A 144,179-nucleotide genomic window follows, 5' to 3' on the forward strand; every position below is an offset into this window, starting at 1 on the left:
TATTTAATGTGATCGACACCAAGTTGTTGTCATCCACAGGAGCTCATAGAGTTGAGGACGTCTACAAGCCCTTTAACTTTCAATGAGTAATCAATGAGTAATCACTGATATTTATGTTATTCCTCTGCACATTATGTAGCTCTTGCTTTAGTTACATATTTCTTACCTTTGTACTTGTGCTATACATAGCTTAACCAAAGTATCCCATGCACCCTTAAGTGTCTTTGTATCTCGTATGTGACTAATCATAGCATCCACACATTAATAAATAGCAAATATACCACTTTGTTGGCTCTCTCATGCCACAACTTAAAAGCCTACGCTTGTTGAGGAGTGACATTTCCTTCTAAAATCTCAGGCTCCTTCTCATCACCTTAAATAACTCTCAATATCCTTGTCCTATGTGGAAGTTTCTCATCCTCAATTTCCATATTTGGAAGTTATTCTTGTCTAATTTCTTGCTCATGCTTTAGAAGATTGTTAGACGTGATTAGATGGGGCAACTTACCAAATAGTGGTTGCAAAAGCTTATGCACTTATATCAAACTATAATAGCAGTACTATAATATACCTTGTTATATTGTAATTGTATATAGAACATGCACACTAATGTACATCCACTAAAAACTTTCACAAATCTAAGATTCTTTGCACACAGGCTGCCTTACAACCAAATATCTACCGTAACTTTGCATCGAACCAGAAACTAGGCATAGAAAGTCAAAATCTATACTTTCATAGAGCACATGAAAAAAACTTACTTAGCTAAAGAGGGCCTCAAATGGCCTCGAATCCAAATTTTGAAATTATTAAGGTCATACGGACTACCACCGCCCACATAATGTAACGCCTCTTTACTTCATCGCTCGCAAAGGGTGCCTTAAGATGTGACAGTGCACCTTACTGTTGTGCCTACTTGCTTCCATGTGATGAGGCATCGATGCCATTGGTTGTTTTTGGAAATCCTGTGCTTTTTTGTACTATTAAAGATTTGCTAAGCTATGGTCACCTGTTTTCTCAATGTAGAGATAGTGTGTCACAAGGTATGTCGTTTTTAAATTCTTTTGAGATTATTTTTAAGGATGTGTATTTGCTAATCTATAGACACACTTAACATGTTAATTTAGTGAGAAATCCACATGAGGTGAGAGCTAGTGCTATGGGATAATTTGATTAGGGTTTCATACTAAGTTCTTTCTATGCTACTCTTGCTTAGCAGCAGCTACTTGCAGAGATTTGCTTCCAAATCAAAGGGAAAGAGACGGAGTTACCCTTACCTATGTACAGCTTCGGTTACTTACCTCTTGAGCTCTTCACACAAGCTAGCACTCTGATGCCGTGATAAAAATACGAGGGAGAGGGTGAGATTGAGAAGTAAACACATACAAGATTAGACAAGCACACCAAATAGATGTATGACTAAATTTTGTTCTATTATTCTCTCTTGTTTATAACCATAACATAAAGATAAGAGTATATACTATAGCCTTCCGCCTTGTTTTGTTGGCAGTTTCATGTCTACCTAAGCTTTCACTGGGATTCTAGTAGCAGGTGTGTAAATGAGCCTCCAACAAGCCCCTGTTTCTATGCTAAGTGGCCGAAACACCTAAGTTGTGGCATTTGCATTCTAATTAGCCATGGAGGTCATCGTAAACCAAAGGTGGTCATCATAATCGATAGCATAAACCCCTAAGTTGGCATCATAACATTGTCTAACCATGGAGTGACCTAAGTTCATCGTCAAGGAGGGTGTTGGAATGCTCGCTTATGCGAATTATCCCACATACAAGCTTATATGACTTGGGCCTCACTATAAAGAGTACTTCATCCTAAAAGCCTCCCTTATCCCTCCAACACCCTTTATGGGTGACTGGATATGGGGATGAAGGTGTGGGGGGGCCTTCCACCTTGTTGCTATCAGGTTTTCCTAAGCTTTCACTCCCTCCAAATCTTACCAACCATGCCAGTAGCATAAGTGTGGACTTATCATCCTGGCCTGTCACCAATATCCACACTATTTGAGATCAATATCTCAATACCCCAAGGATTACTACAATCATTTCATCTAGAAAGTATCACCAATATATTACCATGTTAGATCACTAATCTTGTCTTAATCATCTTCTAATCACATACTAATTATGATGATTCTTGTGTTTGATCCACCATAGCTCATCACTTTGCTTGCATTTTAACATGGTATCAGAGCCATAGCTTAGGATCCATCTAGTTCTTAAGCAATAAATTACCTTGCTAATTAGGATTAAGAGTTAATCATAATTTTTAGTCTCTTTCAAACAATCTCTCTACACCCCCAGCTGGTGGAGAAGCTCCCTCTCCCTCCAGCCTTTAAATTAGGCAAAATGCTCTTAGCCATAGCTAGGTGAACTCCCCACACTTCAGCCCAGCAAATTGCCGCGCACAGGAGTGCAAAAAACGCGATTTCACTGATGCTAGTTTTTTGAAGGGAATCTTAGATCTACACTCACTCAAGGCAAATCAACCTAATTCCTCTTAGTCCCAGGGGTTTTCAAGCATGCTCTACAAGCCGGTGAAGACAGTTTTTTATTTCATCACGTCTACAGTGAGATCTAGCACTGTGCACAGTCAGGGAAGGGCCTCTGTCAATCACTTGATTAATTCTTTATTAAAGCTTCAATCTTGATGTTTGTGGGCTCAAAACATATCTAGACACATTTATCTTTTACTATATTGAATCATTTTGAGATTAGATTTTTGCAAGTGGATCAATTGAAGACTCCAAGTTGGGACAGTCTTCTGCACATGAACAGTGAATTATCTTGGCAAATTGCTTAATTAATCCACCTAATCAAGGTGCTAATTAGGAATTTGTCGATCTAATCCAACATTGGGAAGGTGCTACACATGTCTATGTGTTCAAATTGAATTTTCTGTCACAATCACTACCCCGATTAATCCCTCCAAATCAATGTATTTTCTAAACACATAAAACAAGGGATTATTTAACTAATCAATGATTAATTAGCACTAACCATTAGTTTTTGGTACAATTGATGGTTCAAATTTACTATTGGGTATCTGATACAGATCCCTATCACTTTAGATTACAATTTGGAGATGGTTTGATACTCCAACCATTCAGTACAGTTCAGTCACCCTTGGCTTTATGTAAATTTTTGGTGAATTCATGCTAATAAACTTGTTGTAATCGTCCATTAAACACTAGATTTAAGTTGTAAAAGGGTAGACACTGCCCTTGAATATTGAATTGGATTAAGAGGTAAGACCCCCTTCACATCATCATGAGAGCACGTCACAAGAAATAGCTAAATTTAATGGGGAGCAATTCCATACATGGCAAACAAAGACCGCGTATTTGCTCATAAGAAAAAATCTGTAGGAGCTAGTTGAGGGAAGAGATGAATGTCCAGAGGAGATTGGAGAGAATGAGTGGAAGAGCAGAAATGAGAAAGCTTTCTACACCCAAGGAGGATTCTCACAAGGACGAGGAAGAGGCAGGTGAGGAGGAAGGACCTTCACTTGCCACAACTGTGGGAAGCCAGGACATATGGCTAGAGATTGCTACAGCAAACCCAATGAAGAAGGATCGACATCGGAAAACTTCATAGAGTCATGACATCTTTTCTGAGAGAGAAAGAGAGAGAAACCCTACAACCCAATGTAACCTGCCCCAACAGAGTAAAACCACCTCTGAGCCACCCAAAAGATTGCTGCGTCAAATGCTTACTAGAAAAGAAACCCACATTTAGGATATAATTATAGATCTCCAACGCAAGGGCTTCAATTCTCACATGGACTACAATTCTCAAACAAGGACTACAATTCTCAAATGGACTACAATGCTTACTATAAAAGTAACCCACATTTAGGACATAATTAAAGATCTCCAACACAAGACTACAATTCTTAAAGAGGATTAGATCAATATTTTGTTTCCTCTTTTTAGGATTTTTGTATGAAAGGCAATAATCCTAAAAAAGACTACAACTCTCAAATATAATTAGATCCATATTTCGTTTCCTCTTTTTAGGATTTTTGCATGAAAGAAAAGCAAGGGTTGTAGTTGCTTCTTATGAAAGCTTCCATGTTTGTGCTCAATCTCCAAAATTGATTAAGAGCATCATTGTCTAGCCAAAAAGATAAACCTAGGGAATCTCCTTAAGAGTGTGCACAATGATAATCATGTATAAATAGGCATAGATGTTTGTTTGGATTAAAAGCTATAAATTATTCTATTTATCTCATAGTCACATGACACAAACATATGAGAAATGACTTATACATTTATTTCACCTATATAATCAAGTATGACTCATAAACATGATATATAGCTCATATATAAAATTAAACTAAGATCACATGTCTTGGATAGGTTTCCCTTTTTCCATTTGGAATAAATGACTTATGCTCATTATATTACTTTATATTTTTTCAAGAGAAATCATGACAACTATCACCCAAATTAATGAATGGACTTTGATTTGTTTTGTTTTGCAATGTTTAAAATAATTGCCATGTGGCATATGATTGGATAAAAACTATTTGCCACAAGACATGTCAATGTAAAAAAGCAATGCTATGCTAGCCAAAAGCTTGCTCACTAGAAATGTAATCCACATTGGGCATAATTAAAGGTCTCCAACACAAGGACTACAATTCTCAAGAGGAATTAGATCCATATTTTGTTCCCTCTTTTTAGGCTTTTTGTATGAAAGGTAAGCAAGGTTTTTAGTTACTTCTTATGAAGGCTTCCATTTTCCTGCTCAATCTCCCAAAGGCGTTTAAGATTGAAAGTTGTAATACTATTCTGTTTATCACATAGCCACATGACACAAACATACAACAAATGACATACATTTATTTGACCTATAGAATCAAACATGACTCATACTCGTATACATGACATATGTCTCATATAAAAAATTACACCAACATCACATATCTTGGATAGATTTACTTTTTTCTTTCAAAGTAAGAGGGTGACTTAAATAAATGACTAATGACTCATACCAACATCACATATCTTGGATAGATTTATTTTTTTCTTTTAAAGTAAGCAAGTGACTCAAATAAATGACCATGACTCATTGTATGACTTTATAGTGTTTCAAGAGAAATCATGACAAGTCTCACCCAAATTAATGAATGGCTTTTGATTTGTTTTGTTATGTTTTGTTTTTTTCCTCTTGTCCAACATAAGAAATATCATTAAAATACATAACTTGAACACACGATCGATACACAAGTGAAATAGACAAATGTCACAATTGTAAACACATAAATAAGATTCTAATAAATTGCAAATGACACTATGATAGAGATTTATACACAATGGCACATGACACTCATATAATTTTTTTACATAATGGCACATGATTCACACACATGACAAGTGACTTGTTTCTTGGATTAAATGTTGATTTATATGGTGGTTCTTTCTCAATTTTCTTTTTTCAAGCATATCTTGAAGGTGCTCAAAAGGTTAAATGGGAGGATCTAGTATAGGAGTTAGATAAGATCGAAAGAACTATACTTTAAAGGCTACCTTGTGGGGATAGATACAACTATGACTATAGCAATGAATGTGTTCAAAAGGTGATAGATGTGTTTAAAAGGCTACCTTACAGGGATATATATAGTTATAACTATAACAATGAATGTGTTCAAAAATTTATCCTGTGAGAATCTAGTTAAATGGGAACATCTCAAGGGAAAACCTTAGACAAGGTTAAAATCAAAAGATACATTAATGGTAGCACACTAAAATGCTACTATGGACTTTAAACAAAGGATATGTATGTCCAGATTCACAAGAACCCTTAGATGGAGTTGAAATGAAAGGATACATTAATGGTAGCAAGTTAAAATGCTACTATGGACTCCAAACATAGGATAGGTACTTCCAAATTCACAAGAAAAAAGAAAAAGGAAAATAGCAACTTGAAGCTGAAAAATTAGGAGCTTGCATTGAGGTACAAGCTCGTTAAAGAAAATCATGAAGCCCACATAGAGCCCTAGTGCGCAACTTTTGCTAAACAAAGGTGATCTTCAAGGGACCTTGAAGAGGAACTTTTGAACATACAAAGGGAAGGCCTTGAATGCGTACATAATAAGCACCTATATAAAAATCTATAGCACATAAATCTAGAGAGGGTGATAAAACTACTTTCCATACATTGCAAAAACAATTTGTGGAACCGATTTCTTGTGGAGGAGTTCTCCAATATGAGAGAAAGCGATAAAGACCAAGACTAGACTATTGTTGAAGAAGAGAATTAGGATTAAAAAACCCCACTCCAAGCAAACGAGAGAGAGAGAGAGAGAGAGAGAGAGAGAGAGAGAGAGAGAGAGAGAGAGAGAGAGAGAGAGAGAGAGAGAGAACATCTACTAAAGACCCAATGGGCCTATGAGACCAAAGTGATACACTAATGTCCATGGCATATCCCGTCATGGAACGAAAAATAAAATAGAAACAAAACAAAGCTATCTCACTAGGGTGACACAAAATTGTCCATGGAATCTCATCATTGAACGGAAAAGAAAATAGAAACTGTCCATGGAATCTCATAAAACTGTCTCAAAGACCAAATGGGCATATGAGACCAAAGTGATACAATAATGTCCATAGCATATCTTATCATGGAATGGAAAATAAAATAGAAACAAAGCAAGGCTATCTCACCGGGGTAACACCAAACTGTCCATGGAATCTCATCATGGAATACCAGGAACATGGAACATAAAAGGAGCATTAGCCCCCAATAGATGGCTCCAAAATATTAAGCATGGGGCTGATGAGTATGGCCGAGAGGTCTCCTTCAGCTACGTTATGTGGAAAAGGTAGCTCGATGGCGGTGGAGCATATCTGGGATCTTGAGCTGATAAGGGGATCGTGCCCAATGTCGGGGGGCTGGCGGCATTAGGCACACTGAAATGTGGAGGCGTGGTTCGAGATAACACCTCTTGGGAAAGGTGGGTTTAGAGTAGCCCAAAGTGGGTCAACTTGATCCACTCTATGGGTGTCCTCCACCTTCTGGGTTCGGAAGAAGTTGGCTGGCGAAGGAGGGGTCGGGGTGGTTGGGACCGAAGCTCTCTCAAGAAAGTGTTATTGTGTTTGCGGAGCTCAAGTAGGAAGAGCCCTAGGCAACATTGGTCTGCGGGAAGTCAATGATCCTGGAGAGTGGACCAAATCCCTCACGAAACACAAAGTGAAACCTCCCGCAGATCTCATAGTATACTGGACAATGACATATGTAATGGTCCTCTGTCTCAACCTCTGTGTGTGGCATAATTGACAGATCCTCTCCTTCATGGGTCTCCGTATGAGCTCCTCGGCTCTGAAGATGCACTCAAGCTCTACCTGTCTCCACTTTGAGGCGGTGGGATAAACCCCATATCCGGTCAATTGCAATCCGCATGGCATGTGACATGTTAACACTCAGGTAGCCCGGTTGTTGGATGAATCCATCCTCAGTGAGCACGAGGAGGTGATCTCTGTCGAAGTGCATCTTCGTTGGGAGCTTCGAAGGTGTGATCCATGTGCAATGGGTGTAGAGGCAGAGAAGATCTAATTGTATAACCCAGTTGGTATCCTCATGAGAGAGAGAGAGAGAGAAAATAGGTTTGGTATTTTATGAAGCATACCTTATTTAGAGAGAGGGGGAGGGTGAGAAAATAGCTCTACGTAAAAGGTTCTCTATTTTCTATTTTTAAATACATACCTTATTTAGGCTATGTTTCAAAGAGAGAGAGATAGAGAGAGAGCGCTTTATTTATTAATTGAATAAACTAATAAAATGATTTAGCAAGCCGTGGCCTTGAATGGTTTCACATGGGGGAAGGCCTATTAAATAAACTAATAAAATGATTAGCAACCGTGGCCTTGAATGGTTTCACATGGGGGAAGAAAACTACTAAAATGATTAGCAACCATAGCAAGCCGTGGCCTTGAATGGTTTCACATGTATATAATTAAGGCGCAAAAAAAAGGTCCCAAAGAAAAAGGAAAGGCGGGGAGCTCGCTCTTTGTGCGCACAGGAGGAAGGAAGCCATTTTTCACGTCTACGTCCACCTTTTGCTGTTTATCGGCGTCCAACAATCATCACTGCGTTTATCACTGCTCTCCTTCACGAAGCTCCAAACTGGCATGCATGCCTTTTCCTCCTCGCTCACACTATCATCTTCACCTTTAGCTTCATCTTCATCTTCTCCTCCTTTCTGTTTCTGCTTTTTTCCTGCTTTCTTGATCCTTTCCTCTGCGCATTGAGCTTTTTCTCTGTGCTCCCATGGGAGCCTTCTACGACGATGCCTTCCCCTTGTCGCAGCGCGCCACGGCCCCCGTCTTCCAGGACCGCCGGCACACCAAGACAGTCTTCGACAACGTCCACAGGAACATCTACGTTGATCCGGTCGGTTCTCCTCCTCCCGTCTGTATGCTTTTCCCGAGCTTTTTCAGCTTTTTATTCCAGCAAAGCCGGCAGTTTTGCGCCAAGACATGGAGAATATGAGTCCTTTCATGCTTTGGATGTATTTCTTACTTGCTGTGGCCATTGCTGGATCATTAATATGAGTCATTTCATGCTTTGAATGCACTTTTTTTCTCTCTCTGGCCATTTCTGGATCTTTTGTTACTCATTTTTATTCGAACGAGGTGTTGATTTCCATTCATATGATGGTTAATCACGTCTGTATGTGTTTGAGAAGCTCTTTTACAACAGTTTCTGTATTTCTTGAAGGATTGCCTTTTACCCTTCACATTGCCCTTGAATTGCTTTCTGACGTAAGAAGCACTTTTAAGTTTCTCTCTCTCTCGATAAGACCTTAACATGCTTATTTCTCTTTCTATTTTCAAGCGTGATATGATTGCCTCTTTCTATTCGCAAGCGTATTGCCTCTTCAAGCAAAGCCAGCAGTTTTGCCCCCAGGCATGGAGAATATGAGTCCTTTCATGTTATGTTCTTACTTGCTGTGGCCATTGCTGGATCATTAATATGAGTCATTTCTTTGAATGCACTTTCTTGCTTTCTCTGGTCATTTCTGGATCTTTTGTTACTCTTTGAACGAGGTGTTGACTTCCATTCAGATGATGGTTTATGTGTTGAGAAGCTCGGAACAGTTTCTGTATTTCTTGAAGGATTGCCTTTCACCTTTCACCTTGCCCTTGAATTGCTTTCTGACTTAAGAAGCACTTTTAAGTTTCTCTCTCTCTCTCTCTCTAGATAAGACCTTAACATGCTTATTTCTCTTCCTATTTGCAAGCACAATATGATTGCCTCTTGATTGCAGAGTTCACCTTCTACTTCTCATCATTTATTGGAAATGAAGCTCACAGTTAGACCTAAGGAGAGCTCTTTCTTAAAAATATAATTTTTCTGTTTGCATCATCTGGCTCACGCAATGAGTCAACAGAAGAGGATTATTGCTGCATCTTGCTAACACACAACCATTTTTTGTAGAGTTCCATATGATCTTGATTCTTATTATCTCCCGGTAGAAATTCTTGGTTATTCGAACAAAACTTGCAAGATACACAGGTTCAACTGGTGCATTTTTAAGATTGCAAATGCCAGGTTTCGGTAGGAAGAGGTGCATGGGTGGCTTGCAAACAAATAGTAAAGTAAAAAACTTGGCTTAAATCATCATGCAGGCTGTGATGTTGCAGACTGGCATCTGGCTAACCAGCTCTATAGGCCTGTTGAAGGCCTCAATGCTTGAGCCTTGGCCTGTTTAGGGCCTACTACCACTGGCATCACAGAACATAGTAAAGGGCTCATTCGACAACTGGAGCAGATGCCACAAGTACTTAAGTCTCTCAAAACTTGCATGTTCCACCGGGGTCCAGCAAACTACGTGATCTTCCCTTTTTTCCCCCCCAAAGAAAATATCCTTCAGTAGTTATTAAAGAAAAACTGCCTGCAGAAAGTGAACTACAAAACAGCCTCAAAGTGGAGCTTGATATGCACACGTCTAAGGGGTGAAGTGAAAAAATCAAGAGGGGGGTTTCCTCTCTGCTGGTCGCTCTTGGAGGGAGGCTACATTAGGGGGGGGGGACCTGGACTCCATTTGTGTAAGAAGGCGGCACGGTGGACGCTGCATCCACTCCGAATCACCAATAATGTGACACACCTACGGGAAAGGTGCATCCCCCAGAGCTGGGCATCAAGGAATAGTGTCGAGCAAGTGTGCAGCCAGCAAGTGGAGCAGTCAGATGAGCGCAAATGCCCTTGTGGCAGTCGGCCAGTGATCCAAGTCGTGGGCAGTCCTCTCAGCAGGTCAACAGCCCCATATGCAGGCCAACCAGCACTAATGTGCGTATATACACATGCTCAAGGAATTCATCAAATTCATCTGCAATTCTCAGCACTAGTCTTTCCACAGTGCATTTCTCTTAGAGTGTGGGCTAGCCAAGAGATCTTCAGCAATGTTTGGGCTGTGATTTGATGGCTTCATTTCTCAGTCATCTTTTGTACCTTAAATTCAGTTGTAACACTTCTTTCTTGTACATAATACAGATCAGTAGTTTAGGACTCTTGTGTGTACTGCATGTGTTTGATTCTGCCGCTCTTCTTTCTATCTTTGAAAGCCCTAGGCACAAGTGTTCTACAAATAAGGCACTCCCAATGCCCCTTAAGGTGTAAATGATGTCTAACTAAATGGAGCGGATCGTCTGTGCAGGGCGAAGTGGCGGTGCCATTAATGGCTTCTTTGCATCTAGCTTGTTAGATAAGCCAAGATGTAATGCTGCCAATGATCTCCCATCTCTTGTAGATTACGGACTTGGAAGTCTGGGGGATCATTGTGACCACTGAGGCTGAAATGAATGAGATCTGAAAATGGGTAAGCTGCAGGGCGAGGCTGTCAGCAACTCTCTCACTACTGACATTTGGTATATGTTTGGCTTGGGTATGCACAAGTTATTTCACAACTTATTTCCCAAACTTGGGTAGACAAGAGCAAGTAGACTGCAGAAAATAAACAACACAAGAAACACAGAGAGATAGGTGTGTAAACTCTTCTCTATACACAAGATCCCGAGAAAACTGAATGAATGAGTGGTGGGGGCAAGGGGCCTATATATATGCCCCTTGGGAGAGCAGTCGGCCAGCATAAAAAGTGCCCACGACTGCATAAATGCAGTCGGCCAGCAGAAGAATGTCCACGATTGATCTGTGTCTAGTCGGCCAGTAGAGCAGATTGCCCATGACTCATCTGTATGCAGTCGGCCAGTAGAGCAGATTGCCCATGACTCATCTGTATGCAGTCGGCCAGCAGCAGGACTGCTGTTGGGACAGTCGGCCAGCTCTGGAGTGCTCCTGCCATCCTCTGGCAAACCTCCCCACCACTAGAAAAAATGGGAAAAAATAGGGAAAAATACGGGGAGTGTGGAAAAATGATAAAACACCTTATACAGGGCGGGCACACCCACAACAGAGGCCCTGGTGTAAAAATATAGACAGGAGATGACTTCTAACACCCCCTCTTAGCTCCTGGCTGTGAAACCAACCCAAGGGAGCTGGAGTGCCGCTGAGCGTAGCCTGAGGTAGAGACTTCGTGAAGAGGTCCGCCGCATCGTCGAACAATAAAGTAGCAAGATGTCACTAGACAAGATCTTCTCACGTACAAAGTGATACTGTATCTTATTATGCTTGGTCCGGGCATGGAAAACCGGGTTCCGAGCAATAGCTATACAACTCTGGTTATCGCACTGGATGACTGTGGGCTCCCTCTGTGGAAACCCAATCTCGCCTAGCAGCCTCCGCAGCCATACAACCTCACAAGCAGCACCACAAGCAGCCCGATACTCTGCCTCTGTCGAAGAAAGGGCAATAGTTGGTTGCCTCTTGCTGCTCCAAGAAACTGCTCCTGAGCCGAGGGTAAAACTGTATCCTGAAGTAGATCTCCTCGTGTCTGGATCTCCTCCCCAATCTGAGTCACTCCAACCTTGGAGCTTGACTCCATTCCCTCCTGTGTAAAAGAGTCCCAGATCCTTCGTACTCTGCAGATACCGCAAGATCCGCAATCCTGCGTCCCAATGAGACTTCAATGGCGTCTGCATAAAAGAGCTCAACAGCCCCACGGAGAAGCTCAAGTCCAATCTGGTGTTCAGCAACCAGATCAATGAACCAACCAACTTTCGGTACTGCGAGGCATCAACTGGCTCACTAGGATCTGTAACGGTTAACTTTGTGTTCGGGTCCATCGGCGAGGTAATAGGCTTGCAGTTCTCCATCCCAAAGGCCTCAAGCAACTCATGAACATACCACTACTGAGAGACGAAAAACCCCCTCTGGGTCTGCCAGATCTCCAATCCCAAGAAGAAGTGGAGTAAGCCTAAATCGGTCATCTCAAACTCCTTTGACAAGGTAGCCTTCGTCACTCCAATGTGCTCCACATGACCGCCGGTGAGAATGAGATCATCCACATAAAGGATGATAAGTATGACCATGCCGCGTTCCCGAAAGAGATACAGGTTCGGATCTGCAACACGGATCTCTGAAATCCAGTCCGAATAAAGAAGGAATCAATCTTCTGATTCCAAGCCCTGGGAGCCTGCTTAAGACCATACAAGGCCTTACGTAACCTGTAAACCATCCCTTCCAATCCTGGAACAATAAAGCCTGGAGGCTACTCAATGTACACCTCCTCCTGCAGGTCACTATTAAGGAACGCAGATTTTACATCCATTTGATATACGGGCCACCTCTGAGAAGAAGCAAGGGCAAGAACGGTCCGAATCGTGGACATCCGCGCTGTCGGTGCAAAGGTATCCTCGTAGTCGATGCCTGGCCGCTGAGCATAACCTTTAGCCACAAGCCTGCCTTTGTGTTTGTCCACCGACCCATCAGACGCATATTTGGTCTTCAAGACCCATTTGACACCAATGACTGACCGCTTCGACGGCCTCGGTACCAACTCCCACAAGTGTTGTTCTTCTCGATGGCATCAAGTTCCACCTGCATGGCTTTCCTCCAAGTATCCTGTGAAAGGGCTTCTTTATGGAAGTGGGCTTTTTATCCCGCATGATACGAGACATCAAAGCATAGTTCACCTGAAGAAGCTCTGCTGTGTTGCTTTTATCTCGGACTCGATGTGATCTTTGAGGGCCGTCCTCTGTGGTCCACTCGGAGGGTAGCTCCGTGACACCCGACTCCCGAAGGGTGTCTAACAACCACCTAGGTACTCGAACAGATCGTGGAGCCTCCTATGGTCACGGGGGCTCTACTCCAGCTGCGGGCTCAACCTCCTGTGATGACTGAGGTGGATCAACTGGAATGATAGACTAGGAATCATCATCAGACTCCTCTGGATCTCCAAGAAGTGGCGGCTCCTTGACAGAACCGAACCCGGAAAAACTTCCCTTGCCCGAAAAGCACGGGCGATTCCTCTAGGATAACTTTTCTCTAACGTAGTAAATCTCGCTCATCAAAGACGTCTCGACAAACGAAAACTTTGTTTGATCGTGGATCGAAAACTTTGTAAGCCTTTGATTCAGAAGAGTAGTCCACAAAAATGAGCAACTCACTTCTTGGCTCAAGCTTGCCCCTTGTGTCATTCAGAGTGAGAGTGTATGCACGACACCCAGAGATACGAAAATGGGAAACGGTTGGCTTTTCGCCAAAAAATGCCTCAAACGGAGTCCTGTGGGAAACAACGATTGTGGGGCAACGGTTCTGAAGGTACACCGCAGTGTTGACGGATTCTGACCAAAGGCATTCAGGTAGCTCAGCTGCAAAAAGCATGGGGTGTGCCATATCCATCACAGTTCGGTTCTTGTACTCGACCACTCCATTTTGTGAGGGAGAGTTGGTGGAGGTGAGTTGGTGTTGAATGCCCTAGTCTTGTAAGAACTTAGTAAATTGATGGGAGATAAATTCACCACCATTGTCACTACGAGCAATCCCAATTGAGACGCCCATTCGATTAGTGACTAACCGAACCCATGTGGAAAAGTATTGGAAAGCATCGGATTTATGCTTTAGGAAATATACCCACATGTACCTTGAATAATCATCAACAATCAGCATGTAGTAGAGAGATCCATTCAAGGAAGGGGTTGGGGATTGGCCACTCAAGTCGAAATGAATCAACCTGAGGATTCTTGAAGCACGATGAGTAGCATGTTGTGGGAATGGGGAGCGATGCTGCTTATCCATTAACAGGGTTGACAAACATCCTTTGTCAGTTTGAGGTTGGGTATGTGTCATGTGCAGAGTGTGTATCTACCGTGTGCTACACGCATGCAAGACTAGTTTCGAGGCTTGGGGAAGCTTGGAACTAGGCAGGCTGATTGACGAGCTGAGTTAGGGAAATACTAACGGGCGGGCATCCAAGTATGGACGGGCGGGCGTCCAAGTGTGGACGCCCGATGACCGGCCAAGAGCCTATAAAAGGGTGGCTAAGGTTAGTTATTGGGATATAGAGAGTCTCGTGAGTTTGTGAGAGCTCTATGGTCTTGGAGCTTGGATCTAGTGCAGACGTGCACCTGCTTCGCGCAGCCGAGGCCGGCAGCAGTCTCGAGGCTTGCGAGGGCGGCGGTATGGGACGTTGCGAGGAGGAGATTGGTCGGTACGTCAACCTAGTTAGCTTAGCTCGTGGCTCGGTGGGAACAGCCAAGACTGTGGGCTTGTCATGGTTGGGAGGTGAGTCAAGCCTGCACCCCCTTGTTTGTTTGTTTGCAGGATACGAGTTTCGAACCAAGATCGATCACGAGGAGATCCGTGGGGATTTGACAGTGGTATCAGAGCATACCTCGTGAACGAGCAAGTCGGTAGGTAGAGAAGAAGAGGTTGAAGAAAGGTATGTGTTAAAAAGCTTGCTGTTTTTTCTGTGCATACTGCAGTTTTTAGTTTCAGTATGTGTTTTTCTTCATCAAAGAAACCCATGTTGATGGGAGATGGTAGTTAGGAAGGGTTGATTACTTTGCAAGAAGCAGGGAAGTTGTTTGTGTAGTCGCATGAACTGCAGGGAGAGAAACAGAAAAAGCACGTTGCTTTTTGGCGCAAAAGAGAGAGAGAGCGAGAGAAGTGTTGGATTGCAGATTCAGGTTGGCGAGTGGCCGAGTACTGCTGACGTGTGTGTCATGTGTGTCGTAGGCGTTGGGCTACTAGCAGCCCCACAGGCGGCCAGGCTTGCCAAGCATGCGGCCAGCCCTGTGCAGCCAGCCTAGGCAGCGCCTGCGCCAGGCGGGCAGCGCCCAGGCCAGCCCAGGCCTACGCAGGCGTCCCAGCCAGGCCCTGTAGGCGGCCAGCTTTATGTTGGCAGGCGGGCCAACGCTGCCATGATGTGCAGGCTACACACAGGCGACGACAGCACCACAGCTGACGACAGCATCTGTCGGAATGAAAGCATGCGCCGGTAGCTTCAATTGCCAGCGTTAATCCTGGAGGGAAAAAAAAAAAGATGAAAGCACACGTTTTTTTTATGGGCTTTCTCTTTTTTGAGTTTAAATTTTTTTTAAAAAGTTTTAAAAGAACTCTTCTCCAAGGTTTAAAAGTGTTTATTTTTTTTAAGAACTTAGAATATATATATCCACATATATATATATCCACATATATATATATATATATAGAGAGAGAGAGAGAGAGAGAGAGAGAGAGAGAGAGAGAGAGAGAGAGATATTTATTCAAGAGAAAAAAAAAACACAAAAGCAAAGAAAAAGCCAAGCATAGCTTTTGGGGGCTTTTAGTTTTTTTTGGGAAACCTTTATAAACCCCCTCAAGTGGGCTTCTTGCCACACATCTCTCAAGTTTTCAAGCTCATCTCTCAAGTTTTCAAGCTCTCAAGCTCTCAAGTTCGCTCGCACTTTCATTGTGCAAAGATCGAATTTTCTCTCCACGTACCCTCTTCACGATGTCGACCCAAGAATCAGAGTTGGAGCCCCTTGTGGAACGCGAAGGCTTGCCGGCTACGGAAGGTACCGATGCCGATCTTTTTGACGATTTTGTGTCAAAATCAGATTTCCAAGAGTTCAAAGTAGCTCTCGAAGCTTCTTTGACGGAACGTCAGGCACAAATCGCAGCCCAGATGCAGGCTTTGCAGAACTCCATCGCTCTATTGACCACTACCCTCTCTACTTTCTCGGGTATGGATACCTTGGCTTCAGCTTTAGGCCCCAACATTACTCCGGAACCGTTCGGGGGCGAGCAAAAGCAGCGCACCAAGGAGATCGTGGACACTTGGCTACATAAGTGGCAAGTTCACTTTCAGTTTCATCCATATGATGATGGAAAGAAGATCCAGTTAGCAGCAGGTTTCTTGTCCCGGCAAAGCTTTGCTTTGGTGGAAGGAACTCAACCCTAAGCCAACGACTTGGGCACAATTTGAAGACGTTTTCAAGAAAGAATTCCTCAAGAAAGAGGATGATTACGATGTTGTTGCCCGGTTTTCAGCTTTGACCATGACCTCGCAGCACCTCACTTATGAGGTCTACATCCAGAAGTTTCGTGACTTGCAGATGAAAGCTACAAAGATGGATCCCATTACTCTTTTGGGGTTTTTCGTTAGCTGGTTTACGAGACTCGTACCGATTACAGGTTAAAAATAACAAATGTAAAACATTGGACGAGGCCATTCATTCAGCTCGTATCTATGATGATACGATGGTCTCTTCCAAGTCGAAACCCGTTACCGAGCAGGGGAACAAGCATAAAAGAAAGTTCTCCACACCTATGGCTAACACGACTGAAGGCAAGTCTTCGGACCAACCTTCGAAGAATTCAAGTTCGACACCAGCGAAGAAGAAACGACTCCTTAGGGCTTTAAAGCTCAAGAAGGAAGGACGTTGTTTTATCTGCGAAGAAAAAGGACACATGTGTAACGAGTGCCCGAAGCAAAAGGATACCCGAAGCAAAAGGATACCAAGTAAAACGCAAGACCCAAGCCAAAGGCAGCTAACCAGTTGTCTTTGACAAGTACGTCAATTACTGTACTTTCTCGCCCTAGTACTTGTTCTGATTGTTTGTTCAATTCTAAAGTATTTGGCTTGCATGATCTTCTCCGAGTTTATGGAGAAGTGAATGGCCATAAAATTCACATTCTTTTAGACCTTGGCAGTTCGCATAATTTTGTTAACTACAAACTTGTGCAGAAATTGAGTCTTGATACGACACTCAGCGACCATACCTATGAGGTACGCCTACCTGCGGGAAGGCAAGTTTGGGATCGCAAGGTGGAGATGCTTCCAATCCAGATTCAGGACTACAAAGATACTCTGGAATGCTATGTTATGCATCTGGAAAATATAGACTTGTTATTAGGGATTGAGTGGTTTAAGACTCTTGACGTCTAGATAGATTGGTCTAGTCATATTTTTTCTTTTCAGCATAGAGACACCAAGTATAGTATTTTAGGTGATTGTATTCATCCCTCTCAGGGACCTCTTGTAAATACAATTGATTTTGGAAATATAATGAATTCTTCTTTGTATACCGCTTTCCATTGTGTATTGATTCCACTTTCTTTTTTTCTCATCCCTTCCATGGATGTAAATGAATTGAGTGTGTTTGAAAGCAAAGAATTACAGAAGATACTTGATTTGTTTCAAGATGTATTTCCTAAGGAACTGCCATCGGGTTTACCACCTGAACGGACAGTAGGTCATCGTATTGACTTTATCCCTGGTGCTCATCTTGTCAGTATTCCACCTTATAGGATGAGCCAAGCTGAGGAAGATGAGTTGGCTAAACAACTTGAAGATGATTTAAGGATGGGCCAGATCCGTCCAAGTAAATCACCTTGGGGTGCACCTGTGTTGCTTAGGAGAAAGAAGGACAATACTTGGAGAATGTGTATAGATTACAAGAGATTAAACAAGCTGACCATTAAGAACCGTTATCCTCTCCCTAGATCAGATGACCTGATTGACCGGTTAGCAGGAGCGAAATATTTCACGAAGATAGATTTACGTACTGGCTATCACCAGATACGTATTTATGAAAGGCATGTCGAAAGGACCGCCTTTCGGACTAGGTATGGCCATTACGAGTTTCTCGTATTACCTTTTGGGTTAACCAATGCTCCAGCCAATGATGAACGATCTTTTTCGTGAACATTTGGGAAAATTTGTGGTGGTGTTCCTAGATGATATTTTGATTTATAGTCGTACTCTTGAGAATCATGTCAGACACCTCACGATTGTCTTATCTATTTTAAGACAGAATCGACTATATGCTAAGTTAAGTAAATGTGAGTTCTTTATGACCGACATCATTTACTTGGGACACAAGATCACTAGAGATGGATTGAGCATTGACTATGACCGAGTTCAGAAGGTTCTGGACTGGCCTATACCGCGAAAAGTGAAACAACTTTGTTCTTTTCTCGGTTTTGTTGTTTTTCTTCGGAAATCTGTACGGGGGTACTCTTAGCTCACACTACTGATGATCGACTTATTGAAAGGTCGTGGACATAAGTCAAATCAGCCTATCACTTGGAATAACGATTTGGATATGGCCTTCAGACTTTTGAAAGATAAAGTCAAGGAAGCACCTATCTTAGCATTGTCCGATCCTAGTCGGCCTTATGTTCTTGAAACTGATGCCAGTGACTATGCTATCGGGGCTGCTTTATTTCAAGATGGTAGACCGGTTGCTTTTGAAAGTAAAAAGCTAGACGACACTCAATCTCGTTGGCCAACCCTTGAGAAGGAGCTTTATGTTGTGATTCATGCTCTCAAGGTTTAGAGACATTATTTATATGGCTCCAAGTTTGTGGTATTGACTGATCATCAGTCAATCAAGTATGTGTGTGATGCGGATGATTTGAGAGGAAGGAAAGCTCGTTGGGCAGAGTTAATGTAAGATTTTGATTTTTAGATCCGTTATCGGAAGGGGTCCATGAATAGTATTGCAGATGCGCTTAGTCGGATTAGAGAGGTGAATACTTTGTCGTTCATCGAGATTTCTACTGACTTATTTCAGTCATTGAGAGGGCTTTGCAGGATTGATAGTTATTTTGGTCCATTTTGGCAGAAGATCCAGGACGGGAGCTCATTGATTGACCAAGACTCGGTGACTGAGCAGTCTACTATTCAGGTTGCAGGAGGCCAGTGGATGATTCGGAATGGTTTGCTATTCCGTAATGACAAAATTTGTGTATCACAGATCCCGGACATTAGGTCCAAGATTCTTAAGGAGTGTCACGACGTCCCTTCTGCTGGACACCCTGGGGTACATAGAACGTTATCGTTAGTGAAACACACTTTTTATTGGCCGAAGATGAAAGGGTATGTAGAAGATTATGTTCTCAAGTGTCAAATTTGTCAGGCAAATAAAGCTGAATGCTTTAGACAGGCTGGGTTGTTGCATCCTTTGCAAATCCCAGGTAATAAATGGGAAAGTATTTCCATGGATTTTATTACCGGATTGCCAAGAACACATCAAGGCCACGATTCTATTTGGGTTGTGGTAGATCGCTTGACAAAAATGGCTAGATTTTTACCGACCCAAAAGACTATTACAGCTACGCAATTAGCTCGGCAGTTTATTGAGCAATTGTTTAGACTGTACGGGTTACCGCAGGACATAGTCAGTGATAGGGACTCTAAGTTTACGAGTGATTTTTGGAAACTTGTTTTTGAGAAGTTGGAAACAACTTTGAATTTGAGTTCCTGAGATCATCCTCAATCTGATGGCCAGACTGAAAGAGTGAATCAAATTTTGGAGGATATGCTTCGAGCATATGTATCCAAAAGACAGAGTTCATGGGAGGATTAGCTTCCTATGTTAGAATTTGCATATAACAGTACTAAGCATACGAATACAGGGTTTAGTCCTCTTTTTTTTTTTTTTTTTTTTTTTCCGAGAAAAGATCCTTTCATTAGTTATATAAAAACGCCCGTAGGGCTAAAAAAGATCTCTCCTGCTCATAAGAGAAAAAGAGCAGTGAATACAGCAAGGCAGCCAGAGAGACTCTCCCTAGGTGTTGCAAAATACAAGCATCAGTACAAAGGACCGAGGGGCTAAATCATACAATAGGGGGGGGGGGAAAAGCCAAACAGGTGGCTTGTAATGCCAACGGGGGGATCCCGTGTGTAAGGTATAGAAGGGGCCGCTGCGCCAGGTGGTGTGAAAGGCCTGGCGCCGCAAGATCACCTCATCCGAGTCGCCCTGGATGCGGTCATACTGTCCTCGCAGGGTGTGGATCAACTCCTGCCAAATCCCCCGTACAGTCTCTGCTGGTGGCTCCAGTCTCCCCTCAAAGGCCGTGAAACACCGGGCCCTCCAGGTGAACCAGATGGTGAGGCTGCTGAGGAGATCCCATCGTAAATCCCTCTCCTGTGTCCAGCTGGCGGACGAGAAATCCGGTGACGGAACCAGGCAAGGCTGGCCCCTAATGAATCTGATGGCGTGACTGTCCTGCTCCATCTCATAGCCCATAGCAGGCCCTGACGAAGTCGACCAAACAGCGGCACCCCACGTAAACATACCCTCTGGAGAGGGGGGGGCCAGAATACGCAGCATCCGCAGCCAAATCTGCTGCGCCTGAGGGCAATCCCATAGGCAATGTCTCTGTGTCTCCATAGGGTGGCCGCATCGGACGCAGGCCGCCGGACGACCGCTGTAAACAAGCCAGGTGCCAACTGCTGAGCCCCTGTGGGCGACCAGCCACCACTGGAAAGTCGAGATCCTGCGGGCCTGTCGACTAGCCCAGAGCCGAGCCCAAAAATCCTCCAGGAACTCGTGTGAGAGTCCTTGTAGCCGCCAATGCCCCGCTGCAGCTGGAGAGACCATCCTCCTCGCCGTCAAAATATGCCGCCCCAGCCGAACAGTATACTGGAAAAAGGTGATCTCTGTGGCCTCAAGGGATGCATAAGGATCATGCCACTCGTACTCCCCCGGGTCCCACTGTAGCCGGGCCAAGGGGCGTGCTGCATATGCCCATATGCGCCAATCCGGCGCACATCTGCAGGGTCGGGGTCAATATGCCACTTTCGAGAAGCGGCGGCCACTACCTGTATCCTCTGAAAGGTGCACTCTGCAACCAAAGGCGACTCCACCTCCACTCTCTGAAGTCTGCCCTCATCCTGAATCTCATAGTAGAGGCATCTGCCATCCTCAGTGCAAGCTCTGACAGCAATCAGGATCTCCAACTGTGTAACGGCTCCCATCCACCGTGGGGCCACTAGCTCGAAAGGCGTGAACCACTCCTCTGTGAGTGCCTCCTGAATATCATCCCTCATAATCAACCCCCCTCTGAAGTGACTCAGCCTCTCCACCTGGATCTCCTTTGGGAGACTGCAGAAGGCTTGCCAGTCTCCAAAACTACGTGCTGGGCCTGCCGCTAACGGTCCCCAGGCTAGACGAGGCCGAGAACCCAGCATATGACCTTGCTCTGTGCGAACCGCTGGGCTCCAGATGAGCGGCTGTCTGGCCCGCTCCTCAACACAAGAAGGAGGTCGCTGAGAGAGCCCCGGTCTCAGCAGCTCCCAAGCTCTCAGGATGCTCAAAGCAAATCTGTCCTCCCATCCTCTACTGAGGCCTGTCCTCTTCATCTCTATGAAGATCCAGCGAATCTCTGGTGCCCAAGTGCCCCCTGCTGGGGGAGCCCGAGCCTGCAGCCGCTGCAAGAGCTGCTCTTTCCAAGGCTCAGCGCCTGGAAGCAGCCCCCGAACAATAAGCTTCCCTGATAAGGCTCTACTTTGATCGACTGGATCTATAATGCCCAAGCCTCCCTGAGCCAGCGGAAGTGTAATAACTGCCCATGCAACCTTTGCCCGGGTTGGCTGACCATCCCGCCCAGACCAAAGAAAGTTCCTGATCGGCTGATGCAAGAGCTCGAGAAGATCCAGCAAGACGTAATGTACCACATGGTCGCTAACAGCACCTGATTTGCCACCACCACCCTCCCAACCAAGGATACTCCAATACAAAAGCTTCTTCCGAATGCTCAGAAGAAGCGGGGCAATCTGCTGCTCAGGTGACAAATCTAGTCCAATCTGGCATCCCAAATACCGCACTGCTGTGCGAGGAGGAATCCATCTAAAACCGGGGTCCGGGCTCCATGCCGGAGTGGGAGCACTACTGATCCAAAAGGCCACTGTCTTGCGCCAATTGATCAATGCTCCCGAAGCTGCACTAAAAACCTGGAGCGACTGCTCTGCCCGAAGAAGATTGGCCTCTTGGCCATGCAAAAATAAGCCCGTGTCGTCTGCAAACTCAGCATCGAGCAGGTCCTCCCCCCGGACTGGGAGCTGGAGTCCTCTCAAACCAACCTCCTCTGCCGTCAAATACATGCTCATAGCCTCCGCAAAGAAGAGAAAAAGAAAAGGGGCGAGGGGACACCCCTGACGGACTGATCTGGTCAGCTCAAAACTCGGCCCCCGTCCTCCTGCAATCAACACCTGGCTACGAGCTGTGGAATATAGAGCCGCCACCCCTCTGATCCATCCTGGCTCAAAGCCCAGGCGAAGCATAGTGCCCTCTAAGAAACCCCAATCAACTCTATCGTATGCCTTCTCAAAATCGAGAAGCATCACGACCAAGTCCTCACCAAAAAATCTAGCTCGGGCCGTCGCCTCCCAGAAAGTAAAGATGTTGTCAAGGATACTGCGCTCCTTGACGAATCTTGTCTGGGTAGCATGAATCAACTCCCCCAGGAAGAGCTGGATCCTCAAACTCAAGGCCTTTGCTAAGACCTTGTAGACAGTACTGAGGATCGTAATAGGCCTCCAATGCCGAATATCATCTGATACTCCCTCCCCCTTGGGGATAAGAAAGATCAAGCCCTTTGAAAAGCTCTGTGGCATCACTCCAGTGTCCAAAACATACTGAAAGCCCCTGCGGAGGCCTGGCCCCAAAAGGTCCCAATAGCGCATAAAAAAGGCCGGCGTCAGTTCGTCCTCCCCTGGGCAACTATGTCGCGGCAGGACCCTCAAGGCCTCGGCAAGCTCAATCTCTGAAAGAGGCGCACCAAGAACTGTACGCATACGATCTGTGACCCTCCTCTGCACATGGGCCCACACAGTCTGTCTGCAAGCATCTTGATCCTCAGTGGTGGCTGGCTTCGCTGAAAGCAGGTCTCTATAGAATGCAATGGCAATGGCTCTGATCTCCTCGGGCTCAGTAGCTACTGATCCATCCGGTCTACCAAGCTGACGGACTCCTGCTCGAGCATGGCGGGGTCCAGTGATCTCAAAAAACATCCCAGTCACTCTATCACCAAGCTGCGTCCACTGAGAGGCCTGACGACGATAGTAAAACTCATGTCTCTGCTCCTCTGCCTCTCTAACCTCCTGGTGTGCCTAGCTCAGCTGTGACGCCACCCACTCACATGCAGGCTGCTGCTCTTGAAGGCGCTGTAGCGAAGCAAGGCTGTGTCTCAGCAGCCGATGCTCCCGCTCGCGAATCTCTCCCAGCCGTGTCAAAGCTGCAGCGTGCAAAAAAGAGCTAAGCTCGATGAGTCCTTGGGCACACTGGCCTGCTGCATCCTGGTCAGAGCACTGACTATCATGCCAGGTCCTCTCAATGTCCTCAGCGAGACTGGGATCTGTAAGTACCCTCTCTGGGATCCTCAACTGCAAGCTGGGCTCCCGTGTCCTCTCCTCCAATGTCAAGATAACTGGCGCATGATCTGAAAATGAGGTGCCAGCGAGAATGCCAACGGAGCCCCCTCGCTCCCCTAACCAGTCGCCCACATAAAAGCGATCAATCCGTGATAGATTAGTCCCTCCTTGCCGGCGATCCGACCGAGAGAAACTAAGATTGTCCTGAGTCGGGAGAAGGCCCCATGCTGCCATGCATCAGTGATCCTCAGTGACATGCAAAACCGGTCCCAAGCTGCAAGCTCCGTGCCGTGCACTGTAACATGACTGCCTCCCACTCTATCGGCCGGGTCCTCAAGCATGTTGAAGTCTCCCCCGACACACCAATGTGCGGCCTCTGGCAATGCATCCGTAACCTGGGTCCAGAACTCTGCTCTGGCACTAGCATGATTGGGCGCATAGACGTTGAGCACGCCCAATAGCTCATCATGCATCCTCAGAATGACATACTGTGCTCTACCAGGCACAATGATCCCTCGATCCACAATGGCCTGCCGCCATACATCTGCAATGACCATGCATACTCCTCCCTGTCCACCCAAAGGACCAAACCCTACAGACCAAAAGGTGTCCCATCTACCAGGCATCACCGAACCATATCTCCGGATCCTGCTCTCACCCAAGTGGTGCTCCTGCATCATCAAAATATCAATGCTGCCACCAACTAGGCATCTCTGAAGCTCCTGCCTCAAGCAACCACCAACCACGATAGCGTATAAAATGTGCTCCGCCAAGGCCCTGTACATTCCATGAGATGATCCTCATGGATGACCTGCTGAGGTGGATGTTGTCTCAGCCGTACGGCGGGCCTTCGCAAGCGGCTTGGATGGAGAGTAGTCCCCATCCGAGCGGCTGCGAATCTGCCCACCCGGTGTACTGCAAGAATCACGGATCAGGCGCCAATGAGCTGTGGCCCATGGCGACTGCCTCCCGCTCTGACAGAGCAACCTCGTGTATACATACATATCCAGGGTCGCGTGCTAAGTCTGCCACTATGCAAACGACCAAATGACGAATCCTTGAGGCATCCACACTCCCGGGATCTAAGAAAAAATGAGCCAACTCCCATAGTCGGCCTATCACATCTGTCACCTCCAGATCGCTCACACGATGAGAAAACTCAACTGCCTGAGTCTTCAAAGTGCTAAGAGCGAGCTCTAGAGTCCACTCCCGGTCGCAAGGGCCACATAGAGGGAACGAGAAGGCCACCGCTGAATCAAGTGCTTCCTCCCCGCGGGCCGGAGGTATCACTACATGAACTCGGATGGGTGCTGGCTCATGGGGGCCCTCTGCAAGCCGTGTGAAGGCATAATCAAAAGCCTCCGAGCGCTGTCTAATGCCGAGGCAACTCAGCCGACTGGGGATAGATGAAGCCCGAATCGGCATGGTAGGTCTCCTCTGTGGTGCTCGAGCGAGGTCGGTGCTCAGCGCCCTCCGGACTGCAGGTGAACGCCAGGGGACTGCCAGGGCCTCCCGGGAAGGTGAGGCGGGCGGGGGGGGAGGAGGGGGGGCGAGGGAGGTGGAGAGGGAGCCGCTGCCGAAACCGGAGCGGGGACGGGAGGCGGCGAAGGTGGAAGCGAGGCGGTGGGAGGGGACGGGGGTGGGGGGGGGGTGAAGGAGGGGGTGCTGGCATCTCCTGGTCCTCAGTCGTTGCCGCAGGGGTCTCCTCCTGGAGGGGAGCAAAGCTGTTCCTCACGGGAACCCAGTGAGGTTGAGACTGTGGCTGCTGCTGCAGCGGTCTCTGGGCGTGCTGCTGTGGCTGTCTCCCTCGACGGCGCCCTTGTCCAGGCTGCCACTCCGAGGTCTCTGTGGCCTGAGCAGGTGTCCCGGAGGCAGTCTGCCGAGCCGCATCTGTGGGCGGGCCATCAGGGGCCTGCTGTGGTGAGGGTCGGGGTCTCCTGCGAGGGCTGGCCTTGGCCAGATGACCGACCTGCCTGCAAATGAAGCACTGGTTCGGGAGCCCCGAGAACTCCACTCTCTGATCAATCCATCCCCCCCCTATCCTAGGTAGCTGAATGACCTTAGGAAGGGAGGAGATGTCAGACACCAAAACTCTGACCGAAGGTAGCCCAGCTGCTCTGGCCACCACTAAAGCTGCTGTGGGGCCAGTCTCTAGTACCGAGCCCAGCAATGCTCCTAGCCTAGAGAGGAGCGGAAGATACTCCCGGCGGAGTCCAGGGAAGCAAACTGTAACATGGAAAAGGCGCTCTCCCTGCTGAGCCGCTGCTGGGTCAAAGCTATGCTGCCAAGGTCTGAAGAAAGCCCGAGCACCCCTGATGTCAAGGGGACTCATGGCAAGGACCTTGGCCACGGTCTCGAACTCGTCCACGGCCTAGTAGCTGTACGTCTAGGATCTTGCCCACATCTGCAAGAAGGCGGGCTTGGAGAAGATCCCGGATCACCCCTCTGTTGGGGCGAGTGCCGACTATACGGCAGATGGTGGAATGAGCCTGGAGGCGTTCCACCTCTGCGGTGAGGCTTGCTTCCTCTTCTGGCGAAAGAGAAAGCCTGATGGGGGTGTCCTCAAGGGCGGGCGAGGGGGCTGCGGCGGGGGAGTCCCTCTGAGGCGGGGCGGGAGGAGCCTCCATCAGAGTCTGAAGCTATGGCAAAGGCGAGGCGAAAGCGGAGATCCTGCAAGAACCGAGTTGCACACAGAGAGGCGGAAGACGAAGGCCAGAGAAAAAGGAAAAACCTCCCTTGGGGGCGGAAGTCAGCAAAAAAAGGGAGGGGGGAGGTGAAGCGGCGAAGGAGTAGCCCTGGGGGGGGGGGGGGGGAGAAAGAGCTGGCGGAGGGGGGGGGTGGGGCGTTGCAGAGGGGAGGTGGGCGCGAAAGAAGGGGGGGGCGCGAAGGTGAGGAGGGGCGGCAGGCAGTGCAGCGAGGGAGGGGGGCGCAGTAGCGAAGGCAGGCGGGGGGGGCAAGGGGAGGCGCGAGGAATGAGGGGGGTGCGAGGGGACGAGCAGGCAGGTAGGCGGGGGGGCGCAGGTATGCAGGTAGTGCGAGCAGGGAGGGGCGGGAGCTTCAGCGAGCCAAATTCCGACCGTAGCATTTTTAGGGTTTAGTCCTTTCATGCTTTATGTATGGTTTTCAACCAAGATCACCTGTTACAGTAGGATTCTCAGGACTTCAGCATGATGCAGCACCTAATTTTTTGCAAGATATGCAGGAAATGTTACAAGTTGCGAGCGAAGGAATCTATTAGAAGTGCTCAAGACCGAGACAGGTTTTATTCTAATAGACATCGTTCACCGAGAGAGTTCTCTGAAGGAACGATGGTGTATTTGCGAGTTCCGAAAGATTCCGAGACTTTACGGACAGGTAGATCTCCGAAATTATCCCCTAGATACTGTGAACCATTTCGTATCATAGGACGGATTGGTTCAGTTGCATATGAATTGGATTTGCCTTCTCATGTGAAAGTTCATCTTGTATTTCATGTTAGTAGACTTAAGGAAGTACTGGGTGGAGTAGATCAGTTAGTTACTCCTCAAGAAATTATAGATGTCGAGGACATGACATTTGTTCTGCACGAACCTGAAAAGATTCTTGGATTTCGTGAAAGAAGATTGCGTAATACGCTTATCACGGAATACAAGATCAAGTGGATGGATCGTGTTGAGGAGGACGCTACATGGGAGACATTGACTACTCTTCAGAGAGATTACCCTGGCTTTTTAGTGAGCTCAGGAGTGAGCTCTTAGAGGAAGGGGAGTATGTCATGTGCACAGTGTGTATCTACCGTGTGCTACACACACGCAAGACTAGTTTCGAGGCTTGGGGAAGCTTGGAACTAGGCAGGCCGATGGACGAGCTGAGTTAGGGAAATACTAACAGGCGGGCACCCAAGTATGGACGGGCGGGCGCCCAAGTGTGGACGCCCGATGACCGGCCAAGAGCCTATAAAAGGGTGGCCAAGGTTAGTTATTGGGATATAGAGAGTCTCACGAGTTTGTGAGAGCTCTATGGTCTTGGAGCTTGGATCTAGTGCAGACGTGCACCTGCTTTGCGCAGCCGAGGCCGGCAGCAGTCTCGAGGCCCGCGAGGGCAGCTTCATGGCGGTATGGGACGTCGCGCGAGGAGGAGATTGGTCGGTACGTCAACCTAGTTAGCTCAGCTCGTGGCTCGGTGGGGACAGCCAAGACTGTGGGCTCGCCCACGGCTGTCATGGTTGGGAGGTGAGTCAGGCCTGCACCTCCTTGTTTGTTTGTTTGTTCGTTTGTTTGCAGGATACGAGTTTCGAACCAAGATCGATCACGAGGAGATCCGTGGGGATTTGACAGTATGCCTTCAACTAACTGGTCTCGAGATAGCTCGTAGAGTGTGGCATAGGGTAAACGACCATAGCGAAAGTGCCAGTCGTTCAATGTCGGATGGAGCTTGGGTCACATAGGCACGAACCCGATGAAACTCTAAACCAGCAGAAGATGGCTCAGTTAAAAAAGTAGACATCCGGTACAAACCATCCTTCTAAGCTTGACCTCTGGCAACAACAAGACCGGTAGTCTCATCAATTACCTCGACAACTCGTTTGTTGAAGTAAACTCCATGATCGAGTTGGGTCAGCTGGGATACAGAAAGTAAGCTGAAACCTAAATTAGGGATAAGATAGACATTGTCCAAGGTAGCCTAGTTGGGGCCAGTGTTGGTGTCAAATAAGACAGTGCCAATGGATTTTATGGGCATCATCGTGTTGTTGCCACATTGAACTTCTCCCTTAACGGGACGTTGAGAGATGAAACTGTCAGCATCGCGTGCCATATGGTGAGTAGCTCCACTGTCAACTACCCAAGTGACTGGATGACCACAGGGAAGAGTTGGATGGGCCTCAATGATGGGCACAGAAGGATTGTCAGGTAACTGACGGATCTGAATGAAGGCAGAGGCTTTCCCTCGCGGATGGCCTCGTTTAGGCCTTTCTTTCTTCTTCTTTCTGGAGGAGTGGCTAGAGTCAACCTTAAATGTGACCTGAGTGATATTGGCCGAGGAGCCGGGATGAGGTGTAAGGGAAGACCAGTCAGACATCTCTTCAAGGGTGGTGAAAGAAACTGACTGGGAGGGTGAGGCTTGAGCAACTTGACCAGTGGATCACCACCGAGAGAAACGTGGCCAAGTCGAACCATTGCCTTGTTGCTGGGTCCTTGGCGGGGAGCCCGGCAGAGTAGGTGCTGGATTACTACCCCCTCTGGATTCTCCAATTTGGGGCATTGCTACCACCTTGCTTGTTTTGGCAGGTGGAGGTAGTGGGGTTGGAGGTGTTGCCTCTATTTTCCTTGGCTTTAAAAACACACTCATCATCAAAATGTCTAGGCATTTGGCAATAAGTGCAAAATCTATTCTTTTTGGGAATATTTTGCCAGTGGGGAATGGGTGTTGAGGCAGGGTTTTTGGAATCAGTATTGTTGCCGCTGGGAGGTTTGCCTTGATTTCCTGAGTTGCTGTTCCCCTTTCCTTGCTGTCCTTTTTGAGTAGAGGTGGTATTGGAGACAAGGGCCCCCTCTTGAGTGGAGGAAGAGGATGACTTCTAGGGATGAAATTGGTCATGCAACCGAGCGAAGTGCAAGAGTTGGCACTCTCATATAGGTTAGGCATAGGTTCCAAACTAATGGTCTGTGCGACAAAAGTAAAGAAACTAGGTGGCAACTTGTTTAGTAAAGTGATAACCTGGTCTTCCTGTGACTTGGCAGAACCTCTGGTGGCATACTCGGCGTTAAGGCGCCGATATTCAGCAACTTTGACGGTCAGGACATCCTCTTCTTTGATAGAGAAAATTTGAATTTGATGCTCGAGATCAATGCGACGTGTGCGATCATGTGCGGCATCTCTCTGTGCAAGGTGTGCCCATCTGCCAGAGACATAGGAGAATTGTTGGAGTTGAGAATGAAACTACGGCAAAAGGCCTTGCATGAGCTCCACTATAGCAGTGACATTTCTAGCTTCCCAATGGCTGATGACTTCAGGAGGTGCTAGGGAAGGGTGGGGTTTTGGTTCAAATCCCTTTACTAGGTTCTAGGAACCTTGGGAAGTAAAAATTTGTTCCATAAGATTAGCCTAGGTTGTATAATTAGACCTGTTAAAACGAGTCTTTTCTGTGAAAGCATTTCTGGACATAGAAAGATGAAAGGAAGATGGTGGGGGAGTCCAAGATGGCTGGTGTCCAGATCTAGAGTGTAAGGTTTGAGGAGGGAAACCAGAAAATCCACCAGGACCAGGCATAGGTGTAGGACCTGTCGAGGGTGCTCCATAAGATGGAATATAGGTTTGGGCACTCAGCATAGGTGGAATACTTGGTTGAGGCACAAATCCTTGAGAGGGCACATAATTAGGAAAAACACCAATGCCAGAGATGAGTTGGTAAACCACCTGATACCCTGGAATGCTAGGTGGCACCGTAGTGCTAGAGGGCATAGTGCTGAAAGATACCTGGGATGGGTAGAACCCATACGCAGGACCGAAAGGAGGTGCAGGGGGTGATGATTGCACGCCAACACTAGTAGGAAAAGATATGGGTTGGGTGGGAGGGTTTTGTGCTTGAAGTTGAGCAGTATTCCATAACACATTAGGAGTAGGGACAGAAAGTGAACCGGAGGAGAAAACAGTGTTACCTCCTTGAACACCAGAAGTCTGAGAGTGAATTGTACTCCTAGACCCTCCTCTGTTTGGGTTCACAAAATGCCAGGGATTGAGGGTAGTTGATGGTACTGTTTGTTGAACCTGTGCTACAAAAGAAGATACCCAGGTAGAGTTAGGAACATACGTACTATAAGGCACATACGAACTGACGTGGTCATCGGCAGGGTTGATGATGATGGATCTCCGAACGACTGAGGAGGTACGTGTCCTTCCTGAGAAAAAGTCCCATACGGAAGTCCAGTTTGTCGGCTAGAATGAGAAGCAGGGCTCTCAAGTTGAGGTTGAATACCTGGGTCCAATATTGGCACACTGGCTGTGGGCATGTATCCTCCTCTGGAAGCAACGGCTGATGAGCTCGGAGAAGAAAAACCATATGCCAAGGGTGTAGAGGGTGAGTAGGTAAAAATAGGCTGGTCGTCTCCCGATTAAGGACCTCGAATAGGGCTGTCCAATGAATGAGGAGTCCCATCCTCCGTGTGATCTATATCTGAATAAGGAGAATCAATATCTGGTATGAAAGGCTGATCCTCCGGAATCGTGGGTAGACGATCCATGCTATGTGCTCTCAAGGTCTTCAATCCTTTTGCTCACGATAGCTCTGATACCATGTGAGGGCAAAAGAGACCAAAGGACCAAATATATGAGAGATTAGAGCAAATCACACAAAATGCAATGGTGATATGTATATAAATGATAAAGTCCAGCATAGGAGCTCTATGTGAGACTCCGAACGAGCAAAGAAGGCTGCTGTCCCAAAAACGCAGATAACAGTCCTGAAGTAAGCCTGATGTAAGCGCCGATATATACCTGATGTAAGGCTGATGTGAGCTGAGATATAAGCGCGATGTAAGCACAGATGTAAGCGCTGATGTCCTGATGACTGCTGAAGTAAAACACAGAAGTATGCTGAAGTGAAACTCAGATGTATGTGGCCTGTACCAGCAGCAGCAACTGGAAAAACGCTAATGATCACCCTTGATGTAGGCGACCTGTCATGACCCTGTGAATTTGTGCAGCATAAGTGTGAGCATGGTGGTCGGTGAGCAAGAAACATGTTTAAGGTTCATACTTGGGGACAATAGGGAATTAATGTTGATAATCCCATGTGTGGACAACCCCAAGTGTGGAGGGGACAAAAAGGAATTAAAGTTTAAAGCTTTATAACCTTTGTAAAACTCTTTTCTAAAGGATGGTGGCCCCTAGGCTAATTTTGGAGGCCTACACCACTTTTGGAGAGTGGGGGCTAGCACTTTTGGATGGAGACGTATGGAGAGGCCCTTGGTTTCTATGATTTCCCGGATGATTAGGGCCAAAGCCTCCGTACCACATGATATTATCCGTGTAGAGATGGCTGCCCCCCCATTGGTAGTAGAGGCACTCACTCAATTAGTCTCCTTTATACATAGCACTTCGGCTCTCCCTAGAGACAAATATGCTCGCTTAGCCCTGGAGTCTTCACGACAGTTGGCATCATAGGGAGACGGATCATGTTGGTATGCAAAGATGACAGCTTGGTTCCAGCTGCATGGCTTTAGTATGGACAGGCTACCTCCATTTCAGTACTCCCTGGATGCACCCTCCCTCTCTCTCACACGGGCAAAGATTACCAGACTTATCAGGCAAGACTTGACTCAGCTGGACACTAGGAGGACATGGATACAGCTGACACACGAGCTTGGTACGAAGATGGCTTTCTATAGAGATCATCTTCTCGAGCTCACGGAGGATGGGTTTGTGATTAGACCCAGCTACATGGATACTCATCTTTCTCATGGGGTACGGTGTGCTATTGGTCAGATGCGCACATCCTCACACCAGCTAGAGATTGAGACTGGCAGATTCAGAGGAGTACTAGCTGAGGCCAGGATTTGTCAGTTGTGCCAGATGGAGCCAGAGACAGAGTTACATTACATATGTCACTGTCCAGTATATTATGAGATACGAGGCCGTTTTCACTGCCTGTTTAGAGAGGGTTTCGGACCACTTTCTAGAGTCATGAGATACCAGGATCAGAGATGCCTCGGATTATCCTTGCTGGAGCTTCGTAGACATAGAGAGGGTCTCTTGAGAGGGAGGGGATCAGAGAGGGAGAGACACCTACAGAGGCAGATTACAGACTTCTTTCGACCAGAGATTGAGCAGTCAGGCTAGCAGGCATTGCAGCTAGCCCCAGAGTATAGCCGCACCAGAGGTACACTGATTGATCGGGCTATAGAGCTGGGGCGGTCCAGGCGCCCCAAGATGAGAGGCCCATCTCGACACCGGCGGAGACTACAACAGAGGATCAGGACCATACTAGCACGGCATGGGAGACGTCCAGTGAGAGTACTCACCATGGAGGACATTGAGGATATCCGCCATCGACCGATGAGAGACATCTTTGGATAGTGATGTGTATGATGCTTACCTTTGTTGCTGGAGTTTTCCTCCCAGATGTTATCCATTAGGAGCTCCTAGTACCGTACTTTTCCTCATAGTTGTTTCAGTTTCAGTTAGTTGATTAGTTGTTTTTAGCTTTTCTTACACAGACATTGTATCAGATCCACCAATTGTTGTAACCTTTTTGGTCTCATAGGTCATTTTGGCCTTCTGAAGACGTTAATATATCTTTCATTTCATCTCTCTCTCTCTCTCTCTCTCTCTCTCATGCTTTTTGGAAAAAGGCTGCTGGCGGGGCTGCGCATCTCTCTCTCCTGCTTTTTGGAAGGGACTGCTGGCGGGCAGCGCTACAGAGAATACAGGCGCTGCTGATTACCACGTCAGAGTCTGCTTTTTGGAGAGTAAAAGACTAGTTGGCTGCTGTACTACAGAACAGTATTTACAGGCGCAGACTGCAGTCTCTTTGGCTTTTGGAGGACAGGCTGGCTGCTGCGCAACAGTACATACATGCGTCTGCAGAATCTTCTTTTCTCCTTTGCTTTTGGCAAGAAGCTGGCTGTTGAGCTGCACTGTTGTTCATACACGTAGTGTTGGACACAAAAGTGTGGACTGTAAGAGGGAGTGCAGGGCTGGACAGCAGGTTCACCCCCAGGTGTTCTCTCTTGCGGCTTGCAAGACGAGCGCAAGACAGAACGGGACTTTTCCGCACATCTTCTCTCTCTTGTTAAAAGTGACACAAGGACTGTAAGTTTCTCTCTCTTTGTGAGCAGGTGGGACTGCAAGAGGTGTCTGACTAGGTCTCTCTTTTCACTGGCTTGTGACTGTTCTGGAGTTGTTCTCTCTGGCCCTTTTGAGAGGAAGGGTTTGGCAGTTCAGAGGGTTGAAACAGGGCAAGTTTGTGAACTGATTTGGAAGAGTTTGTGGACTGTTTTCATGGCTGAGTTCGTGGCTATGTGCATGGTTCAGTCAAAAGCATATTCAAGGCCTCATGGAAGCACTGTCTTAGCAGATTAGAGGAGATAGCAGTGTGGTGTTTTTGGGACACAAAGCTGTGTGTAACCTCTATGCTAAGAGGTCCAGAGGATTGGCAGATTGGACATGCAGACATACAAGCCATGAATGGCCATGTTGTACTTGTTTAAACTTTTCCATTGAATTTGAATAAAGAAATACCAAAAGGGGTGCCAAGCTTTGGGGCCAACAGGTGTCGTTCTTTTTCATGTGTTGGAGCACTCTAGCTCCCATATATTTGTTTTATTGGCTGGACTACAATTGGTTTGGGTGACTGCTAGTCTACCGCACTTTGGTTTCTACTAGAGACCGGTTTCACGACCACTTCAACAGCAGCAGTAGAAGCAGGGAGTAGGTTCCACCTGTCGTAGGCACCAACAGTAGCAGCCGGAGAAGAAAAACGCAAATGATCTGCCCTGATGTAGGCAACCAATCCAGCAGCAGGGAGTAAAAATGCTGAGGTTCAGTCCTGAAGTAGGCGAGCAGCAAGGAAGTACTCGTGATGGATGTGTTCACAAGGATGCGCCTCATATTTATATGGAAAGGGAGGGTGCTAGTCGGCCAGTAGAGACAGTCGGCTAGTAGATAAAAAGTGAAGTTTAAATGACTAAATAGCCCTTTTTGGGCAGGGTAAAATACCCTTTTGGGTATATTTTCACACAGTTCTACACCCACTATTGGGCACTGATGACATTAGTGGCGATGTTGTAGTATCTAGTCCATACTATGCATAATGGAGTTGATAGTTATATAGTCTTGTGGGTTGACTATATAGTCTTGTGGGTTATATAGTCTTGTGGGTTGACTACCATGAGTATATAACATGCACGTTCCTAAAAGGTGAATTTGGGCATGTTCTTGGATTCATCTAGGTATATAATTCAGCCGTATTAGCGGACATGCAGATTTCACATTGTGAAGTTTTCGTCTGAGTTGCGGTGGCCAGTTGATATTGTGCTAATTCTTTCTATCTTTAGCGGTGCATTTGCCCTATCAACTACTTATTTACTATACTAATTCTTTCTATTTGCTACTTCCCTTAGTGATAGGCTTCATTATGGTTGAGTCTGCCCTGCATCTTCGTAGGTTTGACAAAAACTCAGTACAAAGGCCTTTGTGTGAATATATGCTCTTATGTGTGTGTGTGTGTTTGTGGAGTGCATGCGTGAGAGAATATCTTGATACAGAGTTCTACACCCACTATTGGGCACTAATGACGTTAGTGGGGATGTCGTAGTATATAGTCCGTACTATGCATAATGGAATTGATAGTTATATAGTCTTGTGGGTTGACTACCATGAGTATATAACATGCACGTTCCTAGAAGGTGAATTTGGGCATGTTCCTAGATTCATCTAGGTATATAATTCAGCCATATTAGCGGACATGCAGATTTCACATTGTGAAGTTTTCATTCGAGGTGCGGCCACTTGTCTTTCCTAGCAACTACTTATTTGCTGTACTAATTCTTTCTATTTGCTACTTCCCTTAGTGCTAGGCTTCATTATGGTTGAGTTTGCCCTGCATCTCCGGAGGTTTGACAGAAACTCAGTACGAAGGCCTGTGTGAATATATGCTCTTATGTGTGTGTGTGTGTGTGTCTGTTGAGTGTGTGTGAGAGCATATCTTGATACAGAGTTCTACACCCACTATTGGGCACTGATGATGTTAGTGGGGATGATGTAGTATCTAGTCCATACTATGCATAATGGAGTTGATAGTTATATAGTCTTGTGGGTGACTACCATGAGTATATAACATGCACGTTCCTAAAAGGTGAATTTGGGCATGTTTCTAGATTCATCTAGGTATATAGCATTCCCTTGGTGAACTCCCTCGGTGAACGTTGTCTATCAACATAAAACCATGCACGATCTTGTGCACTTGTGATAGCTTCTCATGCGTTGACTAGCATTTCATGCATATTTGCTAAGAAATCTCTAGCCGCATCAATCTGAATACCCTTAAGTCCAACTATTATTGGAGATCTACGTTTGAGTGGGGCCACATCATACAACATACAACAAAAGGGTACTAACGTTGTATAATGTTACATGAAATGCTCGGTCAGTGTGTCAAATGGCACCATAGTGCAGGGTGCATGTGGCAGGAGGGCTTCTTTTAAAAATGAAGAATCACTCTCTCTCACATTGTTACAAATTACAATAATATAAATCTTCAACCTTATGTCATAATCAATTGTGTCACCAGCCTTTGTATTTTGATACCCAAGGAACCAGGAACAAAGGAGAATGCCCAAGGTTTATATTCCACTGCAAGGATTTGAGTATTCTAGAAGTCAAGGCTTGTTGTCCAAGTTGTATCCAAAAGGAGCAACTTTGAGATTGAACAACAGTAAATCTTTTGTACAAGAGTCATGGGACTAGCCATCTCATGGAGGCACTATTTATCGGCACTTCCACATGTGATTAGAGTCGCCCAGGAGTTTCCCCCTATGTCCACGGAGAGTGTGAATTATGTCGAGCCATATGCTCTAGATGGACGTTGCTTGGTGGCCTTAATGGCCTCGCTACTTGTCACGTGAACCGTGCACTGGGGTACATAGTGACACACTGGCATGATCTTCATTGCAGTATTTGTACAGAAGTAGAACCTTTTCTAGGATTATTTGTCGTACGCCGTGACCCCATTGTGAGCCCTCAGTCCAGGGACAATCAAGCACGAGCTACGTAGGTCAGTCAGTTAGTCCTCTTAACCCACTTGGAGAAAGCATCATTCAGGAGCATGTAGGTGTCAACCTTAGTAGTAGTTGCATATAAATCATTTTAGGTGCATTCACATAGAAGGGGGCCAGCCCTAAGGCCAGCCCCAAGGTAGCCATGGCCTTGCCTCATAGTCGGCCAGCATCCGACCAAGTATGGTGGGCAGCCGACCCTGCATAGGGCAGTCGTGGGCATTTATGAGCCAGTCGACTAAAGGTACAATACCCGACTGGCTTTTCAGCAATCGTGAGGGTATTTTCATCAGCCGACAGGCTTTTGCAGCAGTCGTGGGGTATATTTACAGCAGCTAACTAGGTCTACCTAGTCATGGAGGCTTCTTGCACCAGCTGACTGTTGTTTGAGGGGGGTATAAAAGCATGGACTTATTCCCCACTTCAACATTCAGGTATTTAGCAGAAAGCGATTACAGTTTGCAGAATCCTGCTCATCTCCAGGCAACAAGGAAGTCACTTTGCATCTCAGCCAGCATATGTGCAGTCCTTCAGTCATCTGGACTTGCATCAGTAGCCAAGGAGAGTCTTCAACAGAGCCTCAGGATAGCTGGATACTCCGCCGACGTTTGGGCCTCCTCGCCCTTGCGTTGGGCATTCATAGCATTTGTACTCAGCATTGTATAGCATTTCTCCAAAGAATAATATAAGCAAGTACTCTTGTTTGCAGGGGGGCCCTTCAATGGGTATTGGGACCTAATCTGGTATCGTCTTCTACATTCTATATTCTCTATTCTCTCCCTATTCTCTCAAGTTGATGCTACATATTCTTACCACATAAAGGTATAAAGAAGGCCCTGTTGCGCGTTACCATGATCAACGTCGGTGCATGTAACATTGGTATCAGAGCATCAGGTTGGTAACCCAACTCAGCTACCTAAAGAAGTGAGAGCATCTAGTAGATGGTTATACTTCGGTCCGAAAAGAAAAGCAGGCCTCCACCATGTCGGGAGAAGCATCACATCATGAAGAAAGCTAGCAGGAAAGAATGGAGGCGCAAAGCTTCCAAACAGAAAAAGCGCTTCCGCCAAGCACAGAAGAGCTCCTGAAAATGATGATGGAGCAAATAAATTCTCTGAAGATGCAGCTTGCAACCGAAAAGGAAAAACCCAAAGAAGGCATCTTAGATCTAGCACAAGTCCTACTACATATTGAAGAACAACGAAGAAAAGACGATGAAGCAACAAGAAAAGCAGATGAAGAAAGAGAATTGAGACGTGCAGAGGAACAGAGGGATAGGGAAGCCACATGCAAATTTGAGGGAAGACCAACGCCGCAGAGAGAAGGCCGACCGAGAGTTTCAACAAAGACTTGATTGGGAGGCTGTGCAAATCCAGAATCAACAAACCATGGCACAAATTCTGGCGGCTCTCCCTCATCGGACAGCACCTTCCTCGTCCTCCACCACCCCTACCACCACCATCATACGAACCTCTCCAAATTTTAGTAAGTATGATGGTAAGTGTGATCATGCTGCAGTTACTCAATTTATTCATCAATTAGAAGCACATTTTCCATTAGCTAAAATCACAGATCCACAAGACAAAGTCCATATGGCCGCCCCCCAACTCACTAGGGAAGCTGTTACTTGGTGGTAGCATTGGTCACAACTTTACACAGACCCCATCATAGGCCAAGTCTGTATGCCGCAGAGAGAAGGCCGACCGAGAGTTTTAGCAAAGACTCGACTGGGAGGTTGTGCAAATCCAAAATCAACAAACCATGGCACAAATTCTGGCGGCTCTCCCTCATCAGGTAGCACCTTTCTCGTCCTCTAGCACCCCTACCACCACCGTCATACGAACCTCTCCAAATTTTAGTAAGTATGATGGTAAGTGTGATCATGCTGCAGTTACTCAATTTATTCATCAATTTGAAGCACATTTTCCATTAGCTAAAATCACGGATCTATAGGACAAAGTCCATGTGGCCGCCCCCCAATTCACTGGGGAAGCTGTTACTTGGTGGCAGCACTCACAACTTCACACAGACCCCATCACAGGCCAAGTCCGATTTTATTGAAACACCTTCGTGGTTGATCTCAAAGCCCGTTTTCTTCCACCACAGTACATGAACAATCTTGAGGATGAGTTTTACAAACTCACTCAGGGTGGTTCCCTTGTTTTGACCTATTCAAACAAGGTCATTACACTGGCCCAACAATTGGGTATATCGGAAGAAGATAAGCTCAAGCAGTTTATTCGAGGTCTAGATACCACCATTAGGTACCCAGTGCGGGACTTTGAGCCTCAGACTTATGCACGGGTACTGACCCTCGCTCAGAATCAGGAACTGATGCTGAACGGAGATAAGCCCAAGCAGGTACAGTCTAACCCAAAGCCCCAACATCAGTCATCCACCCAGCAGTCGTCTACCCAGGGTAAGGGGATTAGAACAACAAAGACCAAAAGGACCAAAAGAATAATTCTTCGGGTCAGTTGGGCCGTAAGAAAGATTCTACGCCCAAGAAGACTCTTGAGGAAAAAGCTAAGGAGGGCATCAATGGAGGTTATCTCCAGCTTGATGAATAGACATGGTACCGGAAAGAGAACCGTTGTTTCTTCTGTCACACTGTGGGACACGGGATGAAAGATTGTCCTAAATTGCAGGCTGAAAAGTCTGCTAAGGCATCCACTTCCACATTAGCCACTGTAGAATCATCCATGTCTCCGCCATCAGCCTCGAGTGCTGTTCAGCTTTTACCCTCTTTGAATTCAGTGCCACCAATGGTATTTGATGATAAGCAGGAGGGTGAGGTTGAGGGCAAGACAAAGGCTCTCATCCGTGCCTATGCCACTTCAAAGGGACAACAGTTCATTGTCCACTTCGACATGGGCAGTTTTGAGGAGGCCATGATCCATCTCTCTGTAGTTGGCTATGAAATGAGCTGTACCTTGGCTCCTTATCATTTGGATGTGGACGGGTTTACTCCCGGTCTACGTACGCACATTACTCGTAAAGCTCTACAATTTGAGTTTTAGGTTCAGCGGGCCACATTTCAGCGAGATTTCATTGTCTCCCCTCTCTTAGGGTGTGACATGATCCTCGGGATCCAGTGGTTTAGATAGTATGCACCCATTCCTAATTGGAGGCAGGACACTTTCACCATCATTGAAGGCTTTCCTGAGGCTCTCATGATTCATGGGGATTGGAGCATTCCTGGCATTCCACTCATTTCCCACATCCAGGCCCAAAGAGCGATAAAAAAAGGACCAGAGTGTGCGTTACTGTACGTCCGCTCTCAGTCTAATGCAGTTCAAGTAGCACCCGCAGGGGAGGATCGGATGGCTGGTCTTTTGTCTCAATATAGCAACATCATGTTGCGAGACAACCTCCTGCTCACTCTCCCACCCAGTAGACCTGAGGACCATCGCATAGAGTTGGTTCCTGGTTCAGAACCTCCCAACAAGTTTCCTTACCGCCTTTCTAAGGCATTTGAGAGCGAGCTGGAACAACAGTTATCTGACCATCCTCCTGCACCCTGCACTGGGGTACACAGTGACACACTGGCATGATCTTTAGTGCAGCATTTGTACAAAAGTAGAACCTTTTCTAGGATTATTTGTTGTACGTCGTGACCCCATTGTGAGCCCTTAGTCTAGGGACAGTCAGGCATGAGCTACGTAGGCCAGTCTCTAAGCCTTAGAAGTCAATTAGTTGTCAGTCCTCCTAACCCACTTGGAGAAAGCATCATTTAGAAGCATGTAGGTGTCAACCTTAGTAGGAGTTGCATATAAATCATTTTAGGTGCATTCACATAGAAGGGGGCCAGCCCCAAGGCAGCCATGGCCTTGCCTCACAGTCGGGCAGCACCTGACCAGTTATGGTGGGCAGCCGACTGTGCATAGGGTAGTCGTGGACATTTTTGCAGCAGTCGTGGGGTATATTTACAGCAGCCGACTAGGTCTACCCAGTCGTGGAGGCTTTTGCACCAGCTGACTGCTGTTTGAGAGGGGTATAAAAGCATGGACTTATTCCCCACTTCAACATTCAGGTATTCAGCAGAAATGGACTACAGTTTGCAGCATCCTGCTCATCTCCAGGCAGCAAGGTAGTCACTCTGCATCTGAGCCAGCATATGTGCAGTTCTTCAGTCATCTGGACTTGCATCAGTGGCCAAGGAGAGTCTTCAGCAGAGCATTGGGATAGCTGGGCCTCCTCGTCCTTGCGTTGGGCATTCATATCATTTGTACTCAGCATTGTACAGCATTTCTCCAAAGAATAATATAAGCGAATACTCATGCTTGCAGGGGGGGCCCTTCAGTGGGTATGGGGACCCAATCTGGTGTCGTCCTCTACATTCTATATTCTCTACTCTCTCCCTATTCTCTCAAGTTGATGCTACATATTCTCACCACATAAAGGTATAAAGAGGGCCCTGTTGCGTGTTACCACGATCAACCTCGGTGCATGTAACACTACTACAACGAGCTCACCAAATATGCCATGCAACAATACTGGTGCAAATCTCCCATCTTCGGTGTGCAATAGCCTCTTTATAGTATTAATTTGTCATGCTGGAAAGGTCTCTCTTAGATGACACCTCCTTCACTCCAAATGGCAGTTTGTTGGATTTTGGGGTCTAGTAAGTGTCTAGTGGTGTGTGAACACTTTAGGTTATTGGCTAGTAGAAGTGCTAGTATATTTCTTGTATGTAGGCAAGTAGGCATCTTGAGATGGTGGACAACCATGTAGACATCCTTAAGATGAGCATGCTATGTATAACATCTCAAAGAGTGAGATTGGATACTTAGGGATTTGCCATGTATATCAAATTAATGCTTTGGAAAATTTTGGAGAACCTGCTATGTTGATGGCTCGGTAGAGCAAGCTTTGGAAAGCTTCCCAGGCAGCTGGTTTGTGTCACCAGCTGGGTGGACATGCACGTGATCATCATGAACTTATTGCTGTTAGATATAGTATGGCTCGTTACCATACATGAATGGCCGTAGAGGCTCTTGGGTAGTAGTCCACTGTCTGTGGACTAGGCCAAGAGATGGTATAGACCACCGACTGTGGTAGGTTGAGAGATGGCTTGGTTGTAGAACACTGGTTGTACAGTAAAGTCGTTGCAGCTGGCGTATACTTGTGTTACTTGTGCTGCCGCAATGATCCATCTTTTTGCTAAGTACTCCATGTCTGCTGCAAGTATCCACATCCATATTGGTGTTGGCCTTGCCAAAGCCTGCTCTGTGGCCCCCTTCCTTACCATATTGGCTGAGTCACAAGCAAGAATTCATACTTGCTAGCAACATAGTTTCATGTGTTAATTATAACCATGAGTATGATTTAAAAAAAAGTCACTTTTGTGTTTCTGCTGGATCAGGTTAGGGAGTGTGAACATACTAGTTCACACTGTTAAGTTTGAGAACACCCTGTTTTATTAAGATCTAGTTTGATGTATTTGTGACGACAAGACTCTTGTAATATTTCTTTCTGCCTCGTCAATGCTGTTCTCTCCATAATGTGGTGATCTTAGATGTGCTCAAGTTTTTTTCCTTCAAAGTTGAGTGGGACTTGTGGCTGAGTGTGTCAATAAACTCCAAAAGTTTCAGCTCTGGATCAAATTTCAAGTTACAAAATTTATGACTTTGTTTGCTAATTTTTTGAGTAACTGGATTGGGTATGCAGCTCAGCTTGAAGTTTATCGACACAGAACAGTTTCAGAGGTGATCTATTTGCTTAAAGTGTCCTGCATCTCAGGAATATACATCTGTATGTTGGATGGTCACATCTTAAAAGCCCTCATATGTCAAAAGTTAAGTGAATTGTTGCCATTCTTCTGTGATTATTACTGCTAAAGTACTCAGAAAGGGATGAAGACATGCAGAGAATTTGTAAAGATCAGCATGCATGTTATCCTGCTACATCATCAATGCAGTATAGGGTATACAGTAAGCATGAGAAAAACATGAGCAGTGTTGAGGAAGCTTCTATGTAAAAACTCTTCCCTATTGCTCAGTGCTATCTTCAGAGTTTAAGAGAGAGGACTGTGTTTCCAGATGCTCATGCAAAGCCTCATCAGGAAATTACTCATAAACTGTGCTGGTCCGTTTGTGTCTGTTTATGTATTGACGGAGTAGTGGAAAACTAAGAATTTGCGTAGGTCTATCTTTACGTGACTTTTTTTGAGCAAAGCACCTCACCAGTATAGTTGTCATAGTGGTGAAATTGTGAGTGCGCTGAAGTATTCAGGGCACCAGTTTGTACGAGTATACTCATGTTATGTACATAAACAAGACACAAGCCAGGATCCTGGGAACAAGATAACATACTGTTTTTAAAGATAAAAGAGAAAACATAGCATGCACAGCTACTTTGAGACATATTATGCTGCCAATGTCCTGTCAAAGAAAAGAGCATGCAAGCTTCTCAGGTAGCCTTAAAGGTTTAAAACATAGTTTGTACAGCCACTGCAATGCATTTGCTTTCTGCAGGTCTGATGCCTCTCTTAATGTATGTCTCTGAGGATTTTTGGAAAGATGTGGCTGCTGAGTGTTCTTCTTCTTTTTTTTTTCCGGGGAAAAGATCCTTCAATTAGTCAAAGGAAAAAACAGCCACAAAGGGCTACATACAAACTCGCCTCATTGAAGGGCGGGAATCAAATGATCATGAGGGGAAGAGATGCTTCTCCTCTGGCTGGCCACTCTATGAAGAGAAGGCTATCTCATACAGGGGGCCTGCTCCCAGAAACCCTCTAATCGGCTTTGGGCTGCCTCCTGCAAGAAACAGCTGATCTCCCCTAAGCCCTCATCCAATGTGCGCGCAGCAGAGCCTGAAAGAAAATCCAATCCCGCCCATATCTTCTCTATCCTGCTGCAAATCTCGGGGTCCTGAATGAGTGTGTCCAGAATCCTCCAACTCACATGCCTGTCTTGCCTCTAGGGGTCCTCTAAGGACAAAATAATCGGGGTGTGGTCAGAAAATGAAGTGCCTGCCAAAATACCAATCATACCCCCTCGGCTGCAAGCCCACTCATGAACATAAAATCTGTCAAGTCTAGAGAGATTGGGCCCGGTGCTCCTCCTATCTGATCTCCTAGGGCTATGCCCAAACTCTGGAAGATGCCAAGGGTCCTGTCCCTTGACTGCAAGAATCATCTCCTCCAAGGCTGAGTACTCTGCTCCTGAAATTGTGGCTGTGCTACCCCCAAGTCTGTCCTCTGTTGCCTCTATCATGTTAAAGTCACCGCCCAAGCACCAAAAGTCAGCCTGAGGGGATAGTAATGGTAATCCATTGTGCACGCCCTGGGACAATGACTCCTGAGCCAGTCTCACTGTCGGCAGCAGCTGCTCACTTACAGATATACAAACCCCTCCCTGCATCCTTGAGGGGCCGAAGGATGGGGACCAGATAGTGTGACTCCTGCCTGGAAGAATCTTCCCGCATCTGTGGGTGCGCCCCTATGAGAGATGATGCTCCTGGAGGAAAAGCTCTTCTTTGTCCTTCATTGTGTTGGGGTTACATGCCTGCACTCTAGTGGGCAGGCCACTTGATCTGTGATCCTCATCCCCTGAAAAGCGTGCCATTCGTATCTGTTGCGATGCCGAAAACATTGATGCACCCTGTTGTCCACTTTGTTTGGCCCAGTGAGTCCAAGTTTGGGAATGTTTGTTCCCGAGTTCTTCGGCTCTCTCAGCATGTTGTGGGTTTGTTGCAACCAGTCTAGCTGCAGTATGTTGTAGGTTTGTATCCTCTGTCCTCTTCTTTGTCCCTCATTGTGTTGGGGTGACATGCCTGCACTCTAGTCGTCAGGCCACTTGATCTGTGATCCTCATCCCCTGAAAAGCATGCCTCTGGTAACTGTGATGTCGAAAAACATAGATGCACCATGTTTTCCATTTTGTTTGGCCCAGTGAGTTAACTTCGGGAACGTTTATTGTTTGCTAATTGTTTGGCTCTCTCAGCATGTTGTGGGTTTGTTGCAAGCAGTCTCAATTTTTCTAAAACCCGAGTGTGTTGTGCTGTGCTAAATCCCTTGGGTGCATGCATCCCAGTCTTGACACTGTATCTGGGCTGATTTGATGTGCCATGCATAAACGTGGAAAAAATTATGTTAATTTGATTATGTCAATTTGTGTATCATGTTAAGCAAATATTTTCAGTTGATATCTTTGAAGTCTGACAACATTTTCTTGTATGAAACAGACTACGAGATGTGAAACAGCTTGGTAAGTCTCCCCCTCTGGTTCAACCTCCTTCTATCTCCCGAATTTCGAAGTTCCAGCATGAAGTCATTTTCTGTTCTTGGCAGGATTGTGTTATATGGTGTTTCCAGGTGCAGTGCACACTAGATTTGAACATTCACTAGGTGTATATTGGATTGCCGGGCAGGCCATGCAGCGTATTTCTCAGTATCAGGTACAGTTGATCCCATCAGATGCTTAAAAAGTTGTAGGGAGGTCACCAAAGCAGACATTTCAAGTTTGCATTACCTTGTGAAGCTTTGATTAGCAAGAAGTTATCATGATAGAGGATCACTGGAGCATACCAGCTAAACAATCATGCCTTTTAGTTTCTGCATTACCTTGTTAAGCTTTGATAAATCAAATCTTGATCATGGGTGGGAATGCTGTATGTCTAAAACTAGGGAGAAGAACTTGGCATTGAGCCCTCCGACATCATTACAGTCAAGCTGGCAGGTTTTGTCTTGATACATACCTCAAAATTCACTTTTCAAATTCAGTGGCATATACCCATGGGCTTGTTTTTGGGGAATTATCACGTCTTTATGAGCTTGTGTTGTTTTTCATTTTACATCATTACTAGACCTCATGTGTTGTGTTTTCATGCCTAATTTTTGGGTAATGCCTCAACGGCAGGGCTTCTTCATGATGTGGGCCATGGTCCATTCAGCCATGTTTTTGAAAACGAGTTTCTTCCACGAGTGTTACCTGCTGGATCGAAGTGGTAAATTCTATTCATACGTATAAATTCTATTCATACGTATAAATTGCTTGAAGTTAAAAAAAAAAAAAGAGTTCCTTCCATGACTGTTTCCTGCTGGATTGAAGTGGCTTTTGTTGCTTCAGTTCTTAGACAATCAGTTGTCTTCATAATTACACTATTTTCATCAGTTTGGTGTCCTTCCTGATGTAGATCTAGTTTGACCACAAAGCTGAGCTTAGAACAAACCTTAATTCAGATACTTTGGTCCAAGGTCAAATGTTGTGAAATTAAGGTTTTGAGGTACCTGCTGCACTAGGGTTGTGTCTGCAACAATTCCTGAACCATTTGCAAACATCGCAGCATCACTTCAAGCATGTTTACAGGCAATTCAGGTACTTGCTGCACTAGGGTGGGCTATTCTTGTACAGGACTACGTAGTTAGTAACCTTCTGTATGGGCACTGAGCATGCAGGACAAGTCCCTAGTTGCCATTTGTAGGTCTAGATCGTAGGGCTAGGTGTCGGTGTGTTTTCCTGCACACTAATACAACCCACTTGGAATATTCCATTGTTCAAGTGTCCAAGCAGCTTATTAGGCCAAGAGCCGGGCACTCATTGACACGTGTCAAGGGCATAGTTGCATTCTGTACTCGTACTCAACCTCATGATCCGTACAGCGATTTGCATACTGCACGTGTACAGTGGAACATTTCGTATGTGGTACAAAATGCGCAAGCTTCTATATAAGTTTTGAAGTTTCTATTTGTCCTAGGTCTTATCAAGCTGCTCCCATGCCTTATCCATGCATCCCATAGGCTTTCCCTTGTAGCCTATACATATTATGTGTACACAATTGTTTTCAAACTACTAAATTTTATTATTATTTAAACTATAAATAAAGTGGCGTACTTAACTTACTTTATCTTATCAGTACTTTCCTATGGTACTCTCTCCAAAGTTGAGAATTTCCTTGCAAAGAGACCTTATCAAGATTCTTACTTCGGAGGACAAGAAGGCTGTGAGGCCCGCGATGTCTTGTGGGCTATATTCAAACCCACTTGGAGGTGGGGACATCGGGGTTCCATCCGACATGATTTGGAGCATCATCTCTCTTTATGAGTCAGTTACAAGATGGGTGAGAGCCCCAACAGGGATGTCACAAGAGATCTCTAGTACTATTGGGGTGAAACAGGGCTGCCCAGCATGGTTTGTTGTAGGATGTCCCTCACTCACATTATACACCCCCTAGACTGAGGATTGACACCAGTTGGGAGGCTGTTGCTAGTATTACAGCATGGTAGATCTGGAGAGCTAGATGCACGGAGGTTCTTGAGGGTGTCCAAATTTTTGAGTCTCATCGCATTAGCACTATATGGGGTTATAGCATCCATACTCTCATGGCTACTTGGGCTCGTATTCGGGGGTCATCTCGTTCTAGGTAGGCAAAGCGCGTTGTATTTATGGAGGAGTGGGACCATGATATTATCTTTTCCTCTAGTCCCACAGGTCTATCATGGCACCATGATGCTCCTCAGTGGTTGAGATCACCTTACATATTGGGGTGATTCTATTCTATTCCTGCTTGTAGCCGTGATCGTTGTATGCCTTTGTCATACTTAATAGAAGTCTCTTTCCTAGGGAAAAAAAACAGGGCTGCCCTTTATCACCCACTCTCTTTGGCCTTTATATTGATGAGATCTTAAGCTTCACTGATAAATTAGGCAGGCCAGGCACTTCACTTGCAGGCATATCCTACTCTACGCAAATGACATTGTGCTCATATCAGATCTGCTGAGGGGGCTTCAGAGACACCTGGATGCTTTACAGGTTTCTATACACAATGAGATCTCACTTTTAACCTTGGTAAAACCAAGGTCATGGTTTTCAACACCTCCGGCTCCTACAGGTCCAGATTGAGCTTCACGTATAGGGGAGCCCTAGTGGAGATTGTCCCGTCATACGTGTACTTGGGAGCTACTTTTACTGGCCCCTGCTTTACCATGACCACAGCCACACACACTAGAGTGACACGGAGATATGCAGCTTTGGTCCTATTTGAGTGATAGTGCTTCTGGGTCCATTTACAGGAGCCCAAGGCGAAAGGTTAGCTGCCATCCCCTTTTCTCTAGCTCTCCCATGAGGACGTCGATCGGACTATCCGGTTCGACCTCCTTAGCCTCCATATATACTTAGGAGCTCCCATCGAAGATGTACTTCTACAGAGGTCATTTCCTCAGGCTCACAGAGCATGGGCTTCATCCAGCAGCCATGCTACGTGGGTATTCACATGTCATGTGCCATGCGGATCGTGATTGGCCAGCTACGGGTATCCACCCACTGCTTATGGAGACATAGCGAGCAGAGCGCATATTCAGAGATGGAGAGTTCATATAGAGACCTTAGGAGGAGAGTATCTGCAAATTATGCCACCCAGAGAGCACTATACTTGTCATTGCCCAGTGTACTATGAGATCCGCGAGAAGTACTAGTGTCTCTTCCGTGAGGGTTTCGGCCCATTATCCAGGATCATGGACTTCTCAACCAGTGCTGCCTCTTGGGACTCTTCCTACTGGAGCTTTGTAGACACCGAGATACACTCCTAAGGGAGTGTCGGCCATAGCCACCACCCCTCCTTCCTCGCCAATTGACCATCACCAGTTTCTCCCTGGCCCAAAGGAGAGGATATTGGCATAGTGGATCCCGCGGGTCCACCACAGGATACCTCAGCTCCGCCCCGTCCCAGAGGAGTCACTTTGGAATGGGCTTGTGTGCTTCGACGTACTTGACATCCCCAACCCACAGGACACCATCCACAATCGTCCCAGAGTCTAGATCCTAGACATGCTCCACCACCATCACACCACCTTCCCATGTACTGTGACAAAGGGGATCTCTCGGCCATGCTCGACATACTTGAGAGAGGTGTACCCTCTACTGGGGGATGATGTGCCCCACATGCTTCATATTCTCATGTACTCCATGATGAGAGTCTCTTGCACCAGCGCTTATACAATGTACGTACCCATGATGATCATTGTATCAACCTCAACTCTTAGAGAGCTATGTTATTTGTACTTCTTTTGTTTTTCTCTTCCATGATGAGACATACCATGGATAGCATTGTATCAACCTCAACTCTTAGAGAGCTATGTTATTTGTACTTCTTTTGTTTTTCTCTTCCATGATGAGACATACCATGGATAGCATTGTATCCCTTTGGTCGCATAGACCCATAGGGTCTTTAGGAGACGTTTAATATAACTTTCTTTCTTTCTTTCTTCCTTAGAAGCTCTTGGGCTTGTTTCACTCGCTTCCTTTCCAACATTAGGTTGGGATCAGTTTCTTGGGGAGATCACTTGCCCTTTCCCCAAGTCAGGTAGCTTCGGGGGGTTTTGCAGTACTTTGGGAACTAGGTGCGGTAGCTTTTATGAGGACACTCGGCAGCACTATGTGGGCCCTTGCATAGAGGAGGTGGCCTGCATGACATGTTATCGAGGTCTCTCGCACTCTATTGCACCATTGCTTCGAACAAGGAGGCATAATCTATGGTTGGAGCTTGTTTTGGATACCCTATGGATCATACTACCCGTATGGGCTGTGCTCCTTATTTTACTCATAGCTCTCCTGTTCAAGGTTGTTTGAATTCGTAGGTAGAGTCACTGAGTAGTGTTGTACTGGTGTGGTTCTTGGAGGAATGGGTTGGGATGGTACCGGAGGTAGGTATCGTGGCAGTGTATACATACTTTTCGGTAAGGGGTTATGGTAGGTGGGCACTACAGCCGGTGTCTGTTGAGAAGTGGCTATTGAGGTTGGCAAGACTAAGGGTTCCCTTGGTGTTGGTGGGAGCATCTTTTGTGGTGCCTTGGTACCAACAATGAGCTGTATCATGGTTCATGTGGCGCTAGCAATGAGCACAAAATTATTGTGGTCTTGGCCTTAGCAATGGACACTTTGTGCTTGTATGGTTTCGGCAAAAAATTGTGCACTAGACCATATCTCTTCATGGAAATAAGTGAGGGTATTTATGGAACTAGCTGGCTTGGCCTTGCGGTTCCCCTTGGGGTTGGCCGTGCCAATGCTGGTCTAATTGGTTGAGTAGACCGTTTGCTAACTCATCCATGCTCATGTCCTTAACTAGAACCCTTTCTGGTGGTGGTTGGGCTCCCTTAGCTGTTGTTGGACAGTGCGTCCCCTATCTCTTGGTTGGGGTGGATGACTTCTACATCGTGCAAGATAATCTACTAGGTCCACTGCCACGTGCAAGATAGTCTACTAGGTCCACTGCCACGTGGCAACACTCATCAAAGATGAAGATGCAGTGTCTAGGCATGTAGAGATGGTCATGAAGCCTCTTGCTTTTGAGACCGATCATGAATTGGTCGATGAGCGATAGGTCATCCAACCTTTCTTGAATTGCATCTCATATGGAGATTCTTGGCTTTGGCAATGCAGTCCCGATGGTATTCTCCTTTGTATTGCTTGAGGTTGTAGATTTGAGCTATGAGATTCATGAATTGGTTGATGCGCGATAGGTCATCCAACCTTTCTCTAGGACTGCATCTCATATGGCCTATGGCAATGTAGGCCCGAATGGTTTCTCGTTCCTTCTGCTTGAGGTTATAGATTTGAGTGATGAGGCTCCATTTTGGTTTCATTGGGTGAGAATTCCACGATAAAAGTGTGTCTAAAGACCTCATAAGTGGCCCTTTCAAGTAGATTTAATGTCCTAAACCACTGGCGTGCTATGCCTTCAAGGCAAAGTCCGAATGAGCAAATCTTGGTGGGATCATCAATTCTTCCCATGGTGTTGCAAAATTGATCGATCTTCTCTAGGTATTGAATGGGATCTCCGGCTCCATCAAGGTTGGTCATCCACCTTGAGATGTGGATTTGGCTAGACCTGGGTCTCTGGGTACTACATTCATGGCAACTCCCCTTCCCATTTCAAATGACATCCTTAGCATGTCTTCTTCATATTCACGTGGTGGTGGGACATAGGGAAAGATTATGCATAACCTTATGTCTCTGGTTAGGAGTTTCAAGACACACGAGATTGGCCTGTACGGTTTCCATCCCGAGATGACGTGGAGGAGCTCCATCCTAGTAGTCTCCCAAGAAGCGTTGATGCCATCTGCCATGATCTAAATGTCTCCCGCTATCTGAGTGTGATACATTGCCTGGCCATGTAAAGTCTCAGTCACGGCCTCATCGTCCCAAACCGTCCTTGGAGCCATTTTCTCGGGGGGGAGGGGAAAACAACCGCTCCAATGTTGGAAGGGGTGGGCCGTAGACTCAGAGGGATATTAGATCCTCAGGGAACTCTCCCGCCACCATTGGAAGACAATGGAGAAGGTGTAGTCCACTTGGTTGCCCTTGAGAAGGGAAGACCCCTTGCCCCGGGTTGGGGGGGGGTGCGCACTTTTCTGTGTCCAAGAAACCATCTTGTGTGCCTAGACCAAGCTTCACACGCTATATCTTTTGTACTGGATAATCCCTCATTCCCAAAGCTTGTACATTCCAAATATTTAGACTTCTTGGAGTCCACCAGACCCCTTCCATACTGGAAATGTTGGGGCTGGCGGGCAAAAAGGGACAGAAAGGCAGGAAGGAGGCGGGGAGGGCTAAGGCGTAGGCGGAAAGGAGGGAGGGCAAGGCTGTGGCGCGAAGGAGGCTGGATGTCGAGGCTGAGGCGGCGGTGTGGGCCGGAAGGGGGCGATGAAGGGGGGAGGCATAGGTGCTTCGAGTGTGCAAGAGGGAGGGGGGACGAGAAGACGGAGGGGGGCGACAGTTGAGTGCCAGGGGAGCTCTTGAAGGCCTGTTGATGGCCAGGGTATTATGAGATATGAGGGAGATTTCATTGCCTCTTTTGGGAAGGGTTTGGGCCACTGGCATGGGTGATGTTTCCATGGCTCAGTATATCCATGGTACCATTGTATTACTTATGGTCTCATAGACCCTTGGAGTCTTGAATAGACGTTAATTTCACTTTCTTTCTTTCTTTCTTTCTCTTTGATCCATACAAGACGTTGCCGAGAGATCCATCACTGATTTCTTCATGGCACGAGTATCCACAACCCCACATTGACACCGCTGTATCAACATCAGCTCATACCAGCCATACACGGGCCATATTCGCGTCCTGGAGGAGTCCCAAGTGGGCAGGCCTACTCCATCCTACATGTGAGGGCCCCCAACCCAGAGCACCAAGGATCTCCACCACACAGAGATGGATCCATGAGATTCTCCGACGACATGACATGCCCTCATCATAGCCACATCTACCATTAGGAGGCTTATATAGTCATGTTGCAGTTTTCAGTTTTCAGGTTCTTTTTTAGTTTTTCCATGGTACTGTATACCCGTGCTATCATTGTACTATTCATGGTCTCATGCCCTTCGGGTCTTTTTTAGATGTAAATATATCTTTCTCCCTTTCTTCTTCCTCTCTCTTCATTAATTTGTTGCATTTTCCTAATCATGCCTTGTTCATCTTTCCTTTTGCTATGCATATAAATGAGGTGCATGTGATAACAGTCAGTAACAAACGGGGAATCTGTATTAAAAATGTTTCTCTTTTTAACTGTTATAATTGTTTTTGATGTTTGAAATTCTGATTGTCAAATCAGGACTCATGAACAGATGTCTAGAAAAATGGTGGACTACATCGTGGATGAACATAATATTGATATTGATTTGGGAGACCTCAAAAGAGTCAAGGTTAGTTTTTCCACATGAGGGAGGGAAGGAGGGGAAGGAAGGGGGGTGTGTGCGTGTGCGGGGAGGTACTGCAGATACTTACAATGCATTTTTTGTGATCAGGATATGATTTCTGCAAGCTCTTACCTTTCTGCTACCCAGGTTCAACTTCCTTTCTTTAATGAGAATTGTAGGTTACCGAGTGTTGTCAATATTCTTTAAATCGTTGAACTAAAGGTTAAGAGTCTTTACTGCCCCTTTATTTGTACCATTTTTATATGCTATTTTTTCCCTTTATTTTTAGGGTTTATGTGAAAAACGCTTTCTCTTTGACATCGTCGCAAATGGTCGCAACGGGATTGATGTCGACAAGTAAGTTTGTTTCTGGCAAACATGCTATCTGCCTTATTTACAAATTGAAATTTAAGTCTGCTTAATTTCTAGGTCTTTAGTTTGCTATTATTGTGATCTCAATTTTGTGGAACTCATATAGAAACTTTATTTGGGCAAGAATTTTTTCTGCAGTCCTCCATAGTGGGTGTTGGCTTGCTAAATCATCAAGCACCGTCTTGGCTACTCTGCAGCTGAATCTTGCTAGGGTTAGATTATTGAACATAAAGAAAATGGTGTTTGATATGTGGAGTCTTGAATCTGTCCTATTTATGATTTTATCTCATCGAGAAAAAGGTTTATTTCCAAGTTTTATCCTCATTTCAGGGCTAATGCAAAATTCCCCTATATTACTGTTTGATGCTTGCCCTGTATATTTTTTGGAAATCCTTAAGAGAGACAGAAAAGCATTTCTACCTTCACTTTCTTGCCATCACGTGTTTTGGGCGATGTTTCAGAAGCCAAATTTTGAAACCCTTTCATTTCAGTTGTTTTTTTGGAAATCATTTCGTTCATGGTGACATGAAGGGGCTGTTTCCTAGCCAAGAACGCAGAAACACTTTTTCTGTTTAGTCATTGTCGGGAGGCTGGGAAAAGAAGAAATGCCTCTATAGCTACCTACCCAGCAGTCTTGGAAGACACAACAAACACAAGGGGCACCACCAGCACAATGCCGGAAACAGAAATCTCTCAAAACACCACACAGAGATACCTCTAAAAACCCTGTATTCCACACAGAGATACCTCTAAAAACCCTGTATTCCACAAGATAATGAAAACCCACACACTTATCCACAAATAATACAAAAAGAAGATCCCTTTTTCACAAATCAACTGGCTCCACTCGGCTTCCTTCACTCCCTTCGGCCATGGCTCTCCTTTTACAGCACCTTCACAATCCAAAGCTTCTAAAAAGAAAAACTTTCAAACTCTCCACTTCGTTGCCAGCTTGCTGTCCTGTATGTTCAGCAGCCCTCGCCTCTGCTCTCCTTGTTTCCCAACCCGAGGCTCTCTCCCATCTCTTTCTTCACCTTTGCTCTGCTCAACGACCCAGGAGACCTTTCTCTCTGTTCACAAGGCAGCTATATCCCTTCACCTTGTTGCTGTACTCCAGCCAGGCTGTTTTTTCCACAAGGTGGCTCCACGCTACACTCCCCAGTGCCCTTGACGATCCTGCTGGGGATTAGCCCTTGTACCCAAGGCGGCTAACTGCATTTTGCCTTCGAGGCCTCTCACTGCAGTATCACCGGCCACACCTTCTTTGCCTCTAGCTTTGCACAGCCACCCAAGGGGCCCGTAACAAGGCGGCTAACTTCCTTGCTTCTCTCCACACTCGTCTCTGTCTCTGCTCAACGACCCAGCTAGGCGATTACCCTTCTCCACACGGCAACTCCTTGAGATGGCTCCCTAGCACCTGCAGTAAAAGCAGCCACTCACCTCTCACAGTGTTGGCTCTCTCATGATCACACCAGGGGCCCCATGGTCGGCGCCTGTAGCCAGCTTCTACAGCCACTCAGCCCTGCAGCTCTTCGCACCAAGGTGGCCACTCCTCACAAAAGGCGTCGGCTCTGTCCGCTCCAGGCTCCGCTGCTCTTTCCCACAGGCGGCACCCTCTTCGCCAGCCCGTCTCGCTTCGACCTGCGCACTCAGCTGCACTTGCAACTGCACATCGCTCTTCCTCTGTTATGCCAACACCTCACAGGCGGCCTCCCAGCACGCTCCAATCTTCGCTACAGGCCTCTCACTCTGATTCACCACTTCTGGACCCTGGCGGTTTTTTTCTAGGCGACCATCTTCTCTGGCTCCCCGTCTCTGCAGCAAGCGGTCCTCTTTTTCTAGGCAGCCCTCACCTACAAGGCGGCCATCTCTCCTCGCTTCACGCCTTCGCCACCTTCTAGACGTCGACTTGGCAGCCAATAAGGCCTTCCACATGGCCTACAAGTTGGCCATGCTATTTAATGTATATATATATTTTTATTATTTTCCAAAGCCTCACTAATGGCTACCACAAAAAGGGCTCCTTGCTCCTTAAGCTTCCGATCATCACGCCGCACCCGCAACTTTTCCTAAACAATGCTGCCCACAACCATAATCATCAGCATCATCACTAAAACACGGCCATTTCAAACCTGAAGACCTTCCAAACTCGCATCTAGAGTAATTAATATTTTGCTGGCGTCCCTTGTAGATTTCAATATTTACAGTCGAAATTGGGCCCTCTCCACATAAACCAGCATATGTACATCCATTTCCACCAGAGGCTCATCAAAGCCCCAATCATTGACATCCTCATGCTCTTCCACCTCTTGTTTACACATATCCAAGACACCCTCTTGACAAATAGAAAGCTCATACAATAAAAACTTCAAGTCTCTAGCAGCTGCTCCAAAGAAAAATGCATGCACTAACTCACTCCAAAGCCATTCAATCTGTACACTTGCCAGGGCATTCAGGGCAAAGTTTTATTGCACACCACGCATCCCATATGTACACGGACTCAAAACACCTTTACAGAATTTTGCCTGACAGTCATCATCTCTGTTTCATTTTCTCATTTTTCGAGTCTCCTCTCAAGATAATTTTCCCCATTTAGTGATGCTTTCCCTCCCTATCTCCTCCAAATTATGATTTCACAGTTTCTCCTTGATTTCTCTCAAGTTTTTTTCTCATTTTGTATTTTGCCTATATTTATGATGCACAGAGACAACATAATTGTTTCAATCACCTCACAAGTTAGACAAACTTTTGATGGCAAGGCAAATCAAACATATTTGGTCCCTCTGAATGGGCTCTTGATGTGATGGTGCCTTTGCTAGGTTTGTCAAGAAGTCTAGAGGCTCATTGCTAAGTTGAGACGTATGAGGCTGTCCCAAACTTGATGGAATGGTCGTATGCTTTGGCAATGTGGTGTGAACAGTTTGCACTTCCGTACGAGAATAATCTTCGACCAAGGGTGGGTGGCTTGAGGCAAGAGGATCTAGCTTTTCCAACAGAATCCTCTCCACAGGATCTATAACCGGCAACGTGCCCGTTGACACTGAAGGTGACCCTCCTTAGCACCCAAGGTTTGTAGAGTTGAGATGCACACATTCATAGGAGAGAGGATACTTACTAGGTCTTGCCTTTTTGAAAGGTGTCTTATTTCCTTTTGAGTGCTTCCTTTCCGCCTCTTCTGGCTATCCTTCTTTCTACCTGTCTCTTCCGCCCGCCCCGCTTCTTCCCTGCCAGCCTGTTCTGCCCACTTTCAATTTCTTCACCAGCCTGTTCCCGTCATCCTGACCCTCTTCGTCCCCCCGAGCCCTATCCTCCTCGCCCCTTCGTCATGTGTTTTCAGATTTCGTGTAGGCTCTTTCTTCAGCAAGTTGTCGGTGTCTACTTTTTGTCTTCTTACCTCCAGGAGGACTCCATGGCAGCCGTTCTGTCATCCCCGACCGAGGCTGCTGCCCCTTGCCTTTCCTTTTTTAAGCGGATCTCTAGCTCCTCTTGCTGCAACTGTCGCCTCCTTGGAGGCCTCCACCCTGGTCTGCAAGATTGTAGGTAGCCGCCTGGCGCGTGGACAGCTTAGGAATCTTTTGTAGGCAAGCCTCATTGGTGAGCGTGGTAAGATTTCTTATATTTATCCTTTGGGGCGTGGTTACTACCAGGTCTACCGTCAGTCCAAGAGCCCCCCGTCCCCCCGTCCATCCCCAACTCAGCTCCTCATCAGGGAGGGAGGGGGGGATCTTAGCATCGGGTCCCGGCCCTTGAGGATCTCGGTGTAGGAGAATGGCAGGCCTCTGGTTGGAGGTGGAACCACCGTCGGACCTCTAGAGCAGAGCGGCGCCGTCTGGCAGGCCTCTAGAGGATACCGTTTTGTTAGAGAACCGTTGTGAGCACTTGTCATTGCGCCCCCCCCTCCCCTCAAGATAATTTTCCCCATTTAGTGATGCTTTCCCTCCCTATCTCCTCCAAATTATGATTTCACGCTAGTTTCTCCTTGATTTCTCTCAAATTCTTTCCTCATTTTGTATTTGCCTATATTTATGATGCACAGAGACAACATAATTGTTTTAAACACCTCACAAGTTAGACAAACTTTTGATGGCAAGGCAAATCAAACATATTTGGTCCCTCTGAATGGGCTCTTGATGTGATGGTGCCTTTGCTAGGTTTGTCAAGAAGTCTAGAGGCTCATTGCTAAGTTGAGACGTATGAAGCTGTCCCAAACTTGATGGAATGGTCGTATGCTTTGGCAATGTGGTGTGAACAGTTTGCACTTCCGTACGAGAATAATCTTCGACCAACGGTGGGTGAAACCGGCCTCTGATAAAAACCAAAGTGCGGTAGACAAGCAGTCACCCGTCCACTTGTAGTCTAGATATGAAAACAAAACAGATTGGAGCTAGAGTGCCCAAATCTGAAAACAAGGCGACACCTATTGGCCCCAAAGCTTGGCGCCCCTTGCGGTATTTCTTTATTCAATTCCAAAAATATGAATGGCTGAGTACAACAAAAATAAGCCAAGAGATTACACCTGTATGTCCAATCTGACGGCCCACAATACCTCTTAGCACAGAGGATCCACGTACACAGATCTGTGTCTCAAAATAACACACTGTGCCTCCCTCTGATCAGCCAAGACCACTAAGCAGGGCAGCCATGAGCATACATCTGGCATAACTCAAGCACATGATTCAACATCTCAGCTCATACATACTTTTTCTGTCCAAACTCTGTCTCAACCCTTGTCAATCTGCCATACCCCTCCTCTCACAAGGAGCCAGATAGCTCATATCTGTAACAGACATCAAGCAGTAGAAAGAGAGATAGATGAACAGATGAGGAGCTTACCAAAATCAGCTCGTGAATCAGCACTGGAGGAAGCAACGGTACCAATCTGTACTTGCAGGCACTTGTTTCCACAACCCTGCTTCACACGCATGCACGTACTTGTCTGTACCCTCCTCCTTGTGTTCACTTCTATGCTGTCTTTGACTATACAGATCTGAAAAACAGTCCCGTACCCGTCTGTACTACCTCGGGATACGTGCCAGGAGTTGTACTTGCAAACGCCGCCTGCTGTCTACACTTGTACTCGCCTGAACCTGCGCATCCAGACCTGTCCAGCGCCGCCTACTGCAGTTCAGTCCAGCGCCGCCAGCAGTACAACTGTGCCTGAACTGTCCATACACTGTACGGCAGTCATACAGTGCTGTACCTGCAGTGTACTTGTCTGCACAGCCTGTACAGAGCGTGTGCGCAGCCTGTCCAGCAGAGAGATAGACCCGCAGCAGCTCCTGAGCGTAGCCTGGACCAAGAGAGAACCTGCAGCCTGTCCGTACAAGGCTGTACGGCTGGTTTGCACACAGAAAACAGCAGCAAAACAGAAAATCTGCAGTCGACTCTTCCTCTTCAGCTTTTCCACGCATGAGAACCCACAAGAGTGCTCCACGACTCTTTTTCCCAAAAGCTAGAGAGAGGGGGAGGAGAGAGAAGCACACACTTCAAAAGTGGAGTGGCCTCCTCCCCATAATAATCCTAGGGCCCCCAAACTTTAAAAGTCCCTAGGGGCCACTAAGGCCTAGGGGCAACTTTAATAAACATTAGAAGTTTAATGTTCTAGTTCCCCCCCTTCACACCTAGGGATGTCCACACATCATTGACTCTGTCCGGGCACCCCCCATGTGAATCATTCAATATTTTCACTCTGCAACCACCATGCCCACACTTGTGCTGTTCCATTTTCACAGGGCCATGACATACCCCCCTCTTGAAAAATGGCAAGCGTCCTCGATTGCATTCTGGTGATGCATCAAAATATCCAAAGTGAAATATACAATATGGCAAGATCAGCGTCCCAATCTCTCTAAGCCATGCACATGTATCAACATTCACTACAAACCAATGGCATAGTAATAGTCCAAGTTGTATACCACTGTGAACCATACATATCCATAAAATTCCATGTGACTAGTACACATATATCATAGAAGTCCCATAAACAGATGTACTGTCAGCCTCAGTACCTTCGGGTGAGATAAAAACTGCACCAAGCGACCTCTAGATGTCATCTAAGCCTGTCTGTATCAAGGGAGTGGAGGTGCTACCCCCCCTCTTGAGCATCAGGTAATGCTCCAGACCCATGCTCTGCTGAACCTGAATGAGCCACAACAAGAGTCGGCTCTAACTCAAAGGCATCGAGATAAAGCTGCAAAACCTGAGGTGAATCTGTTAAGTCACCTTCCTTCATCCACTTCGCATCCATCGGTGAGTAGTTCTTGAACTTCACAAGATAGCGACGGGAAACTTTACCTCGTACCTTCCTTTCTTTATGTGCCAGTATCTGCTTTGGAATCAGAACCTCATCAAGTTCCTCAACTTCCGGCTGAGCCTCATCTGATACATCCTCAGGCACATCCCCACGGAAAGGTCTAAGGAGACTCACGTGAAAAGCATTGTGAATCCTCCAGTGATCTGGTAACTTCAAACGATAGGTTACCTCACCAATCTTTTCCAAAACCTGAAAAGGCCCATAATAACGCATGCTCAATTTAGGGAATAAGCGCTCTTTTACCCTTCATCTTCTTGAGTCTAGCCTTTTCAAAGCGCAAAAGAACCCAATCACCCAATGCAAACTGTAAATCACGTCTGTGACGGTCTGCGGCTTTCTTTTGCTTCTGCTGACCAACTTAACTCTCCGATAAGCTTCATCCAAACTTTCCACATACTGATCAGCCTCAAAGATCTTATCCTTTGTATGCAAAATGGGTGGTACCTTCTTCCCTCCTTCCACTATCTCAAAAGGCGCCTTGCCTATCGAGGTATGTACAGTGTTGTTATATGCAAACTCCACCAAAGGAAGATATTTTTCCCATTGTTGCTTGTGCTCTGACACATAACACTTGAGAATATCCAACACTGTCGAGTTAGCCTCCCAAGGTCTATCTGGAATAGGTAAAGGCTGTAATAACCCTGGTGTCTTCTGACGGTCAAACTTTACCTTCTGACATACGATGCATTGCCTCACAAAGGCATCTAACATCTCTTCTCAAGGTTGGCCAATAAAAGAAAGTCTCCACTGCTTTGACCATGGCATCAATACCTCTATGACCTGCATACGGTGGAGCATGACTTTCAATCATAACCTTCAGTCGCAATGGCCTGGTAACACACAGTCTGCCATGCATCAATAAAAACGCATCTCTGAGAGTATAATGCTCATGCCGCTGACCCTCAGACATCTGATCATACAACCTTTCAAAGTCCTCATCATGGGCATACTGCTCTTTCATTTCATCAAGCTCATGATGATAAGCAAGTGAAACTGCAGAGACCTGTGGCTTGCGTGACAAAGCATCTGCCACTACATTCTTTTTGCCTTCCACATGCACAATCTGGAAGTGAAACATTGACAAAAAGTTTGCCCAACGCATATGCTTCTCTGAAAGCTTAGTCTGCGTGAGGAAATAACGCAAGGTTTTATGATCTGTTTGTACAGTGAAATCAGCCCCAAGCAAGTAGTGTTTCCATGTAGAAAGAGCGTGAAATACAGCCAACATCTCTTTCTCATAAACCTGTAAATGCTTCTCGGCATCTTGCAATATTCTACTCTCATAGGCTATGACATGTCCCTCTTGCATGAGAACTACACCAATGCTACTTCCACATGCATCACACTGGACAACAAAAGCCTTTCGGAGGTCCGGTAACACCAATACTGGGTCGGAAGTAAGCTTTTCTTTGAGCTTTTTGAATGCTGTAATTTCCCGATCAGCCCATCTAAACGGAGTTGCCTTCTTCGTCAAAGCATGAAGAGGCGAAGCAATTTCAGCAAAGTGCCGTATGTGACGCCTGTAATAGGAACACAATCCTAGAAAGCTGCGTACATCATGCACGGTCCTCAAAGCTGGCCAATTAAGTATTGCTTCCACCTTTGCTGGATCCATACGGACTCCATGCGCAGACACAATATGCCCCAAGAAATGTATCCCCTGCAAAAAGAACTCACTCTTCTTGCCATTAACCACCAACCTATGGTTTCTGAGTTCTGTAACACAATGGCCAAATGCCTTCTATGCTCTTCCTCAGTTTGTGAATGCACAATCATATCATCAAAGAATGTGTCCACAAACTCTCTATGAGGCTTGAAAATCCTGTCCATCATTTTGTTAAATGTGGCAGGCGCATTTGTCAAACCAAAGGGCATAACCAAGAACTCATACAACCCAAACGTGGTTTGGAATGCTGTCTTATGCACATCCTCGGGTCTAATGCGTATCTGATGATACCCGCTTTTCAAGTCAATACGACTAAAGACTGTGGAGCCCTGTAAGCGGTCCAAGATGTCATCGATCCTCGGTATGGGGAATCGATTCTTGATGGTATTCTTGTTCAGCGCCCTGTAATCAATACACATGCGCCACGAACCATCCTTCTTCTGCACTAAGAGCACAGGTGAGCAAAAGGGTGATGAGCTAGGTTGTTTCAACCCTTTATTCAAAAGCTCCTGCACGTGACTCATAATCTCTTCCTGTTGGGCTGCACTAACACGGTACGGCGGTCTATTCCGTGGAGTACTACCAGGAATTAGATCTATGGCGTGATCTTTTGGCCTAACATAGACAAATTAGACATAGACTCATCATCCTGTGCACCCTTTACATAAATCAAGTACGCAGAAAGATGCTTTTTCATTACTGATGAAATCGCCAAAGCGGATACAATAGGAACAGATTCCCCTTTGAGTTTTACATCCAATACATGTTCTTTCCCTCTATGAGTCAGAGTGATTTTCCTATTGTAAGTATCCACCACCGCATGTACTCTGTGGCACCATGGCATCCCCAAGAAAACATCACAGCCATCAAGTGGCATGATAAAGAACTCTTCGTTGTCCACATAACCCTGTAAATGAAGCCGAAGCTTCCCAATGATAGGAGTAACGGGTTCTGCATACCGTGGACAAGCCATATTAGCCTCATGTAACGGCCCCATCTGCTCTGCGCGAATCCCCAATCGGCCAGCCAAATCTGGTGAAATGAAGTTGGCTCTAGCACCTGTGTCAAAGAAGATCAAGGCATTCTGATTTCTCACTTTGCCCCATGCCCTGCAAAACTCTGTAGCGTCACCACCTGGCTGTTCCCCTACAAGATCAGGAACTAAGCCTGCAGAAGGCTTTTGTTTCTTTGGCTTGGGCTCTCCTTTATTGTCAGAGTCCTTTTGGGACTTTCTTTTGGGACAATTGAATGACATATGCCCCTCTTCAGTACAGTAAAAACACTTATGAGCATCTCTCAAAACCTGTCTTTCCTCAGAAGTCCTCTTGGGCATTGGCAACTTCTTATACTTCGTCTCTGAAGACCCTTTAGCATCACGAGAAGCATGCCCAAATTTTTCAGCTTTCTTGCTCAATTTCTTACTGCCTTTAAACCCAGATGAACCACCAGTGAGTAACGCATTAGCTGTCATGGCATTTTCAATCATCTGTGACATGTTTGTTACTCTTGTCTTTATACAATAATCTCACACCTCTTTGGGCAGCCGACAACAATACTTCTCTACCTGCGCAGATAATGGCACCGCACAATAAGAAGTCACTGGGAGTAATGCTTCCCAAAACTTCTTGTTATAATCCTCCAAACTATCACACTTTGAAGCATCCAACTTGTGCCATGCGGTCATAACATCCACCTCAAATGTTGATGTGAGCCATACGGAAGAGAAAACCTGTTTACATTGGACCCATGTAGTGGGTGCTTTGCCCTGCAAAAGAAGAGTAGACCACCACTGCAAAGCATTGCCCTTGAGAAAAGTGGCAGCTTTCCTCACCTTAGAGGACTCCGTGTAATTGCCACCAGAAAAAGCAGCACCAAACTGCTGTAAAAAGGTAAGTGCTTTAAGTTTATCCTTGGCCCCACTGAATGTGTCAAACTTCAATGCAGCTCCCCTTCCTTGTAATCCTTCGCCTTTCCCATAGGCGTTAGATTATCATATGGAAGTGGTTTCGCAAGATTGCTGCCCCCAACATTCATGCCCATCATTGGGTCAACATTTCCCATTCCCACACCAGGCATACCATACATTCCAGCCATGTTTCCAAACATTCCGTTATGCATACCTGGCTGCATACCACCAAACATATTGCCTTGCATCCTAGGTTGCATGCCTCCAAACATATTTCCTTGCATACCGGACTGCATACCACCATACATGTTCCCCTGCATACCAGGCTGAAAATTAGCTCCAAAAGGCCCGTGCATACCCATGCCTCCCTGAGGGTAACCCCCAGTCATAGATTAGAACACCGAGCCACCACCAAAATAACCTGGATGCATGTTCTGCTGAGGAATAGGTGGCTGTCCATAGAAGGAACTCTGAGAGTTTGCTCCATAAGCATGCTGCATGTTCGGAAACTGGCCAAAAGATGGTTCCTGTGGGATGGCACCACTATGACCTTGCGGAAGATTCTTAGAACGAACCTTCTTCTTCTTTTTCTCGGGCTCTGTGCGGGATCTCATAAATTCAGCAAATCTCTCACTCTGTGTGAGCTGCATAAAAGTTTCCATAACACCAGCCAAACGATCTTTGAACCGAGCATCATCATCCTCTTTACCATGCACATCTTCTGGCTGTGTTACATCCTCATAAGGCTCAACATCTGCAGCCTGTTCTCCTGCAAAAATATCCTCAGATACATCTCTCTCAGGAGAAGTCTCTTGCTCTTCTTCTTCATGATAGAAGTACCCATCCTCTGTATCAGACATGTTTGCTGAATTTTCAGCGATGGCTTTCTTCAAAGCAACCACGAGCTCACCCCCTTCAGAAAGTTGATGATTGGTCCCAGGGACGGAACCTTGAAACCGGCGTCTGATAAAAACCAGAGTGCGGTAGACTAGCAGTCACCCGTACACTTGTACTCTAGATATGAAAACAAAACAGATTGGAGCTAGAGTGCCCAAATCTGAAAACAAGGCGACACCTGTTGGCCCCAAAGCTTGGCGCTCCTTGTGGTATTTCTTTATTCAATTCCAAAAATATGAATGGCTGAGTACAACAAAAATCAGCCAAGAGATTACACCTGTATGTGCAATCTGACTGCCCACAATACCTCTTAGCACAGAGGATCCACGTACACAGATCTGTGTGTCAAAATAACACACTGTGCCTCCCTCTGATCAGCCAAGACCACTAAGCAGGGCAGCCATGAGCATACATCTGGCATAACTCAAGCACATGATTCAACATCTCAGCTCATACATACATGTACTGTCCTGAACCTGCGCAGTCAGACCTGTCCAGCACCGCCTATTGCAGTTCAGTCCAGCGCCGCCAGCAGTACAACTGTACTTGAATTGTCCATACACTGTACGGCAGTCGTACAGTGCTGTTCCTGCAGTATACTTGTCTGCACAGCCTGTACAGAGCCTTTGCGCAGCCTGTCCAGCAAAGAGATAGACCCGCAGCAGCTCCTGAGCGTAGCCTGGACCAAGAGAGAACCTGCAGCCTGTCCGTACAAGGCTGTACGGCTGGTTTGCACAGAGAAAACAGCAGCAAAACAGAAAATCTGCAGTCGACTCTTCCTGTTCAGCTTTTCCACGCATGAGAACCCACAAGAGTGCTCCACGACTCTTTTTCCCAAAAGCTAGAGAGAGGGGGAGGAGAGAGAAGCGCACACTCCAAAAGTGGAGTGGCCTCCTCCCCATAATAATCCTAGGGCCCCCAAACTTTAAAAGTCCCTAGGGGCCACTAAGGCCTAGGGGCAACTTTAATAAACATTAGAAGTTTAATGTTCTAGTTCCCCCCCTTCACACCTAGGGATGTCCACACATCATTGACTCTGTCCGGGCACCCCCCATGTGAATCATTCAATATTCCGACTCTGCAACCATCAAGCCCACACTTGTGCTGTTCCATTTTCACAGGGCCATGACATACCCCCCTCTTGAAAAATGGCAAGCGTCCTCGATTGCATTCTGGTGATGCATCAAAATATCCAAAGTGAAATATACAATATGGCAAGATCAGCGTCCCAATCTCTCTAAGCCATGCACATGTATCAACATTCACTACAAACCAATGGCATAGTAATAGTCCAAGTTGTATACCACTGTGAACCATACATATCCACAAAATTCCATGTGACTAGTACACATATATCATAGAAGTCCCATAAACAGATGTACTGTCAGCCTTAGTCCCTTCGGGTGAGATAAAAACTGCACCAAGCGACCTCTAGATGTCATCTGAGCCTGTCTGTATCAAGGGAGTGGAGGTGCTACCCCCCCTCTTGAGCATCAGGTAATGCTCCAGACCCATGCTCTGCTGAACCTGAATGAGCCACAACAAGAGTCGGCTCTAACTCAAGGCATCGAGATAAAGCTGCAAAACCTGAGGTGAATCTGTTAAGTCACCTTCCTCCATCCACTTTGCATCCATCGGTGAGTAGTTCTTGAACTTCACAAGATAGCGACGGGAAACTTTACCTCGTACCTTCCTTTCTTTATGTGCCAGTATCTGCTCTGGAATCAGAACCTCATCAAGTTCCTCAACTTCCGGCTGAGCCTCATCTGATACATCCTCAGGCACATCCCCACGGAAAGGTCTAAGGAGACTCACGTGAAAAGCATTGTGAATCCTCCAGTGATCTGGTAACTTCAAACGATAGGTTACCTCACCAATCTTTTCCAAAACCGAAAAAGGCCCATAATAACGCATGCTCAATTTAGGGAATAAGCGCTCTTTACCCTTCATCTTCTTGAGTCTAGCCTTTTCAAAGCGCAAAAGAACCCAATCACCCAATGCAAACTGTAAATCACGTCTGTGACGGTCTGCGGCTTTCTTTTGCTTCTGCTGAGTTTTCTGGAGGGCCAACTTAACTCTCCGATAAGCTTCATCCAAACTTTCCACATACTGATCAGCCTCAAAGATCTTATCCTTTGTATGCAAAATGGGTGGTACCTTCTTCCCTCCTTCCACTATCTCAAAAGGCGCCTTGCCTGTCGAGGTATGTACAGTGTTGTTATATGCAAACTCCATTAAAGGAAGATATTTTCCCCATTGTTGCTTGTGCTCTGACACATAACACTTGACAAGATCAAACACTATCGAGTTAGCCTCTTCTGACTGAATTTCTGTCTGTGGATGAAATGACGATGAAAACTTGAGAGTTGTACCTATGTTGTCAAATAACCCTCTCCAGAACAAACTTGTCATCCGTGGATCACGGTCACTAATGATAGACGTAGGCAATCCATGATACTTGAAGATGTTCGCCATGAACAACTTCACCATATGATCCACTTTGATCGTCTTATGCACGGGAATGAAATGTGCCTGCTTACTGAACCTGCATATGATAGTCCAGATGCCATCATTTCCCGTTTGTGTCCGTGGAAGATCACATATAAAATCCATGGCAATGCTCTCCCAAGGTCTATCTGGAATAGGTAAAGGCTGTAATAACGCTAGTGTCTTCTGACGGTCAAACTTTACCTTCTGACATACGATGCATTGCCTCACAAAGGCATCAACATCTCTTCTCAAGGTTGGCCAATAAAAGAAAGTCTCCACTACTTTGACTGTGGCGTCAATACCTCTATGACCTGCATACGGTGGAGCATGACTTTGAATCATAACCTTGAGTCGCAATGGCCTGGTAACACACAGTCTGCCATGCATCAATAAAAACCCATCTCTGAGAGTATAATGCTCATGCCGTTGACCCTCAGACATCTGATCATACAACCTTTCAAAGTCCTCATCATGGGCATACTGCTCTTTCATTTCATCAAGCTCATGATGATAAGCAAGTGAAACTGCAGAGACCTGTGGCTTGCGTGACAAAGCATCTGCCACTACATTCTTTTTGCCTTCCACATGCACAATCTGGAAGTGAAACATTGACAAAAAGTTTGCCCAACGCATATGCTTCTCTGAAAGCTTAGTCTGCGTGAGGAAATAACGCAAGGTTTGATGATCTGTTTGTACAGTGAAATCAGCCCCAAGCAAGTAGTGTTTCCATGTAGAAAGAGCGTGAAATACAGCCAACATCTCTTTCTCATAAACCTGTAAATGCTTCTCGGCATCTTGCAATATTCTACTCTCATAGGCTATGACATGTCCCTCTTGCATGAGAACTGCACCAATGCTACTTCCACATGCATCACACTGGACAACAAAAGCCTTTCGGAGGTCCGGTAACACCAATACTGGGTCCGAAGTAAGCTTTTCTTTGAGCTTTTTGAATGCTGTAATTTCCTGATCTAAACGGAGTTGCCTTCTTCGTCAAAGCATGAAGAGGCGAAGCAATTTCAGCAAAGTGCCGTATGTAATGCCTGTAATAGGAACACAATCCTAGAAAGCTGCGTACATCATGCACGGTCCTCAAAGCTGGCCAATTAAGTATTGCTTCCACCTTTGCTGGATCCATACGGACTCCATGCGCAGACACAATATGCCCCAAGAAATGTATCTCCTGCAAAAAGAACTCACTCTTCTTGCCATTAACCACCAACCTATGGTTTCTGAGTTCTGCAAACACAATGGCCAAATGCCTTCTATGCTCTTCCTCAGTTTGTGAATGCACAATCATATCATCAAAGAATGTGCCCACAAACTCTCTATGAGGCCTGAAAATCCTGTCCATCATTCTGTTAAATGTGGCAGGCGCATTTGTCAAACCAAAGGGCATAACCAAGAACTCATACAACCCAAACGTGGTTCGGAATGCTGTCTTATGCACATCCTCGGGTCTAATGGGTATCTGATGATACCCGCTTTTTAAGTCAATACGACTAAAGACTGTGGTGCCCTGTAAGCGGTCCAAGATGTCATTGATCCTCGGTATGGGGAATCGATTCTTGATGGTATTCTTGTTCAGCGCCCTGTAATCAATACACATGCGCCACGAACCATCCTTCTTCTGCAGTAAGAGCATAGGTGAGCAAAAGGGTGATGAGCTAGGCTGTATGAACCCTTTATTCAAAAGCTCCTGCACCTGACTCATAATCTCTTCCTGTTGGGCTGCACTAACACGGTACGGCAGTCTATTCGGTGGAGTACTACCAGGAATTAGTGAAACCGGCCTTTGATAGAAACCAGAGTGCGGTAGACTAGCAGTCACCCGTCCACTTGTAGTCTAGATGAGAAAACAGAAAAGATTGGGGCTAGAGTGCCCAAATCTGAAAACAAGGCGACACCTGTTGGCCCCAAAGCTTGGCGCCCCTTGCGGTATTTCTTTATTCAATTCCAAAAAATATGAATGGCTGAGTACAACAAAAATCAGCCAAGAGATTACACTGGTATGTCCAATCTGACGGCCCACAATACCTCTTAGCACAGAGGATCTATGCACACAGATCTGTGTCTCCAAATAACACACTGCGCCTCCCTCTGATCAGCCAAGACCACTAAGCAGGGAAGCCATGAGCATACATCTGGCATAACTCAAGTGCATGATACAACATCTCAGCTCATACATACATATGCTGTCCAAACTCTGTCTCAACCCTTGTCAATCTGCCATACCCCTGCTCTCACAAGGGGCCAGATAACTCATATCTGCAACAGACATCAAGCAGTAGAAAGAGAGATAGATGAACAGATGAGGAGCTTACCAAAATCAGCTCGTGAAACAGCACTGGAGGAAGCAACGGTACCAATCTGTACTTGCAGGCACTTGTTTCCACAACCCTGCTTCACACGTGTTTGTACTTGTCTGTACCCTCCTCCTTGTGTTCACTTCTATGCTGTCTTTGAAAGTACAGATCTGAAAAACAGTCCCGTACCCGTCTGTACTACCTCGGGATACGTGCCAGGAGTTGTACTTGCAAACGCAGCCTGCTGTCCACACTTGTACTCGCCTGAACCTGCATAATCAGATCTGTCCCCAGCACCTGTCCAACGCCGCCTGCAGTAGTACTTGCTGTACCTGACTGTCCGTACACTGTACGGCAGTCGTACAGTGCTGTACCTGCTGGTACAGCCTGTCCAGAACCTGTGCGCAGCAGAGATTCTTGCAACAACTCCTATGCGCAGCCAGCAACAGAAGAGAAGACCTGCAGCCTGTCCGTACAAGGCTGTACGGCTGGTTTGCACAGAGAAAAAAGCAGCAAAACAGTCTTCAGCAGCAGCCGCCGCCTCCTTCTCAGCTTTTCCACGCTTGAGAACATGCGCATCAATCCTCCACGACTCCTTTTCCCAAAAGCTAGAAAGAAAGAAAGAAAGAAAGATTTTATTAACGTCTTCCAAAAGACCGAACTCGGCCTATGAGACAAATCGGAGTACCTGTATGGGGTATCCTCTGTCATCCCAACAAAATGAAAAAGTACTGAACAAAAAAAAAGGCTGAATCTGGGTGTGCGGGGGATGGAGCTCTACTACTAGGAGAAAAATGCAAAGCTATATGCATGGAGTATACAATCATGATATGCAACCTAGCTAGCTCCATCCTGTACCATACTGGGGGTATAGAATGGTATACATCAGTGAAGGGGGTGTCCACAGCTCCCTGAAGAACATGCCTGGGTGTGCTCTGAAGCGAGCCAGTCGCTCCGCACCCTCTCTGTGAAACTGAGCTCTGATCTCTGTCATCTCTCTCTGGTATAGGCGTGGTGTCCGAAAGCCAGGTGCCCTCTGTCTCCTGCGGGCTCTAAGTGTCTCTGCTCTCTGGAGAGTAATTCCCTGCCGTGTAGGGGCTGGGAGGGGGATGGATCTCTGAAAAAATGCAGTAATCTGTGTCTGTCTCCCCCCCTCTGGAGCTGTCTGAGCCTGTAATAATGTCTCTCTGTGGCGCTGTATGTCCAGAATGTATCTCCCCAGTATGCGCTGGTCTGCTGCCTCAAAGATCTGGCGTAGGGAACGTGGCTCTCTGAATAGAATGGGATATCTCTCTCTGATGGCTGTATATGCTCTGCATCTGCATACATAATGCTCCTCACTCTCCACCTCCTCTCTGCACAATCTGCATACCCTCTCCTCTCGGGGGATCCGTGCTGCTCTGCCAGTCTCAATCTCCAATCGGTGTGATGAAACTCTGAGTTGACCAATAGCCACTCGGGAGCCGTGTGATAAAAAGCCCTCCATGTATCTAGGCCTCTCTATAAATCCATCATCAGTGATACTCATGAAGTGATCTCTGTAGTATAGCATCTTCGGTGGAAGAGGCTGTGTAGGCGATATCCATGTCTCTCGTGTATAGAGCTGCCATAGATCCTGTCTCAATACTCTGTTCCTCTCACTATGAGAGAGACGGATATGTGGTGCATCCCTATCATACTGGAATGGTGGTAGATGATCCATGTCTAGGCCATGCTGTGAGAACCAATGTGTGACCTGTGCATACCATGATCCTCTGTCTCCTGCCTCAGCCAGCTGTCTAGATGCCTCAAAAGCTCTGTATGACAATCTGTCCTGTGGCATCTCTCTGAATCTGTCTAGCAGGCATATAGTCTGAAATATGGCCTCTACCATCATAGGAGGCGCAGCAAACTCTGCTCGGATAATGTCATGAGGTACTGACGGTTTGCTGCGTATCATGCGTGCCATCATGAGGGCCTGTGGTCTCTCTATCTGTGTCCACCAATGGGTAGCAAGGCCTGGCGCCCATACCGCTGCTCCATACATCAATGCCGGTGTGACTAATGTGTCAAATAGCCACCCCTTCGTCCGGGGCTCCTGAAAATGCGCCTGGTGGCATTGTCTCTCTAGCATAGCCAATGCTGCATATCCCCGTGTCAATCTAGCTCTGGCTGCTGAACCCATGGTGAAGCGTGTGGCTGCTGCAGAGAAGGTAACCCCTAGGTACACGTATGATGTCACCACCTCCACCTGGCATCCTGCGAGAGTAAATGTCAGCTGACTCCTGCCCTGTCTCGATGTATGGAAGACCATAACCTTGGTTTTCCCAAGGTTCACAGTAAGACCCCTCTGTGTGCAAAAATCATGGAGTGCATGTAAATGCTGCTGTAGACCACCTGGAGACTCAGACACTAATACAATATCATCAGCATAGAGCATAATATGTACTGAGGTACCTGCTAAATCAACTCCATCTCCGCCTCCCCGTGTAATGAAGTCAGCCACCTCATCAATGTATAACCCAAATAGCGTGGGGGAAAGTGGGCATCCCTGCTTCACACCAATGGTGCTAGCAATAGTCTCGGACATGCCTCCTGGACATCTGACTCGTCCAAAAACCTGCTCATATAATGCATAGATGCCCCATGTCATATCTGCTGGTATGCCAAGAGACTGCAGGCGCTGAAAGAGCCTCTCTCGTGGTACTGTGTCAAATGCCTTGCGGAAATCCACGAAGCAGCAATAGAGCTTTCTCTTCCTCACTCTGGCCTGATCAATCATACATCTCAAAGTGAATACATGGTCGGTGGTAGAGAAAGCTCTCCTGAAGCCTGCCTGCCCTGATGAGCGTAAACCTGCTCGCTCAGCATATAAGCTAAGCTCCTGCTCCAGCACTGCACCATACAGTTTGGCCAGCACGTGGCCAACCATAACCGTCCTGTAGTTGCTCGGATCGAGCATATCCCCTGTTTTGTGAATCGGCACAATGGTATGCATCGTCCACTCTGCAAGCAAACCCTCTGCTAGTGCCCTGTTAAACAGGTGTGCAAGAAAAGGAGCTAAAGAATCTACTGCATATATGAGATGCTCACCCTGCAGGCCCATATGGTCGGCGGCCCGTCCATGCTGTAGGCGGCGGATAGCTTCCTGTACCATCGAGTGGGTAAAGAAGCTAGCTGTGGTAGGTCGAGGCTCCTGTGGCTGAGGTATAGGTGGCTGCTGTGGGGCATGGTATAGTCCCTCTGCATATGTGTGCCATGTCTGTGGGTCTGCAATAGGTGTCGGGGTCCGGGGCTCTCTAAAGTGCCGCCATGAGACAGGGCTATCTCTACTCATGAAGAAATGAAAGATCTCTAGCTCCTGTATCTCTGCGAAGGCCCGCCTTTTGCGGCGAGTAAGTCTCCTCATCTCTCTCCTCGACTCCTGCTCTGTGATGGCTCCCAAGGCTCTCTGTATGCGCAGCCGTGAGTATAGGGCTCTGCACTCGTCATCATACCATCTGTTCTGGGGCATAGTCCCAGGTCTCGCAGGCTCTCCTGAGTGTACACGATGTGGGAAGCTCTGTAATGCAGCCGTGTGTAGGAGTGATGCGAGCTGGGCTGTAATGGTATCCATAGGTGCCAGGGGATCCATGAGTAGGAGCCCATCCTCTACTCTGCCAGTGTATATGTCTGCCATGTCATGTGTGAAGTAGATGGTAGTGTGTGGCGTCGGTATGTGGGGGGCCAGTGATGCTGGTGATCCGGCTAGTGAAAATGCCAAGTATGTATGATCTGCCCCAATAGGACGAGGTGGAATGGAGAATGAGGTGACAAGCTGTGATGCCTCCAAAGACCCCATAATGTAGTCTACCACCGTGCCTCCGGTCCGTGTATGACCCCCATGTGGAAAGCATGTCAGCCCTCCTGATCCCGGCCACTGTAGCATCCCGTTATAAATAACGAGACGATGCCTGGCTCCCAACTCTAGTAAGTGGTCCCCATAATGTCCTCTATCTGGTCCAGTGTCCTCTGATGCCCGACTAGCTCCTATCTCCTCTGGATCCACAGGGTGGAGGATCTCCATGTCATCATAGTCATACACCTCACACTGTCTGCTCTGTGTGTGGGCATTGAAGTCGCCCGTAAGAAATACTTCCCCTAGTGTAGAATAATGCATAATCTCCTCTGACAGACAAGTGTATGGCGAGGCTCCTGTCTCCTCCTCCTGTGGCATGTCCTCTGTAATGACATAGGATGATCCTAATGGAGAAAAGTAACATAAAGCTATGTATATAACCCTGTCCTGTGAGAGCTGTAAGCTGATCCACATGTATCTAGCCTCTGGATCCTGTGCTACCACTCTCAGTCTCCCCTGTAGCTCCCGTCTGAATAGGATTGCTACTCCCCCCGACCCTCTCGAGGTACCCTGGCGTGTGGTCCTCCTGTATGCTGACTCCCACTGGAATCCCTCTACTCGAGGTAGCCCTCTCTCTGGGCTCTGATGTGTCTCTGTCAGAAGTATGATGTCTCTCCCCACCATAACATGCTCCAGTCGTCCAGGCTGCACCCATAGTGAACCATTACAGTTCCATACTGCCATGTGTATCTCTGTCAGTGGCCTGGTCTGTGTCCCATAGACCCCAAACCGCTAATCCATGGGCCGGCCATCAATGATGACCCGACCATCTCGATAGAAGGCCTTCTTGCCTTCTCTCCTCGCGTGTAAGACTCGTGGCATGCAAGTCCTCCTATGCTCAAGCTGCATCCTCGTGAGATCATCATCCAAGAAAATAGGAGCTCCCTCTAAACCCCGTAGTACGACCCTCTTCCTCATGAAGGTGACCCTCTCCATCTCTCCTGCAAACTGCAGGATGAGGGCTCGCTTGCGTGTTGAGTCTTTCCCGGCTCTCCACGCTTTGGTGAAGGGGAGAGGGTGCTCTTCCTTGTAGCCGAGCTTCATGCATAGAAGCTGTCCATCTTTCTCGGGGGTGGAGTCCGGTGTCTCGGCTATACCTGTGACTCGAATGTTGAGGCGGCGAGCATGCCTCATCTTCTCCTCCTCAATGGTGGTGTGAATGATTTGGTGTTCTTCCCTTTGAGTCTCCTCCCTCACTTCTTTTCGGATGTTCTTCTTCACCACCTCGACCCATCCTGATTGTTTGGCTTCGAGCTTTCCCTCCATGTCCTTGGTGATCTCCTTGGAGATCTCTTCTTTGATGGCCGTGAGAGTGTTGTCATTGATCTCCCCTTCTTCCTTCTCAGCATTCTTGATGGCTACCATTTCCACTTTCAATGCACTCACCTCCTCCTTGAGTGCTGTGTTCTCTTGTTCGAGGTTTGTGACCCGTGCTTCGAGAGCTATGATGTGCCGATGTAGTTTGTTTTCCACCTCATTGAGGTTGGAATCGGCTGTCTTCTTGTTCTCCTTGATTAGTGCCTTCATTGCCATCTCGAGGGCCTCGAGTTTCTCTTGGAGACTCGGGGCCATTCCTCCAGATCACTCTGCAGTCCTTCCCACAGGCAGGGAGGAGAGAGAGAGAGAGAGTTATGTTGCTGCCTTGGGGGCCTGAGCAAGGGTGGGTGGGGAAACGGCACGAGCAAGGGTGGGTGGGGAAAGGGCACGAGCAGGCGAACTGTGAATGGCGAGCAGGGCAGACAGGCGAACTGTGAATGGCGAGCAGGGCAGACAGGCGAAATGGGAGAGGCGGGCAGACAGGCGAACTGTGAATGGCGAGCAGGGCAGACAGGCGAACTGTGAATGGCGAGCAGGGCAGACAGGCGAAATGGGAGAGGCGGGCAGACAGGCGAAATGGGAATGGCGAGCAGGGCAGACAGGCGAAATGGGAGAGGCGAGCAGACAGGGAAAGGGCGCAAACAGGCGAACTATGAATGGCGAGCAGGGCAGACAGGCGAAATGGGAGAGGCGAGCAGACAGGGAAAGGGCGCAAACAGGCGAACTATGAATGGCGAGCAGGGCAGACAGGCGAAATGGGAATGGATCGTCTACCCACGGTTCCAGAGAGAGGGGGAGGAGAGAGAAGCACTCACTCCAAAAGTGGAGTGGCCTCCTCCCCATAAAAATCCTAGGGCCCCCAAACTTTAAAAGTTCCCTAGGGCCACTAAGGCCTAGGGGCAACTTTAATAAACATTAAAAGTTTAATGTTTTAGTTCTGTTGAAATTTGAGCATAATGATGAGCTATGGTGGATCATACACTAGAATCAACATGATTAACAAAGTGATTAAGAAATGATTAAGACGTAATTAGTGAATAATTAGCAGATAGATTAATGTAGGCATGGATACTCAAAAACCAGCAAATTCTCATTAGGGCTATGCCTCAATTTATAGTGTTTACATCAATCATCTAATCCCATTGATTTCTCCATGATTTACTCCCTGAATATCTCCACCTCTTGCCTGATTCTCTCCACCTTTTCTCTTTTCCCTGAATCTCTCCCAGAATAACTCCACACTCCTAAATTCCCTCATGCTACCCATTATTCTCTCCCAGTAGATTCCTCTAACCTTTTCACAGGTTCTTTCACAATTACATCTCCTCTTTTACAGCCTCTATCCAAGAGCTTGTTCCCACACACACCCTATTCACTTGTATATTTCAACACCTCCCCTCAAGTGAATACTCCTAGTACACCTAGACCCTATACCAAGTTTGCCTCCCCTTACTTGGTAGTCCGCGACCAGTGTCTACTCCTCCCCTCAAGTTATCTCAGCACACCTGGACCCTGTATCAAGTTTCTTTCTTACTTGACAGTCCGTGACCAGTGCCTCAAGTCCCTAAACTCCATAGTCCTTGACACTCTCTCTCTCTATGTGTCCAAGGCTACTATAAGTGCCCGCGACCTTGACTAAAGTGCTCACACATACAACTACCACGTGGCCTACATCATCGGTGGCTCAGAGGTGGTTTTACTTTATTGGGGCAAGTTACATTGGGTTGTGGGCTCTCTCTCTCTCTCTCTCTCTCAGAGATTTTCACATGGCTCCTCACTCTTTGGAGCCTCACATCTTCTCTTTTCTTCAGTCTTCTTCTCGTGGTAGCATCTCTTCTTGTGGCAGTTTCTCTTCTTGTGGCAGCTTCTCTTCTCATGTCCATGTCTTCCTTCAGGTCTTCTTCTCGGTGTGGATCCTCTTCTTGGGAAGAGATATTCTTCTTCTTTCATGGCTGGGGCCATGAGCTCGTCCATCAGGTCTTTTTGCTCCATGTGAGCAACATGTTTCAATGTTTTGCTGACAGTTCCTTTGGGCTTTTTATGTTTATCTTTTGTCATTATGCAATGCAAACCCAAAATTATGCGGGAGGTCTTACCTCTTGCCTTAATCTGGACAAGGGCAGTGTCTGTTCCCATTTTTACACTGATAAAATGTGCCCAATACATAATGCGTATAGCATTCATTCTCATGCACATTCCAAATGCAATTCTGGCTGTGAATAATCTTGAATTTGAGTGAGATTTACAGGCATTAACCAAGGGTTAAATGCAAAATGATGATTTTCACAATTTTATCAGCACAATTTTCCCAGAAATTACACTAAATTAAGGGTAACCAATTTGTACGGGATGGTTGGGGTATCAAACCAACTCCGATTTCCAATCTGAAGTTATAGGGATCTGTATCAGATACCTAATGGTTAATTTGAACCCTCAATTGCACCAAAGTACAGTGATTAGCACTGATTAATCACTGATTAGCAAATTAATGCTCTGGTTTGTGTGCAGAAAACAGAGTATGCGGGGAGCTCAGATCTGGTGCCTTCCACTTCAAATGAGCTCAAATGCTTTCAAAGGCATCAATAGCAATGAGTCTAGTAGAGGATTAAGCCAAGAAACACAAGATTTGACCAAATAATGAAAGCTTAATCTCTGTTTTACCAAAGTCACCTGCAGATTTGATGAAGAGCTTTGATCTCTCTGTAGACTTGATGAAATTGATTTCTGTCTTCACCAGCTTGTAGAGCATGCTTGATTACACCTTGGGCTAAGAGGAATTAGCTCAATTTGATTTGATGAGCTCAAGATCTGCAAATTAGTCCCAGAAACAGGCGCCTGCGAAAATGACGAATTCTCCCAAACGCGCTGGCGGTTTGCTGCGTTTTTTGCATAGGCTTGAAGAGCTTAGGGTTGGCTATTATGTGCTAGAAGGGCTTGCCCTAATTTTGAGTGTGCTAGATGCTAGAGACCCTCCACTGGCTGGGGGTGAAGGGGAAGAGTGAAAGCTTACTAAAAAATTGATTTTTTGCTAATTATTTTACTAATCCTAATTAATTCACTAATGGGCTCATAAATCTAGTTGATTCTAGGCATGGCTCTGATACCATGTTGAAATTTGAGCATAATGATGAGCTATGGTGGATCATACACTAGAATCAACATGATTAACAAAGTGATTAAGAAATGATTAAGACGTAATTAGTGAATAATTAGCAGATAGATTAATGTAGGCATGGATACTCAAAAACCAGCAAATTCTCATTAGGGCTATGCCTCAATTTATAGTGTTTACATCAATCATCTAATCCCATTGATTTCTCCATGATTTACTCCCTGAATATCTCCACCTCTTGCCTGATTCTCTCCGCCTCTTCTCTTTTCCCTGAATATCTCCCAGAATAACTCCACACTCCTAAATTCCCTCATGCTACCCATTATTCTCTCCCAGTAGATTCCTCTAACCTTTTCACAGGTTCTTTCACAATTACATCTCCTCTTTTACAGCCTCTATCCAAGAGCTTGTTCCCACACACACCCTATTCACTTGTATATTTCAACAAGTTCCCCCCTTCACACCTAGGGATGTCCACACATCTTAAACTCTGTCCGGGCACCCCCCATGTGAATCATTCAATATTCTGACTCTGCAACCACCATGCCCACACTTGTGCTGTTCCATTTTCACAGGGCCATGACATACCCTCCTCTTGAAAAATGGCAAGCGTCCTCGATTGCATTCTGGTGATGCATCAAAATATCCAAAGTGAAATATACAATATGGCAAGATCAGCGTCCCAATCTCTCTAAGCCATACACATGTATCAACATTCACTGCAAACCAATGGCATAGTAATAGTCCAAGTTGTATACCACTGTGAACCATACATATCCACAAAATCTCATGTGACTAGTACACATATATCATAGAAGTCCCATAAACAGATGTACTGTCAGCCTCAGTACCTTCGGGTGAGATAAAAACTGCACCAAGCGACCTCTAGATGTCATCTGAGCCTGTCTGTATCAAGGGAGTGGAGGTGCTACCCCCCTCTTGAGCATCAGGTAATGCTCCAGACTCATGCTCTGCTGAACCGGAATGAGCCACAACAAGAGTCGGCTCTAACTCAAAGGCATCGAGATAAAGCTGCAAGACCTGAGGTGAATCTGTTAAGTCACCTTCCTCCATCCACTTCGCATCCATCGGTGAATAGTTCTTGAACTTCACAAGATAGCGACGGGAAACTTTACCTCGTACCTTCCTTTCTTTATGTGCCAGTATCTGCTCTGGAATCAGAACCTCATCAAGTTCCTCAACTTCCGGCTGAGCCTCATCTGATACATCCTCAGGCACATCCCCACGGAAAGGTCTAAGAAGACTCACGTGAAAAGCATTGTGAATCCTCCAGTGATCTGGTAACTTCAAACGATAGGTTACGTCACCAATCTTTTCCAAAATCTGAAAAGGCCCATAATAACGTAAGGCTCAACATCTGTAGCCTGTTCTCCTGCAAAAATATCCTCAGATACATCTCTCTCAGGAGAAGTCTCTTGCTCTTCTTCTTCATGATAGAAGTACTTATCCTCTGTATCAGACATGTTTGCTGAATTTTCAGCGATGGCTTTCTTCAAAGCAACCACGAGCTCACCCCCTTCAGAAAGTTGATGATTGGTCCCAGCAACGGAACCTTGAAACCGGCCTTTGATAGAAACCAGAGTGCGGTAGACTAGCAGTCACCCGTCCACTTGTAGTCTAGATGAGAAAACAGAAAAGATTGGGGCTAGAGTGCCCAAATCTGAAAACAAGGCGACACCTGTTGGCCCCAAAGCTTGGCGCCCCTTGTGGTATTTCTTTATTCAATTCCAAAAAATAGCTCAAAATTTTCAGCTTTCTTGCTCAATTTCTTACTGCCTTTAAATCTAGATGAACCACCAGTGAGTAACGCATTAGCTGTCATAGCATTTTCAATCATCTGTGACATGTTCGTTACTCGTCTTTATACAATAATCTCGTACCTCTTTGGGCAGCCCACAACAATACTTCTCTACCTGCTCAGATAATGGCACGGCACGGTAAGAAGTCACTGGGAGTAAAGCTTCCCAAAACTTCTTGTTATAATCCTCCAAACTATCACACTTTGAAACATCCAATTTGTGCATGTGGTCATAACATCCACCTCAAATGTAGATGTGAGCCATACGGAAGAGAAAACCTGTTTAAATTGAACCCATGTAGTGGGTGCTATGCCCTGCAAAAGAAGAGTAGACCACCACTGCAAAGCATTGCCCTTGAGAAAAGTGGCAGCTTTCCTCACCTTAGAGGACTCCGTGTAATTCCCACCAGAAAAAGCAGCATCAAACTGCTGTAAAAAGGTAAGTGCTTTCAATTTATCTTTGGCTCCACTGAATGTGTCAAACTTCACTGCAGCTCCCCCTTCCTTGTAATCCTTCGCCTTTCCCATAAGCGTTAGATTATCATATGGAAGTGGTTTCGCAAGATTGCTGCCCCCAACATTCATGCCCATCATTGGGTCAACATTTCCCATTCCCACACCAGGCATACCATACATTCCAGCCATGTTTCCAAACATTCCATTATGCATACCTGGCTGCATACCACCAAACATATTGCCTTGCATCCCAGGTTGCATGCCTCCAAACATATTTCCTTGCATACCGGACTGCATACCACCATACATATTCCCCTGCATACCAGGCTGAAAATTAGCTCCAAAAGGCCCGTGCATACCCATGCCTCCCTGAGGATAACCCCTTGTCATGGATTGGAACACCGAACCACCACCAAAATAACCTGGATGCATATTCTACTGAGGAATAGGTGGCTGTCCATAGAAGGAACTCTGAGAGTTTGCACCATAAGCATGCTGCATATTCGAAAACTGGCCAAAAGATGGTTCCTGTGGGATGGCACCACTATGACCCTCTGGAAGATTCTTAGATCGAACCTTCTTCCTCTTCTTCTCGGGCTCTGTGCGGGGCTCTGTGCGGGATCTCATAAATTCAGCAAATCTCTCACTCTGTGTGAGCTGCATAAAAGTTTCCATAACACCAGCCAAACGATCTTTGAACCGAGCATCATCATCCTCTTTACCATGCACATCTTCTGGCTGTGTTACATCCTCATAAGGCTCAACATCTGCAGCCTGTTCTCCTGCAAAAATATCCTCAGATACATCTCTCTCAGGAGAAGTCTCTTGCTCTTCTTCTTCATGATAGAAGTACTCATCCTCTGTATCAGACATGTTTGCTGAATTTTCAGCGATGGCTTTCTTCAAAGCAACCACGAGCTCACCCCCTTCAGAAAGTTGATGATTGGTCCCGGGGACGGAACCTTGAAACCGGCCTCTGATAAAAACCAGAGTGCGGTAGACTAGCAGTCACCCGTTCACTCGTAGTCTAGATATGAAAACAAAACAGATTGGAGCTAGAGTTCCCAAATCTGAAAACAAGGCGACACCTGTTGGCCCCAAAGCTTGGCGCCCCTTGCGGTATTTCTTTATTCAATTCCAAAAATATGACTGAGTACAACAAAAATCAGCCAAGAGATTACACCTGTATGTCCAATCTGACGGCCCACAATACCTCTTAGCACAGAGGATCCACGTACACAGATCTGTGTCTCAAAATAACACACTGTGCCTCCCTCTGATCAGCCAAGACCACTAAGCAGGGCAGCCATGAGCATACATCTGGCATAACTCAAGCACATGATTCAACATCTCAGCTCATACATACATGTACTGTCCAAACTCTGTCTCAACCGTTGTCAATCTGCCATACCCCTCCTCTCACAAGGGGCCAGATAGCTCATATCTGCAACAGACATCAAGCAGTAGAAAGAGAGATAGATGAACAGATGAGGAGCTTACCAAAATCAGCTCGTGAATCAGCACTGGAGGAAGCAACGGTACCAATCTGTACTTGCAGGCACTTGTTTCCACAACCCTGCTTCACACACATGCACGTACGTGTCTGTACCCTCCTCCTTGTGTTCACTTCTATGCTGTCTTTGACTATACAGATCTGAAAAACAGCCCCGTACCCGTCTGTACTACCTCGGGATACGTGCCAGGAGTTGTACTTGCAAACGCCGCCTACTGTCTACACTTGTACTCGCCTGAACCTGCGCAGCCAGACCTGTCCAGCGCGGCCTACTGCAGTTCAGTCCAGCGCCACCAGCAGTACAACTGTGCCTGAACTGTCCGTACACTGTACGGCAGTCGTACAGTGCTGTACCTGCAGTGTAGTTGTTTGCACAGCTTGTACAAAACCTGTGCGCAGCCTGTCCAGCAGAGAGATAGACCTGCAGCAGCTCCTGAGCGTAGCCTGGACCAAGAGAGAACCTGCAGCCTGTCCGTACAAGGCTGTACGGCTGGTTTGCACAGAGAAAACAGCAGCAAAACAGAAAATCTGCAGTCGACTCTTCCTCTTCAGCTTTTCCACGCATGAGAACCCACAAGAGTGCTCCACGACTCTTTTTCCCAAAAGCTAGAGAGAGGGGGAGGAGAGAGAAGCACACACTCCAAAAGTGGAGTGGCCTCCTCCCCATAATAATCCTAGGGTCCCCAAACTTTAAAAGTCCCTAGGGGCCACTAAGGCCTAGGGGCAACTTTAATAAACATTAGAAGTTTAATGTTCTAGTTCCCCCCCTTCACACCTAGGGATGTCCACACATCATTGACTCTGTCCGGGCACCCCCCATGTGAATCGTTCAATATTCTGACTCTGCAACCACCATGCCCACACTTGTGCTGTTCCATTTTCACAGGGCCATGACATACCCCCCTCTTGAGAAATGGCAAGCGTCCTCGATTGCATTCTCGTGATGCATCAAAATATCCAAAGTGAAGTATACAATATGGCAAGATCAGCGTCCCAATCTCTCTAAGCCATACACATGTATCAACATTCACTACAAACCAATGGCATACTAATAGCCAAGTTGTATACCACTGTGAACCATACATATCCACAAAATTCCATGTGACTAGTACACATATATCATAGAAGTCCCATAAACAGATGTAATGTCAGCCTCAGTACCTTCGGGTGAGATAAAAACTGCACCAAGCGACCTCTAGATGTCATCTGAGCCTGTCTGTATCAAGGGAGTGGAGGTGCTACCCCCCCTCTTGAGCATCAGGTAATGCTCCAGACCCATGCTCTGCTGAACCTGAATGAGCCACAACAAGAGTCGGCTCTAACTCAAAGGCATCGAGATAAAGCTGCAAAACCTGAGGTGAATCTGTTAAGTCACCTTCCTCCATCCACTTCGCATCCATCGGTGAGTAGTTCTTGAACTTCACAAGATAGCGACGGGAAACTTTACCTCATACCTTCCTTTCTTTATGTGTCAGTATCTGCTCTGGAATCAGAACCTCATCAAGTTCTTCAACTTCCGGCTGAGCCTCATCTGATACATCCTCAGGCACATCCCCACGGAAAGGTCTAAGGAGACTCACGTGAAAAGCATTGTGAATCCTCCAGTGATCTGGTAACTTCAAACGATAGGTTACCTCACCAATCTTTTCCAAAACCGGAAAAGGCCCATAATAACGCATGCTCAATTTAGGGAATAAGCGCTCTTTACCCTTCATCTTCTTGAGTCTACCTTTTCAAAGCGCAAAAGAACCCAATCACCCAATGCAAACTGTAAATCACGTCTGTGATGACGGTCTGCGGCTTTCTTTTGCTTCTGCTGAGTTTTCTGGAGGGCCAACTTAACTCTCCGTTAAGCTTCATCCAAACTTTCCACATACTGATCAGCCTCAAAGATCTTATCCTTTGTATGCAAAATGGGTGGTACCTTCTTCCCTCCTTCCACTATCTCAAAAGGCGCCTTGCCTGTCGAGGTATGTACAGTGTTGTTATATGCAAACTCCACCAAAGGAAGATATTTTCCCCATTGTTGCTTGTGCTCTGACACATAACACTTGACAAGATCCAACACTGTCGAGTTAGCCTCTTCTGACTGACCATCTGTCTGTGGATGAAATGACGATGAAAACTTGAGAGTTGTACCCATGTTGTCAAACAACCCTCTCCAGAACAAACTCGTCATCCGTGGATCACGGTCACTAATGATAGACGTAGGCAATCCATGATACTTGAAGATGTTCGCCATGAACAACTTCACCATATGATCCACTTTGATCGTCTTACGCACGGGAATGAAATGTGCCTGCTTACTGAACCTGCATATGATAGTCTAGATGCCATCATTTCCCGTTTGTGTCCGTGGAAGATCACATATAAAATCCATGGCAATGCTCTCCCAAGGTCTATCTGGAATAGGTAAAGGCTGTAATAACCCTGGTGTCTTCTGACGGTCAAACTTTACCTTCTAACATACGATGCGGCATCAACATCTCTTCTCAAGGTTGGCCAATAAAAGAAAGTCTCCACTGCTTTGACCGTGGCGTCAATACCTCTATGACCTGCATACGGTGGAGCATGACTTTCAATCATAACCTTGAGTCGCAATGGCCTGGTAACACACAGTCTGCCATGCATCAATAAAAACCCATCTGTGAGAGTATAATGCTCATGCCGCTGACCCTCAGACATCTGATCATACAACCTTTCAAAGTCCTCATCATGGGCATACTGCTCTTTCATTTCATCAAGCTCATGATGATAAGCAAGTGAAACTGCAGAGACCTGTGGCTTGCGTGACAAAGCATCTGCCACTACATTCTTTTTGCCTTCCACATGCACAATCTGGAAGTGAAACATTGACAAAAAGTTTGCCCAACGCATATGCTTCTCTGAAAGCTTAGTCTGCGTGAGGAAATAACGCAAGGTTTGATGATCTGTCTGTACAGTGAAATCAGCCCCAAGCAAGTAGTGTTTCCATGTAGAAAGAGCGTGAAATACAGCCAACATCTCTTTCTCATAAACCTGTAAATGCTTCTCGGCATCTTGCAATATTCTACTCTCATAGGCTATGACATGTCCCTCTTGCATGAGAACTGCACCAATGCTACTTCCACATGCATCACACTAGACGACAAAAGCCTTTCGGAGGTCCGGTAACACCAATACTGGGTCCGAAGTAAGCTTTTCTTTGAGCTTTTTGAATGCTGTAATTTCCCGATCAGCCCATCTAAACGGAGTTGCTTTTTTCGTCAAAGCATGAAGAGGCGAAGCAATTTCAGCAAAGTGCCGTATGTAACGCCTGTAATAGGAACACAATCCTAGAAAGCTGCGTACATCATGCACGGTCCTCAAATCTGGCCAATTAAGAATTGCTTCCACCTTTGCTGGATCCATACGGACTCCATGCGCAGACACAATATGCCCCAAGAAATGTATCTCCTGCAAAAAGAACTCACTCTTCTTGCCATTAACCACCAACCTATGATTTCTGAGTTCTGCAAACACAATGGCCAAATGCCTTCTATGCTCTTCCTCAGTTTGTGAATGCACAATCATATCATCAAAGAATGTGTCCACAAACTCTCTATGAGGCCTGAAAATCCTGTCCATCATTCTGTTAAATGTGGCAGGCGCATTTGTCAAACCAAAGGGCATAACCAAGAACTCATACAACCCAAACGTGGTTCGGAATGCTGTCTTATGCACATCCTCGAGTCTAATGCGTATGTGATGATACCCGCTTTTCAAGTCAATACGACTAAAGACTGTGGAGCCCTGTAATTAAGCGGTCCAAGATGTCATCGATCCTCGGTATGGGGAATCCATTCTTGATGGTATTCTTGTTCAGCGCCCTGTAATCAATACACATGGGCCACGAACCATCCTTCTTCTGCACTAAGAGCACAGGTGAGCAAAAGGGTGATGAGCTAGGCTGTATCAACCCTTTATTCAAAAGCTCCTGCACCTGACTCATAATCTTTTCCTGTTGGGCTGCACTAACACGGTATGGCGGTCTATTCGGTGGAGTACTACCAGGAATTAGATCTATGGCGTGATCTTTTGGGCTCTCAGGAGGTAATTCTCCTGGCAATGACTCGGAAAAACAGTCTTGAAACCCACATAAGAAATCAGTCCTGTCCTTATCTAACATAGACAAATTAGACTTAGACTCATCATCCTGTGCATCCTTTACATAAATCAAGTACGCGGAAAGATGCTTTTTCGTTACTGATGAAATCGCCGAAGCGGATACAATAGGAACAGATTCCCCTTTGAGTTTTACATCCAATACATGTTCTTTCCCTCTATGAGTCAGAGTGATTTTCCTATTGTAAGTATCCACCACCGCATGTACTCTGTGGCACCATGGCATCCCCAACAAAACATCACAGCCATCAAGTGGCATGATAAAGAACTCTTCGCTGTCCACATAACCCTGTAAATGAAGCCGAAGTTTCCCAATGATAGGAGTAACGGGTTCTGCATACCTTGGACAAGCCATATTAGCCTCATGTAACGGCCCCATCTGCTCTGCGCGAATCCCCAATCGGCCAGCCAAATCTGGTGAAATGAAGTTGGCTCTAGCACCTGTGTCAAAGAAGATCAAGGCATTCTGATTTCTCACTTTGCCCCATGCCCTGCAAAACTCTGTAGCGTCACCACCTGGCTGTTCCCCCACAAGATCAGGAACTAAGCCTGCAGAAGGCTTTTGTTTCTTTGGCTTGGGCTCTCCTTTATTGTCAGAGTCCTTTTGGGACTTTCTTTTGGGACAATTGAATGACATATGCCCCTCTTCAGTACAGTAAAAACACTTATGAGCATCTCTCAAAACCTGTCTTTCCTCAGAAGTCCTCTTGGGCATTGGCAACTTCTTATACTTCGTCTCTGAAGACCCTTTAGCATCATGAGAAGCATGCCCAAATTTTTCAGCTTTCTTGCTCAATTTCTTACTGCCTTTAAACCCAGATGAACCACCAGTGAGTAACACATTAGCTGTCATGGCATTTTCAATCATCTGTGACATGTTCGTTACTCTTGTCTTTATACAATAATCTCGCACCTCTTTGGGCAGCCCACAACAATACTTCTCTACCTGCTCAGATAATGGCACCGCACGATAAGAAGTCACTGGGAGTAATGCTTCCCAACACTTCTTGTTATAATCCTCCAAACTATCACACTTTCAAGCATCCAACTTGTGCCATGCGGTCATAACATCCACCTCAAATGTAGATGTGAGCCATACGGAAGAGAAAACCTGTTTAAATTGGCCCATGTAGTGGGTGCTATGCCCTGCAAAAGAAGAGTAGACCACCACTGCAAAGCATTGCCCTTGAGAAAAGTGGCAGCTTTCCTCACCTTAGAGGACTCCGTGTAATTCCCACCAGAAAAAGCAGCATCAAACTGTTGTAAAAAGGTAAGTGCTTTAAGTTTATCCTTGGCCCCACTGAATGTGTCAAACTTCACTGCAGGTCCCCCTTCCTTGTAATCCTTCGCCTTTCCCATAGGCATTAGATTATCATATGGAAGTGGTTTCGCAAGATTGCTGCCCCCAACATTCATGCCCATCATTGGGTCAACATTTCCCATTCCCACACCAGGCATACCATACATTCCAACCATGTTTCCAAACATTCCGTTATGCATACCTGGCTGCATACCACCAAACATATTGCCTTGCATCCCAGGTTGCATGCCTCCAAACATATTTCCTTGCATACCGGACTGCATACCACCATATTTGTTCCCCTGCATACCAGGCTGAAAATTAGCTCCAAAAGGCCCGTGCATACCCATGCCTCCCCGAGGGTAACCCCCAGTCATAGATTGGAACACCGAGCCACCACCAAAATAACCTGGATGCATGTTCTGCTGAGGAATAGGTGGCTGTCCATAGAAGGAACTCTGAGAGTTTGCTCCATAAGCATGCTGCATGTTCGGAAACTATCCAAAAGATGGTTCCTGTGGGATGGCACCACTATGACCCTACGGAAGATTCTTACTAAGAACGAACCTTCTTCTTTTTCTCGGGCTCTGTGCGGGATCTCATAAATTTAGCAAATCTCTCACTCTGTGTGAGCTGCATAAAAGTTTCCATAACACCAGCCAAACGATCTTTGAACCGAGCATCATCATCCTCTTTACCATGCACATCTTCTGGCTGTGTTACATCCTCATAAGGCTCAACATCTGCAGCCTGTTCTGCTGCAAAAATATCCTCAGATACATCTCTCTCAGGAGAAGTCTCTTGCTCTTCTTCTTCATGATAGAAGTACTCATCCTCTGTATCAGACATGTTTGCTGAATTTTCAATGATGGCTTTCTTCAAAGCAACCACGAGCTCACCCCCTTCAGAAAGTTGATGATTGGTCCCGGGGACGGAACCTTGAAACCGGCCTCTGATAAAAACCAGAGTGCGGTAGACTAGCAGTCACCCGTCCACTTGTAGTCTAGATATGAAAACAAAGCAGATTGGAGCTAGAGTGCCCAAATCTGAAAACAAGGCGACACCTATTGGCCCCAAAGCTTGGCGCCCCTTGCGGTATTTCTTTATTCAATTCCAAAAATGTGACTGAGTACAACAAAAATCAGCCAAGAGATTACACCTGTATGTCCAATCTGACGGCCCACAATACCTCTTAGCACAGAGGATCCACGTACACAGATCTGTGTCTCAAAATAACACACTGTGCCTCCCTCTGATCAGCCAAGACCACTAAGCAGGGCAGCCATGAGCATACATCTGGCATAACTCAAGCACATGATTCAACATCTCAGCTCATACATACATGTACTGTCCAAACTCTGTCTCAACCCTTGTCAATCTGCCATACCCCTCCTCTCACAAGGGGCCAGATAGCTCATATCTGCAACAGACATCAAGCAGTAGAAAGAGAGATAGATGAACAGATGAGGAGCTTACCAAAATCAGCTCGTGAATCAGCATTGGAGGAAGCAACGGTACCAATCTGTACTTGCAGGCACTTGTTTCCACAACCCTGCTTCACACGCATGCACGTACTTGTCTGTACCCTCCTCCTTGTGTTCACTTCTATGCTGTCTTTGACTATACAGATCTGAAAAACAGCCCCGTATCTGTCTGTACTACCTCGGGATACGTGCCAGGAGTTGTACTTGCAAACGCCTCCTGCTGTCTACACTTGTACTCGCCTGAACCTGCGCAGCCAGACCTGTCCAGCGCCGCCTACTGCAGTTCAGTCCAGCGCCGCCAGCAGTACAACTGTGCCTGAACTGTCCGTACACTGTACGGCAGTCGTACAGTGCTGTACCTGCAGTGTACTTGTCTGCACAGCCTGTACAGAGCCTTTGTGCAGCCTGTCCAGCAGAGAGATAGACCCGCAGCAGCTCCTGAGCGTAGCCTGGACCAAGAGAGAACCTGCAGCCTGTCCGTACAAGGCTGTACGGCTGGTTTGCACACAGAAAACAGCAGCAAAACAGAAAATCTGCAGTCGACTCTTCCTCTTCAGCTTTTCCACGCATGAGAACCCACAAGAGTGCTCCACGACTCTTTTTCCCAAAAGCTAGAGAGAGGGGGAGGAGAGAGAAGCACACACTCCAAAAGTGAAGTGGCCTCCTCCCCATAATAATCCTAGGGCCCCCAAACTTTAAAAGTCCCTAGGGGCCACTAAGGCCTAGGGGCAACTTAAATAAACATTAGAAGTTTAATGTTCTAGTTCCCCCCCTTCACACCTAGGGATGTCCACACATCATTGACTCTATCCGGGCACCCCCCATGTGAATCATTCAATATTCTGACTCTGCAACCACCATGCCCTCACTTGTGCTGTTTCATTTTCACAGGGCCATGACAGTGGGTGGCTAGAGGCAAGAGGATCTAGCTTTTCCAACAGAATCCTCTCCACAGGGTCTATAACCGGCAACCTGCCCGTTGACACTGAAGGTGACCCTCCTTAGCACCCAAGGTTTGTAGAGTTGAGATGCACACATTCATAGGAGAGAGGATACTTACTAGGTCTTGCCTTCTTGAAAGGTGTCTTATTTCCTTTTGAGTGCTTCCTTTCCGCCTCTTCCTGGCTGTCCTTCTTTCTACCTGTCTCTTCCGCCCGCCCCGCTTCTGCCCTCTTTGTTGCCCGCCAGCCTGTTCTGCCCGCCTTCAATTTCTTCACCAGCCTGTTCCTGTCATCCTGACCCTCTTCGTCCCCCCGAGCCCTATCCTCCTCGCCCCTTCGTCATGTGTTTTCAAATTTCGGGTAGGCTCTTTCTTCAAAAAATTGTCGGTGTCTTCTTTTTGTCTTCTTACCTCCAGGAGGACTCCATGGCAGCCGTTCGGTCATCCCCGACCGAGGCTGCTGCCCCTTGCCTTTCCTTTTTTGAAGCAGATCTTTAGCTCCTCTTGCTGCAACTGTCGCCTCCTTGGAGGCCTCCACCCTGGTCTACAAGATTGTAGGTAGCCGCCTGGTGCATGGACAGCTTAGGAATCTTTTGTAGAGGCAAGCCTCATTGGTGAGCATGGTAAGATTTCTTATATTTATCCTTTGGGGCGTGGTTACTACCAGGTCTACCGTCAGTCCAAGAGCCCCTGGCCCCTCGTCCATCTCCAACTCAGCTCCTCATAAGGGGGGGAGGGGGGGATCTTAGCATCAGGTCCCGGCCCTTGAGGATCTCGGTGTAGGAGAATGGCAGGCCTCTGGTTGGAGGTGGAACCACCGTCGGACCTCTAGAGCAGAGCGCGCCGTCTGGCAGGCCTCTAGAGGATACCGTTTTGTTAGAGAACCGTTGTGAGCACTTGTCATAGCGCCCCCCCCCCCCCCCCTCCCCCTCCCCCAAAAAAAAAAAAGAGGAGAAAAAGAGAAAAATCATGCCCAGCCCCCTTTTTGGAGACCGTTACCTCGTCGTGATCCCTCTCGAGGTTTCCAGGTTCTTGTGAGGGCCTTTTTCCCATCAGAGTCCCAGGCCAACTCAGCCTCGCAGCCTCAGCCGCCTCCCTCCCTCGCAGATAAACCCTTCTTCCTCAGAGCTCCCTCCTTAGCCCTCGCTCCTTCATCCCCCCCCCCCCCCCCCCCCCCTTTCGGCTCGTCCCATCCCTCCCCCCTCGGCTTCATCGGATATCACCCGCCCAGCGTACATGGATGTACACCGATCACATGGGATATGTTGTGCCATTGAACAGATCCGGACCTCAGCACACTAGCTCCGGATTGAGATAGGGCAATATGTGCATCAGATCGTGGATGACCGCATTTGTTAGCTATGGTACCAGGAGGCAGAGACAGAGGAACACTACATTTGCTGATGTACAGTCTATCATGAGATCCGAGGGAGATATCACTGCCTCTTTCGAGAGGGTTTTGGGCCGTTACGCAGGGTCATGGAGTTTGAGGATCAAAGATGCCTGGGATTGTTCTTGCTTGAGCTCAGGAGACACAGAGAGACCCTCTTGGCAGATAGGAGACCGAGCCATGATGTACCTAGACAGAGTACCCTAACAGATTTCTTCGGCACCAGCACCAACAACCCAGCCCACACACCTCCTGATACCTCCTCCATTGGGCCATCAGGGCACCGACCACGCTCCCAGGGAGTCACCACTGATAGAGCAGTCATCTTATGTCGTGCTCCTCAGCCACGCCCACCAGGATCCCGACCACAACATCCTCACCATCGCCAGATCAGAGCCATTATTGCTCGGCATCGGAGGCGCCTACCTCGCTTCTACGCCTCTTCATTCTAGATAGCCCCATGGCGGAGATACTTGATCTAAGGAGAGGGCAACACTTCAACTGATCAGCATACATGGATCTACTTGATATACATTTTCCAGTATTTTCTACTCAGTATCATCTCGGAGTCTTACAGTTCTGTTCTTATAACTGTAGGACAATCAGTTTATTGTAATTTTTAGTCTCATTTAGTTGTTCTCTTTGATGAGACACCGACTTCAGATGTACTCTCAGTTTTGGTCTCATAGGCCATTATGGCCTCTTAGAGACATTAATATATCATTTCATTTCTCTCTCTCTCTCTCTCTCTCTTTTTTTTTTTGGTGAAATGGTGTTTTATATCATCTCTCTCTCTCTCTCTCTCTCTCTCTCTCTCTCTCTCTCTCTCTGGCCTTTTGAAGACGTTAATATAACATTTCATTTCATTTCATTTCTCTCTTGAGAGGGTCTCTTGAGAGGGAGGGGATCAGAGAGGGAGAGACACTTACAGAGGCAGATTACAGACTTCTTTCGACCAAAGATTGAGCAGTCAGGCCAGCAAGCATTGCAGCTAGCCCCAGAGTATAGCCGCACTAGAGGTACACTGATTGATCGGGCTATAGAGCTGGGGCGGTCCAGGCGCCCCAAGATGAGAGGCCCATCTCGACACCGGCGGAGACTACAACAGAGGATCAGGACCATACTAGCACGGCATGGGAGACGTCCAGTGAGAGTACTCACCATGGAGGACATTGAGGATATCCACCATCGACCGATGAGAGACATCTTTGGATAGTGATGTGTATGATGCTTACCTTTGTTGCTGGAGTTTTCCTCCCAGATGTTATCCATTAGGAGCTCCTAGTACCGTACTTTTCCTCATAGTTGTTTCAGTTTCAGTTAGTTGTTTAGTTGTTTTTAGCTTTCTTTACACAGACATTGTATCAGATCCGCCTATTGTTGTAACCTTTTTGGTCTCATAGGTCATTTTGGCCTTTTGAAGACGTTAATATATCATTTCATATCATTTCTCTCTCTACGCCAGCCCCCCCCCCTCTACGCCCCCCTCCTGCCAGCCCCTCGCCCCCCTCTACGCCAGCCCCCTCTGCCCCCCCCTCCCGCCAGCACCCCCCCCCCCCCATTGCGCCCCCTCCCGCCAGCACCTCGCCCCCCTCTACGCTAGCCCCCTTTGCCCCCCCCTCCTGCCAGCAACACCCCCCCGGCCCTCTCTCTCTCTCTTTGCGCCTCCCCTCCTCCTGCCCACTAGCCCCTCGCTCTCTCTACTGCGCATACCCCTCTGCCCGCTACACCCCCCCCCCCCCCCTCTTTGTTGCGCCTCCTGCCCTCTCTGCCCGCCAGCCCCTGCGCCCCCTCTCCTCCTGCCTGCCAGCCCCTCCTCTCCTCTCTCTCTCTCTCTCTCTCCTGCTTGTCCTCTCAGCGCCCCCCCCCCCCTTCTCTGCCTTCTGCTTGCGCGCTGTGCGCAGGTGTCATGGATTAAATTCCAGTCCATTGGCTGTGGGAAGTACTGCAAAAAGTCATGGCCAAGACCGGAGTTAAAGAGGAGCTCGTGAAGGTGGAGGACAAGCTTAGCACAATTATCAAAGAAAACAAGAAGATGGTCGACTCTTCCGTTACCGCATCATAAACCGCCTCTCCAAACTCGAGAAGGGATTTGACAAAATTCAAGAGCTCGAAGAGAACATCCAGGCAAGAAGCTGAGATTTCAGCCCTAAAGGAGGAACTAGTGGAGGCCAAATTGCATGCTAAAAGTCAAGCGGCTGAAATCTCAGCCCTTAAAAAGGAGTTGGAAGCCACTTCACAAGGCAAGCTTGAGGATGGAAAAATTCAGCCCTCCTTGATTGAAGAGCTGAATACCATCAAGGAACAAAGGAGGATCATTCGAGAGGAGGAGGAGCAACATAAAGAGAAGACATCTTCATGGGTGGAGGTGATCATAGAGACACAAAAGAAGATGGACGAGGCGGAGAAATGGATCGAGGTCGCCACCAAGAAAGGGAAAGGTAAAGAATCGCCACCCATCCCCACTCCCACCATCATCAACATGACCCTTGAAGAGGAGCAAAGGAGGAAGACCCGGGCCTTACATGTATGAGTGTCCGGTCTAAAAGACCGTGATGATGCAGAAGGGGAAACCAAGGAGCTCTTCTCTATGATGGGCATTGAAGCCACGCACACAAAGGCATGGAGAGTGGGAAAGAAGAGAGAAGGTAGTGGCGAATCTTCTAAGGAGAGAGCACTTATCATTCGTTTCCCCTCCATGGAAGCGAAGGAGGACTTCTTGAAGAGACATCCTACACTCAAGAAGACGGGAATATTTCTTGGAGATGACCTCACTCTCTCGCAGCTTGCCTACATAAAGAAGTTATGCCCGAGATAAGGGCAGCCCGAGAGAAAGGGAAAGTGGCCTTCTATAGAGATGGTAGAGTGGTGATTATGGAGAGGCGCTCTTCATGACGGCGCGAGACCTATGGGACTACACTCAAAGTTGCTACTTGGAATTGTATGAGACGCATCAGGCTCCTGGACAGTCCATGCCACATGTTAGTGGATACAGATGGGAGACAGGTTGTAGATAGGAGATTCGTTCAGAGCATAGAGGACGGGGCTCAGGAGGAGTGGCAGTATTGTTTAGAGAGGAGCTGCAGCCACCGATACATATAGTCCACAGAGATGAGCAGGCTAGGTACATGTGGGTTAGACTGAGGGCAGAGACGGGCAGATATCTCTACATTGCTATATGCTATTTTGCTCCTAGTACATCAGTGTATGCATCACCTAGAGGGCAGTCTCCCTTTTCTATTTTGGATGATGACATTTGGGAGTTCTCCAGGGATGGTGACATCATTCTCTCGGGGGACTTCAATGCCAGGACCGCCCATAACCAGACAGTATTTTATGATATCTTAGAGGAGATGTTGAGGGAGCTTGATGTTAGGGATATGGGCCTATCGAGACTCTCACAAGATGAGGAATACACTGAGTATGGGCAGTATTTGATAGACATGGGGATTGCACATGGATTGGCCATCCTGAATGGCCTACAGAGATTCCCGGCAGCAGGCAGTTTCACTTGCTTTCCACATCGGCATGGTGCTAGTACAGTGGACTATGTTATGGCTCAGCTCAGTCTCATTCCCCCTTTTCAGGATTTTATGGTAGGCACTAGGCCGGTTGGAGTAGCAGTGGATCATGCTATCTTGTCCTTCACTCTCACATTTCAGTTCAGCACAGCTCCATTGGGACAGGTCTCCACACACTGTCGTTATACCTTTACGAGGGAGACTGACACCGTGTACACGGATGAGATATACAGATGCTTATGTGCCGAGGAGCCGGGACGGCCATTAGATGAGCTCACTGAGATATTGATAGAGACGCTTCATGCTGCAGCATCACAGGCATATCCCCATAGTTAGCCTACACGGAGATGATCTGGAAACATGCCCCAGAACAGCTGGTATGATGAGGAGTGCAGAGAGATGAGGATGAGATTAGAGAGAGAGGTGCTCATGGGTGTTACCACTCACAGACAGTCACGGATTACCTTCCGGCGCCCAGTGCGACGGAAGAAGAGGGCTCATCTTGCTCAGTTAGAGAGGGATTTGTATCAGTTATATATGAGTCAGGACTAAGGCGAGGCATGGAGACTATTCCATGAGCATTCACCATCACCAGCCATTACCTCCACAGAGATTTGGGGTGAGTATGTAGCATCCTTGTACACAGCACCAGGACAGCCACCCCTGCCAGACCCATCGGAGCCATGCCCAGAGACATGTGCTTTCTTTACTGCTGAGATGGTAAGGAAAGCTATTGACAGGATGAGGACTGGGAGAGCATATGATCATTGTGTTTTATATATATATATATATATATATATATATATATATATATATATCTATATATATATGTATGTATGTATGTATGTATGTATGTATGTATGTATCTATCTATCTATCTTAAAAAAACACATCTTTAAACCTTAGAGGGGACCTTTAAGCTTTTTGAAAAAAAAGTTAAACTAAAAAAAAAACCAAAAGCGCTCCAAATTGGCGAATGCTTTTCTGGTTTTTTTTTTCCCCCACTTGGATTTAGCGCCAACGTCGCTGGTGTGGGCTGAAGTCGTCGCCGTCAGCGTACTGCCTTGCTGCCTACGAAAGGGTGTGGCTGCCTGCGCATAGGCCTCGCCGCCTGCGCCCGGACGCCCTTGGCTACTGTCGGGAGGCTGGGAAAAGGAGAAATGCCTCTAAAGCTACCTACCCAGCAGCCTTGGAAGACACAACAAACACAAGGGGCACCACCAGCACTATGTTGGAAACAAAAATCTCTCAAAACACCACACAGAGATACCTCAAAAACCCTGTATTCCACAAGATAATGAAAACCCGCACACTTATCCACAAATAATGCAAAAAAGAAGATCTTTCTTTCACAAATCAGCTAACTCCACTCGGCTTGCCTCTACACTTCAAGCCTGTCGACGTTGCCACCTTATCTTCAGCAGCAGCCACAATCACCTTCAGCTCTACAGCCTTCGCCACACACAAACAAACAAGGCCACCCAAACTTGAAAGACTCTCTGTCTCTGCAGCAGCTGCACCCTTGTTTACTTGCGTAGCCAACCTGTAAGTGCCCGAGAAGTTCCCTCTTCGCTAGCTCTACCTGCTCATGAGCTCTTTTTCTTCAGGGCGGCTGCACCAACAAAACCCTGGCTGTCTTCTCTGCAGGCCTGCAGCAGCTACCCGACTATCTCCACAAGGCTCTCCTCTGTCTGCTCTGCACAGCCACCCTAGAGGTCTTCCACAACTAGGCGGCCACCCTCTACACGTTGACTCCTCTCACCGTTTGCGTGGACTGCCGAATCCCCAGCCCCTCTGCCCACTCCAGTCGTGAGCTCTCCGACAACACCTGAGTCGCCTCCTCGACTGTCTTTCCTCTCTGCGCAATCACCAGCAACGCCTTCTCTACGCCAGGCGGATCACCCTTCCTCACTTGGTCATCTATGAGGCGGCGACTATACTTGCCCGGCGTCCTTCGCCACGATGGCTTCACCAGCCCGTCGCCAACCACTGTACACTTTTTCCTCTCCTGATCAGCCCTGCACTCCACACAGAGAAGCTCCTTGTTAGCTCTCCTCTCCCGAAGTCTCTCACACGCCCCGTTGCCTCTTTTTCAGAATCCCCAGCCACGCCTTCTCTACGCCAGGCGGTCAGCACCTCCTCGAATCTTCGCCAGCCTTCTCATGATCACGCTGGCGGCCTACAACACCTTCCACGTGGACTCTTCCCAAGCTGGCCATACTATTTAATTATATATATATTTTTTATTTTTTCCCCAAGCCTCAATGATGGCCACACCTTAATGCTAAAAGAGCCCCTCCTTCCTTATGCTTCGGATCATCACACTGCGCCCACGACTTTCCAATACAAGAGCTGCCCCCGGCTTTGAATCATCAGCATCATCACCTACCAAACAAAACCATTTCCATCGATGCCATACTTCAATGCCTATCAAGGCCTTCATCAAGATCTTTTTAAACACGAGAATCCACACAAATACCACGTCTCATCACCATGGCTATTATGCCCAAACCCTCTGCAATGTGGAGACATACGGCCATTCCAAACCTGAAAGACCCTCCAAACTCAAGCACAAGAGCAATAAATATTTTGCTGGCGTCCCTTATAGATTTCAATATTTACAGTCTAAATTGGGCTCTCTCCACATAACCAGCATATGTACATCCATTTCCACCAGAGGTTCATCAAAACCCCATCATTGACATCCTCATGCTCTTCCACCTCTTACTTGCACACATCCAAGACACCCTCTTGACAAATGGAAAGCTCATACAAATAAAAACTTCAAGTCTCAAACAACTGCTCCAAAGAAAAATGCATGCACTAACTCACTCCAAAGCCATTCAGTCTGTACACTTGCCAGGGCATTCAGGGCAAAGTTTTATTGCACACCATGCATCCCATATGTACACGGACTCAAAACATCTTTACAGAAAAACGCCTGACATACTTTGCCCAACCCCCAGCCTGTTGAATCATTCATGATCAGCAGTAAAAAGCATTTCAAGACCTAAATCCATATCCAAAAACTGTCCTTCATCTGAAATCACATCTTCAGACACTGCATCCTGCACAATCACCATCAAACGTGCATAATACTTCTTCAACCTGTATCCATTTACCCTGGAAGCATGTAAAGTCCCATCTAAATCTGCCAATTGATAGGTACCATTTGCAAATCCTTGCATCACCAAGAAAGGTCCTTCCCACTTAATTTGTCTTATGAAAGGAATTATCCAGCCTGCTATTATAACGTAATACCAAATCATCCTTCATAATTCCTTTGCTTTTAATCTTCTTGTTGAACTTCTCCAACGTTCTTGCCTGCATATCTTCATAATGCTTCAAAGCATTATCCTTGTTTAGCTGTGCTTCTTGTAAATATAACAGCCGCTCTTTAAGGGCATCTTTAGGTTCTTCCAAAATCTTTTCCAACATTTTAACAGCTGGTATCTCCACTTCAATAGGCAATAAGGCTTCCTTCCCATAAACAAGATGAAATGGAGTGAAACCCGTACCAGTCTTAATTGCTGTCCTGTATGCCCACAAGGCAGCAGGCAATTCCAGATCCCAATTCTTGCCTTGTCGCTCTGTCACCTTAGATAAAATCTTGATCAATTCACCATTGAAACGCTCATTCAGGCCATTACACTGTGGATAGTAAGGTGTGGTAAAACTGCGACTGATCTTCATCTTTGTACACAAATAGTCCATAAGCTCTGCTTTGAAACCTGGACCCTGATCAGAAAGCAATTCCAATGGCACACCAAACTTACAACAGATATCCTGATATACAAACTTTGCCATCTCCTTAGCAGTAATTTGTTTCACTGCCTTTGCTTCCGCCCATCTAGAAAGGTAATCAACTGCAGTCAAGATGTAGCACTTCCCTCGGCTAGTAATAGGCAATGGTCCCACAGCATCAATTCCCCATTTTTCAAAAACATCATAAGCAAGAATTGTCTTCCTCATTTCAGGCCTTAATATCCGTCTACTATGAGCTTGGCATTGTTTGCATGACCTGCACCAATGATTAACATCCTTATGTACACTTGGCCATACATAACCTTCCTGCAATACCTTATGCAAGGTAATCTTTGAGGCAAAATGTCCACCGCATGCTCCTTCATGGTTTTCCTTAAGAATTTTGTAGATTTCTTCCTTCCAAGGTACCCGTCGCATTATCAAGTCAATTTCCTTCAAATACAAGGCATCACCAACCATCACATACCTTGCAGCTTTCCTGATGAAACCATATTTTTTTGATCTTTCAATATAATTAGGAATCATCCCTGTTAACAAAAACTCCTCAACATCCTGTAAATTCTCCCTGTCACAATAAAATGATGCATGAGCTTTAAGAACAAAAACTTCACCAATCATTCCCTGGGCTGCTTCATGAGCCTCCTCATTATGGCCTCGATCCACATGCTTTAGACTCCAAGCTTCAAATTCCTTCAACAAACCTTTAATCTTGAAACACATCTCTTTGAGTAACATATTCTTTGACTTCCAAACTCCCAATACCTATTTTACCACAAGCAATGCATCTCCTTGAATGCGAATCCTGTGTACACCATGCTTCAAACATATTTGCAATCCAACTTCCAAAGTCAGATACTCCGCTTCATTGTTACTATGTGCATCCACCTTAACACCCTTTTTAAAAACAAGGCAACCCTGTGGATCATAAAGCACCAAACCTCCTGAGGCTGCATCATGGCTTTTCCTGTAAGAACAATCAAAATATAATAAGTGTGCATTCACCAATTCAGCCGCATCCTCAACTGGCTTCTTGATGGTCTCCTCCTTTATAAGAAGAGGACTCTCCTTATATGTTAATAGATCAGCTAAGGTAGCCCTGGTACTCTCTTCCACCAAGAATGAGAAGGTAAACTCCTGCAACTCAATCACCCACTTCATCATAGCTTTAGATAAATTTGTGCCATTTATGAACTGAGGCAAAAAAGTGTAGCTCGTCAAAAACACAAAGGGGCGAGGCAACAAGTAATGGCGGAACCGCCTACATGCATACATCACACTAACCATAACAAGTTCCACCTCTGATAACAACCTTTCTCTAGCAAGTTTTACTCTGCTAGCACAGTAGACTGGTTGTATATAATGTGATTCTTTCCCTTTCTGTAACAGCATAGCTCCAATAGTATCTTCACCTACTGAAGGGTTGACATAAAATACCTGTTCCCAGTTAGGCGCCTGCATTGTAGGGATAGCTCCCAACACCTCTTTCACTTTCTGAAAAACTACCTCACACTCCTCCGACCAATGTAAAGGATCATGCTTTGCTGCTTGCTGCAAAGGATATAACAACTGTGAAGATAGAGAAATGAATCGAGCCATATACTTCACCTTTTGCACAAAAGTAGTCAGTTGCCTTGTATTCATTGGTGTAGGAAGAAGAAGAAGAGACTTGACTTTATCAGGATCTGGATCAATACCATTCTTTCAAACAACATGGCCCAAGAGCTTCACCCTCGGTTGAGCCAAAAAACACTTTTTTGGATTTAATTGACCACCACACTCATCATAACGCTGAAAAACTGTAGCCAGCCTATCACAATGCTCTTGCCTGGAGCTGTATATACAAAAATCATCAATAAAATCCTTGACAAACTTGTTCAAAAAAGGAGATAATACCCAATTTGCCCTTTTCTGATAGTAGGCTGGTCCATTCATCAATCCAAAAGGAAGAACTTTGTAGCAGAAACACCCCCACGGTGTAATGAAAGTCGTCTTGCGTTGATCTTCTTCTGCAATCTTTAACTGCCTCTCCCACACATCATTCAAAGATCTCCTACTATGCATCTCAAAAGATTTTTTATTACCCCGCTTATTATACAAAGAAATGGTCCCATACCTCCAGTCTTGTACTGCACCCACCACTCGCAACCAGGGTCATCCAAGAATAATTGGAAAAGCACCAAGACCTGCAGGCATCACATGAAAATCTACAGTAGCTTTGACATTAAAAGCTTCAATTTCCAACTCCTTTACCATACCAAGACATTTTACCTTTTGATGATTAGCCATCCTGATTCGAAAACCAGAAACCCCAGACACCCTCAAGCCTGACTGCTCCACACATGATTGGGTAATCACACAGATTTGAGCTCCTCCATCTATATAGACCTGACCAAGGTTCCTACCTTTACTCCACACCTCCACAATAGGGCAAATATCTGCAAGCTCTTCTAAAGATAGTACTTTGACTGACCTCTTCTCTGACTCCTTTTCCAGTGGATTCACAAGTCCCTTCCATTGCCTTCTCAATTTTGGCACCATCTCCACCAACTGCCCAAAGGTGATGTTGGCCTTCCTGTTCACCAAATCAGATTTCAAGTCATAGCTGGTTTGCCCATCCCCCACCAGTGGGAAGTCTAACACCTGGAACCTTCTACGAGGCTTCCGTTTCCTTTTGGCTTTCACATCTTCTCCTTCCTGCTGCTTTCCCTTTTTACGGCTGGGTCCAGCCACCCCTTTTCCTTCTCTTTCATCCGTTGTGCGCTTGCCAACGGGCATCACATCCCCTTCTTCTTTTGCCACCTTATCTTCAGCAGCAGCCACAATCACCTTCAGCTCTACAGCCTTCGCCACACACAAACAAACAAGGCCACCCAAACTTGAAAGACCCTCTGTCTCTGCAACAGGTGCACCCTTGTTTACTTGCGTAGCCAACCTGTAAGTGCCCGAGAAGTTCCCTCTTCGCTAGCTCTACCTGCTCACGAGCTCTTTTTCTTCAGGGCGGCTGCACCAACAAAACCCTGGCTGTCTTCTCTGCAGGCCTGCAGCAGCTACCCGACTATCTCCACAAGGCTCTCCTCTGTTTGCTCTGCACAGCCACCCGAGAGGTCTTCCACAACCAGGCGGCCACCCTCTACACGTTGACTCCTCTCACCCTTTGCGTGGACTGCCGAATCCCCAGCCCCCCTGCCCACTCCAGTCGTGAGCTCTCCGACAACACCTGAGTCGCCTCCTCGACTGTCTTTCCTCTCTGCGCAATCACCAGCAACGCCTTCTCTACGCCAGGCGGATCACCCTTCCTCACTTGGTCATCTATGAGGCAGCGACTATACTTGCCCGGCGTCCTTCGCCACGATGGCTTCACCAGCCCGTCGCTAGCCACTGTACACTTTTTCCTCTCCTAATCAACCCTGCACTCCACACAGAGAAGCTCCTCGTTAGCTCTCCTCTCCCGAAGTCTCTCACACGCCCCGTTGCCTCTTTTTCAGAATCCCCAGCCACGCCTTCTCTACGCCAGGCGGTCAGCACCTCCTCGAATCTTCGCCAGCCTTCTCATGATCACGCTGGCAGCCTACAACACCTTCTACGTGGACTCTTCCCAAGCTGGCCATACTATTTAATTATATATATATTTTTTATTTTTTCCCCAAGCCTCAATGATGGCCACACCTTAATGCTAAAAGAGCCCCTCCTTCCTTATGCTTCGGATCATCACACTGCGCCCACGACTTTCCAATACAAGAGCTGCCCCCAGCTTTCAATCATCAGCATCATCACTTACCAAACAAAACCATTTCCATCAATGCCATACTTCAATGCCTATCAAGGCCTTCATCAAGATCTTTTTAAACACCAGAATCCACACAAATACCATGTCTCATCACCATGGCTATTATGCCCAAACCCTCTGCAATGTGGAGACATACGGCCATTCCAAACCTGAAAGACCCTCCAAACTCAAGCACAAGAGCAATAAATATTTTGCTGGCGTCCCTTATAGATTTCAATATTTACAGTCTAAATTGGGCTCTCTCCACATAACCAGCATATGTACATCCATTTCCACCAGAGGTTCATCAAAACCCCATCATTGACATCCTCATGCTCTTCCACCTCTTACTTGCACACATCCAAGACACCCTCTTGACAAATGGAAAGCTCATACAAATAAAAACTTCAAGTCTCAAACAGCTGCTCCAAAGAAAAATGCATGCACTAACTCACTCCAAAGCCATTCAGTCTGTACACTTGCCAGGGCATTCAGGGCAAAGTTTTATTGCACACCATGCATCCCATATGTACACGGACTCAAAACATCTTTACAGAAAAACGCCTGACAGCTGCCTGCGCCTAGAGGCCCTTGGCCGCCTGCGCCCGGATGCCCTTGGCTGCTTGCGCCAGCCTGCGCCTAGGCTTGGCCCGTCTGCCTGCCTGCGCACCTCATGACGACTGCACTTTTACGCTTGCGCCGCCTGGCTGATGCTGTCGCCTACGCAATAGTCTTGTACCCGACTGTGTGTCTCTGCGTAAACTTGGCCGACTGCAGTACACCTTTGCTCGCCTGTTATACCGTACCCGCCCAGGCTGCGCATACAAGCATTACACATGGCTGGCGACCTTCTCTCTCTCTCTCTCTTACACAGACATTGTATCAGATCCACCAATTGTTGTAACCTTTTTGGTCTCATAGGTCATTTTGGCCTTTTGAAGACGTTAATATATCATTTCATTTCATTTCATTTCTCTCTCTCTCTCTCTCTCACTGTTCGCCCCCCTGCAAAGAAGCATGAGCTAATACATCTCTCTCCCACTGTTCGCTTCAGCACTTCGCCTCTCCCACTGTCCGCTTCAGCACTGTTCGCCCCCCTTTCCTGCCTCCTGCCCATTTCGCCTTTCCCACTATTCGCTTCAGCACTTCGCCTCTCCCACTGTTCCCTTCAGCACTGTTCGCCCCCCTTTCCCACCTCCTGCCCTTTTCGCCTTTCCCACTGTTCGCTTCAGCACTTCACCTCTCCCACTGCTCGCTTCAGCACTGTTCGCCCCCCTTTCCTGCCTCCTGCCCATTTCGCCTTTCCCATTGTTCGCTTCAGCACTTCGCCTCTCCCACTGTTCGCTTCAGCACTGTTCGCCCCCCTTTCCCGCCTCCTGCCCATTTCGCCTTTCCCACTGTTCGCTTCAGCACTTCGCCTCTCCCACCGTTTCCCCACCCCCACCCTTGCTCAGGCCCCCAAGGCAGCAACATAACTCTCTAGACATGTACTTTCTTTACCGCAGAGATGGTAAGGAAGGCCATTGATAGGATGAAGACTGGGAGAGCATATGATCATGATGGATTGGTCGCTGAGCACTTTATTCATGCGAGAGACATGCTGGCAGAGCTTCTAGCAGTGATGCTCAATCGTGCTATGTGCGAAGGCTTACCCGAGACTTGGAGTAGGTCCACCATCGTGCCTATCTTCAAGTCAGGGGACCCTATGGAGCCAGGGAATTATCGCACTATTATGATTGGTCACACACTAGCACGATTGTATGCATCCATTCTTGAGCAGCAATTGAGTAGATGGGCAGAGAGAGAGGGCGTTCGAGCAGAGAGACAGGCAGGGTTCAGGAGAGGTTTCTCTACTCTTGACCACATCTTGACTCTGCGGGCCATTATTGAGGAGGGCAGGTCGCATGGGCGACGGATTTATTGTAGCTTTGTGGACTTCCGCAAAGCATTTGATACAGTGCCCAGAGCCAGATTGATGAGGCGATTACAGGAGATGGGGGTACCCACAGAGCTCATATGGGGGATTATGGCTTTATATAGATCAGTTGCAGGACAGGTACGCACCCCAGAGGGGGTCTCTACTTTGGTTCACTCCACTATAGGAGTGAAGCAAGGTTGCCCGTTATCTCCTTCATTGTTTGGTATGTATGTGGATGAGGCTTCTGACTACATTGAGAGATTGGGGGACAGAGGAGCCCAGCTAGCAGGTACATGGATCCCACTATTGTTATATGCTGATGATATTGTGTTGATCTCTGACTCCCCTGAGGGTATGCAGCGTCATCTGGATGCTTTACATGAGTTTGCACATGATAGTGGATTGTCTGTCAACCTTGGCAAAACCAAGGTTATGGTGTTTAACACCACGCCACAGTGGGTTAGGCGATCAGCTTCCACATTTACATATGGGCAGGAGATTGTGGAGTATACAGATGCATATACATATCTTGGGGTAGTATTCAGTGGGCCAGTGTTTTCGATGAGGAGAGCAGCAGAGACTAGATTGACTAGAGCACATGCAGCCCTGGGTGGTTTGGAGAGGATGTGTTCGCAGGTTCAGTTTCAGGAACCTCGAACGAAACTTTGGCTTTTTGACACTCTAGTGACATCAGCTATGCTTTATGGAGTGCAGATATGGGGACCTTCAGTGGGCCGGCGGAGACGGGTGGAGAGGTATGGAGAGGCCTTTGGTATCTATGATTGCTAGGATTATTAGAGCCAAGGCCGTGGTACCTCATGAGATTATTCGAGCAGAACTGGCGGTTGCCCCTCTGGTGATTGAGGCTCTTACGAGATCAGTCTCCTACATACATGGCTTGTGGGATCTCCCCCGAGACAGATATGCACGCCTCGCCCTGGAGTCCTCCTGACAGTTAGCTTTACAGGGAGACACGGCTTGTTGGTATGGACAGATGACATCTTGGTTCCAGGCACATGGTTTTAGCATGGACAGATTGCCTCCCTTCCAGTATTCTCTGGAGGCACCCTCTATCACTCTCACACGGACAGAGATTACCAGACTCATCCATCGGGATTTAGTTCAGCTGGACATTAGGAGGACATGGATACAGCCGACTGAGGAGCTGGGCACGAAGATGGCTTTCTACAGAGAGCATTTTCTTCAGCTCACAGCAGATGGTTTTGTGACCAGACCCAGTTACATGGATGTACACTTGTCTCATGCAGTACGATATGCTATTGGTCAGATTCGCACATCCTCACACCAGCTTCAGATTGAGATTGGCCGATATAGAGGTATACCAGCTGAGGCCAGGATATGCCGAGTATGCCATGGGGAGCCAGAGACAGAGCTGCATTATATATGCCATTGTACTGCATACTATGAGATACGTGGTCGTTTCCACTGTTTATTCAGAGAGGGTTTTGGACCACTTTCCAGAGTCATGGGGTACCAGGACCAGAGGTGTTTGGGATTGTTCTTGCTTGAGCTGTGGAGACATAGAGATAGCCTGCTTAGACGCACAGAGAGCCAGACTCAGAGGCACATTACAGACTTCTTTAGTCCAGCCATCACTGCGCCAGATGGACCACAGCAGCAGCAGCAGGACATGGATACTGCCCACACCAGATGTACACTGATTGATCGTGCGATTGAGCTTGGGTGGTCCAGACGCCCACGACTACGGAGGAGGGCATCCCAACATAGACGGAGGTTGCAGCGGCGGATTCGGATTATTCTTGCAAGGCATGCGGGACACCCAGTCAGGGTGCTGACCACAAAGGATATTGAGGAGATCCGCCAGTGTCCGATGCGGCACATATTATGAGATGGAGGCACCTCCATAGTGTACCCCTCCGTCCCACATGATATTGTATCCCCGCACTATATTCCACTCACCTCCATAGCGTACCCCCCCTCACTATATTCACACCCTATAAGGGTTTCTGTTTACCTTCCAGTTCCAGTTTCATTTTCTAGGTGCCAGTAGTATCATCTATATTTTTCATTTTCTAAGGTTTTTTTTTTAAATCCAGACATTGTATCAGATCCACCATGATGTAACTTTTGGTCTCATAGGTCATTATGGCCTTTTGAAGATGTTAATATAACATTTCATTTCATTTCTCTCTCTCCTCCCTGCCTGTGGGAAGGACTGCAGAGTGATATGGAGGAATGGCCCCGAGTCTCCAAGAGAAACTCGAGGCCCTCGAGATGGCAATGAAGGCACTAATCAAGGAGAACAAGAAGACATCCGATTCCAACCTCAATGAGGTGGAAAACAAACTACACCGGCACATCATAGCTCTCGAAGCACGGGTCACGAACCTCGAACAAGAGAACACGGCACTCAAGGAGGAGGTGAGTGCATTGAAAGTGGAAATGGTAGCCATCAAGAATACTGAGAAGGAAGAAGGGGAGATCAATGACAACACTCTCATGGCCATCAAAGAAGAGATCTCCAGAAGAGATCTCCAAGGAGATCACAAAGGACATGGAGGGAAAGCTCGAAGCCAAGCAGTCACGATGGGTCGAGGTGGTGAAGAAGAACATCCGTAAAGAAGTGAGGGAGGAGACTCAAAGGGAAGAACACCAAATCATTCACACCACCATTGAGGAGGAGAAGATGAGGCATGCCCGCCGCCTCAACATTCGAGTCACAGGTATAGCCGAGACACCCGACTCCACTCCCGAGAAAGATGGACAGCTTCTATGCATGAAGCTCGGCCACAAGGAAGAGCACCCTCTCCCCTTCACCAAAGCATGGAGAGCCGAGAAAGACTCAACACGCAAGCGAGCCCTCATCCTACAGTTTGCAGGAGAGACGAAGAGGGTCACCTTCATGAGGAAGAGGGTCATACTACGGGGTTTAGAGGGAGCTCCTATTTTCTTGGATGATGATCTCACGAGGATGCAGCTTGAGCATAGGAGAACTTGCATGCCACGAGTCTTACACGCGAGGAGAGAAGGCAAGAAGGCCTTCTATCGAGATGGTCGGGTCATCATTGATGGTCGGCCCATGGATTAGCGGTTTGGGGCCTATGGGACACAGACCAGGCCACTGACAGAGATACACATAGCAGTATGGAACTGTAATGGTTCACTATGGGTGCAGCCTGGACGACTGGAGCATGTTATGGTGGGGAGAGACATCATACTTCTGACAGAGACACATCAGAGCCCAGAGAGAGGGCTATCTCGAGTAGAGGGATTCCAGTGGGAGTCAGCATACAGGAGGGTACCTCGAGAGGGTCGGGGGGAGCAGCAGTTCTATTCAGACGGGAGCTACAGGGGAGACTGAGAGTGGTAGCACAGGATCCAGAGGCCAGATACATGTGGATCAGCTTACAGCTCTCACAGGACAGGGTTATATACATAGCTCTATATTACTTTTCTCCATCAGGATCCTCCTATGTCATTACAGAGGACATGCCACAGGAGGAGGAGACAGGAGCCTCGCCATACACTTGTCTGTTAGAGGAGATTATGCATTATTCTACACTAGGGGAAGTATTTCTTACGGGCGACTTCAATGCCCACACACAGAGCAGACAGTGTGAGGTGTATGACTATGATGACATGGAGATCCTCCACCCTGTGGATCCAGAGGAGATAGGGGCTAGTCGGGCATCAGAGGACACTGGACCAGACAGAGGACATTATGGGGACCACTTACTAGAGTTGGGAGCCAAGCATCGTCTCGTTATTTATAACGGGATGCTACAGTGGCCGGGATCAGGAGGGCTGACATGCTTCCTACATGGGGGTCATACACGGACCGGAGGCACGGTGGTAGACTACATTATGGGGTCTTTGGAGGCATCACAGCTTGTCACCTCATTCTCCATTCCACCTCGTCCTATTGGGGCAGATCATACATACTTGGCATTTTCACTAGCCGGATCACCAGTATCACCAGCCCCCCACATACCGACACCACACACTACCATCTACTTCACACATGACATGGCAGACATATACACTGGCAGAGTACTCATGGATCCCCTGGCACCTATGGATACCATTACAGCCCACCTGGCATCACTCCTACACAAGGCTGCATTACAGAGCTTCCCACATCGTGTACACTCAGGAGAGCCTGCGAGACCTGGGACTATGCCCCAGAACAGATGGTATGATGACGAGTGCAAAGCCCTATACTCACGGCTCCACATACAGAGAGCCTTGGGAGCCATCACAGAGCAGGAGTCGAGAAGAGAGATGAGGAGACTTACTCGCCGCAAAAGGCGGGCCTTCGCAGAGATACAGGAGAGCTAGAGATCTTTCATTTCTTCATGAGTAGAGATAGCCTTGTCTCATGGCGGCACTTCAAAGAGCCCCGGACCCCGACACCTATTGCAGACCCACAGACATGGCACACATATGCAGAGGGCCTATACCATGCCCCACAGCAGCCACCTATACCTCAGCCAAACAGGAGCCTCGACCTACCACAGCTAGCTTCTTTACCCACTCGATGGTACACAGGAAGCTATCCGCTGCCTCCAGCATGGACGGGCCGCCGACCATATGGGCCTGCAGGGTGAGCATCTCATATATGCAGTAGATTCTTTAGCTCCTTTTCTTGCACACCTGTTTAGCAGGGCACTAGCAGAGGGTTTGCCTGCGGAGTGGAGGATGCACACCATTGTGCCGATTCACAAAAAAGGGGATATGCTCGATCCGAGCAATTACAGGACGGTTATGGTTGGCCACGTGCTGGCCAAACTCTATGGTGCAGTGCTGTAGCAAGAGCTTAGCTTATATGCTGAGCGAGCAGGTTTACGCTCATCAAGGCAGACAGGCTTCAGGAGAGCTTTCTCTACCACTGACCATGTATTCACTTTGAGATGTATGATTGATCAGGCCAGAGTGAGGAAGAGAAAGCTCTATTGCTGCTTTGTGGATTTCCGCAAGGCATTTGACACAGTACCACGAGAGAGGCTCTTTCAGCGCCTGCAGTCTCTTGGCATACCAGCAGATATGACATGGGGCATCTATGCATTATATGAGCAGGTTTTTGGGTAAGTCAGATGTCCAGGAGGTATGTCCGAGACTATTGCTAGCACCATTGGTGTGAAGCAAGGATGCCCACTTTCCCCCACGCTATTTGGGTTATACATTGATGAGGTGGCTGACTTCATTACACGGGGAGGCGGAGATGGAGTTGATTTAGCAGGTACCTCAGTACATATTATGCTCTATGCTGATGATATTGTATTAGTGTCTGAGTCTCCAGGTGGTCTACAGCAGCATCTACATGCACTCGATGATTTCTGTGCACAGAGGGGTCTTACTGTGAACCTTAAGAAAACCAAGGTTATGGTCTTTCATACATCGAGACAGGGCAGGAGTCAGCTGACATTCACTCTCGCAGGATGCCAGGTGGAGGTGGTGACGTTATACGTGTACCTAGGGGTTACCTTCTCTGCAGTAGCCACACGCTTCACCATGGGTTCAGCAACCAGAGCTAGATTGACACGGGGATATGCAGCATTGGCTATGCTAGAGAGACAGTGCCACCAGGCGCATTTTCAGGAGCCCCGGACGAAGGGGTGGCTATTTGACACATTAGTCACACCGGCATTGATGTATGGAGCAGCGGTATGGGCGCCAGGCCTTGCTACGCATTGGTGGACACAGATAGAGAGACCACAGGCCCTCATGATGGCACACATGATACGCAGCAAACCGTCAGTACCTCATGACATTATCCGAGTAGAGTTTGCTGCGCCTCCTATGATGGTAGAGGCCATATTTCAGACTATATGCCTGCTAGACAGATTCAAAGAGATGCCACAGGACAAATTGTCATACAGAGCTTTTGAGGCATCTAGACAGCTGGTTGAGGCAGGAGACAGAGAATCATGGTATGCACAGGTCACACATTGGTTCTCACAGCATGGCCTAGACATGGATCATCTACCACCATTTCAGTATGACAGGGATGCACCACATATCCGTCTCTCTCATAGTGAGAGGAACAGAGTATTGAGACAGGATCTATGGCAGCTCTATACACGAGAGACATGGATATCGCCTACGCAGCCTCTTCCACCGAAGATGCTATACTACAGAGATCACTTCATGAGTATCACTGATGATGGATTTATAGAGAGGCCTAGATACATGGAGGGCTTTTTACCACACGGCTCCCGAGTGGCTATTGGTCAGCTTAGAGTTTCATCACACCGATTGGAGATTGAGACTGGTAGAGCAGCACGGATCCCCCGAGAGGAGAGGGTATGCAGATTGTGCAGAGAGGAGGTGGAGAGTGAGGAGCATTATGTATGCCGATGCAGAGCATATACAGCCATCAAAGAGAGATATCCCATTTTATTCAGAGAGCCACATTCCCTACTGGGGAGATTCATTCTAGACATACAGCGCCACAGAGAGACATTATTACAGGCTCAGACGGCTCCAGAGGGGGGGCGACAGACACAGATTACTACATTTTTTCAGAGATCCATCCCCCTCCCAGCCCCTACACGGCAGGGAATTACTCTCCAGAGAGCAGAGACACTTAGAGCCCGCAGGAGACAGAGGACACCTGGCTTTCGGACACCACGCCTATACCAGAGAGAGATGACAGAGATCAGAGCTCAGTTTCACAGAGAGGGTGCGGAGCGACTGGCTCGCTTCAGAGCACACCCAGGCATGTTCTTCAGGGAGCTGTGGACACCCCCTTCACTGATGTATACCATTTTATACCCCCAGTATGGTACAGGATGGAGCTAGCTAGGTTGCATATCATGATTGTATACTCCATGCATATAGCTTTGCATTCTCCTAGTAGTAGAGCTCCATCCCCTGCACACCCAGATTCAGCTTTTTTGTTGAGTACTTTTTCATTTTGTTGGGATGACAGAGGATACCCCAACAGGTACTCCGATTTGTCTTATAGGCCGAGTTCGGTCTTTTGGAAGACATTAATAAAATCTTTCTTTCTTTCTTTCTTTCTTTCTCTCTCTCTCTCTCGTACAAACAAAAGCCAACATGCTTTTTTTTTGTTCTTTCTCTCTCAACTGTTCATGCGGTTGCACAAACATGAATCTAGCCTTCTTCTTGCAAACAAACAACCCTACCATCAACCTACACCCTTATCACGGATTTCTTTGATGAAAAAGCACATACTATCTGAAAAAACAGCAATATGCACAGAAGAAACAACAAGTTTCTTGAACACATACCTTTCTTCGACCTCATCTTCTCTACCTACTGACTTGCTCGTTCACGAGGCACGCTCTGATACCACTGTCAAAACCCCACCATATCTCCTCGTGGAACGCTCCTGGTACAAGACTCGAATTCTACAAACAAACAAACAACAAGGGGGGTGCAGGCCTGACTCACCTCCCAACCATGACAGCCATGGGCAAGCCCACAGTCTTGGCTGTCCCCACCGAGCCACGAGCTGAGCTAACTAGGTTGACGTACCGACCAATCTCCTTCTCGCGACGTCCCATACCGCCACGAAGCTACCCTCGCGGGCCTCGAGATTGCTGCCGGCCTCGGCTACGTAAAGCAGGTGCACGTCTGCACTAGATCCAGGCTCCAGACCATAGAGCTCTCACAAATCACGCGAGACTCTTTTGACTAATGACTAACCTTGGCCACCCTTTTATAGGCTCTTGGCTGGTCATCGGGCGTCCACACTTGGGCGCCCGCCCGTCCATACTTGGGTGCCCGCCCGTTAGTCTATCCCTAACTCAACTCACCAATCAGCCTGCCTAGCTCCAAAGCTTCCCCAAACCTCGAAGCTAGTCTTGTGTGCGTGTAGCACACGGTAGATACACACTGTGCACATGACAGATGGTCAGTTCGAGAGAGGGAATCTCCACCGCACGTGCTACCATGCGCACTACAGCCTTAGGGGACCCGATTGCATGTCACATATGACACCCAATCATGGGGAAAAGCCAAGGATATTCTTTGTGCATTCTTGAAAAGCATTCAATGAATCCAACCTCTGCGAGGAATGTATGTGGCAAGAAGCCATGCTTTCGTCGAGCGAGTAGGCAGTGGTACTGTGGGGCCATGGCCTCAAGTCAAACTCAACCTGGATGCTCAGGAGTTGGGTGATAAGAGGAGGGCGTGCAAAGGAGCACTTTTTCAACTGGAAATTAGATTTCAGCTGGAAATTAGAATCGTTAAGGGCAGATATTTTAAAAAGAGTTCTAGATAACTGTTTACTAGCCTTCTAACAATTGTTTGTTCGGAATGCATATAGTGCATGCATCCTTGAGGTTTGGGTACACAGTTTTCTGGACTATTTAGGATTTCTCATCGGCAGATAGTACCAAAATTCTGTTAGTTTTGCAACTTTTTTTTCCCCAACTAGCTTTAGGCCCAAGATCCTTCCGTAGTTATCGTTACGCCCGTAGGCGCTTTTTTTCTGTCTGTATGTGATAAGCACCTTGTGGGATCTTGAACCTAGGGCCTCCTGGTCCTAGACAAACACCTTTACCACTTGAGCTATCACCTCATTGTCTAGCTTTGCAACTTAAGAATGTGAAGAGTGTCATTATTACGTAAATGTCTAAATGCATACCTTTGAATGAACTATAATGCTGTTTCTATGCAACCAGGTTTGATTACATTGATAGGGATTGCCGCGCTTGTGGCATTACTAGCAGTTTTTGTTTTGATAGGTACGCCACATCTACTGTTAACTTTTGAAGCTTCTTGGGTTAAAGTTTAAAAATCCCAATTGGGCTTTAACAAGGCTTTTTAGCCATTTGGTGCCTGTGCAACTCTCTGCCAAGCCTTTATTATTTTGACATGAAAAGTTTGCCTCCAATACATGCTTAATATAGTTAGCCCCTGCCAATGGGTTTATTAATTTCCATCTTTGAATACCAGGGGGTGGCCAGAACACCTGTTATAAGCCTTCATTTGTTTGACTCAGGCTAATGGAGAACATGAGAGTTATGGATAACGAGATCTGCTACCGTGCCAAAGAATGTGGGTACATTCTTTGCTGGAAACAATGTAAGCTGAAAGGAATGATTAGCTGGTGGGTCATTTATCCCTTGATTGGATGGTTTCATGCTTGGCAGGTGTAAATGTGTACAGACTGTTTCAAACACGAGCTGACTTATTCAGAACAGTCTACACTCATGCAAAAGTGAAGGTCTTATGCTTAATAACTCTGGACACCTTGTATTTGAAAAAAAAAATAGTTATTGTTTTGGATCTACACTTACCTTGTCCAGTAAACACAGCCATGGTTGGTTGCTTATTGCCCAGCAGTAAATAACATAGGTTGTTCACTTTTCCCTACCGGTGGTTATTTCAGAGTCCATTAAAGGTAAACAATGTTGTACAGTCTCAGAATTTGCCACACATCTCGGGTAAGTGCTACACCGAGAACCGATCTCCACTGATTGGGGGGGAGACCACCATGTAAAAATAACCAAAAGAAAATGAGAGATCTAGCTCCTTTGGCTCATTCTGTATGAATGCCAAAGCCTATGCCAATATCTGCGATGCATCACTAGAGAGAAATCATAACTCTCCCAATGAGGCGTGATAGGGATCCTATGCATCTGTCGAGTGATGAGAAGCTTGGCATTCCGGACCATGAAACTAAAAAAGGGAAGGCTTTTCAATGGATCAATCCACTCCCACTCACGTGGATCTCACTGAAGATATCTGATAGGAGTACCACCATATAGCCATAAATACTAAGAGCCATGAGTCAGAGGAGAAGGACCAATGAACCAGTGCTTCCCCGAATGACCAACAATCCTCACTAGACTAAGCCTAGTATCTGGGATGATCTCCTCCATGCTACATCTGCACAATCTCCCTCTAGGTAGCATGATAGAATAGATGATGCAATCTGTAGCCTCCCGGCCCGGGAAAGCAACGACCTGTAGAGGTACACCTATCCTCGAAAAGACTCCCAGCCAACTCGGATAATCTCCATGAAAGGTCCTAGAGAGCCATTCGTGTGGTATAGCTGCATCAATCTGATCAATACGTATGCGAGAACAATCTGATCAATCTGATCAATACGTATTCCAAGGCTTAGTGCCTGGTAGGAAACCTATGAGCATAAGTTTGCAAAGCAACGCCTTGCACTGAATAACCAGATCAATAATATTCAGCCCCCCTCTCGTCAGGGCTAAATAGCTGTAAGCGAAAAGCTACCTTGGCACATGTGTCTGTAGGGATGCAGCATTGCACAACATATTTGGGGTTCTATAGCCCAACTTATGGGCAATATGAGTGGCCGTGCCATGCATGTGACTTGGGGGGTAGTTGCTTGGCTTTCCTAGTCTGGCCTGCAGCTTCTCTACGAGGGCAGTGATACATACTCTGCTATTTTCATTCGTAGATGGTTTATTGTAGGATGTCGCTCACTCTGATTATTCACCCCCCAAGATAGAGGATTGACACCAATTGGGAGATTGTTGCCAGTATTACAACATGGCAGGTCTAGAGAGCTAGATGCATGGAGGCTATCGAGGTTGTCCAGATTTTTGAATCTCTGTGCATTAGTACTATATGGGGTGATATCATCCATACTCTCATGGCTACTTGCGCTCGTATTCAGGGGTCCCCTCGTTCCGCAAAGCGCGTTATATTTATGCGGGAGTGGGACCATGGCATTTTCTTTTTCTGTAGTCCCACAGGTGTCTCATGGCATCATGATGCTCCTCAATGGTTGAGATCACCTTACATATTGGGGTGATTCTATTCTATTCCGGCTTATAGCGGTGATTGTTGTATGCTTTTTTCATACTTAATAGAAGTCTCTTTCATGAAAAAAAAAATCGAGATTGCGTGATTGTGGGGATCTCATGACTACTAGGAACCATTAGTGTCAGGGTTAAATTTAGTAGTGTTGGCAAGGTGTGAGTCATATTTTGTGAAGGGCGATAGCATAGTTGCTACGAAATGCATTTTGAAAAGTATTAAACGTTTTTTTTGCCAGGCCAATTTTTTTAACAGTTTTTTTTGGGTCTGATTCTACCAGGTTAATGGTTAAAAGATCAACTTTCAATGTACCATGTTTGGGTCTGATTCTAACAGGTTAATGGTTAAAAGATTAGCTTTTTTTTTTTTTTTCTTCAAAAAGAGACTTATATTAAGTATGTGAAAAACATACAATAATCACAGCTATAAGCCGGAAAAGAATAGAATCACCCCAATATGTGAGGTGATTTCAACCACTGAGGAGCATCATGATGCCATGTAAGACCTGTGGTACTAAAGGAAAAGAAGATGCCATGGTCCCATTCCCGAATAAATATCACACACTTCGCCTGTGCAGAACGAGAGGGCGGCTGAATGCGAGCTCAAGTAGCCATAAGAGTGTGGATGATATCACTCCATATAGTACTAATGCACTGAGACCCAAAAATCTGGACACCCTCAATAGCCTCCATGCATCTAGCTCTCCGGATCTGCCATGCTGTAATACTGGCAAATGGTGCACATGTCTACCTCTCCCAAGCTTGGGGGTGGTTCGGCGAAGCAAGCTAATGGTTGGGAGGTGAGTCCTACTGCTTACCTTCTGTGTTCTGTGCATATGTCTGCATGTGTGCTTCCCTTCTGTGTTCTGTGCATATGCGTGCTTGTGTGCTCTGGATGCAGATGATTGTGGCTTGGCCTCACAGGATGTCACAGTTGGTATCAGAGCAAGGCTTGCATCAAAAGAAGAGCTATGGTAGTTCTCACGAGGATGAAGATGACCATGAGGTATGTTTGCTTGTTGATTTGCAAAAAGTGAAAAGAAGAGAAGAACTTGAAGGTTCAGGACCTCTCTTGCGTATGAGGTGAATCCGGTACCCTCATCACGATGCTTGCTCTTCCAAGAGGGAGGAGGAGATGGGAGGGGCATCTACACCATTGCCATGCTCACTCTTCCAAGGAAGGAGAGGAGATGGGGAGGCACCTACATGCGGTAAGCTGCTGCATTTTTATTTTTATTTTTGTGAGAAAAAAAGAAAGGCAAAAAATAGCAGATCATATGTGCTGAAAAGGTGAGAAAAAAAGCACAATGACCTTTTTTTTTAGCTCAAGCTATGCTTTGTTTTGTCCGGCACTAATAACGGTGAGCACAGTGTCCAGAAAGCTTGCTGTAAGCGAGCCGTGAAGGACCCTTCGAGTGCAGCCAGCGAGCCCTAGAACCAACCGAGGAGAGGTGACTACGTACGGGCACACCAAAGCTTTTGTCTGGGGCTTCTACACCAGCACATCGGAAGGTGGTTGAGTATGTGAGGTGAAGTCAAAGGCACAGGTCTATGCGGCCAGGCAGGTGACACACAAGTGGAGAATGACTGGTGTTCTCTCTCGCCGACCTGAGTGGACAGACCCAGGAAGGCAGGTAGGTTGACGTGCTGGCAAGAAAACGGAGATCCAACCGATAGTGCACAGCTGGGGGGGCTCCTGTTGTGTGCTAGACTTCGACGAGCAGTAGTGCACAGCTGTGGCCTGTGGTGGTGCTGTTTTTATGTGTGCCAGCCAATAACTGTTGTGAGCCAGTGAAGCCAACTGTGTGCCTTTCACCACTGTGCACGTTGCAGTTTTCTAGGCAGCACGACGGTTGTGGTGGGAGGTGGTGGGGGCAGAACTGAGAAGAGTTCCCAGACTGGGCTTTACGTAGCTCTTTTTCCGTCAGCAGACTTTGTGAAGAGATTAGTTTGCAAAGCAGATTTTGTGAAGAGAGTAGTTTCCAAAGCAGACTTCGTGTATCTCTACACCCTTGCACTCTCTGATTGTTTGTTGCTAAGGTAAAAGCACCCACTGGATTTATCATGTTTGCTAAAACAAGAGCTTTATTATTATAGCTTGTTCGCATCCTTTGGGGCAGCCAATGCAGTGAGTGATTAAGATTCGTATGCTGTTGGTTGGCCAGAAGGGGTGTTGTTCAACCTTGAAGCACATGGAACTTCTCATTTGGAGTACCTCCGAGAGGGAGGAAGTGGATCCGCATGGTGATAGTGGGCACCTATTCTTGAGAAGTATCCCACAATAAGCATGCTCATGTGTGTTGCGAGCGTCCAGGCTACTGTTAAAAGCCACAAATCCCCATAGGGACTGCTGGAAAAGCAAGGGTGGAGGCTGTTGTTATATGTAGATTGCTGCAAAGAATGGGACTATACTGTAATCCTTCTATGGCACATTTTCATTGCGAATCAATGATTCATACCTAGAGATGCTCATCCTTAAATATATTGAGTTGGTCAAACTTAATGACCATTGGAGTCATTCCAGATCTTGAATGAGTTATGGATGAGGTTGAAGGGATTTGTCTACTTGACTTCACTCTTTTGGGGGTGAGTTCTTAAGGGGGGAAGAATGTTACATCCCTGACATGGGCATGGGTCATCGTCCATGTGCAAAGGGTATTGAGACAGGTAGACAATTTTCCCATAAATGAGTGGATAAATAATAGCGCCAAAGTCCTATAAAAGCATGAGGAGGGCTCATAACTCAGAGTTGAGCATGCCTTCTGTGGATCTGGATCTAGACTAGCCTAGGGGTGGGCGTAGGACTGCCGAGCTTTGTAGACATGTACCATGCGTGTGGTATATGGGACTTGCATGGTGGTGACTGCAAGTTGGTAAGTGATTTGAAGGCCTCGTGCTACGGTTGTGCATGGGTCTACATCTTCCAAGCTTACGGGTGGCTTGGCAAGGTGAGCCAACGATCGGGAGGTGAGCACCTATTGCTTCCCTTGTGTGCTCTATGCGTATGTGTGCATGTGTTCTCTGGATGCAGGATGATTTTGGGTTGGCATCGTGGGGATGTCACAGGCGAGAGGCTGTGAGTGAATGCCAGGATTGGGGGATTAGGTGCATGCCTTTGATCGGTTTCCAAGTTTCCAAGGCAATCAGCCTACAGGCTGGAAACAGGAGGAGCATCTTACAGCAGAGAAAGGGGTCAAATCAGAATGGACCAAAAGTACTGCTAGAAAGACATAGTGGGCAGGATTTCGCCACCCTTGAACAGCCCAAAATAGCTCCGACCTGTAGAGGGAAGACACCCCTTTGACCCAAGACTCTGAAAATCTTACAAGGTGAAAGATGTTTTGATATCTTTTAGAATTGATTTGTCAAGCCATGTCCATTGTGTTTTTGCTCCTTTTTAAGTATGCAAAGCATCAAAGTTGTCTTCTCCTATTTGGTATGCCGTGCTATTCTCACCACAGATGCTAACTACTTGTTAGCTTTTACGCCAGGCTCTCGAGTACATGCTTGTTGATGCCTTTCTACTTGCAAACAACTATTTGGAAATTTCTCAGCAAGTATTCGAACCAGAACATTTTTGGAAGGTGATTGGTTTTCTGCTCAATTCTTTTCAAATTTGTGATTATTACGAGTAGCACTGTTAAGGCCTGATAATTTCACCTTTACTTCCTAAACTTACAGCTGGATGACACAATCTTAAAAGTCATTGAGACTTCTGGTTGCCCAGAATTGGAAGAAGCTCGGAAGATAGTCATCCGAATGCGGCGTAGAGAGCTGTACCAGGTTAAAATAGATCACCAAGGAAATCAATGAGCTATAGCTTATTCTTTTCAAGTTTTGCAAATAGACTAATGTGTCATGCACTTTGATCCTTATGTGGAGCAGTACTGTAATGAGTATGCTGTTCCGAAAGAGAAGCTGGAGCACTTCAAGAATGTCACACCCCAAGACATTGTCTGCTCACAGGTAGAGCTAGCTGTGAGCTGTAGGTGCAGCTGCTGAGAAGAATTGATTAGATTACTTCAAGTTTCATGTGGAAATTGGTCAATGTCACTATTAACTGCTGCATGGATGGACAGTTATAACATCGTGTAAGCATTTTGTAGGTTAAACAAGGTGTTAATCTCTCCCCTGATGACATTGTGGTTAGCAATGTGAAGATTGATTTGACTCGTGGAAAGGAAAATCCGGTCAACAGGTATCTGAGTTTTTGGACTAGTAGTCATTCCTATATTCTCTTACTGCTCTCATTGCGTGCTTGCAAATTTAGGACTTTTTTTATTACAGAAATTGAATACCAAAGCCTATTTTCCATGTTTACTTATTAGACTTACGATTTTATGTTGGCATCCTTGCTGTCCAAAAGGGTGCACTTTTTTCAGGTTAGTACTATGCACATAATTGTTGATAACATAGCCTGCAAGTGCAATGCCAGGTTTTTACTTGGGAAAATGTTAACGTCTTCATATTATCTTTTAAGGCCCTTTTTTGGGATGCTGTTTCCACAGGATTACGAGTCTGGTGAGAAATTCAGCATACCTAAGGATCGTGTAAGCCAGTTGCTGCCCGATTGCTTCGAGGACAGAATTGTGCGTGTGTATTCAAAAAATCCAGAGCTGGTATCCTTCTCATGCTTCTCAAACCTATGCTATGCTTGGAATATTCCACTCAAGAGGTATCAATTGCAATCCTAGCCTGTAGCTACGGAAGGGAAGGCTGTGACTCACAACTGTTGTTTTGCTTAGGTTGAAGCTGTGTCTGAGGCATTTGAGAATTTTCAGCTGAAAACCTATGGGACAAAGACCCAAGTGCATGGAACACCTGATGGTAAAAAGCGGCGAAGGTACCAATAGATAGATATCAATATGCATAATAGAGATATTGTTGTACATAATTCTTTACAAATAAAATTGGTGCCTGTGTTGGCATTTGTATTAAGATACTTATTTTTGCAGTCCCTCAAAGTCCTCTAGAAGGATGAATATTGTGAGTTTTTAGAAGCCATGAACGTGTTGCGGCATTGGACTTAGGACTTAACCTATGGGATGCCCTTTAACCTATGGGGTGCCCTTTTACAACACAACATTAAGGATGGCGAAGTTGAGATAATGTAGTTGTAAATTTTGGCATGAGTAATGCCCATCTCCAAGTGAGCTCTTAAACAAGCATTACACGAGGTCCCAGTCTTTTTGGCCATTGGCCTCGATGGGAGTGCAATGGTTCGATTGTTTATGATCTCACGTCCATGTGATTGGAATTCTAATGTTTGATGGGCAATTTAAGAAAGAAGATCCATTAAAAATGTCTTTACATAGTGCACGCACTCACACTCGCGCATGCATGCACTCATGCACAATCATCACAATCACGCATGCATGTCTTTTGAGTGGTTTTCATGGTTCATTATTTCATGGACTCATAGTACTATTTGTCTTTGTTGAAGACATTTAAATTACTCTCTCTCTCACTCATCCCCCCCCCCCCTCTCCAACACACACCTACCCACCCCCCCACACTAGAGAAAGTAATTGTTTAAATGTTTGTAATGTTCAACTTACATCTAAAGCCTTATTCTTTCACACCCTTCACATTTTTCACTCATTTAAATCATTCTAAGTGGTGTGAAGGCAAAGGCTCAACATAATGTGTGTGTGTGTGTGATTTCAAAGGGTGCAAAAGTAATACATGTCGGTGATGTGAAAAGTTGTAATGTTGACATGAAAGATAATAACTATCTCAAAGCAATGTAATTGTGAAGAATTCTGAAAGGTAGAGAATCTTTGATTGTGTTCATCTCTCTTCTCTTGTGCATGAACTTGAATCTCTGTTTGTGTGTTTAATTGAGTGAGTGCAATTTTTGCCAACATATTGGTATTAGAGACTAATGGGTAATCGCATGTTTGATCTTGGGTAGAGAGAGAGAGAGAGAGAGAGAGGGAGAGAAGGGGGAGAGAGAGAGAGAGAGAATTGATAGTGTGTGTGTGTGTGTGTGTGTGTGTGTGTGCGTGTGCGAGAGAAAGAAAGAGAGAGAGAGAGAGGTCATTGCCAACAAATTGCATTGAATTGTGGTTGTAAGCAAGGTAATGAATAGAGCAATGAAGGTCGAAGCCAATCTAGCATGTGCCAATTCATAGAAGAGAAGTTATCACCACATGATCAACTTGCAAACAAAGAAAGACGAAGGGAAAAAATTCAAATTGTTCATTAAAATTAAAAAATTAAGGTTCATAAAACCTTTTTAAAAACAAGCAACTCGTCATCATCCTTGGACTTTTGGAGATAAAAGAAAAAGTTCACCCAATAGTGCAAGAAAAAAAAAAGACGGGCTTTCTCATCAACATAGCAACAAAAGGAAGCTAACCCATCTATAGAACCATGAAAAAAAAACATGCGGACTTGTTGAATGAAAAACAAAAGGTTTAAGCATCTTTTAAGGTTAAAAATATTAACCAACATAAGAGTTTGCGCACATGTTGATAATTGTGCCAATGGAAAAGCAAAAATCAACATTTTTTGCTAAAAAATGAAGCATACATACATTCTATGGGCAAAGATGATAAAAATTGAAGCACATCCATAAATCCTATGGACAAAGATGATAAAAATTGAAGCATATCCATGTGTTCATCTCTCTTCTCTTGTGCATGAACTTGAATCTTTGTTTGTGTGTTTAATTCAGTGAGGGAGAGCTTCAATTTTTTTCCAACACACACACCCCTCTCTCTCTCTCTCTCTCTTCTCCCATGCATGAACTTGAATCTTTGTTTGTGTGTTTAATTCAATGAGGGAGAACTTCAACTTTTGCCAACACAAGCACCCCTCTCTCTCTCTCTCTCTCTCTCTCACTCACTCTCACACACACACACACACACATAACATTCTTGTTCATGGATGTTTTGTGCTATTTAGCTAGATTGTTTTATCGTATCACGATAGTCACGTCATGGATGTATTGTTACAACTTTGGTCTCATATACCCTTTTGTATTTTGTAGATGTTGACATAACTCTGCCAAATGCTTAGCGTAGAGACGAGAACACCCCCTCCTCCCCCTTTACCCCTTTCACAAACACATGGAGAGCAGGGAAGGACATGGCACGAGAACGGCCCCTTATCAGTTTTCATGATGTCACTATATACATACCTTCTTGGATGGTGGGTTGCGCTCAAGGGCACACAAGTTTACATGGGGGATGTTTCCACCACCCAAGCTCAAGTGGTACACATCAGTAAAAGCAATGGTGACAGTCATGAGGCCAACAAAGCGGGCAAGTGGATGGTGTATGGAGATGGTCGGATCATTATCACTCAGTGTCTCCCCAAATAGGGGCACGAGGTCTATGAGACCAAAAACTAGAGGTTATTAGAATGCAATAGCAACTTGTGGTCAAATCTAGGAGGTTTGAGCGAGACTCTCACAGGCAAGGATGCCATTTTCTTTAGAGACTCATAAGAGCCATTAGAGCGGGCTCACCATACATAACCGGGTTGGGGTGGATGTTAGTTTTCTATTGTAAGTACTGCATATCAAATGGCTCGAGAGGGGTAGCTAGTCCTTCTTAGACACCTAACCTCTGACCTAGGGAGGAGAGGTTTTTTCGATTATGCCCCATAGAGTTTGAAACAAAAGAGTATTACATATGTCGCTACCCAAATATGTAGGAGATTTCATTGTTTGCTATTCCATTGGGGGTTTGGTCCACTTTCTAGGATCCTTGAATCTGACACAGTGCTGCTAAGGGCTCTTCCTACTTGCGCTCTGAAAACATAGGGACTTGAGAGAGCTTAGGTCCCAACCACCCCATCTCCTCCCTCATGTAGCAGCCAACCACATTACGAACTTTTTTCAGACCCACACGAGGGGACACCCACACAATGGATCTCATGAAACGACCATGGGATGTATTTGTGAACCTATCTCATTACCTCAGACCAGGCATGTGCACTCCCAAGCACCCACAGCCCCCCAGACGAGAGCCATGACCCACTCATGAGCTCCAAATCCATGACATGCTCCATCGCCATCGAGCAACCTTTCCACATGACGTAACTGAGGGAGACCTCTTGGCTATACCCATTGGCCACATGCTTGATATATTGGAGGATGGTATATACAATGTATTGGTGGCGGTTGATGCTCCTCTCATGTTTCATGTTCCTTGTATTCCATGATGAGATTGCCATGACATTTTTGTATCACTCTAGTGAGATTGTTTTGATTTGGTCTATTTCATTTTCTATTCCATGATGAGATATGCCATGGACATTATTGTATCACTTTGGTTTCATAGGCCCATTGGGTCTTTAGTAGGCACTTAATATATTGTTCTTTAGTAGATGAGATATGACATGGACATTATTGTATCACTTTAGTTTCATAGGCCCATTGGAGCTTTAGTAGATTCTTAATATATCTTCCTCTCTTTCTTTTGCCAAGATGAATCTTCAAGAATTAGAGACTTACATTAAAACATGGGAGGTGAATGCTAAGAAGGCATTGTCCGAGAGAAGAAGGTGGTGGTGGACAAGATTCTAAATGAGCATGAAAAATAACTAAAAGCTTATGCAAGGAAATCCAAGGCAACAATGACCGAATTACAAAGTTGGAAGCAAAGTTAAGTCAACGAGAAGAAATACAAACGTTGGGCATAGACGGAACCTTCATAGATACCTAGAGAGCAGTGCAGGATATGACGCGAGAATGGCCCCTTACCATCAGTTGACTTTCTGGGGTGAGACCCACACATCATAAGGAGTACATGGCTCAAGAGGGGTAGCTGTCCTTTTTAGACCCCACCTCCGATAGATTCTCATCATCTTCCGAAATGATGAGGATGCAGGTATCTTTGGTCGCAACTATAACTTACTGGGGATAGAGTCATCCACATTGTTGTGTGTCATTTTGCACCAAGCTAGGGTAGGGAGTTCTCACAGCTAGGAGAAGCGCCCAAGGCTTTAATGCCAAGATAGGGAGTCGCTAGGTCCCACTATTTGATGTGGACAACCTTGTCAGACTATAAGAATTGGGCATCACTCATGTGCAGTTATGGAGATCATCACAAGATTGTGACAAGATCATCGTGTATGGGAAATATTTCTTAGAGGTAGAAGCTACACATGGTCTTCCTACCTATATTGGGCCAAAAAACCACTAGGCCTGCCATTGAAACGTTAGAGCCGTGGCCCAATCCAGTGCACTTAACACGGGATATGCCGATGGCTCTCTTGTGATGCACTCATCTCCTTCCCTTACTCTCGTGAGGTATCGGCATCACACGGAGGACTACTTGATGGAACCTACAACTTTAGAACACTTCTCCTTGACTTCTATGTTGCTCCACAGCCGATCTCACATTAAACCCAAGTCCATTTTGATCATGGGCTTGACCCTGTTTTCTTCAACCCACCCTCACATCACAACTCAGCAACTCACTAGCATTCTCCACACATCTACCACCACTTCTTTTATCTGCATCATGTGGCGGTCTACCGCCAAGCCACCCTATGGTTCTATGTCCCAAAACTGTTGGTATAATGACGAATTATGAGCCACATACTTCTATCCTTCTATCTCCCTACTCACCCTCACATCACAACTCACTAGCATTCTCCACACATCTACTCTGCTGCCACCACTTCTTTTATCTGCATGCAGCAATCTACCACCATGCATGTTGAAGATTGTAGATCCAAGCTCCCATGGAGATGGTGGTGATAAGAAAGACCTAATCCTATACTAATTAACATTATGATTAGTGTTAATCTAAACTAGGGAGGATGATACCTAAACACAAACAGAATGAATACCCTAAACTAATTAACTTTTAGACTCAAGAATAATTAGGTTACAAGATGGAGACTTGAACTCATAAAGAGGCTTGAGAGTTTGCTTGTTTTCATTAATTAAAAATGACTTTTATATGAGGGAGGTACAACAAATCTTAGATAGCTCATGTGGAATAACTTAACTAGGTGACTTGGCACCCTAGCATCACTCATTTCAACACCCCCCCTTGATGCTAGATTGGGTACAATTTTTAGGCTTTCACTGTTCCTCTCTCTCCCCTTGTGCTAGGCTAAATTGACCCTTACTTTGGCTATGAATTTCAGCTTGAGTGCATCATATGGCCTCATAGGCTTATTACATCACACTTTTTGTAGAGACAAGATGTTAACCCATGGCGGACATTGCGACGTACTATATTTTACGTCATTAATTTAAATATTCTGAGTCATGGGCCGGGCTTGTCGGCACCATATGTTAAGGATGAAGGGATTGGGTGATCGCCGATGAGAGGCGCACCTTGGATATCAGTAGGATAAGGGTTAGGGTCGGCCGGCCATGTATGGGCGCCCAAGTGTGAACGGCCAAGTCAGCTATAAGAGGCAAATGTAACCCTAAAATCCTCATTCTCATGTGTTGTGAATACAAGAGTGCTCTTGCCTTATCTCCTTGGTTTCCTTCTCCTGCGTGTGTGAGAGAGAGAGAGAGAGAGAGTGAGAGAGCGATCGAGCGCACTGTGTAGCGGCACGGCAACGGCGGCGAGGCGGTAGAGCGGCAGCGGCGGCTCCTCCTTCACGGCTGCGACGCGGGAATCCTTCAGGGCGGCAGTTAAGCGGTGAGTGACACACGTTTTGCATTCTGTTTTGAGCTTGCCTTCCTGGTTGTATGCTTGCAGCCATTCGTGGCTCGCATACGGTGTCCGGCAAGTTCCCAGCTACGACCTGTGCAGCAAAAGCGCACATTTTTGGCGCCGCTGCCGGGGAGTTGCCCTGCACCAAGCTCCAATTTGCAGCTCGGCTGCTGCGTGAAGTTTAATCTACACTGTAGGAAAGCGACTGTGTGTTTGTTGTTAAGGCGTTTCTGTGTTGCATTTCTGTTCCTTTTGTTATATTTTCGCTCCGCGTGTGGGCGTGCGTTCTGTTATCTGGTTTCTGCGTGTGAGAGGGATTTCTGAATCCCCAGATCTGTGCTGTGTGTGCGAACTGCGCCGCGGCCAAGGTTGAACCCTAAGGAAACCATAGAAAACTTATCTCACAAAAAAAACAGAAAATAAAAAATAAAAAAATTATTATAAAAAATAAAAAAGAAAAAATTAAATTTTATTTTCAAAGAAAGAACCGAACATGTGGAGAGGAAAGATTTTCTAATTGGAGAAAAAAATTTTGAAAAGAAAGAACCCCAATTGACCCACGACCCACGACCCCGGCCTCGGTCTCGGCCTCGGTCTTTTGATATATATATATAGGAGAGTGAGCCTCCATAGCTTTCTTTCAAGTGAGAGCTTATGGGAAGTTGTGCCCTATATGTAGCCCACTCCCCAAGGAGTAAAGTGAGTATGTGGGATAAAGTCCTCACCCTTCCCTCCACAAGCAAATAGGCTTTTGCCCCTTCCCCCCAAGGGAAACGGACTGTTTTGAGGACTACAGGAGCTCTAGATAGGCGAACACGGTGCTGTAAAGCACACTAGGATCCTTTGAACGATACGCTCGTTTCGAGCTATCATACGCCCTAGTCCAAGTTCGACTGTAAGTAAGGGGGTCAAAAACGGGTTAAAAACAACACAAAAACAAGTAAAAACGGGGTGCGAAACACCTAAGAAACCACTTGTGTGAGTTTCAAGGGTAGTTACAACGCACGTAGGGTACCCACGTCACATGCATCTACGTTCTGGTCGGGTGCTAGAGCCTGAACCACTAGAAAGTGTTTCAGTTTATGCAGGCTCACACCATCCCTCCACGTTGGCATCTTGGCCTTCGGCTGGAACCCAAGGGAGTGCAACCCAAGATCCACGAATAGTGGATAATGACTCGTCCTCTGCTGACTCAGAAGCCATGGAAGGGCACCCTACCAAGAATCCTGAGGAGACAAGCCAAAACATGCCAGTGTGGGCCCCACAACCCGGATCTAGCATGTTTAGTCGTCTAATAGAGACCTTTAGTAGAGCTACACGCTCTGAACATGCGACAAGCGAAGTAAATGAAGAGGGAGGGGTAGTAGATTTGCCATTCACATCTTACGTAGACCCTACCCTCCCAAAGAGTGTCCATGTGGATATTCTACCCACTTCGTTTAATGAGGGCCCTACTGAGCTACCACATTCCGATGCTCTTCCTAAAGTAGAGGTCCCTAGAAGCCAATCCATAAGAAGTGACATTGCGTCCACTTCAAGAGAACCATTTGGTACACCAAGTCTAGATGGGATATTTCTCAATGAAAATTGGGAATATGATCTACACACAGAGACTCTAACTGACCTATACACAGGTTACACATACCATGTAGGTTGGTTAGAAGTCCTACGATCTACATCTAGCGCCACTAATCTAGAGGAGCAACAACACATGATATGTGAGGTGATTCATAGAATTATCCAAATTGAGAGGCAAAATAGGGGAGTGAACCTAGTTTCCACTGGCCCTATGAGGTTTTTGGATACGGGCAAGGCCAAACAACCAACCCTATCACAATTGGAGACTCCCTCGGTGAGTCCCATAGACCCTTCATGTGTTGTTTCGCCTGGAGTCTCAATGCAGGTTGAGCCCACGAGTAGTAACTTTAGCTTTCCAACCTTGGCTCAACTTTCCATTAGGGAATCCGCAATGCCTACCCCAATGATGAGCATAGCTGAAAGTGCACCTGTTACCGCTGTAGTTAGTACGACACCACTACCTAGTGGAACAGTACCTACAACAGTGCGTGCCAGTGCCTATCGACCCTATGTACCTATCGCTACTCATGCTCAGGTAGCTCCTACGCCTCTTAGTATGCCAATGGCGTATGCTCCACGACCGCCTTATCATAACCATTATCCAAGGGGAGCTAGGCCTAGTCACATATCATATCCTACGTCATTTGCCAACCTACTCAGACCAACGCCAACTCCTATCAGCCAGGCTATCCCAGAAGTGCCTTCACCAACTATGCCTGCTCACTTAGGTGATCTCGCAGCATTTGCTCAGACGATCGGACGATCCATTGCAGAAAACATGCGGGGTATTCCTGAGAGAGAACCTAGAAGCAAGGCAGTACAAGTGGCTAAGCTCACTCAAAACTTCAGTGGTAACGAGGATGTTAGGAAGCACATTGAAGTCTTTGAACACGTGTGTGATTCCTTGGAAGAGCACAATGAGCTGCATAAGTGTAAAGCCCTAGGCTTAACCTTGAGTGGGAAGGCCGGAGATTGGTATCGAACCTTAAGGGTTGAAGAGCACACTCACTACCCCACTCTCAAGAGATTGTTCTTGAAAGAATACATACGTGAGGGTGTGCTTTGGGGAGTAGCATCTCAACTCCAAAAAGCTGAACGCGAGGAAGGGGAGTCAGTGAGAGACTTTATAAGTCGATTGAAGCATCTAAATTCTCGCTGCACTCCCGATGAACGCTTCAATAACAACCAACTCCTCGATAGATTCATCCGAGGATTGCGCCACGAGGACATTTACAATGGCCTAGTCATTAGAGGTCTTACAACGTGGGAAGCAGTCACTGCCAATGCAATCCAGTTAGAAGACAACTTGATGATTGCAGGTAAAAAGGTGTCTTCAGAAACAAAATCCGTTAGTTCGCAAGTATCTGGGCACGAGCCAATGACGGTGAAACCTATTGCTAAGGAGCCTAAGATATCTGAAATGTCTGTGACCGACCTTACTAAGGCTCTCCAAGAATACTTTAGGGGTAATCGAGCTCCTCAGAATAGCCATATGTACCCAAGAAGAGAGCAACAATGGTGTTCGGTGTGCTTAGGACCACATAGCACGAGTGAATGTCCCACATTCAGAGTCAAATTCAATGGGAATTGCAATGCATGTGGTAAGTATGGCCATCAATCTAAAGATTGCCTAACACTTAAGCGAATGTTGGCAAACCAGGCACCACTAGCTTGGTCAAACACACCTCAAGTACCCGCGCTAATGCCTACACAACCTATCGAGCAACCGTCACAGCACATAGTTCCAAGGAATCCGAATGTAGTCCAGTCTGTGCCGTTACCACCGCCAGTGCTAGGACCACAACCTCCACATCCAAGGATTACTCCTGTAAACTAGATGGGTTGTGAGTCACATAGTGCATGTGGGGATTATGAAGAGGAGATAGACCCCACTGTTCCATACGGGATTGATACGTTTGAAATGATTCCCCAGTACTACATGGAGGATCATTTCGGGCAAGTCAAGCCTGTATATCAAGCGGCTGCTCTCGCCACAAGAGGGCAAAACCTTAATACCATGGCGAGGAGACCACCTCTTCAATGTTACGAGTGTGGTGGACCGCATCGTGTAGCGGAGTGCCCTAATAGGTTACAAAAGATCGCTACTCAGATGCAACCAAATCAAGGGAGCACATCGGGAATGCCGGTACTTACATGTAATCGTTGTGGCATAGATCATTTGATCGCTCAATGTCCACATAATCCTAATGCACCCAAGATTACGCCATTGAATTTGGTTGAGGTCACCAACCAAGCACGAGGAACCACACCTGTTGTACCCGCGAATGTAGTTACACGGTCAATGCTTCAAAATCAAAACTACATTCTTGAAGAGAGGGATACTGCATCAATCGCTCAGGCAAAGAAAAAGAAAACACGACGAAAGAGATCGCTTAATGCCAAGAGCTCCAAGCCCAGTTCAAAGACTAACATAGGGACAGGAGACGACCCCGTGTATATGAATGATCCCGAAGATGATTCTGATTCAATAGAAACCATGGGGACCAAAGCCACTACCTTAAGGGAGGAACCCACTCGGGAGCTCAATGAAGGAGAATCAAGCGAGTACAAAAATAAGGGGAAACAGAAGGAAACTTCCTCGGCCCCACAACCAAGTCAGTTAATGCCCTCTCGACCACCCAAACTGACTGAGACTCCCCAAGACAAGCCACGTGGGCCAAAAACCCTCAAGAAAAAGATTGGAACTTACCCAAACCCAGTTGAGGAGATTGAACAAGTGCAACACTTAAGGGGTTTGGTGGAAGAAACACAAAGAGAACTGGAGCCAAACCCGAGAAAAATCAAAATTCCAGACACAGTGTTTCCTACGCAAGTTCAGCCTCACAGGAACCATAAACCGTTAGCTATACCGAGTATCATTCGAGAAGAAAGTGAGGATAGAACATCAGGAAGTGGGCAAACACCCTTTTTGCTTGAAAGAATGTTAAGTGAGGGAATGCCTGACCCCATCGAAGAGGAAGTGATTCCATCTTCACCAGTCCCTAGTCAAGGGGCGATGTCTCGAAAAGTACCGTTGAATGTGTCTAAGCTAATGGATTTCATGTCCTCTGAGATCAGAACCACGATCATATCCAAATTATACGGAGATCCTGAGCTATTCTTAGCTCTTCGGGCATTTCTCAATGGAGAACTAAAGGCGGGGCTACCACAATTTGCAAATATGGATAGACCCGACACGCTTCAAGATGAAGGGGAGCATTGGGATCTACAACCCAACTTTGATGAAGATTCGGTCGTGGAAATACCTGTGAACAAGTTGGGACAGTACTTTGAAGGTGACGAATCTAATGCCACCCTCCCCATTACTACCAAGGGATTAACTCTAAAGGGAATCCTTGATGGTGGTGCTGGAGTGAGCATTGTGACTAAAAATTGTTGGGAATCTATGGGAAGGCCTCACCTCGAAGTCACAAACATAGTGGTTAAGATGGCAAACGGAACCATAGCTAAACCTATTGGAATGTTAAGGGACCTTAAGATCAAGGTCCTGGGATACAAGGTAAAACATACCTTCATTGTAATGGATTTCTCCAAGCATCCTATGTCATATCAAATGATCTTAGGACGTCCTTTCATGAGGGAAGCACAAATGGTGCATGACTGGTCGAAAAACCATGTCTACTTACAATTCCAGGACTCTGTCATTCGAGTTGATCTTGAGAATGGTCGTGCACATCCTTTAGGAAGCAAGGTTATCATCGATAATCGATCGGATACCACTATTCATTCCGCCCCATTAAGGTATTGCTATACATGCAAAAAAGAGACTGATGATGGGAAGGATTCTCCTTACATGGATGTCCTACCGGGTATGACTGAGTCGGATAACGTGGATTGGGTACACCTAGCGGCAACCATAGACACATGGGGAAATAGAGGCACAAGTTGGGTAACACCTGAGGGGCAAGATATGCCACCGTTAGTGCCAATAAACATGATAGGTGTTATGCACTTGACTCCTGATGGCGAGAACGTGGCAAACTCCACTGACACTGAAAGTAGCGAAGACTCTGACCAATGCAACTCTGAGTATGAATCTCAAGAAGAAACTGACCCTGAGCCTGATGGGAAAAATGAATCAAATATTCACCCAAATGTGGAAGCAAGGTGCTCAAGGCCTAGGACAGTGGCCTCCTGCAGTTCATCCGAAAGTGAAGATCGACCAAGTAAGTTCGAATCTGATAGAAACAAAAATCAAAAACTTGGTAAGAAGAAAACGAGACATAAGCGCCAACGCTATCGAGCTAATGTACGAACTGCAATAAACAAGGAGCGATCCACTGCAGAATGGCTTAGTTATGTAGGAGCCATTGATGCTCATCGGAAGATAGCGAATAATTGGGGACAATACCTCCAAAGTGTCATGTGGTGTATTCCGCAACCTCATGACGTCGCCCAATTAGAAATCGAAGAGAAGCCAAAACTAAGTCGTACTGCAAGAAGGCGGCAAAACCAAGAGTTGGCTCAACAACAAAAGGAGGCGGAATTAAAAGAAAAAAACCGGGCACAACAAGAACCAGTAGACTTACACCCCGCACCCGAGCATTTCAAATCATTCACCACAGGGGAACGTAAAGTAGTCTACACAAAAGCCCAACGAACGCCTACCAATGGGAGTAGCGGTGTCTACGATGGCCCTGCGGTAGTTAAGGAGATAGACTTAGCAGATCCGGGTGAGGAGTCTAAACCAGTTTTTATTGCTGAAGACCTCACCAAGGCGGAAGAAGCTGCACTTACGAAGCTTCTTAAAGAATTCAAGGACATATTTTCTTGGACATATCATGATATGAAGGGTGTTCCACCCTCGGTGGTGCAACACACGATTCCAATGATTAGCACTGCTAAACCAGTCCAGCAACGTCCCTACCCAATGAATCCTAAGTACGCAAAGATTGTACAAGAGGAAATTGAAAAGCTGGTAAAATGTGGATTCATATACCCAATTGAGCACTCAGAATGGGTTTCTCTGATAGTCATCGTGCCAAAGAAGAATGGGAAACTCAGAGTGTGCGTTGATCTCAAGAAGGTTAATGCAGCCACCAGAAGGGATCATTACCCCTTGCCATATTCTGAACATGTGCTTGAAAGAGTGGCAGGCAAGGAGGCATATAGCTTTTTAGATGGGTACTCGGGTTACAATCAGATCACAATTGCAGTCGAGGACCAAGCTAAAACAGCATTTATCACGGAGTTTGGAGTGTTTGCCTTTCGCGTCATGGCTTTTGGCTTGACCAATGCACCTGCAACATTCCAACGATTGATAAACACGGCCTTTAAGGAATATCTAAGGGACTTCTGTGAAGCTTTCTTAGATGATCTTTGTGTTCATTCCTCTTGGGACGAGCACTTGATGTGTTTACGAAAAATATTTGAAAGGTGTAGATTATATCGCATCTCCTTGAATCCTTTCAAATGCCAATTTTGGGTTAAACACGGAGTTATCTTAGGACATATAGTGTCCAAAAATGGGATTTCCACTGACGAGAGTAAAATCAAGGTCATTCTGGAATTACCCCCACCCACCAACTACAAGGGAGTCCAACGCTTTATGGGCCACGTTGGTTATTATCGAAGGTTTATTCTCTTCTTCGCCGAGATAGCTCGACCATTGTATAAGCTTCTCATCGAGTTTATTTGGACCGAAGAATGTGACCGTGCCTATGAGCTATTAAAGAAGGCCTTGGCGAGTGCTCCAATCTTGAGAATGCCTAACTGGGATTTACTCTTCCATGTGCATATTGATGCATCAAACTTTGCTATTGGATGTGTGTTAACTCAACCTGGAGAACACAAGCTAGACTACCCCATTAGCTTTGCCAGTCGCCAGTTGAACGATGCTGAGATGAACTACACCACTACGGAGCGAGAAGGGTTGGCAATGATATATGCAGTAAGGAAATTTCGTTATTACCTCCTTGCCACTAAGTTTGTTTTCTATGTGGATCATCAAGCATTGTTGTATCTGGTAAACAAACCATGCTCCACAGGAAGAATCACACAATGGCTATTGATTCTTCTTGAGTTTGATTTCACTGTTGTTGTGAGACCTGGCAAAAAACATGTTATGGCTGATCATTTGTCTCGCATACCTAATGGTGAGGCTCCTACGGGGGTTGATGATGACTTACCGGACACTTCCCTGTTCATGGTGGAGACAATGCCTGAATGGAGTGAGAAGATTGTTAACTTTTTGGTTAATGGCTTTCCACCCAAGGAGCTTCGTAAAGATCTAGCTCGAAAGCTAATCAAAGAATGCGAACCCTATTGCCTGATAGCCGGGACTCTTTATAAAAGAGGAAAGGATGACGTTCTTAGGCGTTGTGCCCGAGAGGATGAGTATCTATACATTTTGCAAGAGGCACATATGGGCGTAGCTGGTGGTCACTTCTCAGGCGACTTAACTGCGCGAAAGATCTTACAATCAGGGTATTGGTGGCCCACTATGTTCCAAGATGCATCACTCTTTGTGAAGGGTTGCGATGAATGCCAACGATATAAGAAACCCCAGAGGAAAGATCAAATGCCCCTACATCTAATCAAAGTAAACCAACCATTTGAAAAGTGGGGTTTAGACTTTGTAGGTCCAATTAGTCCAGCGGCCCGAAACACACAATCTCGCTATATTATTGTGGCCACTGACTATATGACCAAATGGGCTGAAGCGAAAGCGACACGTAAGGCAGATGCGAGGACAACAGCCAAGTTCCTCTTTGAAAATATAATCACACGATTCGGTTGTCCTTTTGAACTTGTGAGCGACAATGGTACGCATTTTATAAATGAAGTGATTAAGGAGCTCACAACAAATTTCATGATCTCCCATCATAAATCTACTCCTTACTATCCGCAAGCGAATGGCCAAGCCGAGAGTACAAACAAGACATTAATCTCTGTTTTGACAAAGACAGTTGAAGCTCATCGCACGGATTGGGATCTAAAGCTTACGACAGCTTTATGGGCCTATCGTACTGCGTACAAAGTGGCTATTAATTGCACACCATTCAAAATGGTATATGGCCAAGAAGCAGTCATGCCGTGGGAATTTGTCATTCCTAGTCTTCGTGTTGCTACTCAAGAGGGTTGGGATGGTAATCCCTTAGCAGAGCGTCTGTATATCCTTGAGCGGCTAAATGAAGAAAGACAATTGGCTGTATACAATGCTCTTGTGGAGAAGGATAGAAGGAAAAAATGGTTTGATCGCCATCTAAAGGACAAAGACATCAAGGTTGGGGATAAAGTCCTGATGTATGGAGTGCGAAACGAAAAGAAGAAGCTCAAATATGCTGGTAAGGGACCATATAGAGTATGTGAAATTACACCGCAAGGTACCATCAGAGTGGAGACTCTCGACGGAGTTGAAACCATTGGATTCCTTAATGGGAGTAAATTCAAACGATACTATGACCCCCTGAGCCAGGAGGAGTTACATGCAATCCATCAAAAGAAGACAGCTAAAGAACAAGTTGAGCTTAAAAAGATACAAGCGAGAGTCGAAGCCAAAGAACGTCAACAGCGTGCTAGGAGACAACGAGAAGCCAACTTGGGAATTACGCAAGTATTTTTCGAGGAAGCAGAAGAGGATGCACTGGAATCTGACCCACCTCTAAGATACCCAATTGAGTTACAGAGTCCTTACGGGGAGGTGCTGTATAATGCATTATTGGATACAGGAGCTCAACACAATTTGCTATCATATGGCGTGTGGTGTCAACTGGGAAAACCACCTTTATCCAAGAGCTCTATCCAAGTTCAAGGAATCAACAAGAAGAAAACCCCTGTCTCAGGAATTCTGCACACTCCGGTTGCTTATGACAAGGGAACCATAATTCAAAGCTTTTTGGTTATGCCTGCTGGTACCATGGAAGGGACTGTAAACTTAGGGCGCAAATGGATGATGGCCACCAAATGCAATATCGATTGGGCAACCAGACGAGTCACGACGCAAGAACCAACACTAGGTCTGACCGCTCAAAATCTCGCTCCTAAGCCATCGACTCTGGACAAAATGATGGATAACGAAAAATCACCAAGTCTAGTGGCAAAACCATCTTTGATTGTTTGCCACCCCTCTAACGCTTCAACGCCAAGACTGGAAACAGGCAAGGTGGTCTCTAAAGCTTCGCTTACTATGCCAAAGAGTACATACAAATGGGTTCCCAAAGCTTCGTTAACAGCTACTTCCCCTGCTCAATCTCGTTCAGCCACCAAGAAGCCTCGTAAAAGGAAAGCAGCTACCCACCCGAGAAAGGGCAATGTAACATCGCGATGGATCCCTAAAAAATTATTAGTAGCCTAAGGGTACTACAAGGGAAATGACCAGATTTGGGTCCCTAAACATAAGCTGAATCCCTCTACATCACCTGTAAAACCTTGCAAACCAATTGCTGCCACCCCAACGATAATTCAAGATCGTGGTAAGGGAAAGGTAACAAAGTGCTCCACGCCACTTCTTCCAGAGTTAGTTTGGATTCCCAAACGATATCGATCATTACCACCTAGCTCAGGAAGGGGGGAGCCACATGAAGCTTCTAGCTCCTCATGCCAGGCACACGCTGATATAGAAGTTTCTACATGCTCTACACCTACTCTTGCCAACACCCAACAAAAAACCGATGAGTCTACGTCTCCCCTTGTAATAGTATCATCGGAAACCATTTCCTCCATTCGTCAATGGGAGCGTACACTACCATCTCTGCAATTGGATGTGGCCACAAGGGTCATAAAAAGCTATCTGTCCACATCACAACCTATGACCCGCTGGACAAATTGGTTCCAAGAGGCTGCAACATCATTGCAAATAATATGATCTACCCAAGGAAAGGGGGAGCATGTACTCACGCTCGACATTCTAATGCTTCCTCCTTATAACCTTCTCCCCTGACCATGTAATTGCCAAATTCAAGGGGATGTATATATATAGCTTCATACATTTTTTAAAAAAAAACAAAGAAAAGAAAAACAAAAAATAGTAAAAAGAGCAAGAGCACAAAAACAAGAGAAATATCCGTATACAATCAAGAACTAGATTGTCCTGTCATAAACCTACTGATGCTATATCTGTGTTTGCAGATATGGCAGATGCCCGATCATCATACACTTCATCCACTCCTACCTTTGGTGAGAGGTATCATCTATACCTTTCTCAGATATTTCACATGTGCTATCCTGTAATTGAAACTGAATGGGATCATATAGATGTACTAGCCAGAGAGGAAAATATTGAGGAATTAGAATGGCTAATTTGCCTATTGACCATGACTGACCCCTACTCCGTAGAGGACATATCCCCGATAGCCCAATGCTTTCCTTTTCCACAAGATGACTATCCTCGCATGGTTACATTTTTGATGAGTTTATGTGGATGGGAAAATGAAAAGGAAATATCTGACAATGATGAATGGACGGATGAAACTCATGGCACTACTGAGGTTGACTTTATTTGTTTGGATGATGCGGATAGAGGCTTAGCTTTAGGGCTAGAGCCAGGACTCTACAACATCCTCTTACCGTATCCTCAGTAGTAGTGTGGTGACGGTAGGTAGGTTAGTGTTTTCAAGTTTTTTCTAGTTTAGATTCCTTAAACAAGTCTTGAAATTTTCACACTGATGTGCCTCTCGAGGTATAGTGCTTGTTAGTTGATTGTACAGGTTGAAAAGTTTGAGGTGGGTTCGCTTTCAAGTCCTGAGACTGTCGCAACGTTCATCAAAATATATCTACATCAAATTGCAAGCTGTCTCATCAAATCAAGGAGATCTCCAATTACAGGTGTAATTCTTCCATACCCTCTCTCTTTCGTTTTTACTGTTCAATCAATTGCATAAACTATAATGCATGACCACATGGAAATTGTCAATGTACTACTTGGTTTTTGAAGTTGCTTGCATGCTAGTGTAAAACATTAATGAGCTTAACTTTATTGGAAATATTCCTAGGCAGCATGATGTCTTTAGTTAACCTTGGAATACGATTGTCTTAGGTTTAGGATCAAACCATCTTAATGTTTGACACCTGGCCATGTGTGTGTTGACCTCTAGGACATAGCTATTACCCCTTTGTCGAAAGGATGCAAGACAAATAATAGTTCAGGAGCAAAGATCAAAAGAAATAGATTTAAAAAAAAAGCCTACAATAAATGGCAATACAAGTCTTAATGTGCTTTAATGTTGGCCTATCGCCTTATTGATACTTGGTAGGCAAGGAGTATTCTACTCCAGACCAATGCCTTGGTTGGTAGGGGGTAGCCTTGCCTAAAGTGAGCTAATAGATTCCTGGATAATGCCTTGTGTTAAACATGGTACCAGGATCGATGTTAGTTTTGCCTTCGGAAGGTCGCCATTGTGTGTAAAAATTGTCACGTGCATTAAAAAAAAAAAAAGAGGCAAAAGGCTCCTGTAACTCTGATGTTTCTTGTGTCCCTAGATGCGTGGTATTAACTTGTTCTTAGCGTAGACACAGTGTGGTCATCTGTTTATTTATTAAGCTTGGTTATTTTCCTTGACTTAGGCCAGTTATAAACCTTGATTAACCTTTGGCACCTTGCTAACTCTTGAATTCCTTTCAATAATTTTAAACTCCTATTAATTTGCTACACTAACTCACTCATGTGACCTTTAAACTAAGTTCTCATAGCAACATCCATTGTGGTCTCACATGCTTGAATTTATACACTTTATATCTTTTGAATTCCAGCATACCTTCACTCTACTTCCCTGTTTTGCAGACGGTCTACCACAACAACCCTCTCGAGCTTACCATACCATAGCTTCCGAGGACGGAATCTACATCAGGAAGGGGGGCATGTTAACCCATGGCGGACATTGCGACGTACTATATTTTACGTCATTAATTTAAATATTCTGAGTCATGGGCCGGGCTTGTCGGCACCATATGTTAAGGATGAAGGGATTGGGTGATCGCCGATGAGAGGCGCACCTTGGATATCAGTAGGATAAGGGTTAGGGTCGGCCGGCCATGTATGGGCGCCCAAGTGTGAACGGCCAAGTCAGCTATAAGAGTCAAATGTAACCCTAAAATCCTCATTCTCATGTGTTGTGAATACAAGAGTGCTCTTGCCTTATCTCCTTGGTTTCCTTCTCCTACGTGTGTGTGAGAGAGAGAGAGAGAGAGTGAGAGAGCGATCGAGCGCACTGTGTAGCGGCACGGCGACGGCGGCGAGGCGGTAGAGCGGCAGCGGCGGCGGCTCCTCCTTCACGGCTGCGACGCGGGAATCCTTCAGGGCGGCAGTTAAGCGGTGAGTGACACACCTTTTGCATTCTGTTTTGAGCTTGCCTTCCTGGTTGTATGCTTGCAGCCATTCGTGGCTCGCATACGGTGTCCGGCAAGTCCCCAGCTACGACCTGTGCGGCAAAAGCGCACACAAGAGGAGTGAAAATACAATGGTTCTTTCTCTAAAAGAGTGCTTCTTCTGTTGGGACGTCTTTTACCTCCATGTAGTTTGCTTGCTTCTTTTTGTGATAGCAATCTTCTTCTAGGTGACCAAATTTTCCACCACAAGAGTCACAAACAAGCTCTGGTTTATCTTTATTGCGACATTCATACTTGGTATGACCAAGTTTTCCACAGTGATAGCATCTTGGAAGTTGAGATGTTGTGATTGATTTGTCCTTTGAAATCTCCCACCCTTTGCATACAGTGATTGATCACTTGAATATGATTTAAATGGTTCTTTATTCTTGAATTTTGATTCATGTTCAAGTAGAGATGATTCTCGATCTTGAATTTTAGTGTTGGGCATATTTTTAAGTGTGGCAACAAGTGATTCATATGGTTCTTTGTCAACACTCTTTAATAGCATAGCAATAGATTCATCTTCTTCAATAACTTTCTTTAATGCACTATGTTGCTGCTTGATACCTTTGAATTTTCTCATGTGTTGTGCCATGGTCTCGATATCTTTTTTGTTGAGCTTGTAAAACTGCATGAGAAGGTTGATCTTTGAGCTATGTGAGTTGGTGCCAAAAATCTTGTTAAGTTCACATTGCTGGCATCAAGGAAGTTCACATTGCTTGGCATCCTTGATGCCAACAATGTGACTAATCACATCATCATTAAGATTTTGAGCGATAAGGCAAAATGCTTTGTTGTTTTGAAGTGGATCAACCTCCACTTGTTCATCCTCAATTAGGTACCAAAACCTCTTACACATAAGCAACTATATGGTTTTGCTTTGTCATGTGTAAAACTCATCACCATTAAATCTTGAGACGACTTCTACATGCTCCATGATGAGAAGGGGTTCTTACTTTAAGCCTTGATTTTAGTGCTCTGGCAGTGTCTTACCCTTTTATAAGTGGTTAAGATGCAAATTATGTGCTAAAATTGAACTAGATGAGGTGAAAAAAACCACTTAAATTGAGCAATGTAGATGGATGAAATGGATTTTAATGCGAGAGAGAGTTTCCCACAATGGAATAATAGTCTAATTTTTTATTTTTGACTTTAACTGAGCTCAATTTATGTTAATTGATTGTTAATGATAGTGATAAAGTACCAATCATAGTGAATGATAGTGATAAAGTACCAATCATAGTGAATGATAGTGATAAAGTACCAATCATAGTGATTAGCAGGGTTAATCCTTGGAGGGTTCAATTAAGCTGGAGGAAAGGATTTTTATGGGGCTTTTTTGCATAGCACCCTTGCCCTTGATGAGAGGAAGTGGCATAGACAAGATCTCTAGGTCAAATCCCTTCTATCCTTCCAAATCTGCCCTATTAACAGGTGACTAGTTTTTTGTTCATTATAGCCAACACACCCAATCATTTGGCTCAAGATTTATTTTGTAGATACCTTAAGGTATATAGAACACACACCTAATAAGCTTGTCCTAATTTGTAGTACACACAGAAGCGGATGATGAAAAAGCCGAGTCAATGCAACTGCACGATTTGTAGGTAGCAGAGAGAGAAATTGGCTAATTTTTCTGGTGGAATTGAGCGACTAGGTGAGACCAATACATGGTAGAAGGATATTGAAAATAGCGGAGAGGATGGGTAATTCCAAGCTCTTCAATTTGGGCCACAAAGAGGGAAAGAGGATAAGGTTGAGATTAAGTGATTAATGATAGCTAATAAATTGAGATTAATGCAAGTGATGCTATAGAAGGTAAATGTTAAGGTATAGGGAGCGAGAGACTTGGCTTTGATACCATGTTGAAGTTTGTGGATCCAAGTTCCCATGGAGATGGTGGTGATAAGAAAGATCTAATCTTATACTAATCAATAATGTTATTAGTGCTAATCTAAACTAAGAAGGATGATACCTAAACACAAACATGATGAATACCTTAAACTAATTAAGCTTTGGACTCAAGCACAATTAGGTTACAAGATTGATACTTGTACTCATAAAGAGGCTAGAGAGCTTGCTTGTTTCCATTGATTACTCTTTTATATGAGGGAGGTACAACAAAGCTTAGATAGTTCATGTGAGATAACTTGACTAGGTGACTTGGCACTCTAGCATCACTCATTTCAACAAAGGCCACCATGCATTTTTATTTCCCGGAACTGTTCTGGTATAATGAAGAATGCCAAACCAGACGCTTCTATCTTAATCATGAGGTACGCATTGGGCAAACCACCAAGCGCCAAGTGCAACAAATTTATCAACGCCTCAATACAAGAATCAAGAGTTTTACGCTCAGAAAGAGGATGCATTATATCGACTCTTCTTAGGCCCAAACTGCAAAGAGGCTTGAAGGAAACTCCAAGAACATTTCCTCCCACACCTATCACCTACCCGGACACATGGCACTTCTGAGCATGCTCCCTCCCATCATATCCCCCATCAGCCACCTCTGGCCCCACCTCTAGATCCTTGCCCCACCACCTCCACCTTCTTCACAAAGGGTATGGATCTCAATGCCCTCCATAGACTACATAATGGGTGGGCCCAAGATCACGAGGGACTCACTACTGAGTACATCTCACATGTTGATGATACCTTGGCACACCCTTGCTAGCCTACATGCTCAATAGAGCCCTTTATACCATGGCATGCCCCTACTAGCCCACATGCTCAATGGAGCCCTTTATACCCTGGCATGTCCCTACTAGCCTACATGCTCAATAGAGCCATTTATGAAGGATTTCCACCCTCTTGGTCCACTGATATTATCACCTCCATCCTAAAAGGCAAAGATCTACTTGATCCTAATAACTATGTAGGATGATCATGATTGGCCACACATTAAACAAACTCTATGCATCCATGCTAGAAGCGAAACTAAGCTCATTGAAAAGAGACAGGGGTGCATAGCCTTAGTATAGGCATGCTTTTGAAGGAGCTGCTCCACCCTTGACCACATCTTCATCCTATATGCCATCATCAAGGAGGGCATAGCATGACATTCGAGGATTCACTATACTGCTTTGTGAATCCCTGCAAAGCTTTTAATATTGTACCTCGATCCCATCTACATGAGATAGGAGTCCCATTTGACATGGTTTAGAGCATCATCACCCTCTATGAGTTTGTCACACAAATGAGTGAGAGACCTAGGAGGTATGTTGCCCTCTATCACCGACTCTACATTGATGAGATCTCAAGCTTCTTTGATAGATTAGGTGCAATTGGTTCCACACTAGCACACATGCTGATCCCCTTAGTATGCTACGCAGATGACATTGTCCTCCTTCCAAATTCAAAATCGAGGAGCTTCACATACATTTGGATGCCTTATAGGACTTTTGCACTCAGCGGGACCTCACTATTGACAAAACCAAGGTAATGGTCTTCAACACCTCCCACCCCTTCTTCTCCATATTGTGCTTCACAAATAGAGGATCCTGTGGAGATTGTCTCATCCCATGTCTACCTTAGTGTCACTTTCAGTGGTGACATGGGGATATGCATCCTTGAGCTTACTTGAGCGATAATTCTTCGAGGCACATTTTGAGGAGCCAAGACAAAGGATTATCTTTTGGACACCCTCATCACACCAGTCTTGATGTACAGAGTAGCTTCCTGGGGGATAGATTTATCCAATGAGGATTGGAAGCGAGTTGAGAGGCCCGAGGAGATAATGTTCTCCCATATGATCCGCAACAACCATGAGTCCCACACAAGATTATCCAAGCAAGGTTTGTTGAAGCCCCAATGGTAGTGGATGCACTCTTCCAAACAATCACATAACCCTATCCCATTAATGAGATGAATCCCCACAAGTATCAAGGCTTGCCCTAGAGTCCTCGAGATAGATAGCACTTGAGGGCCATCCTAGAGTATGGTATGCCTGAGTTTCTACTTGGTTCTCAAGATATGGGCTCCACATGGGCCGCCTCTCACCCCTTGAGTATAGTTTGGACTCCCCTTTTCTCCAATTCTCTTAAGAGGACACCAACAGAGTTATTGAGTTGGATCTTCTAAGCCTCTACAGCCATTGCACATGGATCACACCTTCAAAGCTCTCACCAAAGATGCACTTCTTTCATAGGCTCACTAAGGATGGATTCATATCCAACAGATGGGGTACCTGAGTGTTCACATCCCATGCCATGCGGATTGCAATTGGCCAGATATAGGTTTCATCCCTCAGAGTGGAGAGAGCGAGAGCTGAGCATGTCTTCAGAGACAGGGAGCTCATATAGAGACCCACGATCTACTAATTATTCCACAAAGATGTTAAGATAGAAGAGCATTACATATGACATTCCCCAATATACTATGAGATCCATGGAAGGTTTCACTGTCTATTCCATGAGGGGTTTTGCCCAATTTCCAAGATCATTGACTTTTCAGACTAGCACTACTAGGGCTCTTAGGGCTCTTCCTACTTGCGCCTGTAGAAATAGGGACACATTCTTGAGAGAGCTTTGGCTCCAGCCACCTTTCCCCCTCCCTCAACCAATAGCCAACCATCACCAACCTAGTTCGAACCCAAAAGGAGGATTGTCAAAAGATTGAACATGGACCCTCAAGCATGCATGGCTATAGTGTGCTTAATCCTAATTATAATGATTAAATGATACTAATCCTATGGTGGATGTAGCCTAATTAACAACATAATAATGATCCTAATGACTTAATCAAGCTTGACTTGAGCACAATTAGGTTACAAGATGGAAACTTATACCCATAGAGAGGCTTGAGAGCTACTTGTATATTCATTACTTGAAAATGACCCTTTGTATATGAGGAGGGTGCACCTCTTACAAATGTGCTCATGTGGGATAATGTCCCAAGTGTGATGTGGCTCCATGCTACTGATCTTGGTCCTCTACTCATACCTTGCCCTCAATGGCACCACAATTTTCAACACCCCCCCTTGGTGCCATGATGTATAGGCTACTCTGCAAGGCGGTTCGATGTGAATTAAAAAAGATCCATCACTTCCCCTTAATGCAACATACTACTCAAGGTGGTCAAATGTGGTATTACAAGATGTCATCACCCCCCTTGGGTGCATAAATTGCTACTCTCTCAGGTGGTCAGGTGTGATAAGAAAACACAACAAAAAGGACTAGGTCTACTCATTGGTGACCTTTGACCATCATGGGCTAAGGTGGTGAGGCTTTTTGATGCAACTTTGTTTTAGAAGCGATGCTCATCAGGGATCTTGTCTTTCCTTAATGAAGCCTCCATGTAGTTGGCCTCCTAGTGCTTCAGTTTGCATTTTTCTTCCTTGTGCTCAAGTTTGTTGCAGTGTCCACATTTGGGCTTGTGTTTGAGCCTACATTTGCTTTTGAAGTGTCCTTTCCTTTCGTAGTGGTAACATTCTTTTATGCCCTTGTTGGTGTAGAATGCTTGTTCCCTTGATGTACTTTTGTTGAAAGTTGGGGGCCAATTCCCAGGAGGTCACCCATCCCAGTAGCGTTCACGCCACTGTATGCTTAACCTCCACCACTCTGGAGGAGGGATGATAATGGCCCTAGTCTTCTATTATTTATGTATTATCTTATTATCCTTGGAACTATGCATGTGGTATGTAAATGACAAGGCCATGACCTTCCAGCAACTTTGTGTTCCATTCTTTAGCCACTTCTCTTCTTCAAGTAGTGATGAAACCCTCAAATGTTAGTTCAGGTAAATTCTTTAGAGTGGTCACTAGTGCACCATAATCCTTTGACATGCTTTTTATAAGTATGGCAAGTGCATCCTTTTCACATATCTTTGCATCAATGCCATCCACATGGGTCATGATGCTTTTCATTTTGCTTATGAACTATGCTAGCGACTCATGAAGTTCCATCTTTAAGCCATAAAGTTCTATTTTCAAATGGATTTCCTAATTTTTGGCCTTGGAACCAAATATTAAATTTAACTCATCCCATGCTTGTTTTGCCATTGTTTTTGAATCAATGTGATGAATAAGGTTAGTTCCCAAGTGTAATCCAATTAATGACAGTCCATGTTTATCTTTTTCAATCCAATCCTCGGTTGGATTAGCGGGTGCATTCTCCTTAATCAATTTCCATAGCTTCTTGTGCATGAGAAGGTACTTCATTTGTGTGGCCCAGGTACGAAATCCTTCCCCAGTGAACTTCTCAACATTTGTGATGTTTTTTGCTATTTTTGCAAAGGTCTCACCAACTGAGCTCACTATGCTTCAGTTTGGCAGTGTCTAATTACATACAGTCTGGCAGTGCAAGTTTGGCAGTGCAGTAAGCTTTTTAAGTGTAAACACATGTGATGATCTGATTTGAATGGATGTGAGTGTTTGCATGTGCCTGATGATATCCCCACTTGTAATTTGTAACACCATTTTTTTCTTATAACGGTTAATTAATTGTTAATAACATTAATTAGTCTTTAATCCTTGATTAGAGCCACCTGAAATTGGAGTGTTCAATTATGCTTGGAGAAGACAACATTGATGGGGATTTTTGCATGAGGATGTTTCCCTTAATGAGTAGCTAAGTCATACTTAAAAAACTCCTACTCAATATATGCAGAAATGTGTCGATCATCTCAATAGTAATTTGGGACTGGTTTTTCCTTACTAGCTACGTGACCTGTGGGATGGAATCACTTGAAGCTGAGAATCTTCGTGTCTTGGGCAACAAGCTCTTAAGAGAGATTTGGTTGATTTAAAGCAGGCGTGAAGATTGGAAAACAAACCACTCGGGCAGAAGGCGACGATTTCGTACAGCGCAAGCCGAATTGGCATAATTGTTCCTAGCCAAAGATTTGCGTATGGTTGCTAAGGATGCCCACAAAGTTTGAAGGTGAATGGTTAAGAGAATGGGCAATGGCAAGCTAATCAATTTTTTACCACAAGGAAGAAGAAGAGGATAAGGTGAGATTAGGTACACTAATGATATGATTAGTGAAAATAATGCTAGAGAAGTGCTAATGAGAAGCTCAAAGAGAGGGAATGCTCTAATACCATGTCAAAACATTGAACATGGACCCTGCTATTGTGTGCTTAACCCTAATTACAGTGAGACTAAAGAACACTAATCCTATAGTGGGTGTAGCCTAATTAATAATATAATAATGATCTTAATGCCTTAATCAAGCTTGACTCAAGCACAATAAGGTTACAAGATGAAAGCTTGTACTCATAGAGGCTTGAGAGCTACTTATATTCATTGCTTGAAAATGACCGTTTTTATATGAGGATGGTACAACTCTTACAAATGTGCTCATGTGGGATAATGTCCAAATGTGATGTGGTTGCATGCTTCTGGTCCTGGTCCTCTACTCATACCTTGTCCTCGATGGCACCACAAATTTCAACAAGGACATCCACATAATGGACCTCATGGATACACCCCGGGCTATGCAGACCCACCTCACATGAGAGGAGTTACCTCCTGCTTACCTCCGGCTGGGTATGCATACTCTAGGGTGTCTGGTGTCCACACCCCCTTCCCTGCACGATAGCCATGATCCAGATCCAGGAAATGCTCCATCCCCATCGGGCTACCTTTCCACATGACATAGTTGAGGGAGAGCTCTCTGCCATACTCAATAGCCCCATGCTTGATATTTTGGAGAGTGGTATTGGGGGTTGATACTCTTCATGTTCGTTGTATTCCATGATGAGATTTTCATGGGACAGTTTCGTA

The 144,179-nt window shown here is 46.0% G+C and overlaps 4 protein-coding genes across 7 annotated transcripts; 3 read left to right on the forward strand and 1 right to left on the reverse strand.

The window, feature by feature from the left end:
• Positions 1-8,009: 8,009 nt before the first annotated feature.
• Positions 8,010-118,079, forward strand: LOC147606752 (uncharacterized). 4 transcript variants are annotated; one of them, XM_086791649.1, is made up of 20 exons: positions 8,010-8,411; positions 41,926-41,963; positions 44,443-44,465; positions 44,549-44,655; positions 44,885-44,936; positions 45,117-45,204; positions 51,809-51,899; positions 52,002-52,040; positions 52,183-52,250; positions 110,798-110,860; positions 111,118-111,173; positions 111,269-111,342; positions 116,404-116,496; positions 116,594-116,695; positions 116,798-116,878; positions 117,019-117,110; positions 117,279-117,294; positions 117,421-117,531; positions 117,658-117,755; positions 117,868-118,079. In XM_086791649.1, exons 1-20 carry the CDS (start codon positions 8,289-8,291, stop codon positions 117,908-117,910), a joined length of 1,458 nt encoding a protein of 485 aa, XP_086647775.1. In that variant the 5' UTR covers positions 8,010-8,288; the 3' UTR covers positions 117,911-118,079. The 4 variants fall into 4 exon arrangements, with proteins under 4 accessions (XP_086647775.1, XP_086647773.1, XP_086647776.1 ...); XM_086791647.1 differs by having other exon boundaries at positions 117,279-117,531; XM_086791650.1 differs by having other exon boundaries at positions 8,016-8,411; positions 41,926-42,640; positions 43,501-44,465; positions 117,279-117,531.
• On the reverse strand, positions 68,596-72,608 carry LOC147606753 (uncharacterized). The gene is made up of 2 exons (XM_086792105.1): positions 70,280-72,608; positions 68,596-70,081 (listed from the first exon to the last, which is right to left on the reverse strand). Exons 1-2 carry the CDS (start codon positions 72,402-72,404, stop codon positions 68,685-68,687), a joined length of 3,522 nt encoding a protein of 1,173 aa, XP_086648231.1. The 5' UTR covers positions 72,405-72,608; the 3' UTR covers positions 68,596-68,684.
• LOC147606754 (uncharacterized) lies at positions 91,109-93,051 on the forward strand. Its single transcript, XM_086792116.1, has one exon. It carries the CDS (start codon positions 92,323-92,325, stop codon positions 93,049-93,051), a length of 729 nt encoding a protein of 242 aa, XP_086648242.1. The 5' UTR covers positions 91,109-92,322.
• LOC147606755 (uncharacterized) lies at positions 103,261-109,074 on the forward strand. The gene is made up of 2 exons (XM_086792104.1): positions 103,261-104,285; positions 108,755-109,074. Exon 1 carries the CDS (start codon positions 103,342-103,344, stop codon positions 104,032-104,034), a length of 693 nt encoding a protein of 230 aa, XP_086648230.1. The 5' UTR covers positions 103,261-103,341; the 3' UTR covers positions 104,035-104,285; positions 108,755-109,074.
• Positions 118,080-144,179: the final 26,100 nt, after the last annotated feature.

This window comes from Cibotium barometz, chromosome 57 (assembly GCF_041138505.1).
Source record: "Cibotium barometz isolate CiBa-2024 chromosome 57, ASM4113850v1, whole genome shotgun sequence".
Classification (NCBI taxonomy): Eukaryota; Viridiplantae; Streptophyta; class Polypodiopsida; order Cyatheales; family Cibotiaceae; genus Cibotium; species Cibotium barometz.

Excerpts from the sequence above, each read along its gene's own strand:
- LOC147606753 (XM_086792105.1), bottom strand. The coding sequence starts at position 72,404 with ATGGCAGTATGGAACTGTAATGGTTCACTATGGGTGCAGCCTGGACGA. Across the intron at positions 70,082-70,279 it reads AGATGGAGTTGATTTAGCAG|GATGCCAGGTGGAGGTGGTG; the intron begins GTACCTCAGTAC and ends TTACTCTCGCAG.
- LOC147606755 (XM_086792104.1), top strand. The coding sequence starts at position 103,342 with ATGGCTTTCTACAGAGAGCATTTTCTTCAGCTCACAGCAGATGGTTTT.
- LOC147606752 (XM_086791647.1), top strand. The coding sequence starts at position 8,289 with ATGGGAGCCTTCTACGACGATGCCTTCCCCTTGTCGCAGCGCGCCACG. Across the intron at positions 111,343-116,403 it reads ACACTCATGCAAAAGTGAAG|GCTCTCGAGTACATGCTTGT; the intron begins GTCTTATGCTTA and ends CTTTTACGCCAG. Across the intron at positions 116,696-116,797 it reads GGCGTAGAGAGCTGTACCAG|TACTGTAATGAGTATGCTGT; the intron begins GTTAAAATAGAT and ends TATGTGGAGCAG.
- LOC147606754 (XM_086792116.1), top strand. The coding sequence starts at position 92,323 with ATGTGGGTTAGACTGAGGGCAGAGACGGGCAGATATCTCTACATTGCT.